The sequence below is a fragment of the Pleurodeles waltl genome, chromosome 10, assembly GCF_031143425.1.
Source record: "Pleurodeles waltl isolate 20211129_DDA chromosome 10, aPleWal1.hap1.20221129, whole genome shotgun sequence".
NCBI lineage: Eukaryota > Metazoa > Chordata > Amphibia > Caudata > Salamandridae > Pleurodeles > Pleurodeles waltl.
Window position 1 is genome coordinate 973,096,670 of NC_090449.1, and position 144,179 is coordinate 973,240,848.

A 144,179-nucleotide genomic window follows, 5' to 3' on the forward strand; every position below is an offset into this window, starting at 1 on the left:
CACTTCACATTCCAACATATACTCGTATTCATTTACATTACACTGTCAATCACTATGTCACACATACCCAGGTCTCTACATACGCATAAGTATACTGTGCCTACTGTAATATTACACATGGACATACTGCAAGCATAACCTCTTACATCCAGGAGCACTGTAAAAGTATAGATGATATTCTATCATTTTACAGTCTTTTAAATTGGTTCTAAAACATTAGGCTACTTGAATCATTTCAAACTGACACAGCACCTCTACATTTTTATGCATCCCTGAAGTTGTGTCAGTTGTGAGGCCAACTTCAGCAATGCACCACTGTTGTGGCGGAATCATTGCAGCAAAGTTCGCACAGATGCGTCAGACTTTCTTGGGTGCTTGTGCCATGGTGCTACATGGTGCAAGTGATAAAGGAATCTACAGGGGGTAACAGGACCCTTACACTTAGTAGAAGAGAATCTAAATACATTATAGATTTAGATATCAAGCACCCTACAGGGCTCAATATGGAGGAGGAATTTAGTATCCATATAGAGATTAGGCGGCAGCTGCCTGTCTCTTTCTTTCTATCTTGCTTTCAGTGAAAATATGGTTTTTAATCAGTGCTTTTGTTTTATTCTTTTATGAAGGAGAGGAAAGTGTTTTTTTTTTAGATTGAGGCAGATGGCGACGTGATTGACTACGTTTACAACCCCTATCATTTTCTTCACAGAAGGACCTGAATCCTCTTTGAAAAGAGAGCTAAGATATAGTTTCTTATATATTGTTATGATTTCATTCTTAATTTGAGAGCACAATGGGGAAATATGCAATGACTTAATTTTTCTCACTATGAGCTGGATTGGTATGACTATGGCCATTATTGGTTTAATTCCTGAGGTATGTTTTTCACATCTTTTTCATTTTTCGATTGTATCCAAATTAAAAGAATTGTGGATAAATATGAAGTGGGTTAATATTGCTCACTTTCAGCAGGATTGTCAGAACAATATCCCAGGACATTTCAAAGTGCATGAGGAATAACAGTAAAGAGAATTGGGTGTAATATATTGAACACGTATGTTTGCTTTGACACTCTGATGCATTAAAAGTACGTGTCTCAATATGTGGATAATCGTACTACATATAGAGATTATGGTTGGTTATGTTTTGACCTTTGTATTGCAAAAAAGTGAACTCAAGTGTGTTACGAGATGCTTCCATTGAATTGAAGGGCGTTTACTCCTTCCTTTGTGTTATCACATATAAAACACTGTATATTGAGAACACATACAAGGTCTGCTATTATCGTGACCAAGACGTTGTGTGGCTGAAACGTTTAATTTGAGGCAAGAAACACCATATCACAGCACACCTGAGTTCACATTTTCTCTACTTTTGAAAAGGCACTATATATATATATATATATATATTTTTTTTATATATATATATATTTACACATATATGTATATGTAAGTAACATAACCTGACAGTCGCCATTAGGCACTTATAGTTAGTACCTAGTTTCTATAGAAAAAGTTTTTTTTTTGTTGCCTATATCTTTGGTGCCAGTTAATAAATCTTAACAAAAGTTTCCAAAAAAATTCAAGGCTCATGTTAGCTTCTGTCAGAAAGTTTTCGGGATGATCAGTTAAGCAGAGGCTGAGAAAAGGGGGGGTCCCAAAACATGTTTTCCCATGTTAATTCCTATTAGCATTCTTGAACAGGTCTACAGCCCGAACCGCTGGACGGAATGACACCAAGTTTGCCAGAAAAGTAGCTCTTGGTCCAGAAAGCACCCTTTTTAAGTCGAACATTAGCGTATGGCCTGCTGTATGCTAAAGTATACAATAGAGTGAGTTCTAGCATTTTGATTTGTTAGTTGCAGTGTCCTTCAAAAATCCTTGCTTGCTAGTGGTCAGTTCTGCCTCTTTGTCCTGCCCTTTTTCACTTTGAGAGCAGCACAAAGTACTGTGTAATTACGCTATGCCCTGTTTATCTCTTCTGTAAGGGACTTTCTTTTGGCATTTGCCTGTTTCACCTCAACAGTGTGGATGCTTGTTCAGTCCCTCCTCACCACCAGCTACATCTGCAAACATAATAAAAAAAGAGGGAGGCTTTTCCAGGGCCAGCTTGCTCTCGCTCTCTTCCTCTTGTTATTTTCAGTCTGGCAATAAAAGTCCAGTCTGTAATTTACAATGCTAAGAGCTCTAACTCAAGCAAACATGATACCATTGCATTCCAAATGCTTGTTATTTTGTGCCCTCACAGCCGAACAGTTTTTCCCAACAGGAACTGTACACACTGCTCCTCCTTCCTGCCCCCCCACACACCACGTTCCCACTACCACCCTTGCCCCGGTCGCTACGCTTTAACCATTTTCTTACTAAAGCGCTCATATTTCTGAGCTGGTCTTGCATTTGCTCGAGTTAGAGCTATTAGCTCTTTAAACTCCTAACTGGACTTTTCTTGCCACACAAATGAAAAAAAAACAACACAGCACGATCACGCTATGTAAACCCGAGCGCAATGGCGCTGCATTTTTTTTCTTTTCATTTGTGTCGCAAGGCGATCTCACTTGGCAGAAGTCGAGCGCTTTCCATAACATCGACCCTGTTACATAGTTAATTGCACTTTTGCCGGTTCCACCAAAGACATTTTTGAGCCAGCAGCACCGAGATCACTTGCTCTGGGCATTGCAATGGGCTTAGCGTATACTCCAGCACAGGAAACCACATTTCCGGTCATGCCACCTCACTCCACAATGCATTGAAAGATTTGTCCGTGTCTTCAGTGTGTTCAGCAGATTAAAACAAGCATTTTCAATGCAACTGGTCTCGCATTTGCTTGAGTTAGAGCTATTAGCTTTGTAAACTCCTAACTGGACTTTTCTTGCCATACAAATGAAAAGAAAAAAAACGCAGCGTGATCGCATGTGGCAAGAAAAGTCCAGGTGGGAGTTTACAGAGCTAATAGCTCTAAATCGTGCAAATGCGAGACCAGTTGCATTGAAAATGCTTGTTGTTATTTGGTGTAAATCTGTTTAGTAGTTTTGGAGATATTAAAGAAAATTCAAATGTGTATATATAGGGACACGAAGGTGCTGCAAATCCTCCTGATCACGTGCTGAGATCTGATTGGCTGCCTACACTTCAACCAGGAAGTGTTGGCAGCCATCTTGGGACTCGACTTCGGCCGAGTCCCATAAAAAAAGATAAAAAATAAGAAAGGGGGCCATGGTAGGGACACCCTGACCCCTCAGCTCTGGTGCAGAGCTTTTAAAAAACAGTTTTGCTGCAAAATCACGACAGGGTCACAAATCTGCAGCAAAATTTCAACAAAAAAAAAACAAGTGCTAAGAATGTATTATATGTTGGAGGCCACACAGCCCCATCTCAGCCCCGGGGACCACTAGCTCCCCGGGTCTGAGTTGGAATAAGATATGGAGTAGGTTGTGGATCCCCCGCCCTCAAGACCACCACCTCCCCCAGTCAAAGTTAAATGTTGGAGGGGGCCTCCCTCAAGGAGCATATAATGGCTCTGAGGACCGCAACTCCCCCAGGGCCGGCTCCTGCTATGTCCTGGGGTGCCCACCCCTGGGACATAGCTATTTGCTCTGAATTGGTGAAAGCTTTGACAGCTCCCGCCAAATCAGAATAAACAAAAGTCCGCTCTTAGCATGCGGGAGCTGTCAAAGAGCTCTCTCATCCTGAGAACGGAGGTTTCCTCTGTTTCTATGTCTGCAGAGATGATGGCACGCAAACATAGGAAACAATTGCTCCCACAGACAGGGATCTGCAAGTTTTACAGCTAACTGTCAGTGGCAGGAATGCCGGCTCCCCCAGGTTCCCCCAGGAGGCCAGGAGATGGGCTCTTTGGGGCAATATCACCCTGGGGATCTTCCTCCTGCTTCAACACCCTCCGCATGCTTCAGAAGATCTACAGATGAATCCCCACCGGAACCAGAAGGACGGTCACCCAAGCCCTCGAAAGCGGCGGACTAGACTATTGCAACGCCCTCTATGCAGGGACTATGGCCAAGCTCCAGAAAAGGCTGCAATGCATACAGAACGCCTCCTCACGCCTCACCCTGGACATCCCCACCACAGCCACATCACAGCCCACCTGAGAGACCTGCACTGGCTCCCTGTCAACAAGAGAATCACGTTCAAGCTCCTCACCCACACTCACAAAGCACTGCACAATGCCGGAACAGAATACCTCAACAGACGACTCACCTTCCACACCCCGACCCGCCAGCTTCCCTCTACTGACGTTGCCCTCGCCACCATTCCACGCATCCATAGAATGACTGCCTGTGGCAAATAGTTCTCCAACCTCGCTGCCAAGACGTGGAACACCCTTCCTATCCACCTGTGACAGACACAGGACCTGCTAACCTTCAGGAGACACCTCAAGACCTGGCTGTTCGAGCAGTAGCAGCACCCCACTCCCCCCTCAGTGCCTTGAGATACTCACAGGTGATCAGTGCGCTTTACAAATGCTATAAATTGATTGATTGATTGGGAAGGTGGAATGCACTGCTACCTCCTATCATATAGTAAGCATATCCTAGATCTGAAAGGTGTACCCTGTCATACAGAAAAAGCACCTCTGCATTTCCTGCATATCCCCATGAGCCCACCACCTTTACTCGAAGGCCTGCACAAAAAAACCCTCATTGCCCTGTTGACCTTCCTACGAGCCTTATCAATTGCAATGTGTTTAATTGCACCCCTCCAATGCCTATGTGGCACAAATTCCTTCCACAATAAACAAGTCCCATGCAATTTCCGAGTCAGTATCTCCAGATCCCGCTGCATGTGTTGCAGTAGTGCCAGTCCTAACAATTGCACCAGATTATTCTCCCACAGATGAACTAGCAACATGTCAGGACAACCTCTCCTTGGCATCATTGACACCAGATAAGGCAGCAAACTTCCCCATTTCATGCCCCCTTTTCCCCACCATAGCACCTCATGCTATCTACTTGACAGTCCCAAGCTTTGTCCGTAGATCTGCTGCTCAGCATACTTCACCTCCCAGTGGACCAAGGAGTGTGCCACTATCCATGTGACGGCTCTCGTGGCTCAAAGGGCCTCTCACACACCCTATGAAACAAGAAATAGGTTAGCCACCTCATTCCACGACACACCACCTTCTCCTCCACTTCTCCCCCAAAGTCCAGGTCGCACTGTTACTTCCGCATGTAACGCTCACTGCACCTCGACTTCCATCTTCCAATCTGGCGAGTCCTGGACAGTCCACACCCCAGGCGTGCCACCAATGTGGCAGACCCGATCCAAAAGGAATGGGTCCCGAACACCACAGGGTCCCGGCCTGCTGTCGCCATGTGACCTTAGTACCGTTTTGGTGACAAAACATAGCCTCTTGTCTGCCGCCGGCCATGCCAGAAACTCCCGCCATTCTCTCTCAGGGCATGCCAATTCATACCCCCTTGATTCAACCAAATCCTTTTCCCTCCCCCTGCATGATCCATCTTAGACCTCCGCAACCATATGCCAACACTAGTAGAGTCCAACCGCACGTCACAGCCCCTGCCCCGATCACTGTCTCTCCCTTCCCCAACCCTTCAGAACCCTCCCCAACATCTTGTCTCCTGCCGGGTCAAAGCCCCACCACACCTTTCCATAAAAAGACAAACCAGCCAGCTTGCCTGCTATAGTCATTGGTGGCAGTCCTTTGTCCATCAAACCCAACACATAAAGCATAACAGATCCTTCCCGGTCAGGTTATTCCCCTGGAAAAAATCACCCTGCTGTCTACTGGAACTTCAGAAAATCCATCCACACTAGTTGATAGTTCCTTCAAGTAGATCGTAGAATCGGCCAAAGACCTCTCCAACAGCCTAATAGCTCTCAAGCCCCCCACCCCCAAACTTCAGCAGGGACCACCATCTTGACCTTCTCCACTCCAGGAGCCATAGCACGAAAACAATGCCACTGTGAACGAGATAACGAGTCAGCGATAAAATTGTTGACACCCGGCACATGAGTCACCTTAAAGCAAGCACAACAACATAAAGCATCAACAAAACACTCAGGTCACAAGCCCTCTGCCTGTTCACCAGCTCCACTACTGTCATATTGTCCACATGAAACATTGCAGTCCTGTTCTGCAACTGGTCACCCCACAATGCCACCAGGAGAGGAAACATTTTCCAAGAATGCAATGCTCCGCCCCTGCTGCAAACAAGCAAGCAACCATTGCTCTGCACACCACCTGTCATCCCAAAACAGGCCAAAACCATGCGTCACAGCTGCGTCAGAGAAAGTCCTGTCCTGCCAACCATTCTCTCTTCCTGAACCCACATAGATACTCCACTGACATCATCAAGAAAAGAGTGCCAAGCCCCAAATCAGCTCTCACTGCCATTGACATCCGAATCCTGTGATGCAGCATCAGTGCACCAGATAGATCCAAACCAAGCCACCTTCAAATCATCGTACACCCCTTTGCCACCCTGCAAACAAACATCAGGAAGCCCAACAATTTCTGCACCATCTGGAGCTCCACACGACGCTCACCCATCACTTCCTCTAAAAGGCCTGAAACTCAATCACCTTCTGTCTAGGTAGATGTGCAATCATGTGTACCATGTCTAGTTCAATCCCCAGAAAAAAACAGGGCTGTACTGGGGCCCTCTGTCTTCTCAGGAGCCAAGGGCACCCTGAACTCATCAACTGTAGCTTCAAACTGCCGCAGTGCCCTATCACACTCACCTGTACATTCCTTGCCGACAAACCAGAAGTCATCCAGGTAGTGCGTAACCCCTGTTTGTCCACTGCCCTTCACAAAGATCCATTGAAAGAAGGAACTGAAAGCCTCAAAAAGTGCACAGGAAATGGCGCAACCCATAGGCAATGCCCTGCCAACATAAATAGCCCCATCAAACTGCATCCCCAACAATGAAAACCTCCCCGGGTGAGTAGGTAGTAAACGAAACGCAGATTTGATGTCCACAGTGCTGGACCAAACCCACTGCATCATCCACTGAAACATACACCACTCTAGTATCTTCCATAGCAATTAAGTCATTAGCCGACGTTCCCTCTGGCCAGGACGAGTGCTGTATCAGCCTGTATTCCCTCTCCTGCTTCTTGGGCACCACCCCCAGTGGAGAAATCATGAAGTCCGACATGGGTTAGTCAAAGAAGGAGCCCCAATCCTCCCTTTCCTCATTTCTTTATGCAATTTTTCCTTCACCACCTCTGGTAGCTCCTTGGCTGCCCATAAATTGTCAGCCCATTTGCGATCCCTTGGCATCCCAAGCAAAACTCTTCCCGAAACTGCCATTCCAATCTCAATGCCACATCCACCTCCCGATACCATGCCAGCCATGGCAACAGTGCCTCCATGTTAATTGGCGTAGGAGCCCTTTGGACCAACAGGGCCTTGCTGTCCCCTACCTCTTCCAGCCTTTAACTGCTCTGCCTGGTTGGCCAGTGTAAAGCATTGTGTATTGGGATGTCTGCCCCCGTAGTTGGAGCATTCATGCTTGAGCACGGATTCCTGGTGCAGAAACCCTTGTTGTAATTCCAACACGCTCCAGTGGTCCCCCCGGATGGGTTACCTCTGGCCCCAGTGTTGACTGCACTACCTGCCCCTTGCTGGGTGGTACATGGCTGAAAGGACTTGTAAGTAATAGGCAAACCACTCCCAGTATGAGTTGATGCCGTAGACTTTGTGGAATACATCCACTGCATCCATAGCTCTAAATCCACGTCACCCCACGGCTTGTCCGGTTTGACACTTACCAATGGCCTGAACTCTTCATCATGCTGAGCCATGCAAACTCCCCCAAAAGTACATTTGTGCCTTCCTAATGATATCCATATATTTAACCAAGGTGATCGACCTGTCAGGGTATTTATCACAATAAACGCTAGTGTATATTAAAAATGCCGACGTCAAGTTTTGCATGGTAATAGGAACTCTGGGTCTCCTCGCTAACTCCCATTCCTCCTCCTTTGATCCCTCCTCGGCCTGGATATCCCTGTGAAGAAGCTCAAATGCGTCCACATATTTGTGTTTCCAAATCATACTCTAACCAGCCTTATATGGGGCTAACTAGCCCCATATAAGGCAGCCGCTTCCTATGCCCTGCCTCCTCCTTGGCCTCCTCACTCTCTACTGCACCACTCCCTGTTTGCTCTGATATGCTACCTTTAATCCCATTACCTCATTTCCTCTCCATTGCCTCTTGCAACCCAAACTCCTTCCCAGTAATCCCATCGCCCACAACAATGGACTTGCATGAATTTTTTACCGACCCCACCCGTGCCTCCCACACGGCCCACCAACCCTCCTTACCTGCTGGGATACTCATGGCCTTCTTCTGCCGCCTGGCCGCCAGTCCCACCTGTGTCCTCTGCCCTTCCCTGCCACTAACTCAGCTCTTGTCTCCTGCACTGTGACTGCACTCAACGTCTGGGCCTCCTCCTCAGGCCCAGGCCTGCTTCTTGGACCATCCCCCGCAACCTCACGCACCTCACCTTCCTTCCATGCATCACTTTCATCTTCACAGTCAAGCTCCACATCTTAGCGTGTGTGGTCATGTAAAGTCGTGAGGCCCGTCCTGAATTTGGGTGTCGCAGAACACCCCTGCAATGTAGGGAGGGCTGTATGAAACCCCCCTATTTCTTCAGACCAATGCCCAGGAGCCGTCATACTCCCCATTGGTATTGCCATCAGCTTATCAGCCTCAACTCTGTGCCTCGAGCCACTGTCCACCCGGCCGCACCAACCGGGGGTGTTGACGCCAGGAACAGGTCCATAGCCCCCTTTGTCTGCAACCCCTCTTCCTCCTCTGCCAGTACCCACAGCCAATGCCCCCACTGGCCGTGACTCTCTGTGTCACTCTTAGGCCTGCCCTTGACTGACACCCTTTTCAACTTCTTAACCTGCCGCCCTGTTCAGCCCCTTGGTCCCTGGCTCTGAACAACTTCTCCCATAAATTCTCAGTCTTCTCCACTGCCTTGTGCTGCTCCCTGGTCCTGCTCTCTGAATCCATCCCCAGCTCACTCCCTTGCCCGCTCCCCAGGTTGGGCTGATCTCTGGTGTTCTGGCCTACAGGCCCCACACTACCCTGGCACCCTTTGAGTCCTGTGGCCTCCAAACCTTCACCTGTGTGCCCTTTGCCACCTCCAGAAGCACTCACACCTTGCTTGACACCACCTGCACCATCCCCAGCCTGCTTCCTCTTGCCCCCATGGCTTGGGGCAGGGGCTGCCGACCCCAACAAACCTGACTCCTCACCCCCACTCTGAGGACCAGTGGGCCCTCCCAACCTGTGTTCACAACATTCCCTGCACCCAGTCCCTGTCCCTGTCCCCCCATCAGAACCTGTTCCTGAGGAGCCTTTGACCCCCCCCCCCACTAGAGCCCTGTCTGCCCTCACCACTGGGCAGACAAATCCTGCTGCCCGGTATCACCGCCCACCACAATGCTGCACTTATCTCTCCCCATGGAGCTCGCAACAAAGCTCCGTAATGCCCTACACCACCTGAGAGCTGGAAGAGGATGCCACTTCCCCCTCTGGCTCTCTCTTTAACCCATGCCCCACATGATCTCCACACCCCACCCGGCCAATCTTTTCCTCCCTCCTGCTTTCCACGAAACTTCCTGGGGGAGGACTAGTCTGCACCAGCTTCCCCAGGCCCCTTCCAATCTAAACCTCAGTTTATATTGGTTTTTGCTTCATGAACTCGAGTGCTCATAACCTCCGGATTCAACATCAGCTCTAGCTGAGCGCATTCTCGGTGAAAGAAACTGTATAATCAGATTGTCTCCTGAGTATTAATGGCGCTGAGTGCCTTATTCACTGTAATATTTCTGTCTGCGCTCTGTAGTACTATGCCAGCTGGCCGCTGGACTGCACCATTGCACCTAGCAAAACGAGCGAGAGCAAACCAAGGGAATAGAAAACTAATGACTCCATGCCTTCAGCGTCCACTGCTTTCAGGATGGCTAAACCTTCTCCAAAGCAGCCAAAACCCCTATCAATAAACTGCTGCACAGAAGGGACCACTGCGACAAAAGGACATTGCAGCACTAGAAGGGTCAACATGGAGGGGCGGTCCAAGAAGGATATTAGCGCAGATCAAGTGGCTTATTTCAAAAGGTATAATATTGAAAAAGACACTTTGATGAAAGTTTGCACATTAATAGTTTTTTTTTTAATTGCAGCTTTAATCTGCATTGTACTTTTCTATTCTTCCAATACCGTAGTGCTGCTTTCTGCACTTAAAGTAACAATGGTGTCTACAGTCTAGTTCCAACAACTGCAGTGTAGAAAAAATCTATGTTTTGTAAAATTGGTTGCATCTGCCAGGCAAATAAATATCTTTCAGGAAGAGCTCTTCGTCAACGTGAAAACTGAGGTGGATATCACAAAATAATTTTACTGTTGAAATCAATTAGAATCATAAATAATAGCAAATTTATTAAGCATCAATGTAAACAGTTGTATTGATCTCAAGTACTATATACCATTTCTAATCTAAGAATAGCAATTGACAAAAACTGAAAGTTATTCATATTTTGAATATTTTTCAAGATGCCCACAGACCAGGTCCATATATCCAATTAGTCATGCAATGACCAGAGGTATTAAGGCACATGTTAATATTTAGGTCCATCGGCAGAAATACACTGTGGAAATATCGCCATGGAGTAAATCCATTACCGCACATCTTGTAATCTGCGTTTGGTCACATAAACCTGCATGTGATAGAATGTGAGATTAGCCATTCCACTCAGATGGGGACTGATGCCATGAGTACAGTCTCCAGAATGAGGGCCTCAGAGGGAAAAATCCAAGAGATTAGGGCCCAGATTTACTAAGATTTTGTGTTGCAGCCCGACCCAAAATCCATTTTGGGATTTACCAACCTATGCAAATCAAGATTTGTATGGCTTTGTGTGGGATTATATCCCAAAAGAAACAAAGTAGCACTACCTTGTGTTGCCTTATGTCATGGGGACTTTACATGGGTGGAGCATGGATGTTCCTTTGTGTATGCACTTTATGATTTGCCTAGTACACGTTGTTTGCAACAGCCACATTAACCCTCTGCGCTACCTTATGAGTCCAAGCTTCCATTAGACAAAAGTAGGTTATCTCTCCAGAAACATTAATCCTCTGCACTACCTTATAAGGAGTCCAAGCTTCCACTAGATAAAACTATTTTCTCTCCAGGGAGTAATTTGTGTTTTAAGGGCCGTGTTTGGAAAAATATTCCAGTAGGCCTACTAGCCCTTTATTTATATGCAGGACCAGTGGAATTATGTGGCTAAAAGGACCAACAATTATGGCAGGGTTGACCAATTATTGTGGCAAAAAAAGTTAATTTATGCATTTACGATGGCAATAGCTCCAACTCAAGTAAATGCAAGACCCATTGCATTGCAAATGCTTGTTTTTATTTGGTGTAAATCTGTTCAGTAGTATTCAAGATAATTAAAGGAAAAATAAGTTTGTATATCTATTGCTGGGGATCCTGGAAGCTCCCCTGCTGAGATCTGATTGGCTGCCAGTACTTCAGACAAGAAGTGTTGGCAGCCATTTTGGGACTCAGCTTCAGCAGAAGCCCAAAAAAAAGTAGAAAAAAAAAAAGAAAGGTGGGCAGTGTATGTTTACCCAAATCCCCTAGCCTTGGTTCCGGGTAGGTAGATCAGCAGATTTCTCAGTGAATTAAAAAAAAATGCAGTTTCCCGTGTTACTTAATGCTTTGCCCCCCCCCCCGGGTGGGCTAAGCCCCAGGGCCACTGGGGCTCATGAAAGGAGGTGTGTGTATGGGCCCTTCTCCCAGGGCTTTCAGAAGCCCCGGGGACCGCCACTTCCTCTGAGCAATCAATCTTTAATGTATACAGGGGGCCCCGCATGGCCCTCTGTGCTACTGCGACCCACACCTCCTTTTGGCTGTGAATGTTTAATGTATGCGGGGGGAACCCCACATGACCCCGCCCCCGCCACCTGGGGACCGCACCTCTCCAGGGCAGTGAACATGACATGTATGTGCTAAGGGGCAGATTTATGGAAAGTAGCGCTGTACCCCTTAGCACCCCCAACCACCACAATTTAAAATACGGCGCACCATGGCACAGGGTAGGGGGCAATAGTGTCATTTTTTATTATGCAATTGATGTGGTCCTGCAGAGTACATAAGGGCCCATTATAAATAATGGAAGGCCCATTTCAATGCCTGCTCTTGAGCGGGTGTTAAATTAAAAGTGCAGTAATAAATAGCAAAAGTAAATCCCATAGATATCCTTGCACCATTTTACTGGCTCCCCTAATGGGGGAGCGCCCCCCTTGGCGTACATTATGCCTGGCGCAGGCATAATGTAGCGCAAAGGGTTTCAGAGTGGCACAATGCATGCATTGCGCTACTCTGTAAATACTGCGCGGGGATTTTGGCCTCATTGGGCCACATTAACGTCAAAATAAATGACGTTAATGTGGCGCTAGGGGCCTATAAATATGACCCTAAGTGTTTTCTAATGTATGTAGGGGGCCTGTGTGGCCCCTGCACCCTGGGACTGACACCTCTCTGGGACAAATACATTCTAATGTATACAGGGCCTGTGCAGCCCCCTGCACCCCAAGTACTGCCACCTTCCTGGGGTAGTGAATGCTATATGTATGTGGGGAGCCCGCGTGGCCCCCTGCAGCTCTGGTACTGCCACCACCCCAGGACAAATGCTTTCTAATGTATATGGGGGGAGGCTGCATATCCCCCTGTGCCTTAGGGACCACCACCTTCCCTTCTCCGGGCTTTCAAATGTATGCAGGGAGGCCTGTGTGGCCGCCGTTTCCTGGGAACTGCAAACCTCCCCAGGACAAATGCATTGGAATGTATGTAGGGGGGGCTATGCAGCCCCACCAAACCCTGGGGACCACCACCTCCCCAGAGCAAATGAAATATAGGAGGGGGCCACACTGCCCCCCTCCTGGAGCCGTTTAAGCACCTGTGGACCACCACCACCCCCAGGGCTGGTTCCTGCTACCTCAGAAGGTGCCCACCCTCGGGATGTATCTTTTTGTCTTTGCTTGGCGGGAGGTGACAGCTCCTGCCAAGCGAAAGAAAACACTCTTCTTTCAGTTTTTGTCGAAAAAGGTTTTTGCCCTGTCAGGATCCCAATGGGACCCCAGGACCAAGGCTAGGGGGCTAGAGTATTCGTACCCTGCTCCTTTTTCTTTTTTTGGGTTTGGGGCTTGACTGAAACAGAGTCCCAAAATGGCTGCCAACGCTTCCTGCTTGAAGTGTTGGCAGCCAATCAGATACCTCCACAGGCACTGTTGGATCCCTGGAGGATCTGCATCCCTAGATATCTATGTTAGTTTTCCCTTAATATCTCTAAAACTACTCATTAGATTTACACCAATTCTAAATAAAATGTGGTTTCAGGACCAAAGCGCGCATTCTATCACATTTGGTGTAATTCTGTCCAGCAGTTCTCGCTGTAGTCTTGTTCAAAATCTCTATGGAAAAATGCCTGGCAAAATGCTTTTTGGGACTCACCTTTTTCTAGGCCCCCTCTTGACCGATCACCCCAAAACTTTGAGGACAACAGCTGATCCGACTGTGGTATTAGTTTTGAAAATTTAGTGCAAACGGCACCAAAGTAATTGGTTGAACCGCCACAACTCCAATGCCTCACCACTGCTCTAGTTCAATGTTTACACTGGGGTGGAAACATCATTTTATGAGGCTTACACTGGTCAGCCTATTGAAAACACTTCAGAGGCCTGCAGGAGCCGAGGCCCATGCCATTGCCGCACAGCACCCTTGGAATATCCACTGTCTGTCATAGCAGACAGTGTGCATTCCGAGGGTGCTGGCAGGGGGACATGGTCATGTGCATTGTAGAGGTCCCCCTGTGACCTCAACTCTGCCTTTCTGCCAGCCTTTTCATGGTGGGAACCCCGCCATTAAAAGGCTGGTTGAAAGGAAAGTCGTTATCAGCATTGCGATGCCGAACTCTGCACCACCATGGCTGACCACAGCTTTGACTGCCACCAACCCACTGAGAGTCTCCTCCAGGATTGTGGTAGTCCAACAACCACTGCATGTTTGATGGTCCTGGGACCTCCAAACTCATGATGCCTCAGCTCCTAACTATAACTACCTACTGGAGACTGCAAGTATATATACAGGTGACCAGAGTCAATATACTGTTTATTACCATTGTTGAGTTTGGAAAGGGACCATGACTGAAGGGAGGCACATTTCTGAGTGAATCACACTGTCCCTCCATTCCTGAACCCTAGTAAAAAATAGTGTAGTACTCTGCACCTCTGCATGTATGGTTTAAGCTATGTTGTTCTTTCATGTGCCTTAGTTATAAAAACAGTTACTTTATCTGGCCTCAAGCCCAGTCGCATTGCATATGCCCACAGTGAGGGCAGTAAAATGAAGAGGATAAGTATCCAGACGAATTTAAGTAGAATCTCCAATATACTGCAATAAAACATGTGATTTCACTTTTGAGCAGTAGTAACAAATGTCTGTTTACTTATACTCTTGTTCCAAGTAGTATGCTTTATTGGGCCACCTTTATTGTCACTGTCATGGAGTGAATATTTACATGTGAATAGTATAATATGCTATGTACTACTATTGCTGAGTGTCACAATGGCCATTTTTCATGAGTGGGAAAGTGTCAAATGGGTCATGATGTACATTGTACAATCAATGATTCTGTATCAATAGTTTATACTATGCTCTTCTGTCATGTGTTGTAGTCATAAACAAAGATGTTCAACAAGATCCAGAATACAAGAGATCAAATATTTGCATTGACATAAAAATCACACTGGTTAATCCTCATGATCATTACTATAGTTGCTTCCTTTGTCATTTTATTGTAACATGTTTTCTGTGAGACAGTGAAAAGTGATTTCTCAATTCTATTGCATTATACCATGAATGTAAATATACAATTGATCATGTATTAGTACACTTCCTTAACACACATAGGGCCTCATTTGCCTTAAACCAGGTGCAAAAATCTGGTCATAGTTTTCAACCAGTACTTTCTACTACCAATAAATAATTTTATGCTGCTAAGAGCCACATGCATGTACCTTTTTTTTGGTTGCAAACTTGTGCCCAAAAAAAACATTTTCCTATGTACAAAATCCTATTTTGTGGTTTGGTAACCTATTACCGAAACGCAAAATGGGTTTGTGACTCGCTATTTGGATGGGAAGGTGCCAAGGGAGTCCCTTCCTAACAGAGACCTAATGAGGTATGATTGTTTTACGACTGATAATGTGGCCACAAAACAATCATAGTTACCATCAACTTCAAATTGGTGGTAACCCATTCGCAAACTGGAAGGGGTCCCCAACGGGAAGGAGCATCAGCATTTTTTCAGGGCAGGCAGCAGTCCCATGGAACACTGACTACTCTTAAAAAATTAAAAACAAACTTTTCAGTTTCCTTTAAGGAAAATGGCCTGCATTAAAAAAAAACATTTTTTTTCAAAAGCAGTTACCGACATGGTGGTCTGTTGACCTGAGCAGACCACCATCCCTCTGAGTGTGGCCATTCCCAAATGGGTCGCAAATTGCGACCTGCCTCATGAGTATTAATGAGGAAGGTCCCTTGCGACCCATTTGTGAATCACAAACAGTGTCTGAGAAACTGTTGTACATCAGGTTTTGGGACTCGCAAAATGCAAATCACTAAATCTTGCAATGTGCGAGTTGCAAAACCTGACATTTGTACATGTGGCACTATGTACTAAAAGGTCAGTTATAAAATTATTATTTGGAGCAGGTCACAATTTGACCATCCTCATAAATATTGGTGAAAGGATGGCCCAAATTAGGACTCACTCATTGGAGGGCATCACAGAGATGGTGGCCTACTATGGTCTTAATATCTGTGATTGCCTTTAAATTAAATAAAACTTTTTTATTTTGGGTAGTCATTTTCCTTAAAGGAAACAGTGCTGTGTTTAAACAAAAGTATTTTTTTACATTTTTGACAGAATTTGGCAGATGACAACTGCCTACTCCCCCACAAACATTTTTGTATCATTCAGAAGGAAAAGGGGTCTCAACGGGACCCCTTCTCTTTTGTAAAAGAATAACCAACTCAACTCAGATGCTATTTAGAAAGTATGTCCCCCAACACACCGCTTCCAAATACGATTTTGGTATGGAGTCCCAAACCCATTTTAGGAGTTGGTAAAAATGTGCTGAATTCTAAATGGGTTCAGGTCATTTGTATAAAAATGGTTTTGCTACGGATTGTATGTACCCATAAAAACTTTCTCTGTATGTGACCCACGGTCCCCATTATCCAGACAGAGATTGTGCTATAACGATGGAAAACATTGAATCTTTTTTACATTGTTGTATGAATTTAAAATGTATGATTTATTTGTAATCAAATAATTGTATTGCTCAACGGTGATGTGGATGTGCAGTAGCCCAAAAATATCTTTGGGGGGAAAGACTTGTGAAACTGTAATTTGCATTTTACACCTAACTGTGTAATTCAAAATAGGCTTAACTCCATTCTTTCATTGTAGAATGACTAATTTTCAGTTTTTAATAAATTAGTTATGAATTGTATTTAATGATTTGTTACATAAGAAAACATTCCAAAACACATTGCCTTTATTAGACATTTATTCAAGTCACAAGGATGAATAAGAGACACTTATGAACGTTCAGTTGTACATGGCAGAAGGATGAGGAAGGTAAGGTAAAGCCGGGGTCTCATGTAATCTCCTGTGGCTATGACATCATAAGCATTAAGAATGACATGTTACATGTGAAGGATCCATTTCATCATATTGGTTAATTTTTTCAGTGCTGTTGGTCTTCAGTTCAACAGTGCACTATACATTAATTTTCTGCTGTGCATTCAAGCCAGATGTATTTCCTTTGTGATGCTCATAGGATAGGGAAATTAAATGTATCTAACTTTCTGTATAATTAGTAGCCCAAGTAGTGTAATATGAATATTTTTGAATAAGTAGAAATATGATTTATTCTAATAAAAGGGCAAAGAGTTGTTCTGTGGGGAAAGATGGAGTCATGTATCATGTATATACTTATAAATGAAGTCATGACAACCAATGCTCAGTATTAATCTGTTTCACATTTGGCAACATTTCTTCTTTGTCCTTCTGAACCTCTCAGAGGTTAGGTAGATCTTCCATGGTGTATCTAAAGCTCAGTCTGAACAAGACGGCTGGCTTTGTGCATGTTCTCCACCACTGCAAGAAATAGAGACACAAAATAACGTAAGAACATTCATATGTTTAACATGTTAGTCAGTGCTAGCTTTTTTAGAAAACAAAATAAACACGGGCAAGCAATATCTTCAGCTTTTCACACACTTATTCTAAGAGCCATTATTCCTGTAATACAGATTTTAACACTGGAGTATTAATGTCTCATAATTAACTTTTATGTAATTATCTACACTGAGGACTAATGAGTAAAAAGAAATTGTGTTTTTATTTTGTGGTAGTTTGAAATGTTCTTTGGGTTTCCCTCCCTTAGGGTATCTCTTAACTATAATTTACGTGCAATCTATTCAAGGTCTTCGAAGTAACATGCCAATCCTAATATCCCAAAATTTATTTTGATGTTCACATGCAAATTTACCATGACTTTGAAAGATTTTCAACTGTTTTTGGCAATGTATCATGTGTTTTAATAAAATTCCAGGACTAGATGTGCAGTATTGTGTTATGATGATCTGTCTGAAGTTTTTTTTCAATTCATTTGCATAGTTTTTTTAGTGATAATGGTGACATTAAGTTTTTTGGGGGGAGATGGTCAAGTCCATTTATTTACCTGGGGGTTTTCATCATTATTCTTATTTCGCACTCTACTTCCTACCCCTTTTCCCTGCCCTTTTTCCTGTTCTTTTCTCTGCCCCTCCATCCTGTTATTTGTAGTCTCTGTACCTCCTCTTTTATTGCTTTTCACATCTAATATTTTGAATTTGAAAGTCTTGCTCTTTGCACTTCCTTGACCCTTTTCTGTTTTAGCATGTTTTTTGCTTACTGACATGCACAATGAAATAAACCATTAAGATCCACATTGTGGTCCCTAGCATTGTCTGACCTTTCAGAATTTTGTAAGACTAATTTGGTCTTATTTTTGTGCCACAGTTTTTTTAGTAAAACCAATGGCAGTGCACTATACAAGCACCATGAAGCTCATATTGCTCTGTAGCCATGAAATGACATCTTTAGGACCGAGATATGCTAACTTTCTTTTTAGGTTGAGTGCAATTGTTCGACCTTGTGCACTTTTACTATACTTCTTATGGTTTAAAGCGATTTCATTTGTTGGTTGCAGTGTGGTCAGTTCTTTTTCTGCCTTCTTTTTCTGTTCTAGAGCAGTGACTAACTACTGTATTATTCCACTTTGGTTTCTTTATCTGTTGCTATAACAGACTATGGGGGTCATTACGACCTCAGCGGTCTTTTTGCAAGACCGCCGAGGGACCGCCGTGCGGAAGACCGCCTGTGCAGGCGGTTTGCCGCTCGGCGTATTATGACTGTTGGCTGCTCTCCGTCGTTATTCCGATGGAGAGCCATCAACAGCCATACTTGCCGGCGGTGGGGAAGTGGAGGTTGCTCCACCGCCACGCCCTCAGAACACCGTCCAGCGAATCACGTGTTCTGTTGGCGGTGTGGTGTCGGCGGAGCTGCCCCCATGGCTCCCGTCCCCTCCCGGAGGATCGACGGACCAGGTAAGTCGATTGTCCATTAGGGGAGGGGGTGGGGGGGTGTTGTGTGTTGTGTGCGTGCATTGGGGTGTGCGTGTGTATATGTAGAGGGGGTGTGTGCGTGCATGTATGCTTGCGGGGTGTTGTGTGTATGGGAATGAGTGCGTGTATGGCTGTGGTTATGTCTGTATGGATGTGTGCGTGTGTGTTTGAATGTGGGTGTGCATGTCTGACTGTGTGTGTGGATGTAGGCATGTATGTTGGGGTGTGTGCGTGTGTGTATTGGTGGTGCCTGCATGCGTGTCGGTGTATGTGAGTAATGTTATGTTGGGGGTCGGGGTGGAGAGGGGGGCCCTGCCACCTTTGGGGGGTGGCAGGGGTGGTGGGGGTTGTAGGGGAGTGAGTCGGGGTGGGGGTGGGGGGTGGGGGAGACCCCTATCAGTGCCAGGGAAGGAATTCCCTGGCACTGATAGTGCTTACCGCCATGGATTTCATGTCGGTTGAAACCGCTGGAAATCCACGGCGGTAAGACGGGTCCAAATACCGCCAGCGGTATACTGACGGCCGCCGGGCTGGAGACCCAGGTCTCCTACCCGGCGGTCGTCTCCGCCCTGGCGGGCGGGACGGAGAACCGGCGGTTGACCATGACAGTAACCGCCATGGTCATAATACACCAAGGTAAGACCGCCAGCCTGTTGGCGGTCTTACCGCCGGTTCGCTGCCATCCGCCAGGGTTGTAATGACCCCCTATTTTTGTTATTTCTTTGGTGCTCCCCTTTCACTGTGAGTGTTTTAGGCTGCCTGTGTTTTATTGCAGCATTCCATTCCTCCCATGTCGCTGACATTTGTTTTTGGCTTTATTCCAGTGCTGTCCTATTGTTCCTCTGGCTCCTAAAATAAGTTTATTTTACAAAAGAAACACGTTTAGCTCACTGCTCACGAAAGCTACAATATGCCCTTTCTGGTAGAATGTAGCTAAACCTAGAAGCAATGATGTGAAACTTCCTCAGCCTCGCATCTCATCTCGAGTCTCTCTCTCCAGGGCTCCTCCCTGCCAGCACTCATGACATAGCACACAGGGCATTGCTTATCTCCTTTATTAGGGTCATAAATGTTCTCAGGCTGCTCTGCTAGTTGAAAAGTGAGGCAAGAATGCTTGCAAGACTTTTCATTCTGTTAAAATTAAAAATAAAATACTTTTCCAGCCTTATTTTCCAATTTCGCTTCAGATGTTTACACAGCGCGATGCAGTGCAGTCATCACGTCTCTCCTCAAAAGCTTGTTTTTGTTGTTGCTTTTTCTTCAGTTCTAAGGTTTCATTTTCATTCTCCGGGCCAGAACTCGGTCTGCACTGCAATGGGCCCAACTTCAGGGTCTGGTCAGCTGACTGGGGCCCACTGCCTCAATATGGACACTTTTGATTCGAAGTGTCCAAGTTGCATTATAGGAGCACTTGCTCCATCAAACCCGATTTTAGAATTGTAATTTTTTATGAGGCTGATTTTTAGATCAATTTTCATTTTTATATTCATTTTTAGAATGGAAAACTAAATGGCATTTTTCATAAACTAGTAAAATCCAATCAGGAGTAATGTGGGTTATGCATATATTTTCCCTCAAAAATAGTGCAGAAAGCAAAAGTCCATTTTGTCTTTTAGCCTTTACCTAAAAATAAATATACTGTTCAACAGCATGTGTCTGGTAGACTTTATACGTATTCATATTTTGGGACAAAGCTTTATGTGATTTTTTTTCAATCTGATGAAAAAAAATATCCACTGAAGAAAATATTGTTGGTTCGGACAGTTTTCTGTGGCAGTTAGTTTACACTAGATTTATATGGGCAGTACGTAAAAAAAATGTGTTGTAGATAGCAAGCCAACAAACAGATGGTTCATTCAGAAGTCGAAAGCATGTTCACACATTACAGAGGGTTGAGTGAGAAGATTAAGGGCCAGATGTAGGAAGTTCCGATTTTGCGAATCGGAAATTGCGAGTCGGTGCGACTCGCAATTTCTGATTCGCAAATTTGGATGCAGAACGGTGTCTCAGACACGTCTGCGATTCGCTATGGGGTCACAAAGACCCACCTCATTAATATTAATGAGGTGGGTCACATTTTGCGACCCCATAGCGAGTCCCTGCACTCACAGGGATGGTGGCCTGCTGAAGACAGCAGACCTCCATGTCTGTGACTGCTTTTTAAATAAAGCAGTTTTTTTTTATTTTGCAGCCCGTTTTCCTTAAAGGAAAACGTGTTGCAAAATAAAACAAATAATGAAACCATTTGGTTTCGTTTTTTCAGACTAGGCAGTGGTCCACTGGACCACTGCCTGCTCTGAAAAAACATTTTGGGCAACATTCACAAAGGGGAAGGGGTCCCATGGGGACCCCTTCCCTTTTGCGAATGGGTTAACACCAGTGTGACACTGGTGGTAACTGTGAATTGCTTTGCGACCACATTCGCGGTCAGAAAGCAATTTAGCATCGTGATGCGAGTCGCAAATAGGAAGGGGACACCCCTTCCTATTTGCGAGTAGCATTCACAATTTGCGAGTCGGTACCGACTTGCAAATTGTGAATGAGCATCGCAATGTGCATTTTGCATGGCGCAAACTTCGATTTTTGCAGTTTGCACCATGCAAAATGCTTGCTACATCTGGCCCTAACTAACATAGAGCCCTCACCTATTAGAAAATAATATAATGTTACCCCGCCAGTGGGCTTGGGAGAGGGTGGTTGTTATATTAGGGGCTGCTGTTCAGTTTCTCCATTTCTTGTTTTCGTGGCCTGCAGATTGGAGGTCTGAAAGCTAATATTATTGGGTGATAAATTCTTAAATGCAACCTCTCCAAGCACACTCTGAAAGAGTAATGCATATCTTAGTAAGACAAAGGAAATGTAATAAGGTATGCCTTGGGTCAGAACAAAAAGATCAGAAATGCTATTGCAGGGTGTTGGGCTATTCAGTTAAGGTGGAAGTTTGGTCATCTATGGACATCTTCTTTCATGATCTTTAGAGAGTCACTGTCACTTGGACAATGCTGAAGCTATTTAGATTCAAATTCAGAGATTGCCCTCTAATCTTAATGCTTCTTTAGTGGTTATATTTCTAATTTACAGCGATGTTTACCAGTCGCTAAATCAGCTGTGATACACTGGTAAAAATAGCATACAGAAAATTTGCTTGTTTCTCAGTGTGTGTCTGTGTTCATGCCACACCAGGTAAATAAATGTGGCCTGATCAAATTAATCTGGCAATAGTTTTTAATGAATATAAATTCCTCTATGCATTACAACTCTACAGACATCATGTTATTTCTGTAATACAGTAACTGATGTTCAAACAAAGTGTTTACGGCTAGGAAATTACATTTTAGCACTCATTTATGAACACATTTTTTATTTTATTTATTTTGTTTATATATCTTTGCTGCAATCTATTTGCAAAGACTAGCAACCGCCCGATACTCACAATAATTTTTTTGTTACACTTCTGCTCACTACACAGCACTGTGCTGTGCTTCTGGTTAAATACCTTTGTTTCTAACTTCTTCACATGAAAATTTATTGACATATAAAAAACAATCAGATCCTCAGATAGTAATAAGCTGTTTATTAACATTGTTAATTGCATGATTGCCGATACGTTTGACTGCGAGCCAACTTCTTTTTTCTTTTGTATCTCTCCTTTGCGCTCATGGCAGCCGTGGCGCTTTGAATCGGATCACTTATGTCAACTGTTTTACTTATCATTTTCAAGTTATGTGGCAAGAAAAGTCCAGTTAGGAATTTACAGCACCAATAGCTCTAACTCGAGCAAGACCCATTGCATAACAAATGCTTGTTGTTCTTGCCAATACTGTCACTGCTCAGCTACTGCAGAGTAAAAACGTGGGCCCATTTAAGGAACATTATATTGTCTCGTTAGCAGCAGAAGAACTATAAACATTTCAATTTTCTAATGGTCCTATTTTTAACTAAATTTATGATTTTATCTGGATCAGTATTTGAGGACTGGAAACTTTAATATTTGTTTATTTGACTGCTAATATACACATTTCAAGTCTTATACTGAGAATATACGCATGTAATTATTTATTTATTTCTGACCAAGATAAGAACCCAAGATAAAGATTGATTCTAAAAGTAGCAGTCAATATTTAAAAAGTTAACATGTGAAAGTGATCTGTGCAAAAGGACACAATGAAGCATAAAACTAGCTATAGAGAACAGTGAAAAAACATAAGAATTAATGCTTCAGCTCTTACATAATGGCATGTCTTGTGGCTCATAGGTATACATCCGATTTGAGTATCTTCCAGTGATGTCAGCTCTTACAGTTAATGTGGGATCTGTGAAAGAAAAGCAGGACAATAAGCTACAGAAATATCTGCTGAGATAATCATTATGATCATAACTTAATTCGATGTTCTTGCTTACATTAAGCACTCACACTAAATGTATGGGTCTTTAAGATTCCCCCAAAAATGTTTGCGAAGCTTGACAGATTTTTAAAGATTTGTCAGCTGTGGTCATTACAGCAAAACAGGGTTTGCAAAGAACAGTTTTTCAGCTAAAACATATTTTGCGGATTAAACCTATAGGTAAAAACATCCCATCAAAACATTTTTGCTACATTACCATCTAAGTAATGGTAGGTTTTATTGAATTGCGTTGTTTCACTGAGAACCTATTATAGCTGATTTTTTCAGCAATTTCAAAGACTTGGTGAAGGGAGAAGGAGGGCTATATTATACATATTTTCAACCATTCAGGATAAACTGTACAAAGTACTAGGATACTGGTCACAGAAAGTGGTTGCAAATTGCCCACCAAGTTTTTACAACCAGTCTTCAATTGTGTAATGCAACCTATTTACTAATATGTCAGATCACAGAATCTCTTGCAACAGAGATTCGCAACCCATTCTTCATAATGAATATTGATTAGGTAGGCCACTATTTACGACCTCCTGTGGCTGACTTTAAATACAGGGGTGGTGGCCAGAAAAGAATGGCATTAGGGAAAGCACACGGTTGTTCCCTGGACTGAGGTTTCCAAACATGATTTAACAAGCAAAGCAAAAGTCTCACATTTGGGACCTATTTTCTTTGCCAGTGTCTTTTGGAGAAACTGTACATCATCAGCAAGCAGCTTTTTTGGTAATGCTCTGCAGCATCAATGAAAAAGAAAAAAAAGAGTTGCGATGATGCAGCTGCATTATTGTGTAGGCGTGCCCATGTGTTATGATGTATGCATTATTTTTTTCCAATCAAAGATGGATTGGTGAATAAAAAATGTCATTGGAGTAGGGAGAATGCATTTTCTATAGGATGTAAAAGGATAGACAAAAGGACCACTGGGATATTTGGATAACAGTGGAACTGATGAGCAGAGCAATAAAATAATAATAAATCAGGGGAGGAAAGTGAAAAAGGGAGAGAGCATAACAGTACAGGGAGAGAAGCACCTGTAGTAGAAAGCAGCACATTTGGCAGGCGATTTTGGTAACAAGAGAGATAGCTATTAGCACACCTGGGAGAGAACATAGAGCGCGGGAGAGAAGCACAGGAGTAGTGTGTGTATTACAAAAATATTAGGCTTGGAAGTTATGCACTCAGTAGTTAGGAAGAAATATGAAGTGGTAGCAAATACATTGACTAGGGAGAGATTGAGAGATTATGGGATGTTCACATCAGGGACAAGAACATACCTCTTCAGTGACTTAGGTAGTTGACTTCATCCAATATTCCTACTTGTTTATGGTTAAAATACCACGTTTACATCTGCCAGGAATTTAGGTTCCTGACAGGTGTAAATCAATTTTTCAATATCAGGGTGCAGAAATGTACAGATTCAAGGCATGTGAAGTTCTTAGGCATGCCTTGCCTTGGAAGACTGGAAATGCAAACACGCATGCACGTTTGTGGGCACGTCCAAACCTCAATCTGACCTATTCCCAGATGTCATAGATTTAATCCAGCCAAGGACTGAAATAATTCCCCTTCCACAATGAAAGGAAGGTTGAGAAGCAGTAGGGAATTGAAATGCATCACCCTCAGATTTAGTAGGGGTGTAGGAAAAATGTTTATCCTCATGGAGAAAAAATGTGCGTTTGAGGAGGAGGCTCAAACCCTCCCTGTGGTGAGATCCCCGCACATGGGCAATAGGAGCCCTTGCAAAATGTCACATGACACTTCCAGTATTGCGCCTGAAAACCTGTGTCTGACACAACTTTCCAGGAGTACTACCGGGAATGTTTGTAAATATCTGCCCTTCTTTTTATGATTCCCTTGCTGAAAAGACAAAATTATATTTTACAAGCATTAAAAATTTATTTAAACATACATTATTACAAGTGCAGATTGGTATCCCATCAAAAATATTTTGGGTAGTAACGTGGGTCACATTTCTCCCCCTTTTAAATAAATTGGGATACAGTCTGCTGTCCTCAAGAGATTCATTCCATTGGTTCAAAATATAATGTATACTTCCACATCAATTTGGCAATCACAAATCAAGGCTGACCACAACTTGTTTGATGAATTACATTGGAGGTCAGAAAAAATGTATTTTAACTTCAAACTTTATTGCCAGTCCAAATTGACAATAGAAATCATATACATTCTGTCTGATATTCTGTTGAACTGCAATGCACCTCTGAACACTACTTCTGAAATGACTGCATTGAGTTGAGTTGAATTTAGAATAGGTAAAGCTAGGATGTCCCAAACGTAGCTATTATTATAACACCCTTATCTCATTTGTATAACTATCTCTTTAATTGCATTAACACAATTTGTGTGTGAATCCTTTGGTTGAATTTTGTAAAAATGACTTTGCTATAGAATGAAGATTGTTGTTCCTTAATGCAGAATATGCAGCATTCTTGGTGGTCACAGTGTAGGAAAGTACCCTCTCTTTGGCATGTTACCCCTGATTTCTGCCTGATGTCAGTGTGTTTGACTGTATTCGCTGGGATCCTGCTAACCAGGACCCCAGTGATTATGCTCTCTCTCTCCTCTAACTTTTATCACTGCATACTGATAACTCAGTATTTCACCCAAAATCGGCATACTGGTGCCCCCTTATAAGTCCCTAGTATATGGTACCTAGGCACCCAGGGCATTGGGGTTTCAGGGGATCCCTATGGGCTGCAGCATTTCTTTTGTTCACTGCCATTTACACTGCACCAGGTCACTTATAAGTCACCCTTATTGCAGGCCTTCCAGCCCTGAAGGCTGGGTACAGAGTACCTGTGTGAGAGGGCAACCCTGCACTAGCAGAGGTGCCCCACTACCTCCAGGACCATTTTCCCAGACTTTGTGAGTGTGGGACGCCATTTTACGCGTGCACTGGACATAGGTCACCACCTATGTCCAGCTTCACAATGGTAATTGCGAATATGGCCATGTTTGGTATCAAACATGTTGGAATCATACCCCAAGGCTTTTGCAAGCATTGGTTGTATGATTTCATGCATCCTCAGGTGAGAGCCTGTCTTCAGTCTGCACCAGAAGCTCGAAGGAATCTCCCTTGGAGTGAAGGAGTCACTCCCCTGCTTCAGCAGGCCACCCTCTGCAACAACGACCTGTTGTGTGGGACCCCTCTCCTGATGAGCTGCATGGATACTGCATCACGGGTGGTGGACTGAAGTGGTCCCGACAGTCCTGATGTCCAACTGTCCAACTTTGGTGGAGGTAAGAGCTTGCCTCCCCATGCAAGACAGAACCCCTGTGCACTGCATGTTTTGAAGTCGCCAAGGCTTGTTGGCATCCTTCCACAAACGTCTTCATCCACTGTACAGCTCCAAGCCCCAGCACTCCTTCCTGCGATGCACAGCTTCCTGCATGGTTCTCCGGCGGCGTGGGATCCTTTTGTGTAGTGCTGCATGGGCCTCCTTTTGCACCTTCTTTGTCCCCATGCTGTGGGACTCCTGTGCATGCTGCCTGGTCTTCTGAGGGCTCTATGAGTTGCTGAGAGCACCCTCTGACTCCGCTTCCTGGGTAAAGTCCACCAGGTCACTCCTGGTTCCAGGCTGCACCATTTTCCGCTGCACCATTTTCTTCCGTGTGCCAAGGCTTGTTGGCAGAATACAGTCGTGCAGACCAGACTGCAATCATCCATCCGGCGTAGGACATCTTCTGCACCAACCAGGAACCCCCATCTGTATTCTTGGGTGCAGTACGGACTGCTGTTCTTTACCTGTGGTTCTTCTTTTGCACCTTCATCCGGGTTAGCAGGGGCTCCTGTTCTCCCTGGACTCTTCAGTGCTTCTTGGACTTGGTCCCCTTCTTCCACTGGTCTTAAAGTCCAGGAATTCATTGTTGGTGTCGTTCAGTCTATTCTGGTTCTTGCAATATCTTTATTCTCGTGTTCTTGTATGTTCTAGGAAAGTTACTGTGATTTACTCCTGCTTTCCTGGGCTCTGCAGTGGGTTCTATTACTTACCTTTGGTGTTTTCTAATACTCCCAGTGCCCCTCTACACAATACACTTGCTGAGGTGGGAAACCGACTTGCGCATTCCAGTTTCTTAGTATATGGTTTTTGTTCCTCCAGGCCCATTTCTAACTATTATGATTTTCACTAATTGCACTGTTTTCTAACTGTTTTCACAGCTATTTCTGCATACTAGTATATATAATTTGTGTATTACTTACCTCCTAAGGGAGCATAGTCCCTATGGTATTTTTGGCATTTGTGTCACCAAAATAAAGTGCCTTTATTTTTGTAACACTGAGTATTTTCTTTCATGTGTGTGAGTACTGTGCGGCTACAGTGGTATTGCATGAGCTTTGCATATCTCCTAGTTAGGCCTTGTCTGCTCATCCACACTACCCCTAGAGAGCCTGGCTTCTAGACACTGGCTACATTTCACTAATAAGAGATAACTGGACCTGGTATAAGGTGTAAGTAACTTAGGTACCCACTACAAACCAGGCCAGCCTCCTACACACTGTTCTTGCCCAAGAGCGACTGCCGTTGGTAAAAAGTATCTAGCTATCATACGGACCACTGCATTCTATCATTCTACATTAAACTGGGTTGCCACAATTAAATATTGCATATTAGCCTTCAACAGTCGCAGTCAGGTAAATATAACTTTCTAAAAGCTAAATTTCTAATGTCACACATGTCCCACTCTCAAATATTATCCACCCTACCTTTTAGGCAACTGGGTGTGCTTCAAGATAACCTATTTGATTTTTATCTAGTTTCCTATCTGGTAAAGTGTGAATTGGACAGACAGTGCAGTAGGGTTGAAGCTACTACTTTCAGGTTACACACAAAAGGCCTGAAGCTGTGTTATTACTTCCACTGTAGTGAATGTCACAAAAAGTGCTGCAGTCCACAGGTGGCGTTTAATATTTCATATCTGGTGTATATTTCTGCACCATACTTTGTGACCTTCTAGGAAAGTTAATTGAGCCAATCAGATTTAAGCCAATTATGATATAGTTAAAGACGGAGCAGGGGCACTGTAATCCTGTTTAACATGGGTAACAGTGCACATGGGGCCTGATTTGGAGTCTGGCCGAGGGGGTTACTCTGCTGCAAATGTGACGGATATCCTGTCTGCCATATTACATTTCCACTATAACCTATGAAGATTGTAATATAAAATAAAATATGCAGATAAAATATGCGTAGCATTTGTGAGACAGTAACATGTGCGCCAAATTCTAAATCAGGCCCATAGTTCTAACTACAGAAAAACTAGGGTTCAGAAGAAGGCAAAAAATCTTGTTTGGCCAGGCAGAAAAGGATGATTTCCAAGGACTGGGTGTTGTGAGATTTGTATGCGGAGAGGTCAGTTTTCAGCTTTATGTGTCAAAGGAATCAAACTGCACCTTGCTGATGAGGCTCAGTGTTGGAATTTTTGCCTTACGCAGAGTCATCCCCAGTCTTTTTGCCTCCTTCCTCCTGATTTTTCTGACCTCTCGCTGTTGGCTCTAGGACTCTGAGCACTTTATCACTGCTGACCAGTGCTAAAGTGCAGGTGCTCTCCCATCTAAAGTTGGTATGAATGGCTTATACCTAATTGGCATATTTAATTTACCTATAAGTCCCTTGCACAGTGGTATCTCTATACCCAGGCCCTGTAAATTAAATACTACTAGTGGGCCTGCAGCACTGCTTGCGCCACCCACTGAAGTAGACTTTAAAAACCTGTCTTAGGCCTGCTAGCGCAGGGCCTGTGTGCGCAGTTTTCTGCCACAGGGACCTGGCATCTAAACTTACTTGCCAGGCCCAGAACTCCCCTTTTACTACATGTAAGTCACCCCTAAGGTACGCCCTAGCTAGCCCTATGGGCAGGGTGCCATGTATGTAGAAAGGCAGGACATGTGCCATATTGCATGGCCTGTCCTAGTAGTGACAAACAGCCTAACTTGGTGTCTCACTGCTGTGAGTGCTGCCTTCTCATAGGATTGCATTAGAAATGCCCTGCCTTATGTGTAAGGGGTATTGTCTGATTTATGAGGGGTAGCGTAGGCGTGTTTGGTATGGTTGTGATGGTGATAATAAATACTGCTTACTGGTGTGGGTGTATTTTTTATTACTATCACAGAAATGCCACTTCTAGAAAGTGCACATTTATCTGTGCTTATGACTCTGGTGTTTTGCAGCTTGACTCCAATCCACGTCTGGGCAGAGTGACAGTTGGGGCTTTCTGCATACTTTTCAGACAGCCTGTACACAGGGAGGGTGGAGGTGTCACAGAGGTGCATCTGCATACTGAATAGTCTTCCTGGGCTGAGAGAAGGGAGAGGCGGGGCACACCTGCATTTGTAAAGACTGTGCCCTGGCCTCACACAATAGGGTCGTTAACCCCCCACTGATGTTTGGAGCCTGTGCTGAAAGGAGAGAGGGGGCACTCCCAGAACCAGTTGTAACTGGCTGGAACCTCCTCTCCCTACCATTGTAAAACACTGTAAGAACTGACTATAAGTACAGGGGAAATTTCCCCACAATTTGGAGACTCTTGGAATCATCTTGGAACTGGACACCAAAGGCTGCAAGGACTCACCAGGAACCGCCATGAACTGCTGCTGCTGTGCTGACCTGTGACCTGCCTGGTCACTGTGAAGGACTTGCCACTTGCTGCCTTTCCCTTGTGCTGGCCTGTAGCTGGGCCCTCCACCTGAGGACCTTGTCTTAAGATTCTGCTCCCCAGGGGCAGGATGCTGTGGCCCCTGACCCCTGCATCCATTTCTTCACGAGGGGTGCTTCTCCGTGGTTGCGTCTGCCATAGCGCTGATTGCAGCGCGCTTATGGAGCCTTGGGAGCTCGTAGGCTCCTTGCTGCACTGTGCCCCTTTAAATAAGATCACCGCAGCAGCCCGGGAAGCTGGAAGAACACTCGCGCACCGCATCGGGTGCAGGCGAGTGTCTGCTCGGGCTCCAGGAGGGGTCTGATCTTCTTGTGGCTTCACGGCAGGACCATGGGAAGGCGCAAGGAGCGCCCCCTTCCCCCTGGCCTCTGCGTTAGGAGCAGGACGCTCCTTTTCTGCTGTTAGGTAAAACGGGCATTATTGTGCCCCCCCCCCAGCTTGGTGGAAGGGCCAGTGGAGGGCCGGGGGGACCCCCAGAGATCACGGGTCCCGGGAGGGGCCTGTCATTAAACCGGAGGGGGTGCGTGGTGCCCCCCTCCTGCCCTAAGTCGTTTTTGCTGGCTTTGGCCCCCCTCGTGAGGGCCAGTTGAGGCCCTGGGGGGCCCCCAGTAATCACGGTCCCCAGAGGGGCCTGTCTATAAACGAGAGGAGGTGCATGTCGCTCCCCTCTGACCCCAGAGTATAAGGGAGGCCCCCGTTTTGCGCATAGGAGCGCCAGGGTCCCCATTGTTCGCCTTCTAGGCACTGGAGGTGCCTTCATCCAACCAGGTACTGTTTAAAGGACCAATATAGTTGCAATCAAAAGTTCTTTCTACAGACTTTTGTTTGATTCATATATTACCTACCTGCGTTTGATGTTTTTACATATGTGTATGCAAATGTTCCTTTTATGGACATGCTTGCTAATATGTTTCCCTAACTTGCCATATGTTTTCTAATGTTCCTACTATGGGCGTTTTATGATATTCTTATGACAAGTGTTCTAATGTGATAATGTGTTTCCTGACTACTGCTTATGTTGCAGAATACTAAGTAACCTGTGTGTTATGTGTGACTACTGCTAGTTTGCAGAGTAACTAATGTGTACCGTTCTGACAACTGCTAAGGTAGCAGGATAGTACTGATATGTGATGTTTGGTCTGATAATTGTGTTGTGTACAATACAGTATATTTTCATATAATCTGGTGTTGTGTTTCCTTTGTGGTGGGGATATTGCGTCACATGTGTTGTGTGTGTTGTGCAAACGCTTTACACATTGCCTCCGGGTTAAGCCTGACTGCTCGTGCCAAGCTACCAAGGGGGTGAGTAGGGGTTATCTTGGACGTGTAACTCCCTTGCCCTGACTAGAGTGGGTAAGTTCTGCCTGGCTGAGGTGCATACCCTAGCCAACCAGAAACCCCATTTCTAACACTCAGCAAAGCAGACACGTCAGAAGTTGTTTGTATACTTTTAAGTTGCTCATGGACATTATACTGTGACTGAATTTCTGTTTGAATATGCTTCTCACACATTTTTATTATTACTCAGCGTAGTTCAATGTTCATTGTTGAGACCAAGGAAACTGAAATCTTTGATTTCTACTTACCGACAAACATTATTCGGGGAACATACTGCCCATCAGGTGACAAATTTTTGTCTGTGGTTTCATGCTGACAAAAAATAAAAAAATAAATTATGAACATTATTTGAAATGTCATATATTTTAAATGGATAACACAAGCAGTTAAAGTATGCTGTGAAGGTGTTCCATACCACATCCTTTAGATAAAACATTATTTATTCCTAGCAAAATGTAACAACTCTAGATTCATGTGCATTTTAGCCATCTCCATGTCCTTGTAGTGATTAATGGCAAATGCAACATAGCTAACCCATTCATGACCTTCCCTTTTGCTAATGGTTTTCTCAATATTTGTTTAATTTTGTGAGTCTAGATTTACTGGCAGATATTTTGAGCTTGAGCATTGGGAGACAACTAGCCAGTCCCCCAATCATAATCGGATATTGGATCCACTTGGCTAATTTAACTTTATGTGAGGCCACAGAAGTGTCGTGCAGGAGGGCATGAGTGGCATAAAATCTGAATGTTCATGTGGGCTGCAGTGTAGCTTGAGTCCACCCACGTGAGAAGCATTCCAGGCACGCTTTCAAGCCTGCCAATGCCGTGAGTAATTGTGATAGCCTAAGAAATACAGCAGCTTGTGTCAAAATAGACACATTTTTTACATGTGGAATTTCATACACTAAGCGTTAGCTACGTGCTATTAAGTGTGCCTTGGAAAAGCAGGCATCTGTGGTGAAATGTTCTCAGATTCCGGATGCCTCTAGGAACCAGCAGCATTTCACCACGGGTGTCAGCCATTTTGATTTGCTCAATTGTAATATCAGTATTAATTACTTTTTTGAATGTTTAAATGTATGGCCACAAAATATTTTGGCCAATTGTAAGCTTTCTTTTGACATGTTACCAAATCACAATCAACGGGGTTTTCAAATGATACTCTAAGGACTGCCCTTAAGATGGTATCGCTTATAATACTACAATGACTGAAATGTTGAGACGTTACCCCTTCTTGCTAATTAGTAAACAAGATCGCATTTGTCTTTGATTGTGTAAAATTTAACAATGGGAGTATCACAGGATGAACTTCTCTTTGCAACTGTGGATCAGCAATACTGTGACCCCCAATTTACAACTTTTTGATCACCATTCGGGTCAGATCAGTGCTGTGTTCAATCCCTACTATACAATGTGCTGAAATTTTATTTTTGTTTATTATGTGTTATTATTTTCCTTAAAGAAGTAAAACGCTCTTTCTGGCAGGTACGCCTTTTCTGAATAATGATTATTTTTCTTTGTCCTTTCTTGCGTAACAATACATTTATTACAATTAACACAAATTGTTCCTGTGTCCTCTGAAGGATGCTTAATTTGTCTGCGTATTAGTTGGACAAAAGTACTGTGTATTGAATTATCCTCTTGTCAACACCTTTATGTTGTTGAAACCCAGGGGGGTGGCTGCACAATGAGATAATGAGACGGACATGCCCCCTGTTAGGAAGACAAAGTAATTATTAGCGGTTTTTAAAATAAAGGTGGGAAAGAGTAGTAGATAGGATTAACAGATGACCTTACAAAGAATTGATAGGAACCTTCCAAGATAGCATGTTTAAGGTTATTAGTGCTAAAGTTACAGGTATGCCTTTGAAGCTGTGACAAATGGTTTCTGACAATGGAGGAGGGGCCGTTTGGCCTCAGAACCACTTAAGTTTTCTTTTGTAGAGATGTTCCCACATCTCTATGGGACTGACCCTGCGCAGGAATTCATTGCTCCATATACTGACACAGGGGTCCTGCCATTTTGAAAGATTCCAGAGAAGGGTTTTCTGAGATGGTTTGCAGTACAGCAAATAGGACCTGTTGTCTGAAAAGGAGGGCAGGGTGGCCTGTGGGAATTCTCTTGGGATTCAAGCTAACTTATCAGCAATCACTGCCTAGTGATCACTATGAGACTAGCTCCCCAATCACCACTCCTCAGAGCACAACATGATTTAGTAAAGAACAGAATAGAAGGTTCCTGCTGTCTGTCTGCCTGTGGGGAAGGCTGAGACCTTGCAACCCACTTGGACCTAAGGGGGGTATCATTTTCTGGCTTGTTTCACTCAGAGCTTTCTGCCATAAAGAAAAGGGCATCAGTGGGAAGGTATATAGCTTTGCGCAGCCCACAACAGCTAAGGTGCTCATCCGAGCAGCATTTCGAGCTCCAAAAATGTGTGAATCGGATGATAAAACATCAGAACAGGAAAAGGCGTTAAAATGATTCCAGCAACCAAAACACTTTGGAGGCTGTTACTTAAGACTGATATTAAATTGCCTGTTTTCTAAAGACATATTCAATCTGCTGCCACTGAGCCCTGAGGAATGTTTGATGGAAAAGAAAACAAGAAGCAAAAGGACTCTTGTGCCTTTTGGTACCGGTAATTTCCAAACTTTAGTCAGACACAGGGACGCAAAATATCATCAATGAAGAAGAGTGACACTACAAACAGTGAATGTTTATTTCATGGGTTCAACCAACCTGTGGATGTCTTTTCTAACAAAGTGGTAGGTGAAAGGGCTGACCCGCTGTCCTACTGTGAGACCCAATTTTTTTAGTTAGTGGGATTTAGATAATAGGATTACTATGTGCCTGGGAATAACATTTCCAGCAATTATCCTCATACTTAAATCCCACTCTTATGAGTAAAACCCATGGAAAATGGGGAATAACCTGGTAAACCTATTTTTCCCCAGATTAAATTATGGATGGAATTTACTGTTCTGTGTTCATTAACGCACATTTAGGGACATATTTATAAGCCCATGCACCACCTTGTGCCAAAATAGCATTATTTTCTTTATGCTAATGTGACGTTAAAGTGCCAAAAACGCCACACCATATTTACAAAGTGGTGCAATGCACAAATTGCGCCAATTTGTAAACCCTTACACCAGGGCGGTGTTCTGGAGGTAGAGGGCCCAGAAACATGACATGATGCACCGCTTTTCATGAATATGGCCCTTACTGTCTGATTTGATCCATTGGTAAATGAGAACATTGAAGCCACTGAAGAGAGGGCCATAGGGGGCCGGTGGTAAGGGTGTGAGTGAGCAGAGAGGTTCTACAGGGAGGAGGGTCCCAAACCTAAACCTTCAAAAATGTTACTGACCGGTTATTTTCTGACCAGTACAATCAGACATCTTGATCGCACCTAGGAAATATGGGTGCAGGAACACTGGGCCATCTGTCATTGGGTGGAGCAATTACAATCTCAGGGATGCTGCTCTGCCTGATTCATATTAGCATTCCAATTTACTGTGGGCTGCTCCATAATATGAATGACACCTTCTGCAAGCAATAGCTGACGGACACTGAGCCAATGCCCTTATTGAATAATAATAATAATAATAATAATAATAATAATAATAATAATAACAATGCCACTAATAATAATGATGATATTATTATTATTACTATTATTTATTTTCATTTGTTACTAAAGTTTGCCAGATAGTCAAAAACTCTTTCTAGTCCACACCTAAAAATGATAATCTGAAAAATGTATTATAAAATCAGTGAGCTGAGGTAATGAATGATCCTGTCTTCAAATGGCTCATTGTTAACATCATGGGTAAAAACTACACAACCCATGATCTGTTTCTAACTCTGCTTGAGGAATTCTCGAAAATTACAAACGCTACCAAAATATACACAAATTACAGAGTTCCGTGCTTGTATTTATCTCCAACAATGGGAAAATCCCCAAGTGTATTTTTAATAACATATTTTTTAGTTTTTACGTCGATAATCAAAGTCCAAAACAGTATCATGCACTGTGGAGTGACATTCCCATTAGGACACAGTTTACAGAGGCATCTTGGCATACATATCAATCTGGGGGTCATGTGAATGAATGGTAAAAGAAAACATGAAGAAGTTGGCAACGGATACCAAAAATATCGGGCATCACAATTCATGAATTGGGGCATTATACCAAAGTATTCCCACCAAGGGCCCTAAATCTTCTGGTGTTTGCCAGGGCGCATCCACATCTGTTACATCAGTGCTTCCGACAGGGAACAGTTGATGCCGCTAACCCATTCTTGTGAATGTGGTGCTTAGGGCACACCCAATTATCCAGCTAAGTGGCATTTAGGAAACCCAGGCGTACTAGCATTTTAACCTTGTTAGCAAGATATACTTGTTAATATATCTGCATTGATGCCTAATACCATGGGAAGCCCCTACAATTTTAATAGGATAAGTGCCATATCTCCAAATAATTCTGAATGGCTACACGTGGCCACACCATCTAGAAGAAGTCACTTATGGCATCTGTACAGTTTGGGCAATTTAGTGAAAGCCCGATGTGCATCCACCACAGCGGCATGGACGTCATTTTGGGGTCGCCAGGGGACGCAGCTGCAATCCAGGGCTTGCCCTTTCCGACCCCTGAACTGCCTTTGCCATCCTAGCCTCAGAGGTGGCAAATTCAGTGCCAGGAACATAATGGCAGCTCGTCCTTATGCACGTCAGTTGGGCCTCCACATTCTTTGTGTTCTGTCAATTTTTGATTACTCTAATAGTGAATAATAATGTATTTTTCGCTATTAGCGTAATAAAAGTGGAGTACCATTATCTGGAATTTGCCGTTCCATGGAAGGGGAGGTAAGTACAAAATGCTTTTGAATGTATGTTGTGTGCGTGCTTGCGGGTGAGAGTGTGTTTATGTGAGAGAGAGTGTATGTAAGTGTGAGTTTGTGTGTATGTGTAAGTAAGCGTGTGAGTAAATGGAGGTCAAGGGCAGCGTGATGTCACTTTTGCTACCCCTGCCATTTCAGTGAATTGACGTCCATGCACAGCGGTCAGGGGATGTAATAAGCTCAAGTAATTATCATTATTATCATTATTATTACATTCCAATAAATGAAAGAAATAAGAAATTCAATAACTAATCAAACAGTATCAAGCAGAGCCTCGCTGAGATAAATACAACCCTCTGTACCATTTTCACTTCAGACCAGTCCTCGCCTGTCAAGAGCTCAACGTCTAGTTCCCATTTTTCCTTAAGTGGGGCAAAACCATCTGGGTCATTTATTTTCTGTGTTTCTCAACACTTAAAACACACCTTTGGCCTCAAGCATCCTAATAGTCAGTTTAGCTTTCAGTGGACAACATTCAGGGACTGCATATGGTGATCCAAGAGCATGTCACAGCTGTAGGTACTTATACAACTGTGATTGTGAAGGCCATACTCAGCCATCAACTTGGGGAAGGATTTGTTATGGTCAATCTCCAAGAGATACCAATCCAGTCCCATCCTGGAATGGTGGGATTGAGGCAGCCTGGGGCAGCTAGCTTCCCTTCCACAGACTGCTCAGCAATGATATTCTCTGGAATGCTTGGTGCATCACAAAATGACCACTTTCGTAGCAGCAGGAAAGTCAGCTGGCATTTTACACAATATAGCAGTTTTATTATCGGAGAGTTGGCTAAAAGGTCCTATCCTAATTCAAAAGCTGGGTCCCCTCTATCTCCAAACAGCCATTCATTGTGATGAGGTGTGCCACCCAGTTATATGAATGGAGGTCAGCCATTCGTAGTACAACCTTATACACAGATTGGCAGGATTTGTCCAGACCAACCTGTGGGACTCCATCTTGCACAGATAGGAGCATGTATCCTTTGTCTGGAAGTGTTAGGTTCTAAAGCCTTCCATAGAAAGGCATTTTAGACCTGGGGTGTTCGAGTGTACCACTGATGAAACGTCTAGAGGTATACCATTGATTGGCATTAAGATCTTTGACAGTGAAAGAGGTAGTACATGTTTGACTAACTTCACAACTTCAAACTCTTTTGTAGCTCCGTTTTTACTTAGTCTTTAAGAGATCTGACATGTCGTTTTGTTGTATTTCTTATTGAGTTAATTTAAAATGGTTTCTGATTGAGTTTCCAGTTGTTCACAATGTTCTAAAGTAGAAAACGAAGGTGATTCTCTCATAGTTTTCCTACATCTCTTGGAGACTGAATCGTAGGTTTATATTATTTGGTTTTCTTGTTGTGCAGGTAAAACATCAAGAATCATCATTATAATGACTAGGGAAGGCATGGACATCATGAGCAGATGGAACAGGGAAAGATGTTTTAAAGCTTTCGCTTCGAGCTTAACTTCTCTTAGTGTCATGAAACCAAATTATCTCATTCCTCTTCTTGAGGCTTGCTAACTGATTTAAAATGAGGAAATAACGTTGAAAATAATACCAGTAAATGACTTTGTCCATCAATAGGGATTAGATCTTCAATAATAATAAGATTTGTCTCTGAGAATAATATGTCAAGCTGCCAAATATTCAGATGACTTATGTGCGACATTTTCATGGTTTCAGTGTTTGTATAATTGGGAATCCATTACTAAACTTGTGACACTTTGAGTAACCCTTTATTGCTAGTAAAACCAAGTACTGAAGTCAGAAAAGTCAGTAATAATTAATGAGAAGTTCTCTGTGGGCAGACAGTGGGCAGATTCTCTCCTGGCTTTATCAACCTGTCTCAAGCTCATTGGGCACTAGACAGGGCTGGGCTTCACAATAATTACTCTATTTTGACTATGTAAGCTAACACATGGTGGTGGCCCATCACATAGTATGATGGGGAGGTGGCACTGCTTCTATAGCCACATGATTACATCAATCCAGGCCTAGGACTGTGATGAAGTCCAGGGTAACTTTTTTTCATCCATGTTGTTTGAGTTGGCCCTTTCTGCAGGGTCATCACAAAATGTTTTGCCTTCACCCTCCTGTTTTCTGAATGTGCTTTTAGGTCCCTGCTCACTTTACCACTGCTAACTAGTTCTAAAGTGCCTGTGCTCTCATCTCCAAACATGGTAGAATTGCCCTATACCCGTTTGGCACATTAAATTTACTTGTAAGCCCCTACTATAGTTGTACCACAGATACCTATGGCTTGTAACCTAAATGCTACTATTGGGCCTGCAGCACTGATTATGCCACCCACTTAAGTTGTCATTTGAATCAGTCTCAGGCCTGCAATTGCAGCCTGTGTGTGCACTTTTCAACTTAATTTCATCCTAGCAAAATAAACCTTTTGCCAGGCCCAAACTCTCCTTTTTAGTACATTTATGTCACCCCTCTGTTAGGCCCTAAACAGTCCAGAGGACAGGGTGCAATGTATTTAAAAAGTTGGATATGAACTTTAAGGTTTTTCATTTCATGGTAGTGAAAAACTCCTTATTCCTTTTTACTACTGCAAGGCCTACCTCTCCCAAAGGGTAGCCTTGGGTTACCTTATTACATTTAATAAGTGATACATTTCAATTGGGACCAGGTAAACAGGTCAAGTTTGGATTTTAAATCACAATTCTGAAGCTACCACTTTTCGAAAATTGGCATTTTCCTGCCCCAACCATTTGGTGTCTGGTACCTGCAACCTGGGTCAGATGACAAGGAGTAGTTGGCAGTTGGTCTTCATGCATTACTGCCAGAAAATGAGGAAATATGTGTTAGACATGTAGGCCACTCTCAGTTAATGAGGGGGTGGATTTGTCTCCTACCACACTTGCACATCACAAAGGCCCTCCCTGAACACTCTTACAAAGTAATTTGACACTAGCCTGTTGTGATTCCACACAATCTGGTCCCAGGAAAGAGATTTAGGAAATTGAAAGCAGCTGTGGAGGTGAACCTGTAGAAGTTTCTCCTACTCCAATGTGGGTACCAGGTACAAATATTGGACCTCAGACCTCAACTTTTCAGTACACTTCTGGACCTGTGAAAGACTGTCAGGAAGAAGGACTGCTGTGCTGCTGATAGGAACGCCACTCTGCTGGACTGCTGCCCTGAATGACTGCTGCCCTTCTGTGTCAACCTGCTGCCCCAGTGTCCCACTTGCCTCAGTTTGAAGGACTTGACCTGAAATCTGTACCCAGGACCACCAGAGTGACTCTAAAAGCTAGTCTCTTATAACCAGCACCTGTACTCTGGAAAGGTGAGTCCTTCCTTTCCATGTTGTGCCACCCCAATCCTGGGCCCTTGAAGCTGGCTTGACGGTGCCCTGCCAGACGATCTGTGTGACCCAGTAGAACCAACACATTTTGTCTGTTGCATGGCGCAACCCGAAGCAGAACTGACACATTGCCTCTGCTGCGTGGACTTTCTTGGTTCAAGGATATTGCATCGCCCTCACAGCCTGCAGCCTAATTGGAACCACTGCTATGCAGTGCATCACCAATGCAGGCCTTTGCATCGCAATCCCCTCATCAGTGGCTTCCTCGACAAGGACACAGGGCCTCATAACACTGCATCACAGTACCGGAATTGGCACAGTGCAAACTCTAACCACGACCTTGCATCTTCTCGGCTGCAGAACACATCCTTGACATGGGACCTTGCAGCACTCTGAAAGCAGGATTTAAGGTACTCTTGTTCTGTGCTCCTTTGCAGTCAGCCTAAACTTGAGATTTTGTCCTACTCCAGCAAAACCAGATAAACACAGTTGGCTCTTTGTGCTTTTTAGCACTGTATTTTCTGAAGTCTTTAAACTTGCATATCTCCAATTCTACTGATTGAGTGTTTGTTATTTTGGTCTTATTTTTTAAATTAAAATGTGCTCACTTTTTCTAATTTAGCATGGGATTTTGCTTGTGTGGTGTTTTCACTTTATTAATGTTTGAAGTGCTGCATAAATACTTTACACATTGCCTCTAAGCTTAGCCTGATTGCTCTGTGCAAGGGTTGAGCACAGGTGAATTTGGGGTTTGCTTGTGAATTACCCTGACAAGGATTATGGTTGCTGTTTGAGTAGGATATCACTGGCCTCAAACAGTAATACAGTTTCTTACACATGAGCTTTCTTGTTGCCTCTGGGCACCTGTCCGCTGAGATTGCAGTAGTTGTAACCTGCATGTGGTGACTTGCCTAGTACCTTTATTTGTGAATTCCGAAGCCGAGAGGAGTTAGTAATGTGTGATATTATATTTCAGTTAGATGGTACGGGGAGAGGCACTGAGAGATTTGACTAACCAGTGATGTGTGGCACATAGCAGCATTGTTTGCCTGACTAAGGACCTGATTTATGGTTTGGTGGATGGGTTCCTCTCTGGATTAAACCCTGCCTTTTGTAATTGTAATTTTTTACTGTAAAGTTACTACTAGTAGCTTTTAAGTGTACGGGGGGATATTCCTATGGTAAAGTATAAACAAAAGTAAACATCTTAAATTTAAAAAAAATGGTTAAAATATTCTATGATGAATGTTTTTTATTAATAACATATATGTATTTTAAATGTAGACCAAAAAAAATCTACAGCACTAATAATTCAATTTTGTATAAAATATTTAATTAATTTAAATATATTTAAATACATTAACATATTTTTTTTAAAGATTTATTAAAAAGCAATTCTCACCTTAAGTAAAATGTTTATCTTCATTTATTATGTATGACAAAGTATAGTTCTGTATACAATATTTTCAATTCATTTATTTACTTTTAAATACTCGAAATTAGATTTCAAAAAGGATTTAAATAGTATAAAATAGAATAATATTTAATTTTGTGTTATATATGCATTAACATTAGATGAAATTTACACATAGTTTTAAAATGCCAAAACCAATTATTATTGTTTTTACATGATTTCCTATAGGATTTTATTTTAAGTCCACGTCTCCATTATTTTCTATGGGCCAATGATGCCGTACATGTGGTTGGCCATGTGTGATGTTGGACTTGCTCCAGCTATGATCATGAGTACATTTACAACTGTTTTGGGTTCTTTTTGGCAATAGTAACTATAAAAGAGCAGATTGTGAATAGCAATGGGCTTACTCTTTTGTGGGTTGGCCCGTGTACATCCCTAAACCCCTTCTTCACCCCCTATTTGCCTCTCCTTATCCCTTCTAAGCCCTTCCTACTCAACAGTATTTCCCATTTTCTAGCCACTCTACCGTCCGTCCCACATTTGGAGTTTAGGTGGAGATCTTTGCACATAAAAGACAGAAGAGCTGGAGGTACAGACCTCTGCGTGTAGGTCTGTGAGTAGCATTTTTGAGTATGTGAGTACTAATGTTGTAACTCAACCAAAGGTAGTAGCCATACTATTAAATGCAGTTTGTGAATAGGCCGGCTAGTATCCTTAATTGCGTGGGTATTGTAGCTGGCAAACATAGACATTGGTTTCAGTCATGCAGTGAGGCGGAGTGAAGTGCTACTTGAAGAAAATTAAAATGGTTTGGCACCTTTGTGTTCTAACTTTGAACTCTTAATTGTCCTTTCATGAGACACAGTACAAAATTAATATGCTCCCCCTTGTAGGCCCCCGACATAAGACCTGGAGTGTGCATACATGCCTTCATTATGGGCGAGTCAAAATTGTGTCATGTTTATGCAGTGCATCTCTGCTGCTAGTCGTGGTGCCTAGAGTCCAATGGTCTCTACTTAAGAGTAGCTATGAGCTCCAATTAAATCATATGGTGTGTCTTATCATCAAAGTTCAATCTTTGTTTACTTTATAGAAATCCAAGACACGAATACCTAGACTCAAAAGTTTGCTCTTGGCTGTCCCTGCCACAGAGACATGGGAGTAGCCCGTTTGTCTCGTATAATGTGAGGATTATGTGCAAACTCCATCAGACATCAAAACTGCTCATTTATTGCACACATTTTATTAGCAATCTATTCGTGCTACGTAGGGTGTGTGGTTGTGCTCTGAACTAGTCTATTTCAACATTTTAGTCTTTATAAAGATCCCGTATACATGTGAATTATCCTGACAGAGCTAAATTCAGTGAATGAGTTCAACTCAAATGATGAGTGTTGTGGGCTTGTCAGAGGATTGGGGGGTGTGAAGCAATTGTATTAGTGTACAATACATATCCAGTTTCAGTTGTATCATGTGTCAAGTATGAATGGGAGAGCTTTATCTTGGCTCTTAAAATTCTGATTACTGAGAACACATTTATTTTATAATCTATTAAATCTTACACCCTTGCACGTTTTAAATTGCAACCAATCCAGATTGTTTCAGGTGAAATTCTGACCTAATAGTGCATGAAGGCATACTCTGAAACATAAAATATTTATGCAAATGGATGACGTACTCCTTGACCGCACACTTACCATGAGGTTTAGCATAATAAACTCCTTTTGAGCCAATTCTTGTGCTTCTTCGCTTGCTGCAAAAGCCTTTTTCAGTGCTGGAAAATAGCAAATAATTTAACTAATAAACAGAGCATCCATCTTGATTCTGACACAGATATTTCAATTGTTACAAGCAACTGGAAAATAATTTTCCGAAAAAGTCATCCGATTTATTGCCAAATTCTTAATACACTAATACTACTGGCGCTTCCAAGTCCCTGGTCTACAACTAATCAGGATGAGTCTAGCAGAGGATGATGTCCACAACTGTATATCGCTTTGCAACCCTGGGTCAATTTCACAAAAATATACATATACCTATGTTTTGCACTGTTTCATTTGTAGTTTTGCTTATGTAGTACTTTCTACCCTTGAAAAGAAGCTTACTGATAGTCCTTAATACAGACTTTGGTGGAATTTCTTAGTAACATGTACTCCAAAGTAGTATGCATTATGAGAAATCATAATAAAAAAAGCATTTGAGTTAAATTTTTTACTGGAAAAAATATTTTGCCCAAAGGGTTACCCCCTCCACTATGCCCCCTAAAATATGGGTGATAACCTTTCTTTCCCATCTTGGAAAGGCACATATGGCCTGATTTAGATTGCAGCAGACGGGCTACTCTTGTCACTTGCAGAAGGAGTCGTGGGTGAGGAGGGCTACACAGTGGTCATTGCAAGGATCCAGGCCTCCCCTAAGGTCTATCCCTCAGGGAGTGCACATCGTAAAGGACCCATGTTGGTTCTCTAATTCGTACTTCCGGTAATGTGCTTAATATACTGAAAACTGAGCTCAGTGTATTTAGCCAACTTTCAATAGCTATCTCAGTGTTTTAAAATTAAGCGTGCAAAATATTTATCCATGTTTTCTAATTAAAGAACCTCTGTTTTTCCTAGTGTGCGAATTATATCATCCTGGTGTCCATCCCACAGATCAAGCTTTAGAAATGAAAGCACAGGTTTGCTGCCACACAGAGCCTGGTGGGACTCTAAGTCCCAGGCTCCTCTTTGCCTCTGCCTGCTCCTCCCCACCTGGGGCTACTTGCTGCTGATCGCGGGCGCTATAAAGCGCACCGCGCAACACTCCTCTTGGTTGCTGCCACACAGAGCCTGGTGGGACTCCAAGTCCCAGGCTCCTCTTTGCCTCTGCCTGCTCCTCTCCACCTGGGGCTACTTGCTGCTGATCGCGGGTGCTATAAAGCGCACAGCGCAACACTCCTCTTGGTTGCTGCCACACAGAGCCTGGTGGGACTCCAAGTCCCAGGCTCCTCTTTGCCTCTGCCTGCTCCTCCCCACCTGGGGCTACTTGCTGCTGTTCGCGGGCGATATAAAGCGCACCGCGCAACACCGCTGCGCGGGACGCGCCCGGGAGAAGCCCGGGCCAAGGGCGAGCCCGTCCGCGCCCGTCAGAGACCGAAGGAGGCCGGGCTGGGCCCCCCCACTGGGCCCTAAGGTACGCTACTATATAGTGCTGGGAAGCAACTTTAAAACTCCGTTTTGCCCTGCTTCTGTAACTTTAATCCTCAATGGGGAGCGCAAGGCGAAAGGTAGCCCTGCACTGGGCTCTGCAAAATCTAAGATACTTAAAACCAATAAAGTCACGTTACCACATACTAACTGTGTTGCCAAGGAAATAGATGACTTGATTGAAGAAGTTGAACAGATTTTAAACAATAAGGAGAGGATCAGGCGAAAGTAGTCGAAATCTGGTACTCTCATCCCGTTCTTGACTCCAAGTTCGCATATTGCCCCCAGACCACAAACTGTTACGTCACTTCATCAGGCATCAGCCCTCCAAGGCCCTAATAATATTGGTAGTTCTTCTTCCCCATCTGCATTTCATCTCGATCCTGAAGTACCAAACGACAATATTACACATTTCTCAATTCCTTGTTCTAACCGTTTTTCCTCTCTGGCCCCCCAAGTTCTGGAAAATCCTATATCAACCTCTACGACCTTGCCATATACGGAGAGTGTTCCTTCACTAAATGACTTGCCAGCATTAGTGGTTAGTCTTAAGAGCGAAATAGGCGAGCTGAAATCCTTACTGTTTGAAATTACTACTCTTCTCAAAGGTAAAATTCTTCTCCCTGTTGGTGAGCCCAAACCAAACTCTACAACATCCAACCACTCACATGTAAAAATTGTTTCTTCAACTGAGTCCCTGCCACCGCCATCAAGCACAGCAGCCTTTATGGAAGGGCAACACTCTTACAGCCAGAATATGTCCTCTTTTGAACGTAACACTCCTCCTTCCTTAATGTCCCTCTCAAATGGGACACTACTAAAGCTTCCCGTCAAAACTTTGACCCAACGAAGAATAATTATATATATATGTGTAATGTTCCACCTCTGCCCCCAAATACACGAGAAGACAAAGCCTCACTAGCCAATAAGGCCACGCACTGGCTGAGACACGTTAGAGGCTGTGGCTCAGTCATCCACGACGACATTTTATCTGCCGAACGAGCGAATGTCCTTCCAGGTTGTCGAGACTTCATAAAACTCAATTTCAAAAACTCCCATCTGGTAAAAGGTCTTCTAGATATGGAAGCACGCAATATAAATAGGAAGCCATCTGCTATTTCTCTCAGTGCCAATCGACCCACCGATGGTTATATAAAGCCGAACCTCCTCCCTAGAACAGCCAGCTGGGTCTCGAGCCGTTCTATAGACCATCGAGATTTCAGGCCATTAGGCCATCAGGCCCCAAAAGGTGTACCATCTGACCCTGTCCGAAACACCAGCTCCGGCACTACTTCTAGTGGCCAATTAGCACCTGATTTCGATCTCCAGGGGGCCATCTCCGACATCGATTGACTATACTCTACTAATTCCTGCGTCCCCATTCCTAGCCTAGACCGACGGGCTACAGGTTCTTCACCCTATCCACTTAGCCCAGGTGTTGCTTCCCCTCTGGGTTCACGACTCGTTAATATCAATCAATTTACAAGTCCGCGTATGCAGAAGTTTATTGACAGCAACCTTCCAGACGACACTCTCGTGAAACCAAGCTGCTCTATTGCCCAGACACCAGCAAAACTTTTGTCCTGGAATGTGGCTGGCATCAATGGCAAACTTGCAGACATTGAGTGGGGGGTATTTGTTGAAAATTTTAATGTATATATGTTCCAGGAAACATGGGCCAAAAACTGCACATATAGACAGGGGTTTAGTTCCTTTTTTAAACCAGCTATGCCGTCTTTAGCAGGTAGGGCAGTAGGGGGCTTATGTACTTGGTAAAATCGACAGAGGTGGGAGGAATAAAGGAGATATATGTGGACTCCCATGACATTTTGGCTATTGCTATCCAACCAATCTCAGGCTCCCCCGTTCTCTGTATAAATATTTATAGCAGGCCGGGACCCTCCAATAATTGCTCTACTATCATTGAGCTTTTAAATACTCCTATTTCAGACTTTCGTCTTAAATATCACATTATAATAGCAGGGGATTTTAATGTTCAGCTTGAAATCAATTTAGATCTTATAGAGGTCATGCAACCTGAAGATAGTGTTTGGAACATTCCTCCCTATTCCACTCAGCAAAACTCATACAAACCTTGCGCTAGGGCAATGCAGGTAATAGATCTTATGATATCACATGGTCTCCGTCTTGGCAATGGCCGTTTCCCAGCTGACACCCCCACAAGACCAACCTTTTTCAGGGGTTCCTATTGTAGTAAACAAGATTACATTTTTTTTATTTAAGAGTTTGGCACTACATACTAGATGTGGAAGTGGGCAATCCATACACTAGCGATCATGCCCCTCTACAGATTACGTACAAGAGACCTCTTCTAGCAGGAGCTGTATTTCCTTCTGTTTTACCTGCTGTTATGGAGTTGTCTAGCAATAGGCGCACAGTAAGATGGGACTCCTTTGAGAAATCGAACAAGCTCCGAGAAAAACTGTGTGATCTAATTTCTTCCCACCAGTTATTTGACCATAGTCTTACTTTTTCTCCAATTGAAGTTACGTCCCTTCATTTGGACCTTTTTACTACCCTGAAAGAGCTGTTTTCTAGACGCCCAAGGCCGCTGACTAACTCCTGCCCCCAACCCTGCTCCACATGGTTCAACAAGAGGTGTAGAGAGGCTAAAAATACCCTGGTTAGCGTCTTAAGGACAAAGGACAGACTAGGTATCATCAATGCTAGACGTAATTATGCTTTTATATGCAATAAGAGCAAACATGAGCATGAAGAGGAGCTCTGGAGTGACCGACTTGAGGCAGCTAGAGCTCATGACTCCAAACGATTTTGGATTTTGGTATCTCGTAGTGATCAGAACCGAGCCCCTTATTTGGAGTCTCATATTACTCCTGATGCCTGGCTTTCCCATTTTAAAGAACTGAACGGCTCTCCATTGGCTCTCAATGCCCCAAATCTGGGACAGCTGACAACATCTTATTCACCCGCGTCCTCTTTGCCCCTCTTTACACTGAACGAAACCGCCCTGGCCATCACAGCCCAAAAAGCAGCGAAGGCCCCTGGGTCGGATGGGATTCCTTCTGATATGTTTAAAGCAGACCTGAATACCTGGAGCCCGTATATTAATAGGCTTTCTAATGCCATTTTGATAACCAGATCCTACCCTGACTCATGGAAAGAGGCTATTATCGTGCCTATCTATAAGAAAGGAGAGAGGAATTCCCCGAGAAACTACAGACCCATCAGCCTCCTTGACAATCTCCCAAAAATATTTTGCCACCAATTGTTGAGCAGGCTGAGTAAATGGATAGTGGATAACCAAATTTTAAATCATCTCCAAGCGGGCTTCAGAGAAAAAATCAGCACAATAGACCAGATATTTCGCTTTATCTCTATTAAATGGAAAGTTGTCGATGTGAATTCAGGCCACCTATTTGTAGCTTTTGTTGACTTAAAATCAGCTTTCGATTTGGTAACTCGCAATAAACTATGGGAGGTCTTGTCTAAAATGGGAGTCCCTTGCCCTATTTTAAATATCATTAGAGATCTCTATACTGGAAATTATGGTAGAATCAGATGGGGCCAGCATGGCGAACTAACTGAAAAATGTCCCACTGTTCGTGGTGTGAGGCAAGGTTGTGTACTCGCCCCTACCTTATTCCTCCTTTTCATAAACGCATGCATTCCGTATCTTATAGAGTGCTCCAATGACGCCCCCAAAATAGGAGGCCTCCTATTTGCTGATGACACCTTGTTGATATCCCAAACAGCCACAGGTCTCACAATCCTGCTTTCAAGATTTATGACCTTTTGTAATGACCACGGCTTGGAAATCAACCGATCAAAAACTAAGTGTATGGTGTTTGGGGATATAAAAGGTAGGATGCGGCGCCCCATTTATTTAGAGGACGCCGCATTGGAAAGAGTTGGCGATTTTGAATATCTAGGCCTGAAATTAGAAGATTCGCACAAATGGCATTCTCATCTTCAGAAAGCAAATGTCCGCTTGAAACAACGGACGAGCGGTATCATAAGATTTGCAGCTAGATCTCCCAGCTTTGCCGTGACACCCGCAATTGAAATTTACAAATCACAAGCAAGGGGGGGAGCCCTTTATGGAGCCGAGCTGTGGGGCCACTGTAATCTAGATGATCTGATAAAAGTGGAAAACTCTTTTTTAAGGTCCCTGCTAGGAGTTCCTTCTAGCACCCCAATGCTCCCCATTCGAATGGACCTAAACTTGCCTCCCATTTGCCAGATTGCTGCGCTTAGGCCTTTGTTGTATTGGATCCGTCTATGGTCATTAGACTCTCTTATTCCCTGTAGATGTGGGCTAGTCAACCTGATGGCCAATAATACTAGTCCAAAAATCAAGTGGTGTGTGTATGTAGAAGGGATTTTCACACTACTTGGCTTGGGGTCTTACTGGAAGGATCCGCTATCCATTCCAAAAAACGCAACACAGACACTGAAGGATGCGTTTTGGCTCCATGTGCATCTTTCACAACTGTCTGCTGTCTCACCATCATCCATGACGGGCAGTTTCTTACAAATAAAATGCCATTATGAATCTGCGCAATATATGGACATAGTTCTCTCTCCATGTGCACGTGCATTGTACATTAGATTTAGGGTAGGTTCTCTCCCTTTGCACATCCTAACACATAAATGGGCCAACACTAGCTGCACTTCGAAGATGTGCCCAATGGGTTGTGCCAGGGAAGAATCTTTTACCCACATTCTCTTTCAATGTCCTGCATACCAAAACCAGAGAGCTCGTTGGATTATCCCCTTGTATAGGAAAATGTTTTTTAAGAACTGTCCACTGGCCTTGAGAATTTTTTTATCTGATCCATCCGTTCTAGTGGTTTGTTGCCTGGCAAAATACTTAGGGGCATATTTATACTCTGTTTGCGCAGAATTTGCATTGTTTTTTTCGACGCAAATTCGGCGCAAAACTAACGCCATATTTATACTTTGGCGTTAGACGCGTCTAGCGCCAAAGTATGAGGAATGAGCGTCATTTTTTTGCGTGAACGCCTTCCTTGCGTTAATGAGATGCAAGGTAGGCGTTCCCGTCTAAAAAAATGACTGCGACGCAAATGTGTCGTATTTATACTCCCGAGCAAAAATCACGCCGGGAGTGGGCGGGGCAAAAAACCCTGCATTTGCGCCTCTTTTTAACGCCTGGGTCAGGGCAGGCGTTAAGGGACCTGTGGGCTCAAAATGAGCCCACAGCTGCCCTCCCATGCCCCCAGGGACCCCCCCTGCCACCCTTGCCCACCCCAGGAGGACACCCAAGGATGGAGGGACCCATCCCAGGGACATTCAGGTAAGTTCAGGTAAGTATACATTTTTATTTTTTTTATATTTTTTTTTGGCATAGGGGGGCCTGATTTGTGCCCCCCTACATGCCTCAATGCCCAATGGCCATGCCCAGGGGACATAAGTCCCCTGGGCATGGCCATTGGGCAAGGGGGCATGACTCCTGTCTTTACTAAGACAGGAGTCATGTAAATGGCGTCGTTAAAAATGGCGCAAATCGGGTGGAGGCGATTTTTTAGCGTCAACCTGACTTGCACCATTTTTAAGACGCCCTAACGCCATTTTCCCCAACCCCGGCGCTGCCTGGTGTACGTGGTTTTTTTCCACGCACACCAGGCAGCGCCGGTCTGCTAGCGCCGGCTAACGCCATTCAATAAATACGGCGCCCGCATGTCGCTTCAGAATGGCGTTAGCCGGCGCTAAACTTTTTGACGCTAAACTGCGTTAGTGCAGTTTAGCGTCAAAAAGTATAAATACGGGCCTTAGATTCCATCTGGCACTGTAGATTGAAAATGCTTAAAAAAATAGAGGTAAACTCGACCATAGATGTGGGGAGCGGTTGTTGATGAACTCATTAGTGAATTTTAATGCAGGCACCTATTACCTTTTACTGCTTAAAGTATTTTTATGCCTAGACTTTTTTTTTTATATATATATTTTTTTCTTTTAAGCAGAAATGTCTTATTATATTTAATGTGACCGGCCAAGCCTGTATCTGATTTTCGATATTTATCATGCAAAATGTTTGTATTCCTACATGATCTTTTAATATGGTTTGAAATTTTTAAAGGAAGAATTTTTATGGTTAATATATGCACTTTTAATATTTAAAAACATTTTTAATGTATAGATATTCTTATATTCTTAAATAGAAATGTTTCCTTTTGTGACATGTTCGGTTAGGCTTGTATTTGAATCTTGATGCCCAACATGCAAATCTTTGCACCATCACATGATTTTATAATATGGCTCGAACTTCCAGAAGGAAAACTCCCATGATTAACATCTTTTTATGTAGTTCAACTTCTTATGTTCGAAATCTTCTGTTTATAACTTGCTGCTTTGTAAAACTGTGAATTGTGGTGTGCTTTTATGGTATTTACTTTTACCGAAATAAAGCTGACGAACGAACGAACGAAAGCACTCCGTTTATTGAACAGCACTGTGCACTATTCTAGGTTTTGTGCCCTTTGCGGGTTAATAATTGTACAATAAAAGGGTACTTTAAAGCATTGTATTTGACTTCTGTAACGTAGATTAATGAATAGCAAAAAATACCTTGGCAGTATTGACAATCTTCCAAGTGATGAATCACCATCAATGGCTTGTTGCTGAAAAGAAAACGATTTGTTTATATAATAAAAATACTACTACTATTACTAATAGTAATAGTAAAACAGTTTGTTACAGTAAAGCAGACATCTCTAGTTACCTAGTAATAACCAGGACCTTCGTAGGATCATAAAGTAATAGAAGAAAAGCATTTCCCTTTACAAAGATTTGCACGTTTACATTTCAAAAGAGCATATTTTGGTTAAAAAATAAAAAAGGAATATGGCTGACCTCTAACAGTGCACAGGAAAGCAAAACGGATAAAAATAATTTAAAGGAGTTCGGACAGGCAAGAGGTTCTTGGGTGGGAGGTGGAATGGAGAGTACAGAGTGATATGGTGCAGAGAGGAGCAGGGAGAGAAATGAGTTGCCCTCATGCACTTACAGCAAGGTCTGACATCAGCAGTGAAAGTCTATCTCCTCCATTCAAAACTCTGTGAGATCACAATGCTTCTCGGTAGGGCAAACACAAGATAAGGGATGAAAACCTTTAAATTAGGTGCAGGGAAATGAGACAGACAGCAATGCTATCCAGTCATGTGAAAGACATAGACCGAAAGCCCACTCTAAGTGTATCTTATGTATTAAAGATAATAGGTCGGCCTCCATAACTGTGGTGAGGTATAAAAGAAAAGTTTTCCCCACTTTGAAAATGTTTTCCCAGTGGAGAAAAAATACAAACCTCTAAAAGTATAATTGCAAAAGTAGATGTGTTTGTGCAAATGCACACTGTGTGCAATAAGTAATGCAGAAGTGATACTGCAGCTACTTAATGAGGATTGCACATATACATTTTGTAACTTGCAACTTGTGCAAATATGCAGAAGAACTCTTAAAAAATTTCTGAATTAAAAAAAAAGTGTTAATCAGCACCCATTTTAGGAAGAAATCCTACAGCTGCAGATGCACAAATATTGAAGGAATCGGTTCTTCTTTAATAAATTGTGAGGAGAATAACGTTTTTCGTGAGGACCTAACAAACAATAGCACAATAAGTTGACATTGTGTGATACATAACAGTTTAAGAGAGTTCTGATTCATCATGTTACAGTTATTACAAACCCACTATTCACTGCATTCATTGTTAGTATGAATGCCGCCTGCAAAGGCTGGTGGCTTATGCACAGTGGGAAATATGTGAAAATAACAGTGCTGTTGTCTGCCGTGCATCGTTTTTGCCCAGTCGACGCTAAATTGGAAGGCGAAGCTCAGGGAAAATGGTCTTTCTGTTTTTGGGATGCGCCTCCTTATTAAGCTCTGTAGTCTACATGAGCAACAACGTGTTTCTTGTGATGTTAGACCTTTCATATTCTTTTAGTGTAGAATCGGTTACGTTATTTTTTTCCTGTTTCTTTTTCTTTTTCCTTCTTTTGAGACATTGGGCTTTTTGCACAGCGAAATCATAAACAAACTAAACTTCTTTTAAGTCAAAAGTGATGATAATAACTACTGTCCACACATGATATGAGGTATAAATCCGTCAACTTTTCGACTTTACCTTAACTTCATTTGGATTTCTGACTGCTGGTCGAAGATTCACAAGCAAGTATATGGCTGCAATCTGTAACAGCTAGACCGTTTGTATAACACAAGGTAACGTGGTTTAATCTCTGTCAAATGTCAAAAACTGAACAATTTGTTTTTTTAATGTTACATGAATTTGAATGGAAAGTTCCACACATTTTTCCACATCTCTCTGTTCTCGATAACAATACATTCTCTTGTTGTCGTGTCGATTCTATAGAAGGAACAATTTAAGGTAATTCATTATTTTACCTCTGTTTTGCTTGATAGAGGCCTTCTTCATATGTCTGCACCCACGTAATGTCGTCACCCCAGCCTGTAATAAAAATAGTTGCATGAGTAATACACGATTTACGCAAAGCGGTTGGTTCTGACTGACATACCAACTACTCAATTTTTCATCCCAAATGTCTTAGTTTTAATATTGAATACATTTTAATATTGTCTATTACCATTCTATTTTTTACTCATGTTTATTTAGATGTTGTTTTGGGGCTTCTCACAATTAAATTGTTCCCTTTCAGCCCTATATAATAAGTTTTAGTCTATCCAGCCCCAATATAAATATGACATACTATTATTTACGTACATGCGTAGAGTGGGGCCGTTAGTCAACCGTCATCAACCATAGGTTGCCCGGCTTGCCACTCAGATTTTAAATCAGTCCACAGGACATCATAAGTAGAGTGGGTAATGGGTCTGAACCCTCAGCTCATTGGCTTTGTTCCAATGCCATTCTCATTTGGGTCCGTCCACAATACAGCTATTCAGTGACTGAATTACCATGCAGTGTGAATGAAGGCATTTTGCCACATCAGTATCGGCATCTACGGCAGGAAGCGGCAAACAGCACCACCACTGAGCTCCACACACAAGCCCTCCAGGGACATTTTTGTGCTGGGACAAGTAGTGAGCATGGAGAAAGCATTACTGCCCCACGCATAGAGGAGAACTGCATAGTGAACACTATTTACGATAAAAACAGTAAGTCAATTCCTGTATAAAACAAGGATCTTAAGGACAGGCTAAGATGATGGCCCACAGCTCAGCATTTCAGCATTTCAGCGTTCCATGAAATAACTGATGTGGGTCCTTTCTGGTCCTTTCTGGGTTTGAAACTGTAATATTAACCAGCTAGCTTATTACCCTTTGCTTTCCCAGACGGGAGATGGTCTTATATCTAGCTTAACTTGATACTTGCTTGCTCTCTGTGCACATATATCGGATGTCAGTCAGCAAGAAAACAGGACGATATGAAGAAGGTGCAAGAGGGTCTGAAACAGTATGGCCATGGTCCTTTCCACCACTTGAATAAACGGGACAATAGGCACAAATAATATACAATACAGTGTGAGTCGTACCTCACTCTCTTGCACTTAAGACTATCATATGCCAATGCAATTGATTTGAATTGGTTTGAATATACTATAACATCAAATTTTAAGTGCTGCCCAATCTTTATGAGGATACTACAACCACCAGCATTCAGCTTCAAAAAGCCATGTTTTGCCCTTCCCCATATATTAAGTAGTTAGAGACACAATTCATTCTCAATGTTTCCATGAAAGATATTTTATTCCTAATGTATGAGCAAAATAAAAACCTTAATATCGCTAGTTCTGTATATATATATATATATATATATATATATAAAAACACGATGCTGAGGCTCGGTTCCAGTTGACTCCAAGGGTTCAATTTTATTTTAAAACGGCAGCACCACCCAAATCCTGACGCGTTTCGACTAAATGTCTTAATCATAGGTAACGCGTCAGGATTTGGGTGGTGCTGCCGTTTTAAAATAAAATTGAACCCTTGGAGTCAACTGGAACCGAGCCTCAGCATCGTGTTTTTGTGTTTGTTACTGGGATACTCCACCCTTTGCGCTGAGGCCCCCTGCAGGGTTGTGTGCCCCTGATGGAGAATTTTGACTGTCTTGTATATATATATATATATATATATATATATATATAGGTATCTTGCAATACAAAGAATATTGTTCAAAGATGGTGTTCACATTTATTTATGGCACTGTAGCATAATATTTTTAATTTCTATGGCCTTTCCTCTGTTTTCATAGCGGTATTTACCCATTTTATGTCAGTGATACAGACTTTGAATCAGCGATTAAGAGAAAATCTTCCAATAGCTGCATTAAATGATTGCAATCATTACAGTCAACTGAAGGCACTCAGCAGCATGGAATCAATGAGAGAATGACAATATTGAGTGATGTCATCTATGGTCAAAATTGTCTGCACTAAAATGATCCAAGTGATAGAAATTGTTGGAAATGGGGTCTCTTTTTGGCAGTCAGTTTACACCCTATTCAAGTAGGGACCCTCACTTTAGTCAGGGTAAGCGAGTCACACTCCTACGATAAACCCTGCTCACTGCCTTGGTAGCTTGACACAAGCAGTCAAGAGGCACTGCGTTAAGTATTAGTACTCAGCCCCAGTAACACAGTGAAAACACTACAAAGGGTCACCACAGCAGTTTAGCAAAATAGCTAATATTTATCTAAGTAAAATGAAACCAAAACAACAATAATCCAACATACACAAGCAAAAATATTAATTTTTAAAGATAAAATCCCAATAAAGTGCTTCGAAACACACTAGCTCCAACTGATGCTATCACAGCTTTGTGACGGAGTCATTCCTAAGAGCCCATTGCCACTCCTGATGGAGTGCAGTGCCGGTCATGGACTCGCACAGACCCCAGGTACAGTGCCTTATAGGCAAGGCAGAGTCAAAGATGTGGCATGGAGTCGGGGATGAGAGGAGTCGCTGGAGCCGGTGCGGCATTGGTTCCGTACTGTGATCTGGGATGAAAAATCAAGACTGCAAGGAAGGACATACTCCAGAAGCACATCAACTCCTCCGCACACAACTGTAAGGAACTCTTCTTAGTCATCAACGAGTTCACAGATCCCCCCTCCAAAGCCACTAGCATCCCCCCATCATAGGACCTCTGTGACAAACTCCTTTTTCCACCACAAGATCCAAGATACTAACAACAGCTTCCTCCCGGAAAATCCTGGCCCTGGAACCTGTGAGTGACACCCTTTCCCCAGAACACACCCAGACCATCCATAGCTGGTCCACGCTCACCACAGAGGAAACAGTCAACATCATAAACAGCACCTACTCTGGAGTCCCCTCGGGCCCCTGCCCGCACCACATATATATCAGAACCAGCGCATCCATCACCCCTGACCTCTGAAACACAATCAACTGCTCCATCAACACGGGCACCTTCCTTGAGGACTAGAAACACGCCGAAATACGTCCTCTCCTGAAGAAACCTATGGCTGACCCATCAGAACTAAAGAATTTCCAGCCCATTTCGCTGCTACCCTACTCTGCCAAAGTACTGGAGAAAGCAATAAATGCACAACTATGGAATTTCATCGAGGCAAACCACTCCCTGGGCAGCTCCCAGTCCGGCTTCTGCAACAACCACAGCACAGAGACAGCCCTCCTGGCAGCCACCAATGACATCAGATCACTTCTAGACTGTGGCCACACTGCAGCACTCATACTCCTCGACCTCTCTGCAGCATTTGACACGGTCTCCAACAGCACTCTGTGCACAAGACTCCACAACATAGGAATCCAAGAAAGAGCACGGGAATGGATCCACTCCTTCCTCTCTGGGAGGACACAGAGGGTCAGACTCTCACCGTGCACTTCCAGACCCACAGGAGTGAACCGGGGAGTCCCCCAAAGTTCCTCACTGAGTCCCACACTGTTTAACATATACATGGCCTCTCTCGCTGCCATCGTCCGAAGCCACGGTATGAACATCGTGTCATATGCCGATGACACACAACTCATCATTTCCCTCACGGAAGACCCAGACACGTCCAAAAGGAACTTCCACTCAGGAATGGAAGCCTTTGCTACCTGGATGAGAGAAAGCTGCCTCAAGCTCAACTCTGACAAGATTGAGCTCATCATCTTCGGAAACACCACGTCAGCTTAGGACGACTCCTGGTGGCCCACACCCCTCAGCACCCCCGTGCACCGACTGAGCACAGCCGCAACTTAGGATTCATCCCAAACGCCTCCCTATCCATGACCCACCAGGTAAACTCTGTCGCCTCCTCCCACACACTCCATAAACTTCGAAAGATCTTCAGATGGATCCCAACAGACAGTCACCCACGCCTTGGACACTAGCAAGCTCAACTACGGGAATGCCCTCTATGCCGGCACCACAACTAGGAACATCAAAAAACTACAACTCATCCAGAATGCCACCCCAGATTCATTCTGGACCTCCCTTGCCGAGAACACATCTCCCAACACCCGAGGACCCTCCACTAGCTACCGGTCGAAAAGCGAATCACCTTCAAGGTTCTCACCCACACGTACAAGGTCATACATAACGCAGGACGAGCCTACCTAAACCACCGTGTCTCCTTCCATACCCCCACCAGACCCCTCCGCTGTGCCTAGATGGCCCTGGCCACCATCCCTGGTAATCCCCAAAACCACCACTGGATGACGATCCTTCACCTACACTGCAGCAAAGAGCTGCAACAATCTCCCCCTGCACCTTAGACAAAGCCCATCACTCACTGTCTTCAGGAAGAACCTCAAAATGTGACTCTTCGGATGAGGCCCCTTCTCTCCCCCCTAGCACCTTGAGACCTTCATGGTTGAGTAGCCATGCTTTACAAATACTGATTGATTGATTGATTGATTGAGGTGAGGCAACAGTTCCTTACTGCTACGCAGGGCAGGTGAGGTGTTGGTTCCTTACAGAGGCAGAAGAGGTGAGGCAGTATTGGCAGAGAGGCATCCGTTCCTTTAGCTCCAATGGGGTCAATGAGTCCAGCAGGTCAAGACGCAATGAGACGACTTTGCGCTGTCATGGTCATGCCACGGGCCACAGGCACTGCTGCAGAGTTGGGTGTCACAGACGTCAGTAACACAGCACTCGGGACTCACAATGTTGCAGGACTTCAGGGCTATTGCGGTGGTGTTGGGCCAGCGGTGTCAGTCATGGTCATTGCGCTTTAGCAGGGACCACAGCCTCAGGTGCAGGTAGCGGCACAGAGTCAGGCAGCGGCGCAGGTTCTTGAGCCGTCCGGAGTCAATGTGCCTGTTCCTTCTTGTTTTATGACAAACTTCACTCCAAGGGCCCAGGAACTGGTGTGGGCACCTTTTGGCAAGTTAGGGTCCTTAGCAAGAGAACCCAGGTGCTGGCAGGTAAACTCTTTGATGTCCCCGAGACGTCTTCACAGAAGACAAGCTCAGTCCAAGCCCTTGGAGAAGCTTCACAAGCAGTATACACAGCAAAGTCGAGTCTTTGTCCTCTCCAAAGCAGAAGCAACAACTTCAGGCCACTCCAGCAAAGCACACAAAGCAAAGGGGCAGTACTCCTCCTCACAGCTCTTCAGCTCTTCTCCTTGGCAGAGTCCCCTCTTAATCCAGAAGTGTTCTAAAAGTCTGGGTTTTGGGTCCAATACTTATGCTCATTTCTGCCTTTGAAGTAGGCAAACTTCAAAGATAAGACTTTATAGTGCACAAGACCCTGGCTTTCCTGTCTTGGTCTCCGGAAGACTCTAGGGGATTGGATACCTCATTGTGTAAGGACAGGCACAGCCCTATTCAGGTGTAAGTGTCAGCTCTTCTCACCACTCTAGCCCAGGAAGACCTGTCAGGAGACGAGGGTACACCTCAGCTCTCTTTGTGTGTCTGTCTAGAGTCACAACCAGCTCAACTGTCATCCTGACCCAGACTTGTATTCCAAAGCGAGGGAGAGGCACAGAATGGTTATACAAGAAAATGGCCACTTTCTAAAACTGGCATTTTCAAACAGACAAGTTAACAAACACCTTCACTAAAAGGTATATTTTGGAAATGTGATTTCAGAGACCCCAAATGCCCATTTTTATCTGCTCCCAAAGGGAAATTACGCTTAAGGCAGTGGTTCCCAAACTTTTTCGACCCATGGCTCCCTTGACCTATTGGCCATTGGCTGCGGCTCCCTGTTATGTCACTTTTTTTGACGGGTGGGGGGATGTAAGCCAGGATTTGGGAGCACTTCCATTTTCCTTCCTAAAAAATAATTGGGATGAAGCTGATAAAGGGCTTCTGCGATAGGGACATGTCTTTAGTGGCTTGGAGTATGCACTGCCAGTAATCTGCTGCTGAAGGCCAGTGCACAACATTTTTATCACACTCTTTCTGCCTGCCATTGCGCTTTCTCCTTGTTCCTGGCAAGTAAAAAAAAAAAAGCACATTAGTATTTTTGATCTCAGATCCTCCAGCACCACACTTGGAAGTCCCATATATGACAATAGACCTGATTCAGGCCTCAAGGGGAGAAATACATTCTCCCGATTCTTATTTTTTCAATTTCCCGCTTTCCTCTTAAATATTGACATTTTTGTAATTTCATGATTACCCTCTTTTCTTGAGTAGCTGCAGAACACTGACAGAAGTGACACTCTATCATTGTCCTGATTGGGCCTGACCCTGCCTAAATGGACATACTCTTTATTTATTTGGCAAGACGTCATGTGCTAGTCCAAACCATTCCAGAAGCTGACAGCTGTGGCTTCCATAACATCCCCACATGGCATTCCCACATGGGTTACTCAGGGCTGCAAATGCACATTGCAAAACCCTAACAAGTTTGATTTTTGCACTGTGATTCTTTCTTTATCATACTACCGTACGGCTCTGTTCCAAACATAACATCTTTATAATGGAGCCGTATGGTAGTATGAAAGAGAAAGAGTCGCAGTGCTAACAGTGCTTAATTTGAGCCAGTGCTTTCCGCAGGGATTAATTTGAGCAGTTGGTTTCCGGTTTTCTGCATCAGACATTTAGGAAGAGCAAAAGATACATATGGGAAACGTGGAGGAAGAGAAACTAAAAAGCATCACTAAGGGAGAAAGTAGAAAGCTGCATGAGTGAGCTGAAGGAGTAGGGAGTGGCTGTAAATGGATTAAAGAGGCCCGAGAAGGCTCGCACATTTAAATGCAGCATCCGCTTGTTTCAAAAGAGAGCTTTCATCACCATCACATTTGTATCTACAAATTAAGCACTGGGTATACAGTGGGGGGCACAGCACTTATTTTTAAGGACTGGCACTTACGCCCATTTTTATGAAACGTTTGTGCTACATTTGCATTATTTTGTGACGCAAAAGCAGCAGCGCAGATTTACAAAATATACTTATATTTTGTGAGTTTGCACTGCTTTTGCATAAAAAAAAGACGCAAATGCGGCACAAACTTTTCATAAATATGGGCCTTAGTTTTCTGCATCAGTCATTTACTGTGAGCAAAGGCACATATGGGAAGGATGAAGAAAAAGAAGGACGTAAAAGCTCCACATTGGGAGAAAGATGCAAGAGTGAGCTGAAGGGGCAGGGAGAGGCTGTAAATGGATTGAAGAGGCCCAAGATGGCTTTAGGATTACTGCTGCCTCAATATTCTGTGCATGCATATTTAACTGCAGCAGCCACATGTTTCAGAGGAGAGCTTTCAGGCATGTTTTTATTTATAAATATTTAAACACTGAGTGGAAACAAATCAAACTTGATGGGTTTTACAATTTACTATGTAACATTGCAAAACCCTAACAAGTTTGATTTATTTCCACTGTGATTCTTTCTTTTTAATACTACTGTTTGGCTCCATTCTAAACGTAACTTGTCCTTAGAATGGAGCCGTACCGTAGTATGAAACAGAAATAATTGCAGTGCAGATAAATCAAACTTGTTAGGTTTTTGCAATGTTATGATGTCTATTGTAAAATCCATCAAGTTTGATTTGTTTCCACTGCAAGTCTTTCTCTGTCATACTACCATGCAGCTTTGTTAGCTGTACCGTAGTATGAAAGAGAGACTTGCAGTGGAAACAAATCAAACTTGATGGGTTTTACACTTTACAACATAACATTGCAAAACCCTAACAAGTTTGATTTATTTCCACTGTGATTCTTTCGTTTTCATACTCCTGTAAAGCCTCATTCTAAATGTGATGTATTTTTAGAATGGGGCCCTACGGTAGTATGAAAATTAAAGCATTTCAGTGTTCCTTAGAAGTGTGCAGCGCCCCTGGTGAGTTCTGATGGCGCACCAGGGAGCCACGGCGCACACTTTGGGAAACACTGGCTTAAGGGATATTTCAGGGCAATCCCCATGTTAACCTATGCAAGAGATAGGCCTTACAATGACGAAAAACGAAATGGGTAGTATTTCACTATCAGGACATGTAAAACACACCAGTACATGTCTTACCTTTTAAATACACTGCACCCTGCCATGGGGCTACCTGGGGCCTACCTTAGGGGTGCTTTACATGTACTAAAGGGGAAGGTTTGGGTTTGGCAAGTTGGTGCACTTGCCAGGTCGACATTGCAGTTTAAAACCGCACACACAAACAGTGCAATGGCAGGTCTGAGACATGTTTACAGGGCTACTTATGTGGGTGTCACAATCAGTGTTGCAGGCCCACTAGTTGCATTTGATTTACAGGGCCTGGACACACAAGGTACGCTATACTAGGCACTCACTAGTAAATCACATAATGCCAATTATGGGTAACCAATCATAATTACAATTTACACAGGGAGCAATTGAACTTTAGCACTGATCAGCAGCGGTAAAGTGCCCAAAGTATCAAAACCAGCAAAATCTAAATACAGCATACAGTCACAAATACAAGAGGCAGAGGAAAAAAGACAAGGGAAACCATACCAAGGATGCCAGGTCTAACAGAGATGATTAATTTTACTTTCATAGTCCCTTTGATTTTTGGTCCTGTTATCATCCAATAGTTTTCATTGAGATCAACATTTAAGCAACCTTGCATCACTTCCCTAAATCATACACCTTCACTGATTTCAATAGGATTTGGCTCAAAAACAGGCGGCTAATCAGCATACTTAAAGATCTGGTGACTCCAGGGTACAACAAATACTGCCTGGATCTCAGGTCAGGGACATCGCTTGAAATCATCTTCATCACATCGAACAGTCTAAGTTTTGGGGATGTAACCTGTGGGAAACCATTTTTGTTATGATGTATTGCTTCCGAAAGGTCAGTGTCCAATGCCATAGAGCAGTGTTTCCCAAAGTCTGCTGGCACCTAGGAAAACCTACCAAACCTGCACATTTTTGAAAAGTAGGCCCCTAGAGGAATCCACGATGAGGTGACTTGTGGGGCTCGGACCAGGTTCTGTTACCCAGAATCCTTTGCAAACCTCAAAATTTGGCCAAAGAAACACTTTTTCCTCTCATTTCGGTGACAGAAAGTTCTGGAATATGAGAGGAGCCACAAATTTCCTTCCACCCAGCACTCCCCCAAGTCTCCCTATAAAAATGATCCCTCACTTGTGTGGGTAGGCCTAGTGCCTGCGACAGCAAATGTCCCAAAACACAACATGGACACATCAAAATTATCAAATACAAAACTACATGTTTGTTTTGTGGGGGAGCAACCTGCGTTTTTGGTCCTGGGCTCAGCAGCCATCTAGGAAAACCTACCAAACCCAGACATTTCTGAATCTTTGACACTTGAGGGAGTCCAGGGAGGTGTGACTTGCGTGGATCCCCCAATGATTTGGCCAGAATCCCCAGCTAACCTCAAATTTAGCTAAAAAAACACTTTTTTCACTCATTTCTGTGTGGGATCACAGCACCGGGACAACTTTCCTACCACCCAACGTTCCCCTCAGTCTCCTAGTAAAAATTATACCTCACATGTGTAGGTGGGCCAAGTGCCTGTGACAGGGAAGAGCCAAAAACATGTCGAAATTGAGGGGGAACCAAAGCAGGTCCAAAAGGGCAGTTTGAAAAAAAACATTTTTAGGCTGATAAGTGGGGCAATGTTGGGTGGTAGGAATTTTGTAGATTCCTTTTTTTTGAAGGTTCCATCACAAAAATGTTTGAAAAATGTGTGATTTCCAGCAAAGTTAGAGTTTTGCAGGGCATTGTGGGTAAGAAAATGGTGCGGGTGCATGAGAAGCACACCACCCTGGAATCAACCAGATGTTTAGTTTTCAGATGTGCCTGGGTCTTGTGGATTTTTCTACATGGCAGCGTCCCAAAGTCAAAAAAGTGCAGCCCTCACCATTCCAAGTGGGACAATTTTGAGAGTTACCAAGCTCTCATGGCCCAAATGTAAAACCAAAACCCCAAATAATCAAATGTCTTCTTGCTTGCTGTGGGATAAAATGTTTTAGTGTGCGGGGGAGAGCTGAAAGACTGTTACCCCCTTCAGTAGGTGTGGGGGCATAACCAGGCACATACTGGTTGGTAGTCACCACCCCACTATTTTTTTTTTTTATTCCATGCCATCTAGTAGACTTTCTGCCCCCCCGGGTGTGGATCAGTGGTAATTGCCCCATCTGCCCACTGGTGGGCAGAACAACTTTGGCCCCATTTATTTGGCCATACCCCCACCCTCTTATTTTGAAAAGAAATCTTCCCTAGTCTCTGGTGGGCTATCTGCCCCCCTTGGGGGAAGATGGGCCTTCCATAAATAGGCCGATCTTCCCCCAAGGGGGGCAGATATGGCCAACAGTAATTTGCCCCATGGGGAGCGACCCTTGCCCACGGGTCAGCCCCCCCAAACAAAACACACACATACACACACCAATCCCTGGCGTCTAGTGATTTCTACACTTTCTACACCCCTTGAGGGCAGATTGGCCTAACAAAAATAGGCTGATTTGCCCCCAAGGGGTGTAGAAATGGCCTAGAAACAATTTGGCCCCCCAGGAAGCGACCCTTGCTGAAGGGGTCGCTCCCTAAACATAAAAGAAAAAAAAATCCCTGGTGTCTAGGGGTATTTCTGGACCCCCTGGGGGCAGATCAGCCTAATTATATTAGGTCGATCTGCCCCCGGGGGGCGAAATAGCCTAAAACTTATTTGCCTCCCTGGGGAGCGGCCCTTACCCAAGGGGCCGCTCCCCTTATGTTCATTTGAAAGAAAAAAATTCCCTGGTGTCTAGTGGTTTCTGCCCCCCGTGGGCAGATCAAGCGAATTATATTAGGCCGATCTGCCCCCAGGGGCGACAGAAATGGCCTAGAAACAATTTGGCCCCCAGGGAGCGACCCTTGCTGAAGGGGTCGCTCCCTAAACATAAAAGAAAAAAAATCCCTGGTGTCCAGGGTTTTTTCTGCTGCTCCTCTTATGTTCATTAAAAAAAAAAAAAATCCCTGGTGTCCAGTGGGCATTTCGGGCTTAGAAATGCTTGCAGAGACATGAAAGCAAAGGAAAGGCCTTTCCTTTCCTATCATGTCTCTGCTGGCCCCCTCCTCCTGAGCGGAAGAGAAATGCTGAGCATTTCTCTTCCGCAATCCAGAGCGATGGGAGGTGACCTCTAATGAGGTCAGCACGCTTTTGCGTGCTGAGGTCATCAGACGTCACTGGATGGGTTGGGGGGGTGGGGTGGAAGGGGAAGCGATTCCCCTTTCAGCCCTGACCTGGGGGAATAGGGGAGTGGGGGAGCGGCCCTCGGGGGAGCGCTAGCACTTCCTCCGAGGGCTGGTACACGGACGTAATGGTTATGTCCATGGCGCTTGAGAGGCACAGCCACGGACGTAACCATTATGTCCGTGGCAGCAAAGGGGTTAAACTGGCATATTTCATGTGCCGGATATTGTTGAATTTTACTCTGTTTTCTATTAATATGCAAGCCTTAATATCTATAACTTCTACTTTCTAGTATAGGTTTTTCAGCTTCTACTTATGATTTGAAACAGTGGTATCTAGTGCCAAATGAGATGTCACACAATGTAGGCAAGGCAAATTTCTAACTTTTAGTGCTGCTTGATGTACCTGCAATATATGAGTATGTAAAATGTTCAAAGATGTGCTATTCAAGGTTTGTTAAATTGTTATCAAACTTCAACAAATTTTCCAGCTGCATAGAGTTGTTGAAGGTTTATAAGTAATAATTCAATAAAATGTTTCACCAGAACATTTGCCCCTTACAAAGGATTTTTGAAAAATTCTAAATTTTATAAATACAGGAGGTGCCTAATTTGTCTCTATCACAAAAATAGCAGCACACAATACCTTGCACGCCAGTTCTTTCAATGTAGCTAGCTATTGTAATCGGCATACTGTGCTGCCCATATACTGCAGCAGGGATAGGATTTTTCAGAACAGGTTAATTGTTTTATATCAGTATATCTAAATTCATACATATTGAATCCTGTAGATGTTCACACTGAAGACCCCAGGTATGCTGCTGATGAGCGCTGTTTCGCAATGCTAAAACCCATACGAATTTATTGTAACTAATACTGATTATCCACTCACGTAAAAGTCACTGCTGGGCTGTGACTTTAAAGCACTTTAGCTGCTTATAAAAACATTTCTTGAAATGTCTTAAATTTACCTTGATTAACTTTCTAATGGACAAAAAGCAGGTATAATAGTCTCTGGCTAATTTATCCATGTTTCACTACTGTATTTGTCAGTGTTAACAGAATGCTAACATTTGATTTTAATATATCAATATGTGTACTGAATTTTGTCACGATGGCTATGTTTCATGCAATACTGATTATGTTGTTTACACATAAATCTACAGTATATCAAGATCCAGTGTTTCCTTTGATGTTCTTCCAACTCTAATTGCAGCATGGCAACTAACTGTGCCAAAAACTGAATCAATACTAGTTTGACAGGACCAATGTACCTGTGTTAGTAAGTACAAAATGAGTGACAATGGGCCAGGCACTAGTGATCATGGCTTAGTCTGCATAGGCCAGACTTCACATTCTTTTAGCCCTTTTGGCTTTGTAGTGTATCCTTGGAGGTCGCTTCGCTCTGATTGCTTACAATGGCTGGCTCTTCAAAATGATGTCCTAATAGGCTAATGAGCACCAAAAGGGTTTCAGGTTGGCAATTCATTATGATGACACTGCCCATTCATCCACATGTCAGTATTTCTAGTGAACTGTTCACCCACCTATTTATTTAAAGCCCTACCTATGTTACTTTAAAATCAAGGCACACAGATCTATGGAGAACATTGCTGTTTCTTGGATACTGTGAACAGCATTCTTTGCATAAAAACAGATATAAGGTATAGAGTAGCATGGAGAGCATATCTCTCATTACTTTATATCTGTAAATGGCAAGATCATCCTCAAACATGTTTTACTTGCACATCCATGGGTGTTCATAACAAAATAGAGTTACTCACAGGATACAACCATGGTTGCATGCTGTCTGCTTTAACCTTATAGTCGGCTGCAAGCCTGGTGCTCAGGCAAGGCAATTCTAGACAGACCCTAGCTCCTAACCAAAAGGGTATGTCAGAACATCATCAGTAGAATCAACCAATTCTCCATATTCGTTCAAGGGGTGTAACCATATTTCATGGCACCAATATCTCCTACACCTACATGCCTTTGACACCGTTGTATATCTTGATTACCACTCTAATATGTTGCCAAGTTTAGGAGGAAAGCAATATAGGTGTGTAAAACCAAAAGTCTTGTGAAATACATAACAATCAAGCCATTTTCTTCAATTTCCTGAATAATTGCTTGCACAATGAGAAAATATGAGTCAGCGCAGACACTAATGTACCTGAAGAGCACAACGCGATAAGAGCCCAACAGTGATTATAATGGAGCTCTGTTTGTTTCAATACAGGTATTTATTAAGCACACATTTTGATGTGTGGTAAGCTGTCAGTTAAGATCTCTGTTTCATGCCCTTGTGTAATAAACAGCCATAGCTTCTCAAATGTTGATGGGCTGCTTCAACATAAAGTGACAACAGCCACAACCACACAGAGTGTCATCTTAAGGAATTTAGGAGCCCAAGGCAAGACATATTTTTGGGTCACCATGCCCAGAACAAGATTAAATTTGTTACACACATTTCTGGATGTTGGTGTGTGAGAGTGAATGAATTTATGTATGGTTGTGGAAGGATGGATGAACTGATCAATGAACGTCTATGAAAAGTTTGGAAATGTTTGCATAGTGGTCTGCAAATTGTTGTTCAACAGTCAAGGGCAAATGTTGTAGAATGTACACATTATTGCATACTAAGACAGTCTCATGGAAAATGTGTGTTTAGTTAGTTATCGCAGGTATTTTGTGTCTATTGAAAACATGATAAGACCATCCATTAGCAAACATGGGATGCATCTTTTTTGTGATCATATAACATATGCTTAAATGTTTCATAACATTTGATCAATATGATGCTAATGAACCAAAAAACGTTTGAAGGTATGTCGTCCTAGTAGTCAAGGTTATTTTGTTAGAATGGAAAGCTTTAAATAATGTATCATTTTGTACATGGTATGCATGGGTTAATTACCTTAGGAAAAACATAAGAACTTAGCTTGCTCTCCAAGGACACCTACCCCTTTGCAGTCGCTCTGGCATACTTTAGATGTTTTATGGCCATAATATGATTTGTAACTTAGTTATTCATTTTATTTTATTGTGCTTGAAGTGTCTATTTTTTCAGATAATATAACTCCATTGCGTTTTCTTTCTTCTTTTTCTTCTTCCTTTCTTTTTGTCCTTCCCTTATTTTTTTCCTTTCTTCTTTCATTTTCTGTCTGTTGTCTTTTTGAAATATACTTTTGAGACCCATATACAGGTTTTCACTATTCTTTATTTCATATGCATATCTTATCCTGCTATATTGTTATGAAATGAGTGTTATTAGATCTGATCAGTCATTTTACATTTTTCTATATATGTAGTAAACTGATCTGCATTTGTAATAGTTGGCTGAGTTTATACTCCCCTTTTGATACTTTCTAAGTTAATAGCTCTTTGTAGTGCTTTCTATGCATATTAGTTGTACTTTTTGATGATGGCTACTATGTGTGATATGTAATCATTATTGGGGTCTTGTTTCATCATACTATATATGTTAATTTAGTTTTGTCCATGTTATTTTTCTTGTGCTCTGAAAACTAATAAAATGTTTTGAACAAATACAAAATAACCAAAAAACGTTATAAAGACAAATTAAGTAAACTGTAACTATAATTGCTGAAAGAAGAACTGAATAATATAGTATAACATTGACATTCAAAACTGACCTCTTGATAATGTTTGTGGGGGTCGTTTCTCTTTATTTATTGCCATTGCTAGGTTGTATGTTACAGCCATCAGCAGGAGGGACAAGGCCAACGTTGAATGCACCATTTTGTGTCCACTCTGCCTGTCGAAGAGCAGCTCTGGAGAACAAAAGAAAGCAACATCCACTGTGTTAGCAGAACATTTCCCCAAAATGTTCTGAGTAAACATTATTTAAAAAAAAGTCTTATTCTGAGCTTATCTATAGGATGCTGCGCCCGCTGAACTCGCTCAATGCCTATGAAGTTCATTTGAAACGCTGTTCATTTGCACTGAATTCACTATACAAATGCACCTTCAACAGGAATGTATGAGAAATGGGTGAAAAACCAAAACTTGTGAATGCATGTTTGTTGGTTCTGTTTACCATATCCATTTTAGAGATTGAATGTTCTTTTTTGTTACAAAAAATTCAAGTAGTGGTCTGGAACAGTGTTAAAATTATAGTTGAAATTCCATTAGCACACATCAACCTTTTTCCCTTCACAGGAAGGTCAGCTCTTTAAAATTTGTATGATAGAAAACATACAGCTAAATGCCCCTCAGAAAGATGAAGCGTATGGTCAGCATAAACTAACAGAATGCAGATGTCCTACATAAAATAGTCAACAAGAATACAAACAAATGAAGCACAGCTGGAAAAGGGGCGACAGAAATTAACAGCAGACTTTATTTTAAAGAGTGAAGTAGGACACTGTTGTTGCTTTAAATCTAGGAAATATAGCCAGATCGGGCATTCTTCTCACTACATGTTTTTTTCTTCTAAGGCCCTGATTAGAGTTTGGCCGATGGAGGTTGAACCTTACTCTTGCATTTCCAAGGGTTTTCTGACTGTCAAATTTAGAAATGTCTACCTACATGTTTTATTTTGGAAATATTTTAGAGTAACAGTGAAAGGTTATTAAACCATTTGTCTAAATTGAAAGTAACACCACATGCAGTAGACACTCAATATAATTTGGGAATAGGAAACAAACAATTTTTCACTATAGACATTTGGTTTCAGCATTAGATGAATTAAGAAGCCTCCCAGGAAAACTTCACAATGCAAATCAAACATACGTAATGATATATAACATACTAAAACATACCCTAAGATAGCAATGACAGCACCAACTAAATTAGAAAGAAATAATAACAAACATATTTTAAAGCAAACCAACCAGCCTACTCTTCCGTTAACATAGGTATCTTGTAGAGAGATAAATAAGCGGATTAAAGGTAAAGTAATGTGGTTGGGCATGGTTGGTAGGTGACTTCTTTTATCAAGTGAATATGAATACACCTCTTTGGAAAATACTCTATGTAGGTGGCTGGAAATAAAAAAATGAGAAGATAATCTGAGTAAGAATTTCCTTGGAATTTGTTTTTAGATAGGTATATCCCAAGAAGCCTCATTTTCACTTAAAATAGTTAATCTTTTTGTAAACATAATTTGCATTAAAATATGCGTGTTAGCATTACAACAGAACCATAGTAAGATGGCGAGACATTGAAATTATTGTGTGGTATTTGTCTGGAAAATATGCACAAAAAGAAGACAGCTTGCAATTTTCTGTTATGTACACAGACAGAAGCAAAAAAAAAAAAAGAAACATAGCAACCAACCCCAATCCACCCTTCCCACCCAGCCGACTGTGACGTACAATGTCCAAGGTTTCATCAAAGGGATCTGGATCCCTAGTGCCAAAACGAGAGAAAGTGAAGCATCCTCCTCCCACCCAACCTGGACCAGGTTGTGTGCCTGCTTGCTAATTAATGTCAAACAAAGTGCATTAACATTGCAGTAGTTAATAAAATGAAGATAAGAAGAAATTAATGTGTCTGGGGCATCTTACGATGTATCATCTTTGGTACATTACCTGAAACTCTCAAGTAGGGTATCCTATGTGTGAGCTATAAAATGTTTGCGTAGACTAGCCTACTCCTCTCTGTGCAATAATGTGCTCTCTGAAGAAAAAAAAGAGAGCAGAACTGTAGCACAAGCTTCAATGCCTTGGAGCACTGGAATTTTCCAATCAGAATCAGAGCCTAGTAGAGACTTTGTCGAGTTTAGGGCAAGGGTATATCCCCAACAATTTCTTGTCTGAGGAGTTCAGAAGAATACCACGTGACATGGTTGACAGTGATTAAAGCACTTTCCACCAGTACATAGAAAGTGATGGACAGGACCAGAGCATATGCAATAAGTCAGCATTAAGAAGTGCACAGTGAGAACACTAAGCAGATGCTCCTGGGATGATTTGTTTTTTTGATGTGGACTAAGGTAGACAAGATTCTGGATATTAAACTGTGTATACTTAAACTGTGCGTGACGCAATTCTCTGTGGGGTAATTCTAGGATTTAAAATATTTAATCTTAAAATGTCTCATTCGTGGTATTGTGTGGCACAGGGCTCAGGGGATTGTCAGTTAAACTTTCCTTGGTAATTCAGAGTATGTCAGACTCATAGAAATTGGATCCATATTCTTTTAAAACGTATTCTCAATGCTGAAACACATAAACAAGTAAGCAACAGTTAGATTTTATAAAATATAGGCGAATCAGTTCCCTTGATGGACCATTCATTTTGTAAAAGTTATTTTATAAAATAGCAACTTTTTATATGAATTTCATTAAAGAAAACAATTCTTACCATACAATGTCACACAGGGCAACAACAACAGTACTATGAACAGAAATAAATGGTTCTCCATTTATTACTTCCAAGAAAATGAATAACATTGACAACAGTTTCACTTTTCACTGGATCTTCTCCAGGTCATGAGAAGAATTGCTATTTTCCTTGAACAGACTAAAGGTTTCTCAGTATTTTGTGCGTTATATGTGTTGTGCAACAAACACAAAATTAGACTTTTGAGTCTCTTTTTCTCTTCACTTTGCAGGAAGGAGCACTCTTCCTAGCCAGCTGACACAAAGAGCCTAATTAAGAGTTCGGCGGATGGTATTGCCCTTCCGCCGAACTTCCGATGGGAAGGTTGCCGTTATAGTGATTGCCTCCCACCGGGCCCATTAAGAGTTTCCCACTAAGTCAGTGGGGAGGTGGGGCTGAGTTTCCATCCAGTGGTCTAGCAGGAAACACCCTACAGCATTGTCTCCAGCTTGTAATAGAGCCGGCGGCAATGATGTAGGATGCAGGCTGCACCAGCACCCTCGCAGTGTTCACTGTCTGCTGAGCTGACAGTGAACAATGCGACAGTGCTGGCTAGGGCCAGAGCCAAATGCCTGGGCAGTGCAGGGGCCCTCCAGGGGCCCTCCAGGGGACCCATGCACCTGTTCTCCACCAGACTTTTCATGGCGGTGTTACCACAACGGCCAGACTGCCGGGATGACTAATCCTGGGGGTGCTCACAGTCAGGTAGCGGCACGACCGCCGCAGTCATAAAGTGGCGTTTGGACCGCCACCTTTGGCGGTGGTCCTCATGCCACCGCGAGTCTGGCGGACAAGAGACTGCCAGACTCGTAATGACCAGCAAAATGTTATTGAGAACTTGGTCAACATTGTCTGAGTTATGTAAGTTTGCCTTAGTTATGATGGTGGCACTTGTGGGAGACTTTCCAAAGTCCACTGCATAGACCACTGTACATGGTATGCTAGGGATAATTATATTCTCCCAAAACACTAAACTGTATGATGAATTTTATTTGTTTTACTGTCATTGCCTCGTTTCCACTGTTCCACCTCACTTCATATCCATTTAGCAATACCTATCGACCCTGCCACTCTAGAAGGGTGGGTGTTTATAGCACCACCTTTTTATTGAAAAAGCTGTCTCATTCATTGATTAATTTGTAAAAGAATATATCTCAGTGTCCAAAGCTCTGCTGAGAGGCTCATGACCGGTGAAATTAAATATTGGTGTTCTGAATACGTAGTCTTCAATCCACCTCATGCCTCTTTAATTCACTGCCAGAGACAACCTGGCCTTTTATCTCTCTCTTGAAGGTTGCTGCTTTCTCCCTTTGTGCTGGCTTTTGTGGATTTTTTTCTTCCTCCTTTCCTCTAGGTTTGTTTTTCCCTTACTTTCTCTTAGAAAATGTATGATGAGGAAACATGAGTACCAGTCCCCAAAATGTCAGTGCCTTTGGGCTCCACAGGCTCAAAGTAGGCTCTGGTCTCTTAGGTGTGCTTGCTCTTGGTAGTGTAGTTGCTTACTAGTGCATATAATACACCACCACACCCCAACCACTGTGATAAATCTGCTGCTTTGACTAGATAAAGGAACATTTTTTCAGCACTAGCTGAGGCTGCAGTTGTTTGCTGTTTTGTGTAAACCTTCCTACAAATGCCCATGCAACAGACCTCTGAAAATAAGTGAGTGAAGGCTTAAAATTTTCTAACTAGGCTGCCGATATGCAGGAAATGTAGGAATCTACCCGTCAGTGACTTGACCACACTAAGGGGGTTATTCTAACTTTGGAGGAGTGTTAATCCGTCCCAAAAGTGACGGTAAAGTGACGGATATACCACCAGCCGTATTACGAGTTCCATAGGATATAATGGACTCGTAATACGGCTGGTGGTAAATCCGTCACTTTTCCGTCACTTTTGGGACGGATTAACACCTCCTCCAAAGTTAGAATAACCCCCTAAGTGCCAATTACCTCCAGCCACTGGATCCCAGAAGTGGAAGGTCTTGGCTCAACTCACCTTTGGGACCTCACAAAAGAGCAACAACTGGTCACTACTACTGAGGCTAGATTTAAAGACCCTAAGGGAGGCCATAAGCATGGCACCCATCTCCTTTGAGACTGGCTCACGACTGGTCCCTTCTATAAACTTTCAATCTCAATAAACACACAGGATCTACTGAAGAATAACCAATTACAATGCAGCAGTCAACATGAAAATCACAAATACTCACTTCCTACATATTTATTACTTACTGAAAAAGATACTGTTACACCTGTCAGCATTAGGGCGGTCTTCCCTCAAACGTTTTGCCTTCACCCTCCTATTTTCTGAACCTTTTGTTGTCTTTTGGAACTCTGTACACCTTAGCACTGCTAATCAGTGCTAAAGTGTTAGTGATCTTCCACTTAAACATGGTGAAATTGACTTGCATGCAACTGGCACACCTAATTTACTTGTAAGTCCCTAGTAAAATGGTACTGCGTGTACCCTGGGCCTGTGAATAAAATGGTACTAGTGGGCCTGCAGCACTAATTATGCCACACACTTAAGTAGTCTTTAAAGCATGTCTCAAGCTGCCATTGCAGCTTGTGTGTGAAGTTTTAAATAGGCCTGGGCGGAGTACGTGAAGTGCTGAAAAAAACTCTGGGTAAGTCGGGTGTTCGCACTGATTTTCAGTGGCAGGAATTTCTCCTGCACTGTAAAATCAGCACAAACAGCATCATGAGGAGCACCAAGGGGCACTAACTTCTTTCTGACATTTGAGTAGATTTTCAGCTCGAGGGACAGCTTCCTCAACAAGAGCAGCAGCTTTCTCAACACGAGTGGTAGCAGCCTGCCGCGACTGCCCGCGTTCAGAAATCTCGCTCACCAACTTTAAGATTTCTCTTGTTTGCCAACTCAATGTTGGCGAGCCGCACAAGAGAAAAAACTCAGCTCTGCATCACTTTGCAGAGTTTTTTTGAACTATGCACAGAGAGCGAGTGGGTAAAACAGCAAACTCTGCGGAGTGGAATTCATCACCCACCCTTAGTTTTATACTGCCTTTTTGACCTGGCAAAATAAATCTTTTGCCAGCCCTAAACCTTCCTTTTTAATACATATGAGTCATTCCTAAGGTAGGTCCTAATTAGCCATTGGGCAAGCTGCCTTTAAGAAGTTGGGCATGTACTTTTAACTTTTACATGTAATGGTAGTGAATAACTTTCAAATTCATTTTTTCAGTATTGCAAGACCTACCTCTCCCAAACAATAACATTGGGTTATTTTATTACATTTAATAAGTAATAACTTTTGATTGGCAGCAGGTAGAAGACTCATGGTTGGTATGTGAGGAATTGTAATTTAAAACACTCTTTAATAGTAAAGCTGAATTTAAGTCACAATTCTGAAAATGGCATTTTCTTGTCGCAATCTTTTGGTGCCTGCATCCTGTTCTGGGGTCACATAAATAGGTGCTGTTCGCAATTGGCCTTTGAGTCTTCCTTCCAGACAGCATTACTATAGAGGACCCAGGTGTTGACAGAATGGGCTTTCTCTGATGTGATAGGGCTGCAGAGCTCACGTACCACACTTGCACTTACAAGGCACTGGCTCACCTCGCACAAAAAGGACTTCACACAAGCCTGTTGGGCCCCTGAACAGACTAGGACCAGGGCAGAGAGTCAGGGAATTCCAAACTGTTCTGTAGGGGAAAACTCCTGAGGTTTCTCTCACTTCAAAGCTGATCCCAGGTATAAATATTAGACTGTCAGACCCAACTCTTTAGATCATTTCTGTAACTTTGAAAGACTCAGAAGAAGGACTGCCCTGCTGCTCTGCTGCAAGACGGACTTCCCAGCTGCTCTGCTGCTCTGCCTGCAAAATGGACTGTTCTGCTGCCCCATTGCCTGAGAAAGAAGAACTGGGCCTGCACCTTAAACCCAGGACCACTGGAGTGAGTCAGGGACTTCACCACCCTTAAACCCTGCACCATGGCTTTGCCTGCTGCAAGACATAACCCCCAAAGTGCTGCCACCTCTGTCCTGGACTCTTGCAAGTGGGCATAATGGTGCTCTGCCAGACATGCTGTAGTCCCCATCAGAACAGATGCAGTGCAACACAACTCAACCCACGATCTCGCATTGCAGCCCATTGAAACAGATCCAGCATGACATTGCTAAATGCGGTTCTCGTTTTGCAGCCTCTAAGCTCCTCATCGAAAAGACGCAACACGACCCAACATAATGCAGGCCCCTTGATTGCTCCTTGGCATCATTAAATGCATGGTGAAGTGCCCCTCATCCAGGACAAAAGGTACAATTCCTAGATACTAATCTGGTCCCTGTATCGGACTCTCATTCCATCACGGTCAGCCTGAAGTTGTGACTTTGTCATGGTCCAGTGCGATGATACAACTTTGCATTTTTAAACATTATTTTTACCTAAATATTTAAAACTTCATATCTCGGTTCCACTGTATGGATTTTTGTCATTTTGGTGTCAAATAGGTTAATACATTTTACTCTCTTTTTCTGAATTGGAGTGAGATTTTTCTTGTGTTGTGTTTTCACTTTATTACTGATTTTGTGCTGCATAAATACTTTACACATTGCCTCTCTGCTAAGCGTGACCGCTTTGGTGCCATGCTAGCAGAGGATTAAGCACAGGTTAATTCAGTGACCTTTTGTGGTTCTCCCTGACAAGGATTGGGGCTGATGCTAGAGTAGAGTTTCATCCCCTTCAACCAACAACATGATTTATTACAGAAACATAGGACGACATCCTCCAAGGCATCCAAACATGTGCCCTACCCTTAGCATTGCAGAACCTTGCACCTGCTACAGCTATGAGCACTGGAAGTAGCTGTGTGTGGTATGCTGCTGCACCCAAAAATACACCCATGCTTGAGTTCAGAGACCGAATGAGCAGTATAAATTATTTTAAATGTTGTTTTTATATTGTTATGTTTGCAGTGTGTTCAAAGATACAGGTCAAAAGTCAGGGTATATCCTCTGACAAATTGCTTCTTATTATTTTAACATGGAGACTGTTTTTTACTTTTTTCTCAAACTGCACATTGAGAGGATTAACTATATAACGATCTTGTTTTAGTGGAGAAAGTGTGAAAAGAAAGTTGTAGGGCACACATGCAGCAGTTAGAAAAGAACAAATGAAACACATTTCTACTAATTTAAAAATATGATGGAAAGAAACATTTTAGTGCCATCGATATAATCAACGCACTTTACCTGGAGATGTTCAAATGATACTGTCCCTGAAACACAAGTTTCACATATTATTGTTTGTCAGCTATATAGCTTTGTCTGTAAACTTCCGTGTCTATACAAATTTAGTTGTCATTTCATTGGAAATGTTCTGTCTGTAACTCTGCTACCATACCATTCTTTAGGAATCCACTTGCAACAGTGTGCTCCACAGTGCATGACTGACTACATACTGCACACGTCCCATTCTCCTGCAGAATGGGCGTGGCTCCTTTGCCACACTTGTTCTTTTCATGATGTTTGGATTTTTCACTATCCCAGTGACGTCAATGATGCAGCATACAGGACAGCCCCCCTCCCACCCCGATTCTTAGTCCAGTTTCCCAGAATCAGCCTCACAGCCCCCTGCAGCCTACCAGGGAGAAAACAAGCCACAAAGCTATGAATCATTTGCCTGAAATCCTACAACGTTTTTGTGCAATCCAGATCCCTGTTTTCATGTGTACCAATTTCTCTCTCAGCTCTCCAAAATATTATAACAATTTCTAATTCAGCAAATGCTACCTTTGGTGAAACTACCTTAAGTGACAACATACAATCTTGCGAAATTACAGTGTACTATTCTTCATACAGACAGCCTTGCGTACTGTCTCCATGTTGGAGGTTTTTCACTGTACCTAACAGCTAGCAGTATTATTTTAGCCAGTCCACAATCGTTATGAAGAACTTGTTCATTTGGAGTTTCAGACTACGCTTACATGGCATTACAATCTTTCATCACAGAACTATTTTAAAAATTATGTATTTTTCAAAAGCTCATAATGCTTTCTCCAAATGTTAGCAATGTTAGGTCATGTTTCAGATTGAAATTAGGTCCTGTATAATATTCTTCTCTAAAGCAAATGTTGTGGTAATTTCAAGGTAGATGTGAGTTAAAATGTAAGCATTTTGGATTACACACCGGCGCGTATAAGGGTCAGATTTACAATGATTTGGCGCAGGGCAGAGCGGCAAGAAGGCTTGCGGCACTGCCCTGCATCAAAGCAAAAGGGTCAGGAATGCACTGTATCTATGAGATACGGTGTATTCCTGTCATCTCCTGCGCTGGTGCACAAATTGCTGCCATGTACCTATTCAGGCACCCATGCACCACGTGCAAGGGTGCCTTCGATGCGGGAATGATTGTTTTTGTGCAGGAAGTGGCATCTTTCTGCACAAAAACAATCTCAAGAGGAGTTTTCCTCTTTTTATGTGTGCTGCGAAATGCAGCACACATAAAAAGATGAAAAAACAGGAAGAAATAAAGATATTTCTCCCCGTTGTGTCACTTCTACACCACCCCTGTGGTAGCGTAGGTTTTTGACGCATTCCCTGGTTTACAAAACCTTGTAAATGTGGCAATGCATCACAATCCATGGGTGTTGCGTGGGACTACCCCTGCACCTCGCCAGCAGCAGCTGCAAAATATGAAAAAAGCATGATAATAAAGCGTGTTTATTATTGTTTTATTTTTCAAGGGGGCGGGCCATGGGGGTTGAGAGCCATGGGAGGGAGTGGTGTGAACTCCACTCAGTAGGCATGTGTGTTTTGCCAGCTGTCTCAGGACGGCCAAACACACTGCCTGGGAGCACAAAGCCAGAGCGCTCAGGCCAGTCTTAAAGCTGTTCTCATGCTGCCAGAAGCATGAGAGAAGCCTTAGGATTGGCCCCAGGGTAGGCTGGGAGCTGAATCAGGGAAGCTTTTTGTTTTTTTTTACATTTTGTTATGTGTTGTTTTGTGCAGCAGTCCCCTCCCCTCCCCCGCCCCCCCTTGTCCCCATACGAGCCACAATTGGTATCAACAGCCATGATTCCTTATTTTTCTTGTAAGAAAAAGTTTCGAAATTCATACTGGGAGGACCTTAGTACTGTGGGTTGCTTCTGAGCTATTAAAACATGGTTGCACCCTGATCTTCATAAAATTCAGGTACATGCCTGGCAGCATGTTTCCCCTCCTTTTGATGCATAAATATAACGCAAAAAGCCCATTTGAAGTCACAGTTAATTGCTGAGGCATCAAGGTCCTTGCATTACTGGTCTTACTGAGTTACTAAATACACAAGCTTAAAAAGAATAGTAGCCTAGAGAAATATTTAAATTGTGTTGCAACTTTCTGCATGACATTAATTGTGGTGTGCGTAGATCCTACTTAACCCGCCTTCTAAGAGAGAAATGTGACACCTGCGACGGTTTGTGAAATAATGACCGACAGGCACTCCCAAAGTAAGTATGTGTTTGCCATTGACTTATGCTGTTTGAAGAAGGCGGTAGCGTGTGACATGGCAGTAAAACTGTTGATGGAATAGTGAAGAAGCTTCTGCAGCTATACAGTCGTACAAATGAAATGCCAGGGAATTTGCCACAGTATGAAATTGTTCCTGCTAAAATAGGGCTAGCAACAACCACACCTGCAAGCATGTTCCAATTAAATGTCAGAGTTACTAAATCGTTGAAACCAAGTAATATTGGTATTTTATATTTAAGAAATGACCAGTTTTGTTTCTGGCAAAGCCAACTTCTTTTGATCGTATAAAGTGGATTTTGTGTCTGACCCTTCAAACCAATGGCTTGTTTTGCTGAACTCCCTTCAGCCATCAGCTTGAGAGATAGACAGCCACATCTTGGACACACCCAGATAGGTATTTCAGTCTCATCATCATATTATTAGCTGTTCAGGTGTGTTATTCTGCCTCCATGTACTCTGTTGTACTCTGTTGGAGTACATGAAGGACTATTTTACATATGAAAAATACATTCATTCATAAATCATCTTGCCACAATCATGTTTGCGTCTTTTATCTGTATTGCACTTAAAAAATCATTGTTCTGTTATTTTTTTCTCTGCAAATGTGTATGATTTATTATTTCAGGAAAACCAGTGAATTGCTACGGAAGCTGAAGTGCTGCTTTTATTAAGGAGTGATTACTTGGAATCCTTAGCAACTACATCCAGTCACTCGGCCTCTATTAATATTCAGAGCGCCCCAAAGCCTTCGGCTGTGCCATTCTTCAGACATAAACTCAGCACACGCTCCAGCTTCGGCAAAGAAAAAAGGCTTGGCTCATAAATGCAAGTGCATGCCAGAATATTTGCTGTACTATGGACTTTGTTTTGCTTTTATATTTTCCAAATAAAAATGTATTGTACATTTATGTCGATTTTCATGGACCTATTACCTGCTGTTTACTATAATCATGTTTGATCTCCTTTATTCATGCTTACATTCCTGTTCCTATCAGCTAATGGAATTAGGCTTAAAGGTCGGTGTGCGCCTTTATTCATCGTCATTCATAAACACGTCTTACTCTCATTTCATCTGAGTGAGTTGTCCTGGAGCCTGCCACGCCTTTGAGTCCAATGGAGAATGCATTTTGTTAATATGTACACCTAATTTTGCCACGCAAGGCAACTCAGTAACAATCTCCAAACAAATATTAAGGAATGTATTACCTCTCTAGCTGATTATCTGTTTTGCATTATTGAACTCTTTAATTCCTCTTAACATCAGGATTCAGGGAACTTTATCTAAAGGTCTGATACAAACCATTTCAGAAGATAAACTGTGCAATCCAGGTGTTCAGTCTAGACTTAGGGTCTTATTACGAGTGTGGCGATCCTCAGACGCCTCACTCTCGGTGGCTGTTGGATCGTTGAGGTTTTGGCAGTCCGACTGCCACATTACCAGGTTGGCGGACAGCCCTGCTAATCTACTGCTGTCTCTGCAGGGATCTTCGATCGTGACATGCTGGCTGTGGCGGAAGTCGGAATTAGCCAGGGTGGCGCTGAAGTCTGCGCTGCCCTGCTGATTATGACCTAGTTCTCTACTACGCTCCACCTGGCATAGAACAGGTGCAGGGGGCCACAGGGTGCCCATGCACTTGGGTCCCCCTGCCCAGCACCCTTGCAATGCTCACTTTATGCTGTGCAGACAGTGAGCATTGCGAGGGTGCTGGTGCACCCTGTAGGTGGTAGAACTGCCCCTGGCTCGATTACGAGTCGGTGACAATGCTGCTGTCACTTACCGGCTGGGCTGATGGGCGGAAACTTTGGTTTCCCAGAGGGACAGTCGTAATGAGCCCGGTGGGGAGGTAGCCAGTAAGGCAGCAGCCTCCTTGTCGGAAGTTCGGCGGATGGGTCATCCCATCCACCAAACTCGTAATCAGGCTCCTAGTGCTATGCAACGTAAAGCTAGCGCTGCTACAGTCTGTAGATAATAGGTCCATAACTTAGTTGAAGTACACCAGGTTGATCTTTTATTTAGTTTTGAAACATGGTTTACCCCTCAATATACACCCTTTTTTAATTACTTATTCATAGCCAATTTTAAAATTATTTGCATAATATTTGAAGATAAAATAGGGCGTGAGGTTGCACGTAGTGCCAGAAACTCCCTGTGTTTGAAAGTTGAAAAATTTGAGTAAAAACATTTACTTTTAAACCTTTGCATTTAATTGAAATTTGAAAACTTTGACTATCTTTCTCTCCACCCCATTAGGTTACTTTAAATGAAATTTTGTGTTTTTCTTCCAAAATAAATAAGATGTGACTTTTTAGGCGGTTTTAGTATATAGCCAGATGACCTTCTGGGAGCTACACAACAGTTTAAAGAGGCTCTAGAAATATTTAATTTGCTCCACAAATTAATAAGCTAACAAACAAGAAAGTCCATTTGCTAGATCTTATTTTCTCAAATATTTGCATGTTAGGGGTCCTGATTCCTTTGGTGTGATTGGATCATCTAGCAGTCCCAATCTACTCACTTTCCTCAGCTGTCCACAAAATGCTCGAGCTTAGGACACTATAGTGAAAACATGTTGTAAAAACAGTTCTCTTATTTCATAACCTCTTATTTCATTGGTAATTTTAAATGACACTTTCAGGTGAACCCAAGTAGTGATTCCAGCACTGTAATTCTTTTTTCTGAATCATTATTACAAGACAGCCTTGACACGATCATTCTGAAGCAGGTTATGAGAGTTAAAAAAGGTAATAGGAGAATCCATTAGTTCACATCCGAGCTGGCCAGATTCAGACTTGAAACCCGACGTTTAGATTAATAGTAAGTAAGTATATATTATGCACATTAAACAAATTTCTGCCATGGAAATGACTAAATCATGTAAATCCCAGATTAAAGACATAAAGAATGCTTACTGCAGTAAGTGAACCTCCTAAACCCTAAACCTGGATACAAAATTATACCATATTGCAGATGAACTTCAAACTTCTGCTTCCATTTCGAGTGACAAACATAACAAAGAAAATTGCTTCTGAAGAAATTCTTAATAAAGCTTTTTGTGAGTTTCTGTCTATAAGAAATTGGGTTACTGGTTGAGGGGGTAAAACCCTCCTCAAGCTGCAACCATAATTCTTCTCAGTGTGAAGTCACAAGTAAACCTCAACTTGAACGGTGCTCAACTTGACACAAAGCAATCAGTCTTAACGCAAAGGCACTGTGTAAATTATTTATGCAGCATTTCAAACGATAATAAAGTGAAACACAATATTTAGAAAAATCCCTCGCCAATTTAGAAAAATAAAATAAAATGTAATGAATAATTTAAGACCAAAACAAGAAAAGTCCACATCAGTAGAACCAGAGATATTCAATTTGAAAGATTTGCATGAAAATAGTGCTGAAAAGCAGAATGGACTACTGTGGTTGCATGGCCGCGCCAGACCAGGGCAAAGTCACAAGTTGAGACCAACCACAATGGAGCGTGGGATGGCTACAGGAACCAAGGTAGGCCCTCTGAACAAGAGTATCTTAAATCCTGGTTGTGGAGTGTTGTGAGAACCCACTTTGAGGTAGTAGCACCATATCACTGAAGCAGAAGTATGACAAAAATGCCACAGACAGTGTAAGCAGCACATAAATGTGCCCTATGGAGGACTCAGAGAATCCCAGGCACTTGCCACCAACCCCTTACAACAGGAAGGCATGACTTTCTGCACAGAGACAGTGAGGGTGTCAGTCTCTTCGTAGTGGGTCCCAGCATCCTTCCCTGCCTAGAAGAAGGCATGAAAGCCTCTTTAACATAATTACATCCACCCTTGTAGAGTTATTTGGTGCACCATTTATGTAAGAGGAGACAGCTACACATGAACTCAGAGTGGTGAGAGAACTGAGACTCCAAATTTCCATCCTAGGGTGTTTGTGGCTCATGCGCTACATTGTGGAGTCACCATATGCACTGAAGATGGCACATTGATAATGGTGATGGGCTGCACAATCCGGGCTGCCCCAGGCACACCCACCTAGTCTGTAGAAGTGGGTGAGCCACAAAGTGAACAGGGAGAGCCGAACCAGAGCTGAGCCGCAGCCGAGCCAAGAGGCCAAGGGACTGGCTCAGCTCTTAAAGTCCGTGCATGGGCCAATCCCTGAAATATTTGCTATGAACCTCATGCCACAAACCATGCAAGATATGATGTGTGGCCAGGCCCTGCGGCTAACCCCTATACCAACCAAACCCTGAAATGGCCCCCCCTTCCCCAGGCCAATCTTGGCCCTCTGAACCCCATCCCATGGGGCACGGCCTACATTTTATTGGGGGGGCGCACTGCCCCCCCAGGTCAATCTTTGCCCCGTGGATCCCACCCCCAGGAGTCTGACCTAAACATTTAATTTTGGGGGGTTAGGGGGGAGGGGCTATATATGTATTTCTTTAATGTGGGGAAACTTTGACATTAAAATGTCACAATATAGCACTGCACTTAGACTTACTTGTTGAAAGTGACAATTGTCATGCAAATGCTGTATATGGCCCAAATTTATATAGAGCAACATAACAGTCTATGAAATCACACACAATTTAGGTTTTTGTGCATACCCGATAAGGAATGCAAAGGAGTTTTGGTTAAATATAGTACTTGCTTAAGATCACACAGTAAAAGTGGGTAAGCAGAGATTTATCTAGGTTTTACCTTATACAAACCGGTTTCAATTTATCTTTCCTTTAACGCTTTGTTTTTCACCTCTTTGTGCATTTTTCTTCACTTTTTTGTATAGCGTGAACTTGACTTAAGGTATTGGATAGCTAAGGATGGGGACGAAAAGTGATTTGTCCAAAATCACAGAAAGTTGAGCCGAGACTCGAGCCTCTATCCCCACTTCCAAAGTCGGCAGTAGAAAGTTTTGAGACCACTGGGTTAGAGGGATGGGTATCAGAATCGGCTCGGCTCGCTTTGGGCTCAAGGCTTCACAAGGACCTCGAGCTGAGCCAGGCTTCAGGCTCGATCCAGACTCGAGCGTCTGTAACAGGAGGTTGTGTGCCTCTGCCATTGTATGGCCCTGATGATTAACGCTTCGGAGGTGTGATGCATAATTTTTTTGCGTATTAGCCTGTTTCAAATGGAATTATCAAGGGCAGCTGTCATCAATTCACAGACTGCGTTCGGGGGACATTAATCTTCTAAAAAATTGACATTTATTTCCACACTTAGGCTGCAAGTGGAAGTCAGAAAGATTCAGTTAGAGAACTCTACCTTCGTGAACAAACAGTAGGCAATTACAGGACTGTCTCCATTTTACTGCCCTCTGTTATTTATTGACGGATAAAGAGCACACCCTAGGCTTTGAAGGCAGGAGGCTGTTGCTTTAAATTGAAATATCACGACCCTATAATTAGTTGTCTCAAGTAGAAAGGTTGTGTGGCCATTTTCGGGTATTTGAGAGAGCGGAGACCTAGCGCCTAGGGACAGCAAAACACTTTTCAGGGAACAGTTTCTTTATAGTAGGAGAACCCAGGGGCCTAACATAGGCCCCTGCAGCCCCTGCAGGGCTGAGGGGACTCACCCTTCAAGGGGACCCAATTCATCCAAAAGCCTAGGAATATATCAAGCATATGAAAGGCTGTGGGAGGCCTTCGCTGTATTCTGCTCGTCAATTTGCCCTACACCAATGGGAGAAACATAAACATAGGGTTCTGTGCATTCGCCCCTTGTAAAACCTGGAATACAGAAAACCGGATGTGATGCGTCAAAACATGTAACTGGCACTGCACAGTTGGTCTTCACAAGGGTACACTGAACATGTTTCCAGTGTTAAGTAGAAGGTTATAAAAGCATTTGCCCAGAATCACACACACGGTTTGCTGTCGAAGCCAGTAGTTGATCTCTTTCATTTAAACTCTAAGGTAAAAAATGTGCATCACTTTTACGTATGAAGCTAACTACAGGAAATGGTTTAATTCAAATGTTTTGATAATCTATTATGCTACAGTATTTGCCATTAGCACGATGATTACGTTGCAGACGGCGTCTGTGTGTAACTTGAAGGTCAGTGTATTGAATCTCAGTCTGACCAATTTAGCAATGAATTCTTCTGAGGTCGATAAATTCAGTACATCACATTGTAACATATCTTTTAAAGCAATTAACTGGGATAAAACCACTCACATATGAAACATCATTTGTACTCACTCATTTCTGTATGCAACGAAAGACATTTTGTGATGGTTCCGGTGTTAATCATAGCCGATTCCTTTTAAAGCAATCATGTGATTTACATATTGGCAAACATACATCCTTTTAACTTCTCTCTCCAATTTAAATTGCAAATATGTCTGTGATGGTGTCACGCATGGCCTCAATAACGTTTACAGCAATTATCGTGCACAGAAATAAAATCATGCCCTTTAGAGCGGCACGTATCATTTGCTTCTGACAACGTATTTGCGTAATATCCAATAAATATTCAAAGTCTGACTTGTGCACCTGCGGGCACTGCAAACTGCACCAGGTGTGACTCATGCAGTATTGCTATTTACGGCACTTGGAAAAATAAATTTCATTGCATTCAAGCAACAGATAAGGTCTATCTTCGTGTTGATCCTCTCCCATTTTACTCTTCACTTGTAAAGAACATAGTCGAGACATACTTGTAGGTTAGAGAAGATCATACATTGAGTTACTGGGGCCGTTCTGTTAATTCAGAGAGACAATGGCCTGTGCAACCCACAGATCAGCCACCTAGCAAGCAACAGTACGTGTCACTTAATACTAGGACCTACTAGAAATAACTCAGAAAACACACACATGTCCAAACAAACTCACCTTCCGAAAACAGGTTGCTATATATGTACACAACTAACCTGAGATGAACAGAAACTTTCACTAGGTCTGAAGTTTAAAAAAAGAAATATGTCTGAAAAAGTTGAAAACGTGTACTTACTGCAGTTGTGCTCCGGAACAAGAGTCCTTCCTGCTCTGAAGGTTTCTAGTTGAACTAGAGTAGGCGTGATTTAAAGAGATAAGTAGGACACCTGACCAGAAAAATTCGGGCTCCATAGCAACCGGGATATGGTTACCTGTGGAGAACGCAGGCAGGGGAGGGGCCAGGTGGGGCAGTAATGGGCACTTCTTGTCTGACTTTGGTACGTTCCCATGCCCAGCTGCCTTTCTGCCTCCGCTTGGATCAGATTACATCAAATTAAGAAAAATAAATGGGTGCCTGTTTCTGTGCGTGCCTTTACTCCGGGGGCTGGCTTGGGGTTCATTGACAAATGGACTGAAGGGAAAGTTAGAACTGTGTGTGCCTATTGTTCCCAGTGAATGGCTGGGTTCAGTGGAGCTTTGAGATTAGATGGAGAGGTACCAAGAGCAATACATAAAAGTTACTTTGTACCAAGGGGTACAATTACCACACCTATGTTTGTTTCACTCAAAAACATAGTTGCACATTTCTTAAATGTGTCTGGTTCGAAAAGTTGCTTTGTAAAACAATAATTGGACCACTTCAGTACTGCAAGTGCCTGTTGCACCTAGGTGCGTTCCCTGAAAACCTGCATTAAAACAATGCACTCTGCTAATACTCCCTACATTGTATGAAAAATAAGATCGGCTGTAGCCGAAAACTTTGCACTGCAGCAAAACAAACAAAAGAACTCAGAACAAATACATCTGCACATTTTTCCTACTTGTGTAATAAGTAGAAATTGCTTCAAATCAAACATGTTAAATGTGTTTTCATAATAAGGAATTCAAAAAATAAATTTTCTCTCTATTAAAATGTGAAAGGGTGCAGTATGCTTGAGGGAAAATAAATATTCTTTGTCCAATTACAGTTATGCAAAACTAGTATCTTTTATTTTAAAGACAGTTATTTAAGGATGGCAATTTCTACTAAAATGTGTATTAATCATTCGAACTGCTTTATAATCAATACAGGTATTATTTATGATTAACAATGATTTAAACAAAAATGTCTGTTTTCCTAATAGAATAGGAGCAAATCAACTTGTCTAACTGCTTATTACACAAGCAGCAGAAATGGCGCAAGAGATTTGCTGCTTTTTCCCACCATTGCAGTTTCTGCAATAAGGTTCAGAGGTACATATTCATTAAAGATTAAAGGGCTTATTTAGAGTTTGGCAGACAAGTTTCTCTGTCAAAAACGCGACGGCTGTGTGTCTGCCATAGTAAGAGTGCACTATAGTAAATGGCACACTAAGTATTGTGGGTGGGACGTCTAACCTGTTTTGACGAAGAACTCATCTGCTCAATTGAAGAACATGTCATCAAGTGAGAGATTTGTATTTTGCAGCAATCATGGTCTTAAATGTAAAGGAATTAACACGACAGGTCTTTAATGTTTGTTGGGGTTAGTTCTTCTTTAAATTGAACCCAAGGACCTTACATACATAAGGTATCACTTGTGTATTAGATGATTGTTTTAATTGAATCAACACAAATAATATATCAGTGTTACAAAAGAGTACATTTGAAAAAAACTTTTGAAAAGTTTTGTTTAGAAAAAAAACTTTTGGTACTCCGTCCAGCCCTGCCTGATAGGAACACGCTGAATTATCAAAAAGATGAAGTTTATATCAACGAATAGTAGGATAAGGAGGATGATTTGCCATACATATTATCTGCTGCAAAGTGTGACGTTTGGCAACAGGAAATGTATAGTGTTCCTGAGAGTAATTACATGTTGGTATGCTCATCCATGGTGTAGGCAAATAACTTTGTTGAAAGTATCCTTATTAAGGAGTCTTTTGATTGCAGTCGAATTTGGAGGCTGGACTGTCTTTTAAGTTAAAAAGAATGAAAGAGTAGTTACGGGATGTAGGTTTGTGTGAGTTGTAGCTTGATCTGTGACACAATGCATTGTACAGATGTGTAATGAGATGGACTTCCGTCCCTCATGAAGCTTGCTACCAACAGGAAAAATCTCTTGATCACCGTGGATGAAGGTGTGCAAGCTGGCATCAACACTTATCGATCTTGGTGCCACCTATGCCACTGTGGACGCTTAGGTTCTGCCAAATGAATCCACAATTTGACTGGCCTGTTAGATACAGCACAAAGGTCCCCTCTTTTCTTTTCATTTGAATGAGGTATGAAGGATCATTGACTCAAAGGGTAGGGTGTGGCGTTCCAAAGAGATGAACCCTCTCACCAGCAGTTAACTTGTAAAAGAATGAGAGCCAGTTGCCACGGCTCTAAACATTGTCGATTTCTTTATTAGTGCGAGGGAGCATCGCCTCCGGCTGCGAGCTGCCCTAAGTGCTAAAAATAAAATGGCAATGAAATGATTTCATTGCCATATTATTTTTAACCAAGGTGCACTGCAGCCTGCCCCCAAGTCTGGAGGGTGTGTTTTCTGCTGCCGGTTGGCAGCATGGAGGACTGGACTAGTCGTGGCTAGACACTTCAATGTGCGCATGTCACTTTGGCCGGCTGTCTTGCGCTGACCAAAGTGACGTGCAATTTGAAGCTCTCCACCCATCTGTCATAAACAGCTGGGTGGAGACCAAGCACAGACCTCTAGGGCCTGAAGGAGCATCAGGCCAGCTTGCTCCATCCAGTCATAGTGCTGCTCTCATGCCAGTTGAGAGCATGAGAGCAGTATCTGGATTAGTTAGGGGATTCTTCGTTCCACAGTCTTCGGGAGGACAAGGAGGACAATGCAGAGCCAGTGGAAAAGTACCATTTAATTTTATTTAAGTAATATAAAATGTGTAATACGTGTACTTTAGTTTGTGTTTGTTTTATTTCAAAGGGAGGATTTTTTTATTCAGGCTTTTGAGGGAGGGCGTTTTTTAGGAGAGAACTTTTATTTTAGTTTTTTGAAGGTGGTGGGGCACTATGGTCGCCCCACCACTTTGAAAGATCACCAGACACTCCTGCTCAGAAGCCCACGGCCAGTGCGATTCGACGTTGGCATGCCAAATACCAAGGCTGCACAGTCCTAAATGCACCTCCTGCCCCTTTAGTCCATTTCTATACACTCCCAGTCCATTTATCTCACTCTTGCAGGTTCCTGCTTTCTCTTTTTGTGACGCTATTCCCGCCATTCTCTTCCCCCATCTTTGCGTTTTTTTAGTTTTGTCCTCTGTTGCTCTCGTAAATGTCTGATACTGAACAATAAATGCCTGTCTCCAAAAAATGAGTGCCTGTGGTCCCCACCGGCAACCTCTCACATGTCTACTCAACATTTGTGTGTTTATGTTGATATTTGTACTTGAACGTTATCAAATGAACCCACTTCAAAAGGTACGCCCGAAGAAACAGGAAATTAATAACATACTCACCATCAATTTATGGACCTCCACCAACATTTGGAGAGGATGCTTTACAATAACAAGCATTTTAAATGCAACGGGTCTCGCATTTGCTCGAGTTAGAGCTATTAGCGGTGTAAAGAAAAAAAAACGCAGCGCAATCGCAATATGTAAAATGCAGCGCGATGGCGCTGCGTGGAAAATAAACAGATAAAGTAGTCCGGACCCAAGGCTCAAAACATCGAGCCTCGTATGTTTCTAGTAGTTTACCGGTGCTGTATAGGTGGGCCGAACACCGCAAAAGGCATGACGTATACATGCCTTTCACAAATGAAAGCAAGCGGATTTTAAAAGGCAAGCCCACGAACCAATGTAAGTGACTTACGTGACATGGGCGTGGTTTGAAGCCCAAAGAGAGATTACTGAATGGACTGAGTGCTTTGCGCTCGCCCATAAAAAACAGTACCTGCTTGAATGGATCAAAAACAGAAATCGCGAAGCTTGGGGAGTCAGACCTCAACACGACCCCATTCCAAGGAATGACCTTCAACCCTGTCCCTTACAGCCACGTCACAAAATATAAGAGAGATGGGAGTAATCTTTCTGTACTGGAATTTAGTTTATCCCCAACTCAATTCCGATGTCAAGGCAGTCAGCCTCAAATAGTTCTTTCTGAGGAAGATTATCCCTCTTCAGGAAACAAGAAACCAGATGAAAGTGATACAGGCCAAACCCATCTACGGAGAACCATCCACTATCCTGAACTCCTTGCTGGGCTCGAATGAACTGGACTTTTTTGTGTCTTAGTTGCAGAGTGATGTCTGAATCCCCGGTCCCTAATGACTTTGGATATCAGAACTCAGAATTTCGCCAGGGACATCATTGGGATGTCATCCTTGTTCTGTAAGTGGTGGATTTTATGGTCTTAAGAGTTTTTGGGATACTTTATTTTTGTGAATAGAAACTCAGATGCTGAGTTGTCCTCCCACTGTCATATCCAGCCTGGTGCCCAGTGCTTGTACAGTACAAGGATTGTCCCAAAGCAACTTATCTACATATCCCATCAATAAAGCTGTTCAGACAATGAGTTGTAAACATGAGCCAAGTCGACTGTAATACTACCTCGTAGGACTGCTGGATACAGGACTACTGTTTTTGAAAACCCAGTGCTTAGTATGCAGCAGTGTTCAGAATGTGTAGGGGTATATCATCCCTACCACCGTGACACTTTTGTTATGAATCCTATCTGTAAATGCACGCTTTACCATTAACTAGAAGATCTATTCTTCTTTAAATTTATGTCACAGACTTAATATTGATTTTATTGAGCATTATTTAATGTGTCGGACTGTATCTAGTAAGCCTTGAATACTTGTCCATGATATCAAGGGAGAGAGTCAAGTTCCTAAATGAAGCAACTATCTAGTCAACTGTAGTGCAACAATATTGCGATCCTGGCTTGCCAGATAAGTCAGTGTGCTCACACAAGAGACTGAGCTGTAACCACTGACTGTCCCATGATCAAAAGAAAGGACTTCATAGTCAAGACTCCGCAGGGCATATTTATGAAAAGTGGCTCATGCCCCCCTAACACCACCATGGTAACGCCGTATTTATAATACGGTGCGCCATGGTGGTAGTTAGGGTGACTAGCGTCATCATTTTTTACTCTAGTCTGGCGCTCTGCAGTACTAGCGTCAAAAATGATAACGCTAATCCTGCAAAGCACCCAGAGACTCATTGTAATCAATGAGAGCCTCTTTTTAATGCCTGCTCTTGGTAGGCGTTAAAAAATGCAGGTAAAAATGGCACAAAGGAATCTCATAGATTCCTTTGTGGCATTTTTACGGCCCACAGGCATAATGTGGTGCAAGGGGTTACAAAATGGCAGAATGCATGAATTGTGCCACTTTGTAAATATGGTACAGCGATTTTCCCCTTCCAGTGCCACATTAGTGTAAACAAAATGACGCTAATGTGGCGTTAGAACGGCGCATGGGCTCCATAAATCTGACCCTACGTATATCACAAATAGGCGCATATGTAGGCAAAAAGGAAAAATCACATGAATGCAGCTGTACAGTAAACTCATAAGAAAATGCAAACTCAAAGGTGGACAGACAGCCAGACACATGAAGGTGCAAAAGTAAGAAATGTGATTGAGATCAATGAGATGAGCAGACACTCGTGAAGAGTGATCAAACCAGCCCTTGAAAAGGACTGTTTAGCCAGGAGAAACGTTATTGTGTGTTTACTTTTAACCACTCCCTTTTGATGGAATGTTGTGGAATGCAGATTAAGTAACCCAACTCTTGTACTCACTTGCCTGGATGAATTCCTCTGCGTCTTTTGTGAGGAGGCTTAATGACTGAAGTGGCACATGAGAACGACGTGGTTAGAGGTCTCAGCAGCAACCCGCAGGCAATAGCCATGCAAGCTTCTTTGACAGAAGGCGGTGGTCTCTATGACACAAAACACGAATATAGTATGTGAAACAACAATACAACCTTCACTATTACTCCCTCACATTTTAGACATACTCTTTCTCTCATCTTTTATACTGAAGGGGCTCTGTTGGAAGATGACCACACACACACACACACACACTCTTTAGAACACACAAACACATACGCACTCCACACATGTGCGCACACACACATGCTCTTCCTAGACACACTCTTCTACCGCGTTTTTTCAACATACACTCTTTCACTTTTTCATAGACTTACACACTCTCTCACTCCATACACGCACACAAACACGTGTGTTCACACACACACTTGCGTAATTGGATTTGATTCTGAGACAGGTAGGCTCAGTGGTGTATGCATCTCCATTAGTGTCTGCTAAACTAGGGCCACACCGACAATGCGTGTTTCTCTCTACTGGATAATAGTATCTCTGTAGCTGGTCACATACATCAGAAGCCCCTATACTGAAAGGGAAATGATTGCTACACTGTGCTTTCCAACTAAGTCCTGTTAAAACATTTTGTACCTCTCTTCAGGTGGAGAGATTTTGGAGCGAATGTTTGCAGCCACAATTGACATATTATACAACTAAAAAGTAATTAACATTGAATTTAACATTATCCATATAGTTAAAGGACATATATTAGTAGATTATAGTATATTTTATCATAATATTATCCGAGTGACTGGAATCTATTAACCTGGTCTCTGTAAATAACGGAATTGCTCAGTTTTATATCGAGGGTACTTATTCATCTTTGGTAAACATTTCAATTATGTTTTGAGCACACTTACGAATAGAATTGAGAGAGCGTAGTTTAAACATTACCTATTTTAGATGTGAAATGCTTATATTAACAATGCTATTATTATTCATTGAAACGTATTTTAAACGTGGAGAATTTTTTCACATGCATAAACTAATGTCGACTGTAAGGAATAATTGCTTGAATTATGACTAATTGAATATATTAATACGTACGATAATTGCATTTTATTAGAATCCATAAGCCTTAAGTTAGGGTGAGTCGAAAACTAGCTGTGTAGCTCTCATATTAAAGCATATTTTTCTGTTTCTCCAGTGTGCTGACTTGCAAAAGGCAATGACCCATCATTTGTTCTTTTTCTTCGCTTATTTTATCATTGACTGTTATACTCTCATCCGCATGCTAGTTGCTTTAGGATAAAATTGCACGCTTTGCAACAAATATGAACACTTTCAAGGATACTGAACCACGGAAAAGAGAACTCTTGACCCGAAGAACATGCCAGAAAATGAAGTAACCCCGGATATGCCACCTACGAAAGACGTCAATTATGAAGACCAATCAGAAGAATGTAAATTATCGTAGAATGACAAATGCATTACTTAATGCATAATTTGATAGGTTACAGATAGTGGGGTGTAGTGACTATCCAATAGAATTTTGGGGGAATGTATTACGAAAAAGGGATAAAAACCCATGACACAAGAGGCTAGGGAGCATTAGGTAGGGAATGATATCGATTGCATCCAGAAACTCTGTCACTCTATTTGGTGTTTTGAGACTTAGACAAAAGCATCCCCACCCATAGACTGCCCCATTACACTTTCTTCCTTATGAGGGAAGTGTCCCCTGCCATTCGACTAGATAGATTGACGGCGATCTAACTGATGTCCTGAAGACGAAGACTGATCCTGTATGCTGACCTATTTTGAGGAGTGTAAATTATGTTGTTGCTATTGAAATTCATTTATTTGCCTTTTCTTTCTAGGTACCAACTGCTGTGTATTTTTGATTAGAGACCTTAGTTAGATGTTTTCCAAATTGATGTTCTAAATTGTTTTGCATGAAGTCCAACATGCTGATGCTAATTGTGGTTAGATGAGGCATTTCATCTTGACTGACGTGACTGACGTGACTGATGTGGTGCTATGCTGAACTAAACATATATGAGGTTTTATGCGTCTAGACTTGTTCATCTTCATATTACTATCTTATGTCTGTGATCTTTGCATTATTACCATATTGTGACTATGCTCTTTTGCTTCTTGGGTTTGAGATTAATACATTTGCTATTAGATTGTAATCAATAGGGAATAAAATTCACAAAACTTCAGTAAGGTGTGGTTATTCATGACTGAAAGGTCATGGTTGCGCCGAAGGTTTACTAATGTCTAATGTGAAATATATTGTGGTGATATATGTTGGCAATATTATTGATATATTGATTGATATATTGATCAGTTATCTCGTCTTACGGTGTCTCACCACTGGGTCCAAAGATTCATCGGCCTAAAATGAGTCCCGATGTGTATAAATTAACATAGAAGGACGATTTATCAGTTCATTGTAATTATGGAGACCCTATCACATGTTAGCCCTGGGGAAACCGCATCATCTACTCAGAGCAGTGAAACTTGTCGACAGATTTCTCCGACCTCTTTCATTACTAGATATGTTTCAAATGGTGGCAGGGAGCACCCATGTATGCACATTAATAGTGCAGAGCTAGGTTAGCAGTTACGAAGGCACATACGCACATGTTTAATTGTAATTGTTGGATGTACAGATGAGGGTAAACGTTATGTTTTCCTGCAAACCTCTTCTTTGATGGGGGCTCAGTGGTGCATGGGCACAATCTGCCCAGAACTGAGATGGCCAAGTAGGCAGGAGCCAACACCTATTGAAAGTGATCTCCATTTATTTCAAGGATGTCCTCAGAGTTCTAACCAAAATGCCACTGACAGGGTAAAACTATTTGCTCCTAGAGAATCTAACTGCCAGGAGCAACGCTGATTTGGACCCTCTCTGGATTTTACTCTTCACTTTGCACTCTTCATAGTTGCACTGTGTTGCTTCCCTTAGGCTGTTTAACACATGAGGTTGAAGCAATCAAGAGAAGATATTTGTATCTCACTCACATATGAGGTCATTGGCACTCACTATTAGTGGGCCTTCCTTAGGACCTCATCTCGAATAAAGATTGTTAGCCTGATATGGTTCCTCTTTCTGCTCTTGAAAGTCCTGTAGATTCATGAAGCCTGGGTCCAAAGCCTGGGTCAAAATGCCCCAAATGGCCATCCCCACATCCTCCCCCGCGAATGGCCCTGCCTATAAGCCATCTACAGTTTTTATATGGTGTTTTTAAGAACTCAAATTAACCATTAACATTATTAAACACGTAAATAAATAATTTGAATATTTTAGTCCATTTGGGATGTAAAGCAGTCTTCTAAAAGCAGGTCCTCAAGTTGTATTGTATTGCTAGTTCATAGGTGTGCATGGATAGAAAAGTGTGAATTATTTATAAGACCTATGTGGAAAGTAGTCTAGCATTAGTAGTGAAGCAAAAGGAATATGAAATAGGATGACAAAAAATACCTTACTGAAGAGATGTAGAGGTGTGTGAATGCAATGTGACCTCTGTCGGAAATAGTTACATATCATATGTGTATGGCACACACTTCCCATATAATGTCACTGTGAACATGTACCTGTGCCTATGCGTGAAATGAAATGAAGGGCAGCGGGAGGTAGCAGTGCATGTGGTTGTGCCTACCATCCATGTGAGTCTCTGGTATCAGTTTTGAGTGGGTGTGATTTAAGTTCTGTGACATCCATGCTCTCCTCTTTCTCTAAGTCTTTCTGGCTAAAAGTAGCTGATGAGTTTTAGGGGTAACTAGTGGTGGTTGATGCTGGCCAGTGCTCTTCAAGCTCAAACAATCAAGAAAACTAAAATCCCCTTTAAGATAGCACACTGTAAACTTGCCCAACATAGGGATAGCTACCTGGAGTTCATTAATCATATTTTCACAGAGGTGAGATAAAAGGCAGAGGCACAACAGATACATTTTTTAGGATTTGCATTCACATGCCAGTAGAGGGCACTCCCCAGATAGAGGATCAACTTGTCAGCACTGCATAAGTGAGATACAAGGATGGATGGTGAAGGAGGAATCTGGTGGTAGAGGAGAGGCTAGACTCACAGAGATATATCCTTCCAAGGCCCTACCTAGTGTGTATGTACAACATGAACGGAAATTAAAAAAAAGCTGTCTGTTCCAAACACCCTAGAGGGACCCTAGCAAGCAGCATACGAGGTTTTGCTGAACCACCACAGAGCACAGTGAAATGATAATGTAAAATCTGGACATAAACTATAGTCTTGTGTTTTGTGACCTGCCATCTCATGTTGGTCTCATTTATCTTGAGTCCATGTTTGTGACTAAAGGAACTGGTTGCCTGTAATCTGTAAATACCTACATACTGAACTGTGGAGTATCACTGTGGATGCTAAAACTCACCAACTGCGGCTGAACCTTGTTTGAGTGCAAACATTATTATTAAAAATGGTGTCATTAAACATAATGTGAGATAACATGTATTAAGAAGCCTAACTGAAATCATATATTAGAAATGAATAAAAACGTGTTGCTGGTATGGTGGACACAATTAACAACATGTATTAATATAAAATAATAATGTCTAATGAAAATGTCTTTTGCTTAATTATAATTAACCCGTAGGGTGCCCTGGACGAGCTGGTCTCGCCCTTGGCCACGGTCGGCGTGTGCCGAAGACGAGACCAGCTCGTCCTGCACCTGGCACACGGGGGGAGCGCTAGCGCTCCCCTCCTGGGCCTCCCACCCACACCCCCATCACAGATGGAAGGGGAGTCGCTTCCCCTTCCACACTCAACCCCCCAGAAATCTGATGACGTCAGCATGCTCACAGCACGCTGATGTAATCAAATGGTGCCTGGGATGCGCTGGAAGCCATTTTCTTCCAGCGTGTGGAGAGAGCGAGGACATGAAAACGGTGAGTTCTCCTCTTTGGGGTTTTTATTTGGGGGGGAAACAGACACAGGGCGAAAGGAAAGAGTTTTTCCTTTCCCCCTGTGCCTGTTTTCAATGGATTCCTGCTCTAAAATCGCGGGGCGGGACCAGCGATCGTGGAGCAGGAATCCACCACTAGGGATGTTCTTTTTGGTTTATTTTGGGGAACAACCCCTTAGGCAAGGGTATAATTGTATCTGTGTTTCGGCACCCCAGGGGACAGATCGGCTGTGTTTTCGGCTGATCTGCCCCCATGGGGGTTGAAACCCACTAGACACCAGGGATTATATTTGTGATAATGTTTTAGGGCAGCAACCCCTTAGACAAGGGTCGCTGCCTTGGGGGCAATATTTTGCATATGTTTTGCCCCCCCTGGGGCTAGATCGGCCATGATTCCTGCCGATCTCGCACACGGGGCGAGGGTCAAAACCCACTAGGCCCCAGGAATTCTGTTATGTGTGTGTTTGTGTGTTTTTTGTGTCCTGGGGGGTGCTCCCTTTAGGAAGGGTCACCCCCCAAAGGGGCCACAGAACTGTTGGCCATTTTTGACCCTCTTGGGAGAAGTTCGGCCTATTTCTTTAGGCCCATCTGCTCTAAGGGGGACAGAATCGACTTAGGCACCAGGGATCTTATGTGTGTGTGTGTTTTGTGTGTGTGGCGTCCCCTTTGGTAAGTGTTGCGCTCCCAAAGGGGGCACATTAATGATGGCCATTTTTGCCCCCCTTGGGGGCAGATCGGCCTATTTCTTTAGGCTGGCAGAAGCAACCAAGATGCCAGGGATTTTTTTCCCCCTTTGTATTTTTATTTGGGGGGGCACCCTCTTTAGCAAGGGTCATCCCCCCCCCAAAGGGGGCACAGAACTGTTGGTCATTTCTGTCCCCCTTGGGAGCAGGTGGGCCTATTTTTGGGGGGCAGACTCCACTTAGGCACTAGGGATCTTGTGTGTTTTGTGTGGGGACAGACCCTTTGGTAAGGGTTGCCACCCCAAAGGGACACATTACTGATGGCCATTTCTGCCTCCTTTGAGGGCAGATTGGCCTATGCCCCAATGGAGGCAGAAGCCACCAAGACGGCAGGGATTTTTTTCCACTTTTTTTTTTTTTTTTTGCAGGGCACCCCTTTTAGCAAGGGTCACCCCCTAAAGGGGGCACAGAACCTTTGGCCCTTTTTTCCCCCCTTGGGAGCAGATCGGTCTATTTTAATAGGCCCATCTGCCGCCAAGCGGGGCAGAATCCACTTAGGCACCAGGGATCTTGTGTGTGTGTGTTTGGTGTGGGAGGGCACAGAACTGTTGGCCATTCTGGGGGAGATCAGCCTATTTTTTGTAAACCCATCTGCAGGGGGGTAGAATCCACTTAGGCACCATGGAAAATTTCTAAATGCTTGGTGGCGGGGTGTTTGTCAACTGGCAAAGGTTTTGTATTTTTGATTATAACAGTTTATTTCTTCTTTGTGTTCTAGTTCAAAGCTTTTGCTTCCTTTGCTGTCGCTCCTTGTGGTTTTGGCAGTGGTTGACCTGCGGTTTGTGTAGTTGCATGTTTTAGGTAAGTAAAAACAATTTACTCCAAAGGAGTAATGTTGCCCTGCATGAATTACATGTTTGTAGGTGGTGTACTAAATGCAGGATTATGGGTGACATTTTCCTTAGATTTGTGCACAATGATATTTGTGTTGTCTGATGTCTAATTTGCTTTTCTTTTTTCTTTTTAGTGGGATATCATTGGTGATTGCTGTGTCTGTGCAGAGTAGTTGCTGGTGAGTCTAGCTTTTTTAGGCAAGTAAGCGGTATAGTTTTTGAGTACATAACTCCTTTGATAAAGCCACACTTTGTTTATTGCTTACTTTACACAGTGCTGGTTGTTGTTGGTGCCTTTGTCAAGTTACACTTCTTAGAAAGGATCATGGCTAGCAGCAGAGTGACTGCTCAGCAGGTTGTTGGCATGCTTTTTGAGTCGTCTTCTGACCATGATTATGAAACTGACTCTGCATCTGAGGCAGAGGAGGAAGTGAGAGATTTTGGCAGTGAGTTTTCGGTCCGAGAGGAATCTTCCGATGAGGAAGCCACTCTGAGTACAGATGAAGGGCCTGTTTTAGAGCAGGAAACGAATGTGCCAATAGTGCAGCAGCCTGGAGCTGAAAGGTTTCCCATTGGAAGACCTGACACCTGGGTTGCCCCAAACATGGAGCAGCCACAGTTGTCTGCCTCTACTGCTCCCCAACGGTGTAGAGCAAATACATAAAACATTTTGCCCATCAATTTATTTAAGTTGTTTATGGACAATGTATTTTTGGAAGAGATTGTTAAGCAGACTAATTTTTATCAGAGCAGTATTTGAGGGGCAACGTTGCCAGACTTAGGCCCCAGTCTAGAGCTACCCGGTGGATTCCCACAAATCTGGAAGAGATGAAAACGTTCTTGGGTTTGTCTTTTTTGATGGGGTTGATAAGGAAGCCGTTACTGGCTTCTTATTGGTCTACTAGTTCTTTGATGGCAAAGGCTATTTTTCCTGCAACCATGACTCGTAATCAGTAATTGCTTCTTCTTCAGATGCTGCATTTTGTTGACAATGCTTTAGCCTTGCCATTATATCACCCTGATTGTGACTGTCTATTTAAGATTAGGTCTGTCCTTGATCATTTTTTTGATCGTTTTTCAGAAATGTATGTTCCAGGCAAAGAAATGTGTGGACGAGTCTCTTGTCCTGTTCAAGGGGCGTTTGGTTTTTAAGCAGTATATTCCTAGCAAGAGGGCATGGTATAGAATTAAATTGTATATGCTGTCAGAAAGTAGCACAGGATATGTGTATAATTTCTGGGTTTACACTGGTAGGGATTCCAGTATTGATCCCCCTGGTTGTCCGTTCACTTTTGGAGTTAGTGGGAAAATTGTGTGGGAACTTGGTAGACGACTGTTTAACAAAGGTCACCATTTGTACGTAGATAACTTCTACACTGGAGTGCAGTTGTTCTAGGAATTGTTCAGAGTGCACACTGTTGCTTGTGGCACAATCCGTTGTAACCGGAAAGGCTATCTGAGTTAGCTTGTCTGTAAAAAACTTGAGAGGGGACAGTGCAGTGCCTTGCGTAATAATGAGCTGCTAGCTATGAAATTTGCAGGCAGGAGGGATGTGTACATGCTAACTACCATCCATAATGAGAGTACTTTCCCTGTGACTGTTTGGGGTCAGGTTGCGGAAGTGCGCAAACCTGCGTGCACTATGGACTACAATAAGCACATGGGTGGTGTTGATAGAGTAGATCAGAGGTTGGAGGCTTACACTGCTCTTCGTAAGTCTTACGTGTGGTACAAAATGTGGTCTATCCATTTGTTTCATTTGGCAACTTTTAATGCTTTTATTGCGTTCAAGGATTGTTCCCCTGAGTCAAGGATGAAATTTGTTAAATTTGTTAAATTTCAGGAGTCAGTGATAGAGAGCCTTATTGTGGTGGAATAGGCAAGGGTTCCTAGAGTAACAGTGCTGGAGGATGTGGCTAAATTGAAAGATCCCCACTTTCCTGATCACATTCCTCCCACTCCCAAAATTACTTGCCCATTAAGAAATGTAGAGTCTGTGCCTGAAGAGGTATCCAGAGGGAGAGCCGGATGTACTGCCCGGACTGTCCTTCAAATCCTGGGCTGTGTGTGGCTGGCTGTTTCAGGACTTACCACACACAGAAGAATTACTGGGAACTACCATGAGCGTAAACTGCTGTTTTATATTTTCATATGTTCAGTTTCACGGTTGGCATTATTGTCATGTATTCAGTTAGAGCTTTTGTGTTTGTATTTTTGTACCAATTTATAATTAGTTTGTGGTTTCTTTGTTGTTTAAAAACAAAAAAAAGTGATGGCGGTGTGTAGGAAGCTGGCTCTATATATACTATCTCAAAGTGAGAGATAGTGTGCAGAGAGTCCAGGGGTTCCCCTTAGAGGTTAATAGTGGCAATAATAGATAATACCAATTCTCTATTTGTGGTAGTGTGGTCGAGCAGTAGGCTTATCAGAGGGTAGTGTTAAGCATTTGTTGTACACACACAGGCAATAAATGGGAACACACACTCAAAGACTTAACTACAGGCCAATAGGTTTTTATATAGAAAGATATTATTTTCTTAATTTATTTAAGAACCACAAGATTCAGATATCAAGTAAGTACATAAATTGTAAGGTACTTGACATAGGTAAATGTAGAACTTTGAAGTAAAACAGTAACGTTTACAGTTTGGCATAAAATTACAATAAGCTATTTTTAAAAGTGGACAGTGCAAAATTCAACAGTTTCTGGGGGAGGTAAGTAAAGGTTAGTTTGTCAGGTAAGTAAACCACTTACAAGTTCAGTCTCCAATGCATAGGCAGCCCACCATTCGGGGTTCAAGTCAACCCCAAACACCCAGCACCAACAACACAGGGCCGGTCAGGTGCAGAGGTCAAGGCGGGGCCCAAATAACATAGGAGCCTATGGAGACTAGGGGTGCTCTGGTTCCCGTCTGCTAGCAGGTAAGTAACTGCGTCCTCATGGAGCAGTCCAGGGGTGTTTTGTAGAGCACTGGAGGGGTCCCAAACAGGGGCACAAAATACACCCTCAGCGGCACAGGGGCACCCGGGTGCAGTGTGTGAACAAGGTGTCGGGTTTTGTGTTGAAATCAATGGAGGGACCCGGGGGTCACTCTGGCTAAGCAGGCAGGGCACAGGGGTTTCTTGGGCCAGCCACTGACTGGGCAAAGATGAGGGCTGCCTGCTTGTCACTCCTGCACTGGTAGTTGCTTCCTCTTGGGCCTGGGGGCTGCGGGTGCAGTGCTTCTTCAGGGCATTGGGTTCTTTGTTACTGGGCAGTCGCGGTCAGGGGGTCCTCTGGATTCTCTCTGCAGGTGTCGCCGTTGGGGTGCAGGGAAGTTGTCTCAGGGGGGACACGTCGTGGGGGTCGTCTGGGGTCCTTGCTGCAGTGTTAGTTTCTCTGGACACGAGCTGGGGGATTCGGGTGAAGAGTGTTGGGAACTCACCCTGCAGGAGTGAGGTGAGAGTCCCTTTAAAGATGGTTTCTTCTTGGTTGTTTTAGAGAGAGCCGCTGTCCGCGGGAGTTTCTTGGTCCTTTGGGTTGCAGGGCAGTCCTTTGAGTCGGCAAAGGTCGCTGGTCCCTCTGGATGCATTGCTGTTGCAGGTTCGTTGAATCTGGAGACAGGCCGGTAGGCTACATCCTCCTTGTGCCTCCTCTCTTTGCGGAGGAGGGCACATCCCTAATCCTATTGGGCTAAATCCTCCATGCCAAGGTGGAGGATTTTCTTTGGAAGGGGTCACCTCAGCTCTGGACACCTTAGGGGCTGTCCTGGCTGGAGGGTGACTCCTCCTTGTTTTTCTCATTATCTCCTCTGGACTTGCCTCCAAAAGTGGGGGCTGTGTCCGGGGGCGGGCATCTCCATTAGCTGGAGTGCCCTGGAGCTTTGTAACACCAGGATTGAGCCTTTGAGGATCACCGCCAGGTGTTACAGTTCCTGCAGGGGGAAATGTGAGGCACCTCCACCCAGTACAGACTTTGTTCCTGGTCACAGAGTGCACAAAGACACTCAACCCATGTGGCCAGAAACTAGTCTAGAAGTGGCAGGCGGGCAGAGACCGGTCAGCCTAGCACTAGCAGTTGGGCTGGCATGCAGGGGGCATCTCTAAGATGCCCTATGAGTGCATTTCTCAATAAATCTCAGACTGGCATTAATGTGGATTTATTGTTCTGGGAAATTTGATACCAAACTTCCCAGTATTCAGTATAGTCATTATGGAACTGTGGAGTTTGAGTTTGACAAACTCCCAGACCATATACTACTGCAAACCCCAAAATGTGCTTACAAAAGCATATTTTCCTCACTTTTCTTTGTAGGATCACCGCTCCTCACATATTTACTACCACCCAATGTTCCCCTCAGTCTCCCAAGTAAAATAATACCTCACTTGTGTTGGTCCCCAAAGCAGAGTCAGCCTATAGATGTATAAAATAAAAATATTGGTTTATCAACTCACTGTGCTATCCCCTCAGTCTCTACAGGTTTTTGGCTTTTTCTGTTGCAGGCACCTGGGCCACCCGAACAAGTGAGGTATCATTTTTATAGGCAGACCGAGGGAAACATCGGCTGGTAGGAAATTTGTACAGGCACAAAGATCCTACAAAGAAAAGTGTGGAAAATGTGATTTTGTGGGCAATATTTGAGGTTTGCAGAGAAGTGTGGGTAAGAAAATGTTGGGGGATCCACGTAAGCCACACCTCCCTGGGCTCCTCCGCGTGTCTAGTTTTCAAAAACATCTGGGTTTGGTAGGTTTCCCTAGATGACCGCCACACCTGGGACCAAAAATGCAGGTGCCCCCCACTTGCAAAAACAGGTACTTTTGCAATAGTTCATTTTGATGTTCCATGTTGTGTTTTGGGGCATTTCCTGTTGCTGGCACTAGGCCTACCCACACAAGTGAAGTACCATTTTTATCTGGAGACTTGTGGGAACACAGCATAGTAGAAAAAGTGTTATTGCGCCATGTCTTTCTCTACATTTTGTCCTTCTAAATGTAAGACTGTGTGTAAAAATGATGTGTTTGAGAAATTCCCCGTAATTTACATGCTTGTATGGGGACTCTGGAGTTTAGAGATGTGCAAATAACCACTGCTTCTCAACACCTTATCTAGTGCCCTTTTTGGAACTAGAAAGGTGTCCTTGATACCAATTTTTTATTCTTTATATTTTACCAAATAAATTGCTGTATACCCAGTATACAATAAAAACCCGTTGCAAGGTGCACCTCATTTATTGGCTGTAGGTAGCTAGGGTTCTTGATGGACCTACAAGCCCTATATATCCCGGCAACCAGAAGAATCCAGGAGACGTAAAGGTATATTACTTTTGAAAATCTGACATGGCAGGAAAAGGTTACATAGTATAACGTAGAGAGAAATGGCTGTTTTTTTTTTGTTTGTCTCAAATTCAATATTTTGGTATTTCAGCTGTTATTTTCTGTGGAATAAAAACCTTGTAGTATCTACACAAATGACCCCTTGCTGAATTCAGAATTTTGTCTACTTTTCAGAAATGTTTAGCTTTCCGGGATCCAGCATTAGTCTCACACCGATTTCTGTCACCAGCTGGAAGGAGGCTTAAAGCACAAAAAATAGTAAAAATGGGGTTTGTCCAGTAAAATGGCAACATTGTATTGAAAAATTTGGTTTTCTGATTCAGGTCTGCCTGTTCCTGAAAGCTGGGAAGATGATGATTTTAGCACCATAAACCTTTTGCTGATGCCATTTTCAGGGGAAAAACACAAGCCTTCTTATGCAGCCCTTTTTTCACATTTTTATTTAAAAAACAAACTGTTCTCTGCATTTTGGCTAATTTCTTGGTCTCCTTCCGGGTAACCCACAAACTCTGGGTACCTCTAGAATCCCTAGGATGTTGGAATAAAAGGACGCAAATTTAGCGTGGGTAGCTTATGTGATCAAAAGTTATGAGGGTCTAAGCGCAAACTGCTCAAATAGCAAAACAAAGGCCTGGCACCTGAGGGAGAAAAGACCTGGCAACAGAGGGGTTACACGTATTGAAAAAGATGAGCATTATTATGTGCTAAAAGGATTAATAGTTTAAATATCATAACATGTATTATTCTTCATGTTTTAGCATTGGTTTAAAAGGCCTCAAGGCCTCATGTTTTAGTAGAGTGACTTGCTCACTGTGGAAAATTTATGTTCATTGCTAGTAGCATTTATTACCTGAGATGAGATAATAATGTAGGAACTAAACAATAGACTTCATTGCTCATTGTAGTGATTTCATGTTACAATTGTTGTACTCGCTTAAGTTTTAGTTTTTGGCAGAAAGCATTTGTACATGTTTTTACACTGCTTAAATGTAATCTTCAGAGGAAACTGGTGATCAGAAGCAAAAGAAGATGAGCCAATCGTTGTTGCAGAAAGATGATACTTCTATACTAGAAGAAAGATACTTCTGAAACGTGGATCAGGGTTTATTGGTTGAACACTAAAAAAAACCACATTATGACCAATGGAAACTCAGCTAGTTGATTTCTAGGATTTCAATATAGCAACATTTAGATGATGTAAGTTCAGCTCCTTCCAGTCCTTAGCCACATGCAGAATTTCTTTAACTTCAGTGCTGTTTACATGTGTTTCTGTCTTTTGACTATGATTCTGTCCGTTCAGGTGCAACAAGGCCAAACATTACTGAACTGTTCCCCTATAATGCCATTGCCCAATGAAGAAGACCAGAAGATGCTCCACTGATTAAGACATCCCTGCTTGTTGTTCCATTTAGAAATGGTATGACCAAATGTGCATTTCATTTTATTGCATATTTTTATGTTTTCTCTCTTTAGAAAATCCAACCACTATTTTGGTTAGCACCAAAGTCAGATGCTTTCCAAATTAATTTTTGTCTTCTTTTCGCATGAAGCCCAAACATGCTTATCAAATTAGAGTAATAATTAAGGATGTAAAATTACAAATTCGACTTTTATGGATATTTTGATTGTTAATAATTGATCTGCGATAACTAAATGTATTCTGTTTCTATCATTCATCTGTTATTTCTGTTATTCTGCATTGTGGTACTTGAAAGTTTAATGATAAATATTCTGTCTAGATTGAGATTCTTCCGATGATTTGGTCAGCCTGTGTTGTTCTTGTACTCATATTATTTGGTCTTGCATTTGATTTATGTGATCTTAGCACTATTAATCAAAGGGCAATAAATGTTTGAACTTTATTAAACTGATGGGGTGATTCATCCTCACATAGGTCATGGTGCATATAAATTACTGACTCCAAAATTTAAATTGATGTTCATTGATTTGAAATTGTTAATGTTGATTGTTAAGACGTTATCACACTCCTATCTGAGTCAAAAGGTTCAGGTCGATTTCTAAGGGTAAAAAGATGGTTACCCTTTATGTGTCACCTTGTAAATAAAATATCAAAAGAAATATGACTGGTCACGCCCACAACCTCTCCTGTGTGTACTTTATGGTTACACCTTAATTCCTTTCAATGGCTCCGCAGCTCGAAGAGTACGGCCTTTTTTTTAAGTATGTGTATTCAGTGCTGGCCAAGGGATGTTTTTGTCTTATTCATCAATATAAGAATATTTCTAATCTATTCTAACTTCCTGAAACAAGTGCATGCCCACAAGTCTTCCTTGTTCTAATAAGGATCATACTGTATTATTCTCAGCATTTTGTCACTATCTTCCTATCCAGACACTCATGCACTAATACGCACCCCATATAGACCAGTCTGCACTATAACACTCTTACAGCCAAACACTCGCCTATTGTATAAAGAGCTATCTCTCTGCCACGGTCCTATATCACATGGTCAAAAGTAGAAGCCAGTGTGTCAAGTTGTTGTACGAATGACGTAAGAGTATCAGGAATTTTGACATTTCTGTTTTTGAAAATCTTTCTTTTTTTCCAACACACTGTGCTATATTTGAAAAAAATGCAGAATTGAATAAATATTCAAGTGTTCAACCAATATCTGGAATAAGGTAAAATACAACACTGAAAAAACTTTTCCCCATCATTCCTATTTCTAAAATAACATTGCAATGGCTTGTAGCTTTATTTAATACTCCAACGCACACATCCCCATCGTTCCTCCCTCAAACTCTGCAATGCATATCTGATTTGCTATCTTGCTAGTTCATTTGTTATGGTGAGGTGTGACACTGATGGAAAAGTCTATTACCCAAAGAGAATTAACAATTCTGTACTCACAATGGTTATTTCATTGAGATGTTATTTCTGAAAATTGGTTGCTTTCCCAATTCCTGGGTTACTTTCTCCATGTCTTGACAGACATGCAGTGGCTCACAATCTCATTTCCTGCTGTCCTGCAAATGTGACATACACCCTTGTGTGGCAATTAACCCACTACACTGTCTATGACAGAAACAAAGGCCAGCCAGAACTTTGGAGGATGAGTTAGTCCATCACAAACGTGACCACCATTCCGTCCGCCATATTACAAGTACTATAGGATATATTGCACTTGTAACACGCTGGATGAGATACCGATCACAAATTATTACAGAGTAACCTATCTGCCAAAGTCTAATTAGGCCCCAAGTTTTTGACTGGGAAATATATTGAAGATGCGCTATAAACAAATTACCTCAAACTGAGGGGAAAGCTGCAAATTCATGCTAGCCTTTGACGTTTTCTTGGAGAACTTTTGTTATACTCCAGTAGATATAACATTTCTAACTCATTGAGGTGCTCCATGTGTTTTGGATGGGAAACATCCAGAACAGCAATGCCAGAACCACAGCAACGTTGGTAACGCAAGCAGAACCACGCTTGAGCTAACAACGACTCCCTTTTTCTCTGCCTTAACCATGCATGTGCTGAACAACATACATGGGTGGTTAAGGCAGAGAAAAGGGAAGTCAGAGTCGTGAGAGGATGCAGTCATGTAAGTGATGCTGGGGGGTACTATAGTTTTTAGTGTAGGGGTGGGGGGTCAGTGTAATTTTGTTTTTGGGGTGGTGGTAATTTTGTATTTAGGGTGGGCGAGGGATGGGTTTTTAGGGGCGTGGGTGGGGTAATTTTGTTTTTAGGGGTAGGGGGTCTGGGTAATTTTGTATTTAGCGGAGTAGGGGCATGTTTTTAGGGGTGGGGGGTCAGGTTAATTTTGTATTTAGGGTGGGCGGCCAGTTGGATTTTTAGAGACAAGTTGGGGGGTTGGGGTAATTTTGTTTTTAGGGGTGGGGTGGAGAGTCGGGGTAGGATTCGGTCAGGGAAGTGGGGCTGGGAGAGGATTGGGGGTAGTTTTTAGAAGTGGGTAGTTTTTAGGGGTGGGTGGTTGTTTTTTTTTGGGGGGGGGCAGGGATGGAGACTCAGGGCAGTTTTGTTTTTAGGGCAGGGGTGGAGGGTTTGGGCACCATGTTTTTTAGGGGAGGGGTAGGGGGGTCGGGGTAATTTTGTATTTAGTGCGGGTGGGTGTGGGTTTTTCGGGGCGGTGTGGGGGGTCGGGATGTAATTTTGTATTTAGGGTGGGTGGGGGTGTCAGGTTTTTAGGGGTGGGGTTGGGGTAGTTTTGTTTTTAGGGGTGGGGTATTTTGGAGGTGGGGTTGGTTGTTTTTAGGGTGGGTGGAGGTTTGGGGTAGGTTTTAGGGCTCAGGTTGGGAGGTGGGTATCAGGGTAGTTTTTAGGGGCGGGTTCAGGGTAGTTTTATTTTGTGGGTGGAGGTAGTTTTATTTTAGGGTGGGGGTCGGGCTAATTTTGTTTTTAGGGGCGGGGTATTTTGGGGAGGGGATCAGTTGTTTTTAGGCGGGTGGGGGTCTGGGTAGGTTTTATGGCTCAGGGTGGGTGGGAGTATCGGAGTAGTTTTTAGGGGTGGGTGGGGGGTTTGATTAGTTTTATTTTTAGGGCAGATTGAGGGCTGGAGGTAGTTGTATTTTTAGGGTGGGTGTGGGGGTTGGGGTAGTTGTGTTTATAGGACGGGTGGCAGGCGAAAACTACGCATGCTGTTCCACACATGCCTTTAATAGCCATGCCTTTACAATGAAAAATCATTGTAAAGTCTTGCATGGTAAAGGCATTCGTGAAAACAACGCTGTTGTTTTTCCAACTGTGTTTTTCAGGCATGTTGGTTGGCGCATTAGTTGTTCCATCATACATCCATTTTAAATAGTTCTTGACCAGAACACATGTCTGTGCTGGATGAGCAATACACATCAAGAGTAATCCCAACAGTAGTTGAAGGTGGCTGCTGTTCTCTCAGCAGACCATGCTGAGACTGATGGTTGAGGCCATCCATTCACAAGTGATAATATGTAGATCATTTTCCGAAGCCAATTAAGAGGCTATGTATCACCTCAATGAAAGTAATACGCAATACTCCAAAAATAGAATATTTCACATCCCCTCATCTGCAGGGTATGTGACTATGATTATGTGTGGTAAATCTAGACACTGTGAAGTATGAATGACATCCTTGGTGAGGTCACACAAGACAGTGGTTTTTCACAAAAAACATTCTGGTGCATACTGAGTGCTATGCATGGGGATATTGTTGATGTAAAAGCTTCTGAATAAAATATGTCTTTTTACTTTCACCCAATCTGATTGAAAACATTTCAGCGAGTTTCTGAGCTGAATAATGTCTTTCATCAAACTAGGTAAAGAACTGCAATATGATTTTCTGTGTGGGTGTGGCATGTTGCTGTTTAGGAGTTTCAATCTTGTTTATAAACAGAATACCTTATTTAACACAAATATAGTTCTTGAATAATGCACTGTCTTAAAACGATTTTGTTGCGTTGTTATCCCTACTTCCAGATCGCCTCAACAACATTTCCACCACTTTTATGATCTCTTTGACTTCAAAATACACGCCCTGCTATTCCTTCAATACAGGAAGCCTGTGAACATTTTCATCGGAGCAATTCCTTGTTATATTTGACTGTGGCTTTACATTTTAATGGTGGCATACCTTTCTTTGTGTCCTGTCTATTCATCAGCTCTGAGAATTTGCCAAAGGTACTGATCCTCCATAAACAATACTTTGATTTTTTTTTTTTTAACTTTAGATAATGCTTTGCAGTACCGGGTAAGAGGAAGGCGATGCAGCAGGACAAGGATTTAGAGTTCTTGTCCTTCCCAGAAGAAGAAACCTAACCTTAGCGGAGGTCTCTTTTTCTCCATCCCTCTACCCCCTTTTTCCCTCGGGGTTCTCCCCACCCTCTGTGACAACCAATAGTGGAAGGCTGGATGAAAATTACAGGGAGGTGGGCGGATTTGCTGTAGATTAAGCTGGTCTCAGCACCACATTGGCCAACCCTTGACACAATGAGGTTGTTCTGCTGTGCCCTGTTTGATAAGGAGCAAGGCTGCCCAGAGTGGTGGTGAAAATCCCTAGTATGGAGGGTCAGGCCAAGACTGAGCTGAAGAAACCTAATATGCAGGATGATTCTTGGGCTAGAGTTTATCCAGCAACACAAATGACCTGCAACCTTGATGACGTGTACCAAACTTTAAGGCATCCGCATTGTGAGAGAGTTGAGCATATGTCAGAGAGGCAGACATTGTAGATCTGTGTTTGTGGGTGAGCCAGCACTACTGCTTTAACTTATCCCCTTGAGCCTTGTCCCTTCTGTTTGGTTGTTAGACACTAGGGGGCATATTTATACTCTGCTTGTGCCATTTTAGCTTAAAAAATGTTGACACTGAAATGGCTCAAACTTAACTCCATAGTTATATTTTGACGCTAGACCAATCTAATGTCAAAATATAGGAGTTAGAGCCATGTTGTGGATGGGGCAAACTACCTTGCACTAATTAGATACAAGGTAGGGGTTCCCATCCACAAGATGGCGCTTATCCCCGACAGCCATATTTTGCCTCCAACGCAGAAACGCCACTCACTGAGTAGGTGGACTCTGATAAAAGTGCTAAGCCTGCTTAGCACCATTATTTAACGCCTGGGTCTGACCAGGGATTGAGGGACCTGTGAATCCATTTCCATGGCTAAACACCATGGAATGGGCCCACGGATGCCCATCCCAAGCCCCAAGGACACACCCCACCCACTCCAAAGGGGCGCCATAGGAGAGAAGCCCCATCCTGGGTAAGTACAGGTAAGTACTAATATTTATTTTTCCTGTGCCATTGGGAGCCCCTTGCATGGCTCCCCACTCCCCCCGCCTGGCACTGGGTCTTATGGGCTTGCCCAGGAGACACTGGTCCCCTGAGCTGGCCATTGAGGTGGTGGGCATGAATCCTGTCTTTACTAAGACAGGACTCATTTGTGAGTGGCAGTGCGTCAGAAAATTACGCTAAGCTGGTAACCAACCTAGCGTAATTTCTGGCTCACTAATGCCTATTTCCCTTCTGCCATACCCCCTGGCAAGCGTCTTTTTCTTAGACGCTAGCCATTCCTTAGCGCCAGTGTGCGCCTTTCCATAAATATGGCGCCGGGCCAGTGCTATGGAATGGCGCTAGCAGGCACTATCGATTTTTCGGCACAACTTTGTTAGCGCAGTTTTGTGGCAAAATCTGTAAAAATGGGCCTAGGACTGTTGCCAAGAGTTGGACAAGAGAGTGACTACAAGAAGATTACTGAATCCCCTTTCACTTTACAGGTGCCTGTTTCACATAGTGCTGGGTACACAAAGAACATTTAAGAGTTCTTGCTTTTTAAACTAAACCTCTACTGGGTGTTCCCTTTGAAGGGACAAGCATCCTTACACACAAAACCATTGTTACCATCATCCTACGACATTGGATTCTCAAGGTTTCCTGAATGGAACCTTCAGTTGAACCAAGTGCTTAATTTGTGAAAATATTAGTGCTGTGAATATCCCAGATTGGTCTGATTTAGATAATTTACAGGTAATAAAAGAACATCAGTTTATTTATGAATTGCTTCTGAGTATTCACAAATGTTCGAAAAAAGTGAAGCAACAGACAATAAGTACACGGTATCACTTCATGCTGTTTTGTAGTACTTTACTTAATCTTCACAAACGATGTTTGGTCACAGTTGGCAGGAACGGGAACAACACTTAGGGGGTCATTCTGACCCTGGCGGTAATTACCACCATGGCGGAGTTCGGCGGTAGCACCGCCAACAGGCTGGCGATGCACCGCTGGGCATTCTGACCGCGGCGGTTCAGCCGCGGCCAGAAACGGAAAGTCGGCGGTGTACCGCCGACTTCCCGCTGCCCTTGAGAATCCTCCCGCTCCGCCGCCATGGGGATTCTGACACCCCCTACCGCCATCCTGTTCCTGGCGGGTCTCCCGCCAGGCACAGGATGCCGGTAGGGGGTGTCGCGGGGCCCCCGTAAGAGGGCCCCACAAAGAATTTCAGTGTCTGCTTTGCAGACACTGAAATTTGCGACGGGTGCAACTGCACCCGTCGCACCTTCCCACTCCGCCGGCTCCATTCTGAGCCGGGGTCCTCGTGGGAAGGGTGTTTCCCGCTGGGCTGGCGGGCGGACTTTCGGCGGTCGCCCGCCGGCCCAGTGGGAAACCCAGAATGACCGCCGCGGTCTTTTGACCGCGGTACGGTCTTCTGGCGGTTACCGCTTGGCGGGAATCACCCCGTAATTGATTTAAGCTGGGCAGGTCAGTGTGAACTACACTTCGGATAATAGGGGTGGAGCAGTGTGACCATGAGCTCACTATACTCTTCAGTTTATAGAAGGCAAACGAACACATATAGGCGGTCATTCTGACCCTGGCGGTCAAAGACCGCCAGGGCGGAGGACCGCGGGAGCACCGCCGACAGGCCGGCGGTGCTCCAATGGGGATTCCAACCGCGGCGGTAAAGCCGCGGTTGGACCGGCAACACTGGCGGGCTCCCGCCAGTGTACCGCCGCCCCATTGAATCCTCCAAGGCGGCGCAGCTTGCTGCGCCGCCGAGGGGATTCCGACCCCCCCTACCGCCATCCAGATCCCGGCGGTCCGACCGCCGGGATCCGGATGGCGATAGGGGGGGTCGCGGGGCCCCTGGGGGCCCCTGCGGTGCCCATGCCACTGGCATGGGCATTGCAGGGGCCCCCGTAAGAGGGCCCCTAAATGTATTTCACTGTCTGCTGCGCAGACAGTGAAATACGCGACGGGTGCAACTGCACCCGTCGCACAGCTTCCACTCCGCCGGCTCGATTCCGAGCCGGCTTCATCGTGGAAGCCTCTTTCCCGCTGGGCTGGCGGGCGGCCTGAAGGCGACCGCCCGCCAGCCCAGCGGGAAAGTCAGAATTACCGCCGCGGTCTTTCGACCGCGGAACGGTAACCTGACGGCGGGACTTTGGCGGGCGGCCTCCGCCGCCCGCCAAGGTCAGAATGAGGGCCATAATATTTTTCTCACATCACAGCGAGCAATGGAAGTTGCAGTACTGCGCTGTATGAAACGGGGGGAAAGCAGGACAAAGCTATTTCTACAAAAATATGATGTTGCTGTAGCCTTCCTCAGCGTTGGTGCACTTTCTAGCTGTCTAGTGCCATGTGGGACTTAAAACTGAGAACACAATTGCCAAAATAGGTGAACTGGGGTGTAAACCCTTCTGCACTTGTCAAACCGGGTGCAAACAACCACAAATAATCCATCATATTCTGAACTTGCGAATTTGCGACCTTGCTTGATTTAGAGGTTCATTTCAAGTGGAGCTGTCCAGGGGCGTAGCATGCTCAGTATCATGGGGGGGGGGGTGGAAGGTTCAAATTTCCAAACAGTCAAGCTGACACATAATGTTAAAATACACAATATGACAAGCAGGGCGCACAAGAAAGGCTTATGGTGCAGTGGAACGGGAGAGAGATGAGGATTGGTAGGGGCGCTAAGTGAGAGAAAACATATTATATTGTGAAATGACTAACATTTTTTTAATCTTTTAAAACAGAGAGAGGGAAAGTGTGTGTGCCTACGTTTTTGTCTGTGTGCAAACATTCCTGGTAAAATCCAACAGACACCTTACTATACCCGACCGAAAGCACTTGTACCCAGCTATTTACCAGGAAATATTTTTATTAGGTGGGTGTAACACCCCAAACAACCCCCTGAAGCTATGCCGCTGGGGCATGCACGGGCTGAGGAGTGAAGTCATCCGAATACAAGAGAATGTGAAATAGCATGCTGGAATTGTTTTTTCTGCGTATTTTTCTACATTGTCGGATCGCATTACACCCTGCATTTTCACCTGCTTCAGCTGGTGCAATAATACACATCCATGGATTTTCCAAACAAAACTGTGATTGACAATTAGGTTTGTTATTAGGGTTAGTTCTAATCAGGCCCTTAGTATAAAAATGTTGAGCTGATGAAAATCTATTCTTAGCCAGCTTAACTTCATAGTGAAGTTATTATTCCACTTCTAATTCCACTATTCTACTCGGTAATTAGAAGAGTAAGTAAAACTGGAAGATTTTTACGTGTACGTGATACTGCCTCTGACGGGTGCATTCTTTGTTGAACCGTCCCTACTGGAATATCTTGTTTTCTGTTCTAAGACGGTAACAATGTGGTCTAGTTATCTGGGCGCCATATTTAAAACGATTACTCACTGCTACCTCTAGCGCATTTTTTCTCAGTTCATTCAAGGTGTGCCTCCAGGCAACCAGCTGGATACACTAAGCAGGAGCAAGAAGGGTGGAAGCCACGCCCTCCGGGTCAAAAGTGACAGAAGCACATCAGGAATTTGGAGCCCAGGCCGAATTTTTTTAGACAGAAAAGGGTGTTTGACAGAGTGAATACAGACAAAACCAACTCATGTCATCAGGAGAGCGTTTTAAAATCATTTCTTGTATTGAAAGAAGTTCAGAACGATTACAATGGCAGTTGTCCTTCCTGGCTATAGGACCTTCAGTCTGAATTAAGCAGATCAATCGACATGAGCTTATAAGGATGTAATGCATGTTGTTGATTGTCAGACCCCATCGGGGTGCATAGGAGAGGCAAGGGCAACTGTGCCATAGCTGCAGATGCTGGGGGCGTTTGCTTCTACTACCCTAGGCTCTGTCACATTGTGGCTGTGCACACAGGCTAAGTAAGTTTCAGCATTTGACTGAGTGACAGTATGGCGAACTGTTACAGGCTACTCGGGGAGATAGTGTGGGGTTACATAGACTCAGCACTCAACGCCATACCAAGTAGCGCAATAAAAGCTCCTACTTCAAAAACTACAAATATATTACATAAAAGCACAATGCTACATGCCACAATAAAGTACCAGATACCTGATACTCAGAGACGACTCAATGTGCTTCAAGGTATGGCCATGACTTGGCTACCTCCCCACACAATTATTTTTCTGGTCAATGGTTCAAGGTTGTGGTGCCATAGTTACTAGCTTAGGTGCATGACTTGTTCATCTATCTTAGTCCACAGTCATTTCTGGGGGCTGAATAGCTCTTATAGTCTCTCACCCATTCCTTCCTCTTGGCTGTGTATAGCACTGCTGGGTTTCCTGCAGGGGACAAGTTAGCCAGTGGTGTACAGGAATAAGCACACAACAAATGAGGAGGCTGCAGGCAGTGTGGTGAGTCTATGGGGAGTGGTGGTATGAGTGGCAGCTTTTGGCATCAGCAGTCTTTTGGACTATGGTGATCTCTCAGAACTGGTGTCTTCGAAGACACAGCGGGCCAAGTCCTCCTGTGAGTATGTTGTTAGTCATGCTGGGGCTTCAATGGTGGAGACGGTTCAGCAATCCTTTCCCTGAACTCGTGCCCCATTTATAATGGGCACTTCTAGGTGCTGGTGGGAGCACATTGTGCAGTTGCGGATTGGAGTTTTCAATGCCTTGTTGGCAGGTGCTAGTTCGGCACATAGGCCATCATTACAACCCTGGTGGTCAAAAACCGCCGCCGCTGTTCTGGAGTTTGTACCGTCAACAGGCTGGCGGTATAAACTCGGGGATTACGACTACGGCGGAAGCGCCGCGGTCGCACCGTGGTTTCCCGCCACATTGGTCCCGGCGGTTGTAATCCCCCAGGGCAGCGCTGCTTGCAGCCCTGCCCAGGGGATTACGAGTCCCTCTCCTGCCAGCCTTTTCATGGCAGTAGGAACCGCCATGAAAAGGCTGGCGGAAAGGGGACACGCGGGCCCCTGGCCACGGCCCCGGCCCCATGGAGCTTTTCACTGTCTGCGCGGCAGACAGTGAAAAGCGCGACACCGCAGGCTCCATTTGGAGCCGGCTCCTGTGTTGCGGCCAACATCCCCGCTGGGCCGGCGGGCGGTTACTTGGTTTTCGCCCATCCGCTGGCCCAGCGGGGATGTTGTCATGGCCACCGCGGGAGTGCGGCTGCAATGGCGGGCGCACGGGGATTCAACTTGTATTGCCGCCCGCCAAAATTGTAATGAGGGCCATAGTGCCTTAAGATGGTGGCTTCGAACTTCAGGACAGCATAGTCCACTTGGCACCCTTGGGTCTAGCCATTAACTGGGGGTACTCTGGATGGGCACCATAGGTTTGCACTGTGTGCTTTCAGAGAGGCTGGGACCACATGGCACTGAGTTGTCAGTGCAGCAGATGCCACAGGACAAATGTCGATCTTGGCTTCAGCCGAGCCAAATAATCAGGCACACTTCCTCCAGTGCCTTGTGGTGAGATGAGGAAGAAATGGGAGGCCTCCCAGGCATCCTTACAAAGTGCCGTAATTCTTCGGTGGATCCCTGGGAGTGCTCTGCAACACTTATCATGTGAGTCACACAGTTAGCCAATATCTAGTGGAAGGAACCTTGCACCAAGGTCAAATGTTTCTAGCCCCCTTCCAATGGGCAGCTCTTCCTACAAAGTGAGCTTCCTCCTTCCCCTTCACCTGGACAGGACTCCTTGGGTTCCTAGGACAAGTAAGGTAATTCCTGTGCCAGATCAGACCCAGATGATGTGCCCTTATTTCCTGGAAGCTGGTTGTCATGCAGACACTAAGCTGGTTATGCAGTACTTCTTATGGGTGCTTGCCCAGCAAGAACTTGAAAATGGAAAATAAGTATATCAATAGCAGTCTCTTAGATAGGGGATGTGGATTCTTTGTCTCGCTTTGCAGAACTGGATTGGGTCGGTTTCTGTTTCAGGTGTCCTTCTTTTGCTGTCCTCTAGCTTCAACCTTTGTGTTGAGTGACGTTCTTCACAGCATGATCTCTATTCTGGAGCAACAATATCAGAGGTACAAAGATGTGTGAGTAGTCTGCACCTGACTATCACCAGCCATACCTTTATGCTGATCAGCAAGACAAAGGGCTGCTCTCCTTCTAAAGGACCATTCACACCGTGCCACAGAAATTGCATTCCTCCATTCACTGCTGCCGTCCACTAAATGTCTGTCTCAGGAACCCTAATCAGCAGCCCTGTGTATCAGAAAGATATAGACACATTTCCTTCACCTCCTCAGTGACTGTGTTCCTTATCTTCAGTGTAAAGAATGTCAGCAATACATTTCCACTGTCTGTGAAAGCAACCGTACCTCCATGTTTTGTACAAGCACAAGCTTACAAAGTGGAACAAACAGGACCAGGACCCTCAGGTTCACGCAGGTACTTATGGAATGCATACAGACCTCATTAGCATACATGCACACATCCGGGCACACATGATCTTAGTGCTAAAATTCCGGATTCACAGTTAGCAGCGGAACTTTAGGGGATTGAGCCAGTGGGTACCCATTTGCATAGCCAAGGTAAAAAGGCCTGACTATACTACAGTCACTACAGCTGGCAGCTTTTTTCAGCTGATGTGAAGTCACACTAATTGATCATAGATAAAACAGGACATAACTGCAGCTGCATCTCACTGTCCCTTCTGGATTTCAGCAGATCCCAGAGCAGAGGAGACGATTGATACCACATCTTCTCCCCCTGGTCTGGAGTTCCTAGTGGTCAGAGGGGAGTGGATGAGAGCAGTACCCTGTAGCAAGGAATTTGCTATCAGCAGTACAGCAGGTGTTAGAAATGGGGTTTTTGGTTGACAGTCAGGTTACCCCCTGTTCAAGCAAGGACCCTCACTCTAGTCAGGGTAAAAGAGAATCACTCTCAGCTAACCCCTGCTTACCCCCATGGTAGCTTGGCAGAGCAGTAGGCTTAACTTCAGAGTGCTAGTGTAAAGTATTTGTACCAACACACACAGTAACTTAATGAAAACACAACAAAATGACACAACACCAGTTTAGAAACATAGGAAATATTTATCTAAACAAAACAAGACCAAAACGACAAATATCCAACATACACAAGTCAAGTTATGAATTTTTAAAGATTAAACTAAAAAATAGCGCTTAGAAACAAAAAATGCTTTGATGAGGTGTTAACACGGCGTTGTGACGGAGTTGTTCCCAACAAGTCGTCACCAGCGGCGCCGGACACGGAGTCGCATAGACCCCCAAGTACAGTACCTTTGGTGAAGAGTGAAAACAAGTTGATGCGCAAAGTCGGGGATTGCGGCGTCTGTGCGAAACATTGAATCCGCGCACTTCGAGCGGCATCGGTCATGACGTGGTGCGGCGACTTCCACGGAGTCGCAGACTTCAGCAGGGCCGCAGCGGCATCGGGCCTGCGAAGGTCGCACGTTCCAGCGAAGATCACGGAGTCGGTTGCAGGCGGCATCACCGGATTCAGCAGCGACAGCGGTCCGAAGTCGTCCGAAGTCGATTTCCTTGGATTTCCACCAGCTTTCCTTTCAAGGCCCCAGGGACTGGATAGGGCACCACTTGTCAGAGCAGGAGTCTCTCCAGAGACTCAAAGTGCTGGCAGAGAGAAGTCTTTGCTGTCCCTGAGACTTCAAGCAACAGGAGGCAAGCTCTAAATCAAGCCCTTTGAGATTTCTTCACAAGATGGAAGGCACACAAAGTCCAGTCTTTGCCCTCTTACTCTGGCACAAGCAGCAACTGCAGGATAGCTCTACAAAGCACAGTCACAGGTGGGGCAGCTCTTCTTCCTCAGCTCTTCTCCAGGCAGAGGTTCCTCTTGTTTCCAGAAGTGATCTAAAGTCTGTGGTTTTGGGTGCCCTTCTTATACCCAATTTCTCCTTTGAAGTAAGCCTACTTCAAAGTAAAGTCTCTTTTGAATGTGAAATCCTGCCTTTTTCAGGCCAGGCACCAGACACTCACCAGGGGGTCAGAGACGGCATTGTGTGAGGACAGGCACAGCTTTTTCAGGTGTAAGTGACCACTCCTCCTCACCCTTCTAGCACAGATGGCTCATCAGGAAATGCAGACTACACCCGAGCTCCCTTTGTGTCACTGTCTAGTATGAGGTGCAACCAGCCCAACTGTCAAACTGACCCAGCCAGGGAATCCAGAAACAGGCAGAGTCACAGAAATGGTATAAGAAAGAAAATGCTCACTTCCTAAAAGTGGCATTTTCAAACACACAATCTTAAAATCAACTTTACTAAAAGGTGTATTTTTAAATTGTGAGCTGAGAGACCCCAAACTCCACATGTCCAAAAGGTAGCCCCCATGTTAACCTATGAGAGGGACAGGCCTTGCAACAGTGAAAAACAAATTTAGCAATGTCTCACTTTCAGGACATATAAAACACATTAATATATGTCTCACCTTAACCATACACTGTGTCAGGGAGACCAGATCCTCGGGGCCTGTGCACGTTCCCAACATGTCCACCACTAGAGTGCTCCAAAACTCTGATAGAAATATCACTGAGCCTGAGAGAGTCCGAGTGGGGGAAAAGGGGATTAGGAAGGGAACAGCTGGGAAGGAGACCTGTAGGAAGCAAAAGGTTAAACAACACAATATCAAGATGTTATCACATTGACTTTCACTAGATTATGGTTCTAAGCGTTCTCACACTGTAACCATGGATAACCTAAGAAGTGACTATAACTGAACCTCAAGAACTCTGGGTACCTGGAAAAAAATCAAGAATGGGTAAAACAATGTTTCATATGAGCTTTACATGAACTGTCACATACTGTCTAGAAATACAAGAACCTTCTAGGAAAATGTTTCAGAAAAAACATTGCATTTTCACATGAGGCCAAAAGGCAATCTGAAATATTCCCTGGAAAACAATAGGAATTGTACTGGGGACTTAATATGCACAAAGAATGTCATGTTTTGAATTTAGCATCTTCACAGAAAATCCAAAAGCCCAGGATAAATGTGTGCACTTCAACAAACACTACACTCAAGGTTTTAATTGGCATGAAATGATCGCACACACTGTTGCCGATCTGATCACCAAGTTTTACATGCGGGAAATTAATTGCGTACACTGCCGATTCGAACAAGAATATGCAAATGCCATGAAATGATCGTGCAAGCTGTTGCCGATCTGAACACCAAGTTTTACATGCGGGAAATGAATCGCGAACACTGCCGATTCGAACAAGAATACGCAAATGCCATGAAATGATCGCGAAAGCTGTTGCCGATCTGAACACCAAGTTTTACGTGCGGGAAATGAATTGCGCACACTGCCGATTCGAACAAGAATATGCAAATGCCATGAAATGATAGCGCAAGCTGTTGCCGACCTGAACACCAAGTTTTACGTGTGGGAAATGAATTGCGCACTCTGCCGATTCAAACAAGAATATGCGAATGCCATGAAATTATCGTGCAAGCTGTTGTCGACCTGAACACCAAGTTTTACGTGCGGGAAATGAATCGCGCACACTGCCAATTCAAACAAGAATATCCCAATGCCATGAAATGATCGCGCAAGCTGTTGCCGATCTGAACACCAAGTTTTACATGCGGGAAATGAATCGCGCACACTGCCGATTCGAACAAGAATATGCAAATGCCATGAAATGATCGCGCAAGCTGTTGCCGATCTGAACACCAAGTTTTGCATGTGGGAAATGAATCGCGCACACTGCCGATTCGAACAAGAATATGCAAATGCCATGAAATGATCGTGCAAGCGGTCTCACTGCCATTGGCCCAGCGTGCAGACCATCCTATTAGGAGCAAGGCGGTGTGGCCAATGGCAAACAGTTACATCGCCACCATGCCCACCAGGTCGGGCGGACCACCGCGGCCGGTGGGGGCCTCCTCCGGGCCAGTGGCATGCCACTCACAGCCAGCCATATTACAAGTGTGCTTACCACCAAGGTTTCTGAGGCCGCCACAAAAACCCTGGTGATAATGTACCCGGCAACAGGAATAATCATTCCTGTCATCCCCTACACGCCCCTCCCATACCCATACACCCATATAGACACACACACATGCACCCACACACACGTACACCCCACACACATGCACATCAGGCACACACCTACCCCCGTTTACAGCCGACCCACCTACCTGACAGGGCCACACTGCAGCCCATGTTGAGGAGGTCATCTGGGGGAGATGTAGGCGGTGACGGTGGCCGCATACCTGACTATCACCGCTGGTGGGCTCCAGTCTCCCATTGAAAGCAACGCATTCCCATTGGATGGTGCATGGCTGTGCTAACTGCCAAGTGTTCACCGCCTTGCAGTGACCGTCGTGCTGACATGTGGCATGTGATATGGTGGGTGGAGTCTTCACATCTTGACGTTGCAGGTGGTGGGACCGCCTCTCTCTCTCACCGTCGGTTGGCCTGGTGGTGGCTGTAATATGCCCATATTTTGGCGGCCTCCTGAGTGTGCCTCGTAGTACGGCGGTCAGGAGACCGCCGTCACTGGCAGTATTTCGGTGGCCACCAGCGCGGCTGTCTTGCCAAAATACCACCAATGTCGTAATGAGGGCCTGAGTGAACTAAGGGATAAACAATGTTGCTGTCCTTCATGATTTCACAGATGCCATTTCTGCTTGTGATACTTCTGATTTCAGATGTTAATGTGATATTCTGCAGTGTTGCATGCCATGTTTTACTTGTGATCGGTCTTTATAGTCAATGGACCTGGACAAGGGTATAACGCACATGGGACAACTTATGCATGTACCATATTGTATACCAGGATCTAGAAACTTGAGATGATCCAGGCCGTTTTATATACCATGTTTGATTCCCATGGTGCTCTGCTGGTAAGCTGGAATGTGTCCATGTGTGAATAGGTACTGATCTGCTTTTGACGTAGTTGTATTCTTAATGTTGAATAGTGGTCGTTATAATAGTTCCTCACTGCTGTCTTGACTTTAGTATGTTCTGTTATATTATAGCAATTTGTTTGGTTTTGATGTTATGTAATTCACATATGTCAGTGTCCCTTTGTGATTAAAATATACAATTTACACAATGAATAGCAAAGTATTTGTGATGGTATGTTGCTTTCACGGATTTCTATAGAGACATGTCTGTGTTCTTTGAGGATTCCAAAAGGAGTTCAGATTTCAATGTACTCATATAGATTACTTGGTGGCTTGTTCCAGCTGTGTAAGAATGATTCTGGAATATCTGATGGGGTCACATATTGGAGGTACATTGACATATAAAGACATTTGATTTAATGGAAGTTTAGAATGTGATTTTTAACTTTTAGCTTTTGTGCACCAGTGACAACTCTGTGTAGTGCATCTGTGTTTATAAACAGCTCCATGGACAGAGAGGTGATGATATTGCATGCCATGCTTGTTCTATGACAGCCCCATTGTGCTTTTCATGATTACTATTGTTTAATCAAGTGGGATTCAGAAACATGCTTTTAATGACATTTTTACTAAATGTGTTTTTGCAGATCAGGAGCAAAACGTTGTGCAGCATCTGTATGTATATCAGTAATATGTGGGTACAATGTGATATGACAGGCTTATATGTAACTGAATACATATTTGAACTCGGAGGTGTGGCAACATATCAGCAGTTCTACACTGTATGGCATTGGTACATTGTTCCTTTATCTGTATGCCAGTGTTCTATAAAACAATCTGGCCCTCATTCTGACCTTGGCGGGCGGCGGAGGCCGCCCGCCAAAGTCCCGCCGTCAGGTTACCGTTCCGCGGTCGAAAGACCGCGGCGGTAATTCTGACTTTCCCGCTGGGCTGGCGGGCGGTCTCCTTCAGACCGCCAGCCAGCCCAGCGGGAAAGAGGCTTCCACGATGAAGCCGGCTCGGAATCGAGCCGGCGGAGTGGAAGCTGTGCGACGGGTGCAGTTGCACCCGTCGCGTATTTCACTGTCTGCGCAGCAGACAGTGAAATACATGTAGGGGCCCTCTTACGGGGGCCCCTGCAATGCCCATGCCAGTGGCATGGGCACTGCAGGGGCCCCCAGGGGCCCCGCGACCCCCCCTACCGCCATCCGGATCTCGGCGGTCCGACCGCCGGGATCTGGATGGCGGTAGGGGGGGTCAGAATCCCCGCGGCGGTGCAGCAAGCTGCGCCGCCGCGGAGGATTCAATGGGGCCGCGGTACACTGGCGGGACCCCGCCAGTGGTGCCGGTCCGACCGCGGCTTTACCGCCGCGGTCGGAATCCCCATTGGAGCACCGCCGGCTTGTCGGCGGTGCTCCCGCGGTCCTCCGCCCTGGCGGTCAAAGACCGCCAGGGTCAGAATGAGGGCCTCTGTGTTTTATCTCACTGTTTGTGAGTGGTTCTTTGATTACATGTGTTCTTACAGCGCAGACACTGTATTACAACATCTATTGTGGAAACGTAAGTAAATGATATGTCTCATGGCCCCTTATGCTGATAGTACACCCATTTGCTTTCACTATAATTGTTTCACATGCACAATAGAGATTTGGGACAATTTGCTTTGTACGCTTTGCTGCAGTGAGTGCAGATCATTGCAAATATTTGGCCCTCCCCCCTATCCAAAGTGGTTAATGGAAGAAGATGCTTCTGTGTATGGCCGAGCAGAAGGATAATTTGAGAGAGAAGGAGCAGAGGTGTCCTGCATGTTTAAATTTACGGACTTTAAGCAGACAAGTTAATGCACAGGAAAAGGCTTACTACTTTTTGTTAGAAATGAGGTCTTTGGTTGGCAGTCAGGTTACCCCCTGTCTAAGCAAGGACCCTCACTCTAGTCAGGTAAGTCACACACAATCCAAATTATCCTGTGCCCACCCTCTGGTAGCTTGGCACTGAGCAGTCAGGCTTAACTTAGAAGGCAATGTGTAAAGTATTTGTGCAATAAATCATACAATAACACAATATAGCACCACAAAAATACACCACACAGTGTTTAGAAAAATATATAATATTTATCTGGATATTTGTAGGTAAAAACAATAAAAGATGCAATAAGAAGATGTACAGATATCAGTGGAAAGTGATAAAAGTGTCTTAAGTCTTTGAAAAGAAAACAAAGGCCCTCATTCTGACCTTGGCGGGCGGCGGAGGCCGCCCGCCAAAGTCCCGCCGTCAGCTTACCGTTCCGCGGTCGAAAGACCGCGGCGGTAATTCTGACTTTCCCGCTGGGCTGGCGGGCGGTCGCCTTCAGGCCGCCCGCCAGCCCAGCGGGAAAGAGGCTTCCACGATGAAGCCGGCTCGGAATCGAGTCGGCGGAGTGGAAGCTGTGCGACGGGTGCAGTTGCACCCGTCGCGTATTTAAATACATTGAAATACATTTAGGGGCCCTCTTACGGGGGCCCCTGCAATGCCCATGCCAGTGGCATGGGCACTGCAGGGGCCCCCAGGGGCCCCGCGACCCCCCCTACCGCCATCCGGATCCCGGCGGTCGGACCGCCGGGATCTGGATGGCGGTAGGGGGGGTCGGAATCCCCTCGGCGGCGCAGCAAGCTGCGCCGCCGTGGAGGATTCAATGGGGCGGCGGTACACTGGCGGGAGCCCGCCAGTGGTGCCGGTCTGACCGCGGCTTTACCGCCGCGGTCGGAATCCCCATTGGAGCACCGCCGGCCTGTCGGCGGTGCTCCCGCGGTCCTCCGCCCTGGCGGTCTTTGACCGCCAGGGTCAGAATGACCGCCAAAGTCTCTTTCAAGCACAAAGTACCTGGTTTGGAGTGAAAAATCTCCGCAAAAGTCCGCATAGGAGGAGATGCGTGGAAAATGGTGTGTGCGTCGGTTTCGCCCCTTCACACACGGACTTGCGTCGTTATTTTTCACGCGGGGAAGACGTTGCGTCGATTTCCGGCGCGCGGACAGGTTTCCTCTGTGGGTCGTGGGGTTATCAGATGCCCGGGGTCTGTGCGTGGAATCCTGGGCTTGTTGTCCGGCTGTGCGTCGTTCTGGTGGGCTGTGCGTGGAAGTTTCTCCCTCACAGCAGGTGCTGCGTCAATGTCCCCTCTGGAAGTTGGGCGGCGTTGTCCAGGCGTCGAAGTTCCGGTCGCACAGCAGTCGCTGCATCGATCTTTTCCTCGCGAAGTCGAGCGGCGTCTTTCCGGGTCGGCGTGCAGTGAATTTTTTCATCGTGGAACAAGCTGTGCGTCGAAATTTGCGCCGCACAAGGAGTCCAGTTGAAAGAGAGAAGTCTTTTTTGTCCTGAGACTTCAGGGAACAGGAGGCAAGCTCTATCCAAGCCCTTGGAGAGCACTTCTGCAGCAAGGCAAGAGTTCAGCAAGTCAGCAGGGCAACAGCAAGGCAGCAGTCCACTGTAGAAAGCAGTCAGGTGAGTCCTTTAGGCAGCCAGGCAGTTCTTCTTGTCAGGGTGCAGGTTCTGGTTCAGGTTTCTTCTCCAGGAAGGGTCTGTGGTGGTAGGGCAGAGGCCCTGTTTTATACCCAAATGTGCCTTTGAAGTGGGAGGAGACTTCAAAGAGTGGCTTAGAAGTGCACCAGTTCCCCTTTCAGTTCAATCCTGTCTGCCAGGGTCCCAGTATGGGGTGCGGCAGTCCTTTGTGTGAGAGCAGGCCCTCCACCCTCCCAGCCCAGGAAGACCCATTCAAAATGCAGATGTCTGCAGGTGAGACTGAGTACCCTGTGTTTGGGGTGTGTCTGAGTGAATGCACAAGGAGCTATCAACTAAACCCAGCCAGACGTGGATTGTAAGGCACAGAAAGATTTAAGTGCAGAGAAATGCTCACTTTCTAAAAGTGCCATTTCTAAAATAGTAATATTAAATCCAACTTCACCAGTCAGAAGATAGATGCCTGGACATCTGGTTGTGTAAAATTCGTTGGAAGGAATGGCAGACTTTTCCTTAAAACTTTCAAAAAAAGAAAGTGAGTGGGAGTAAGCTTGGTAATGTGGTCCTTAAAAGAAAAATGTGAAATCCCAATGGCATGAACTTCTGTCTTGGAAATGTTTCAGGATTAAGAATAAGCATTTATCCAAGTTGCAACACATGCAGTCTTTAAATTTAGTTTGAAAAGAAGTCTTGGCACTATCAAGATAAACAAGTTGGGTTCCATTTAATTGAAAATGTTCGTCTTTTGCGAGATGTAACACAAGATTTTTGCCTTAACTATTTTATTTGACTGTTTAACTGGTTGCCAGTGGTAAAGTGCCTGTGCTCCCCATTGAACTATGATGAAACTGATGATGAACCTAATTAGAATAGTTAACTTACGTATATGTCCCTAGTATATGGTACAAGTGTGCCCGGCACTTTTAAGTTAAATGTCCCTTGCGGGCAACAGCATCACTTGTGCTGGCAACTGCAGTGACAGTGCAAACATGAATACAGGCCTGTCCTTTGTAGCCTAGCTGTCCAGTTTTCAAACTGATAATTTGGCCAGTAAAAATAACCCTATTTAACAGGTCAAAAGATTACTTTTAAATATTATTATGTTACCCTACGTAGGCATTATTTCCCATAAGGCAGGGTCTATGGTATTAAAAAGCAGGACATGGAGAGATTTAATGTTACTATATCTTTACTGTTAAAAGGCCCCTAAAGCTATTTCACTGTATCAGGGTTGGATCTTCCACAGCAAAGAATTTGGATTTTATATTGGATTTAATAATGTTGTCTCTCTCTAGGAAACACCTAGAAATATAATGAATTATCTTTGTTATCTATTTATGAAAAAACAACTTCATGGATGAAGCAAAGAGGCCTACTCTGCCACAGGAAACTGTTAGGTGACAGCTGGACAGGGCCTGTCTTTGTGCACCCATTCAGGAAGGCACCAGTCCCAGTGGGAGACAAGCTGGCTACATAACTGGTATAGAGTGACCACAGAGAAGGGGTGACTCATTTCCCTGGCCACACATCTGGGACAGCACAGATGCTTTACTAGGGGAAAGAATGGCTCTGCCTCCCTTGTTTTGGGTAAAGCGGGGCAATGTGGGGTTGTTTGCAGTAGGACAAATAGGTAGGCTTCCAAAAGTTTGTGAGTGTACCCTTCAGAACATTTACCAAAATGGTTAGGAAATAGCCAGGAGCTCTCCTTACCTACAATCTGGTGCCAGGCATAAATGTGGCACCTTCAGTACCTTCCTCAGAACACTTTATTGACCAGTAGAAGAACAGAAGAGGGCTGGACCTGTTGTCTGTGACCTGAGATGTGCCTAGCAGATTAGATCTGCTCTCCATCTTGTAACCAGGGCAAAGAAGTAGTCTCCAAGCGTAACAATGCTGAATTCCTTTCACACTACATGGACACAATAAGGTACAAGAGGCATTTTTCTCCAGCTGTCCAGATGATCATGTCCAACTGGATGTGCCCTCCTTTGGCATCTGCTGGAGTGAGTTTTGGCTTGCAAATGCTGTCCCCAAGGTCCTGGACCCTAGGCTGATGTGAAAGTGCACTCCCCCAGCATTTCTTAAAATGTAGGCCTTCCGGAGGACCGGAACCAACTTACCAAGCCGATTTGATGATGGTGGATTGCCGTTGGGTGTAATAGTGAGGTTGCCCTAGCTTTTCCAAAATAGCAAATCTGACTCCTTGGAACCTCATGTAGAATGTATCCGGCCTTGTGGGGTCTTCTCTGGCTACAGCCTGCAGCCATGTGTGAGAAATTGGGTTGCTGGTTGAGTGCGTGGAAACTCTTCTCAAGCAGCTACCACAGTCCTTATCAGGGTGAGACACAAGAAAACCTCCAATTAACATATGCTTAACCCTTTGGTAGCTTTGAACAGAACAGCCAGGTTTAACTTAGAGGCAATGTGTAAAGTATTTATGCAATACTTCAAACAATATTAAAGTGAGAAAACAATACAAAGAAATCTCACACCAATTTAGAAAAAATAGAGCAGAATTGAATAAATAAATCTAGACCATAAAGACAGAGATTCAAACAGTATAACCGGATTTAAGTGAAAATATCACCAAAAAGCCAAAAGTGCCACTCTAGGCAATTCGTTATGCAAGACCAGAAGAAAGTCACAAGTTCAGGCTGACTGTGATGGAATGTGGGTTGGTTTCAGGGACCAGGTTAGTCTTGCTAAAAAGTTACCTTCTCAGTCCACTGCAAAGAGTCCTGTTCACAGTGGAGGGGGCCACAAGGAGCAGGGAAGCATTGTGGACGGTCGTTGTTGTAGCATGAAGAGGAGGCAGATCGATGTTGTAGTGCAAATATCCTGTTTTCATTGCAAACGGTCAGGCATTGCTTTGTGATGGCGCTCCCCGTGAGAGGTTGATGCTACAGAATGAAAGGCCGGGTTACAGGCCAGTTCACAGATAGAAAGAGCCCAAACAAATCAATCCAACTTCTCTGATACCACACCAAGGGTCTAGGACCTGAGGGGCACCATTTAGGTGTTAGGCCTTGCTCCAGCTGGATCTTGGTGCTGGTTCAGGTGGATAGGAGCCTATTATGCTCCAGTGGTTCTGAACAGGTGGCCAGCAGGACAGACCTTGGAGTCAATCTGCGAGTCCAGGGTTCAGGAGCAGGTCCAAATCCCTCTGATTCAGGCAGGAGCACTTAAGGGCAGTAATGCAGCAGGGCAGTAGTCCAGCAGTGCAACAGTCCAGCGGAGTGGCAGCCCTTTCAGCAGCACAGCAGTCCGTACTGGCAGAGTCTCCACTGGTCCAAAGATGTACTGAAGAGTTGGTTTCTGAGGTCCAATATTTTTAACAGGTGCCTCCTTGGAAGTGGGAGAAACCTCCAGAGGAATCCCTTTAAAGTGCACAGGTTTTCTGCCTCCTCTGCCTCTAAACAAGCTGTAGGTGATATGCATCCCTTTGAGTAGAAGCAGGACACAACCTATTCAAGGGTAGGTAGGGCTGTAACCTGCTCCACCCTCTGATCCTGCCAGTGATAGCCCATCCAGGCACACCTACTCGCTCTAATGTGTGTTTCTGTCTTGGAGGAATACACAAAGCACAAATGTCAGTAATACCAATAGATGGACCCAGCTCCAGTTACACTTGAACAGGCTGTGCCCTCCCTCCTCACAAAGGGCTGCATACCTCTATAGTTAGTCTGGAGCCAGCACTAAGAATGCAGGGCACCTGTGCATTTTAACAGCATGTCTCTAGAAGCTTCTCCCCACTTCAAAGGCACAACTGGGTATAAATAATGCACCCCAGACACAGACTCTTCAATACACCTTTGGCTCTGTGCATGCTCTGCCATAGAGAAGGACTGCTGTGCAGCTAAAAAGACTGCCACTCTGCTTGACTGCTGCTTTGAAAGACTGCCTCCCTGCTATGTTGGCGTGCTACCTGCTGCCCTCTTGCTTGGGTTAGGAGAGGTGGATACTGGTCTCTTGAACCCAAAGTGACTCCAAGGGCTAGTTGGCTGACCTCCTGATCTGAAGCCTCAGGGACATAACAGGCTTCCAACAATCTTGCACCTGAACCTGGACACTGCCAGCTGTGAGTCTACCCTTCCAAATGGAGCCATCTCAGTTCTGGACCCTTGGAAGTGGGCTTAAGGTGCTCAGTCAGCCTTTTTGAAATGAGGCAACTGACACAGTTCCTCTGCTGCCTGGCGAAAATCTGAGGAGAACAGACACATCATGGCTGCTGTGTGGATAGGATCCATCGCAAAGACCCTCTTCACATTGCAGCCCAACGGCCACTGCGCAACACATCCTCGGTGCAGGCCCTCGCATCTGTCATGGTCCGCAGCCTCGACAAAGATGCCTCACAGCTCTTCAGAACTGATGCATCACCCTGACTGCGTGCCTCATCCTTGACACTGGACATCGCATCACAAGCCCAGTCGACAGGATCCTGAACATTGATGCAGGCCCTCGCATTGCAGCCTTGCCGTATCTTGGAACCGATGCATCGCTATGGCTGTGCAACGCATCTATAACGTGGATCCTCACAACACTCCCAGAACCAGGCTTTGAAGGTCTAACTGGGTCCCTGGAGCTCTCCATGACAGTCGGCCTGAACTTGTGACTTTGTCCTGGTCCGGCATGGCCAGATATTCACAGTTGGCGCTTTGTCATTTTTGGTGCTATTTTCACTAAAATCTTTAAAATTGCACATCTCCGGTTCTACTGACTGAATTATTTAAGTTTTATATTTCTAACTTGGTATGGGATCCTTTTTGTGTCGTGTTTTCACTTTGTTATTGTTTGAAGTGTTGGCACAAATTGTCTACATATTGCCTCTAAATTAAGCCTGACTGCTGTGAGAGTGCTGTGGCCCAGGGAAGAATTTCGTTCCGGATTCACTATCATTCAATCACAAGTCGATGACATTATACTATAAACAATATTAGATACCATGAACAATTTAACACTGAATCAAACTGCATAAAGTTTCAAAGCTTTAATACAATCCCAAAATCAATGTCACATATATGGTGCACAAATATCACTTATAAACATACATAAAAACTATAATGTCTGATAAGATTACTACTAAACACCACAACAGAAGAATAATATGAATTAGCAACCACACAATATGCAGACTATTGTTAGGATTCAAAGCACATGATGGTGACATTAGTAAATCATCAAAATGCAGCTTAATATTCAATTTCAGAGTTCAGGTTTTAGAGCTGGCCCATCCCTATCACTAATACAAATTTGGACTTGCATGTAATGGAAGGGGCTAACACATGCGGACAAAAGCAAAAAGAAAAGAAAGACAAAAATAATATGGAAAATCATCTAACTAGGGCAACTTGCTATAATAATACTCTGGTGTAACTGAAACGAAAACAAGAAACCACATTTAATTATACCTCTCCTCATGGGACAGCATACAGAGATGATTTGTCAAGCAGGACGGTCACCTTCTTCTGGCGTCAGTTGACAGCAACATTAGGACACTGCAGAACACAGGCTGCACATAGGACAAATCAGTAGTTCAGATTTAGTTGGCCTTATTAGTAATGAACCACATAACAGAATAGGGCAATTAAGACTAAGGTGAGACAACTCATCAAGGGACATAAAGGATGGGAGTGTGACAGCAGACTTAAACAGGGTTCTGAACAGAATTGGGGCAGGAGAAGAACTAATTTTGAGTTTTAAAGTCTCTCACTAATCAAAATAACCACAAACATCTTGATTGGTCCTTCAGGTGGACGCACATTGGGCGTCAAATTCAGCATCCAATGGCTGCTGATGTCACCTTTGAATTTAAAACTTTTCAGAATCTTCTCAGCAAAAGTGCAGTCATCTAAATTACTTCACACATTTCTAACAACATATTACATTTTCAAGTTATTTTTTACTTCAGATCCTTTCTCACGACACACAATAAACTGAATTAATACATTTCACATGAGAACTACAAATTTCCTGTTTGTTGGACAGCTAGAAAATCCTAAACATGTTTCTTCCCTTCAATACAATAGGACATTCAACATTCACATTAACATCCTAAGAAAGAATTCAGGTCAGAGTGGACAGAATAAACAAGTGGTTTTCCATTACTGCTGCAAAATGAATCTTTCAGGCCCAGTCAAGCTAAGAATCCTTAGTACACATGAATACATTAATAAACCTATTGCGCACCTGACAATTCATATATGTAAAACAAATTATTTAATTGCAAACATTATTTATGGCGTTAGAACTAATTTAAACGTGCATTTATTTTTCTGCACACAAGCAACTTGCAATAATAAAATCATTTAAGTTAATATAAATTTGATTCATTCATATTCATTTAATACTCCAATTCTTAATCTACATTAAAAAAAACATTCTTTAACACTAGCTCATTTTAGTACTTTCATTTAATATAAATGCAAAACTCTCTTGTTGAAACATAGGTGGTCATTATGGCACTGGTGGTGACTGTTAAAGTGGCGGTAATACCGCCAACAGGCCGGCGCTAATTACCGCCAAATTATGACCATGGCGGTGATCCCTCCAATAGACAGCCAATGTACCACACCAACCGCCAGACCGTTAACACCACTGACCACGGCGGTAGCCATCAACAGCCAGGCGGAAGACAAGGTACGCCCACCATATTATGACACAGTAAACCACCAGGATTTCCGGGGCGGTTCCAAGGCCATCAAAAGCCTGGTGGAAACAGAACACAGAAAACGAAAGACTCACCATCAAGTAGACAGAGGACTCTGCCACCACCATGGAACCGGAACTTCCTGGTGCTTTTCTACACCATAGCCCTCCTGGAACACCAACGCCGACGAAGACGATGATGGTGAGTACAGCCACCTAGCACACAAGTGAGGGAGGGAGGGAGGAAAAGGAGAGTGACACACACATGCACAACACACACCATACACAGAACTAGATGCAGAATCAAACCAAAGTCACAGGACACATGTCAAAATGAAACAATGACCACAATGATTATCAACAAACACTGTAATTTAATGCCAACAGCCACCATATTGTCCATTTGAATATAAATGCTGGCAACAGTGTCCACAATGGGCCAATGGCCAGTCCAAAGTACAAAAAGCCCACATGGTCACAGGTCACAGTCCAAGGCCCAACTTGACTCCTAACACACTCCGGAATCCACTGTTCAGGCTCATCATGTTAGAAATAGGTAGGCACCTCAGGGAGGGTCGGGGGCACTTCAGCTGAAGTGGGGGCTCCGTGCCCATCTGTCTTTGGTGGGGAGTGCAACTCTATAGTCTCTGCAGTGGGGAACTTGCCCACTGGTTCTGGAGGGGGCTCCATACCCATCCGTCTTTGGTTGGGATTGCAAGGCCACAGTCTCTGAAGTGGGGAACCTGTCCACTGGCTCTGGAGGGGGCTCCTTGTACAACAGTCCCTGGAGGGTAGCCAACATGCCCTCTGCTGGACGTGAGGGCTCCTGTGCCTCAGCTGAAGGTTAGGGCATCTCTGCCTTAGCTGCAGGTGAGGGCTGCTGTCCTATGTGGGAGGTGAGCGCTCCTGTGTCTCAGCTGGAGGTGAGGGCTTCTGTACCTGTGCTGGAGGTGAGGGCTCCTGTGCCTCAGCTGGAGGTGAGGGCTGCTGTGCCTGTGCTGGAGGTGGGGGCTCCTTGCCCTCTGCTGGTGGAGTTGGCCTCTTGCCTTTCATTGGTGGCTGAGTGGGAACATTTCCTTTCATTAGTGGTTGAGTGGGAACCTTTCCTTTTAGTGGTGGTTGAGTGGGAACCTTCCCTTTCTTTGTTGGTAGAGGGGGATCTTTGGCAATCTTTGGTGGTGGAGAGAGATCCATGAGTTCCCTCTTGTGATGGGTCCCCTTGGCCTTTGAGATGTCACTTGTGTCCTTGCCTCTAGGTCTAGGAGTTGTCTTCACTGTCCCTGTCTCCTGTCCCTTGCTTTTCACCACCCTAGTCCTCCCTTTCCGAGCCAGAGGTGTGCTCTCAGTAGGAGTGGTGGTTGTCACACTCTGGGGCACCTTTGTGCCAGCAGCTGATGATTTGATGGGAGCAGTGGCATACAGTTTGGCTTTGGTGCTGTGCTGGGTCATTGGGACCCTGCTCTCACGGGCAGGATAGGGGGAGGGGACGGAAGAGGTCAAGACGTGCAAGGAAAAGTTTCTTCGGGGTGTTGGGCAGGATGTGGTAGGAGGGATGGGAAGTTGATGGAGTGGTTGTCGGAGGTGTACGTCTGCTGGACGTGGGTGCAGGTGCATGGACAGTGTGTGTATGTGAGGTGGAAGGCTGTTGGGTGTCTGACTGCGAGCGTTTGTGTCCCTTACTAAGGGGGCAGACTGGGTGGGAGAGGACATAGGAGAGGCATGGATGGGTGTTGTGGAGGTGTCTGCAAGTAAAGTATGTGTGCTGCTTGATGTGGTGATGGTGGTGGTGGCTGTTGATGCAGTGCATGCAAGTGTGAATGCAGACACTGGCTGCCATTGGAGAGGAGACCAGAGCTTCAAATGATCTCTGTAGGGCCACCAACCCACTGTGGATGCCCTCCAGGTATGCATTGCATTGCTGCATCTGGGATGCCAGCCCCTGGGTGGCATTCACAATGGTAGACTGCCATACAGAGATGGATCTCAGGAGGTCAATCGCCTCCTCACTGAGGGCAGCAGAGCAGACTTGGGCAGGGCCTGAGGTGCCTGGGGCGAAGGAGATGCCCATCCTCCTGGGTGAGCGGGCAGAGTCAACTTGGTGGGGGGCTACTTGGAAGGCGGTGCTGGTATGGGGGATGGCAGGTGTACTTGTAGCTGGAGTGGTTGCAGAGGGGTCAGCCACCACCAGGGAGCTTCCATCGGAGGAGGAATCAGAGTCAGTGCTGTCACCTCCTGTCTCTGCCATGGTGCTCCCCTCGCCCTCCATCCCACTGGTCCCCTTGGGGTCGGTGGATTCTGCCTCCTGGGTCCTGTGGGATGCAGCTCCCTCAGTCGCCATTGCCCCTGCTCCTCTGCCAGATGATGCTAATGCACACATGGACAGGATGACAGAAGAAAATAGGGGGAGAGAAAGAAAGGGAGCACTGGATCAATTACAGCACAAACACCACAGTTGACATACACATTACCATCACACACAGGGATCAGGATTATGCACTATGCATCACACTGACATTCCATTGGCTGGATGCCACAGCAAGATGAGAGCCAACCACCACCAACTGCACCCTTCCTGGGACCCACTAAGCCCTATCAAACATGGAATGCAACCTAGCTAGGTTACTAGATTTTGCTATACACCCATTTACCTTGAGCTGGATCATGCAGAAATGGCTGAGCTGGCATTAAGGGACACCCACTAACTGAAACCCACCGCCAGGATCCCATGCCACTCAACAATAATTGTTGTCACACTCCCTGTACTCACCCCCTTGTGGCTGCTGTGCTGCCCTCAACCACCCATCCAGCTCTGGGTAGGCCACTGCCAGTATGCAGGCCATCGGGGGGGGCAGGTTCTGATAGGCACCCCGCCCTTGTTGGGAGGCCATCCCCAGCTGGGCCTCCATGGTCTTCCGGGCCCAGCATCTCAGGTCCTCCCACCTTTTCCTACAGTGAGTGCTCTGCCTGCTATAGACCGCAGGGGTCCACACGTCCTTGGCGATGGCACACCACAATCCCTTCCTCTGATGGGCGCTGACCTGCAGAGGTAATACAGACAGGAGGACACCATTAACCATACAATGCAGCCTGTCACAGATAAGGCCCACAAATACCATTTCCATTTCCATTGGCACACACATCACCCGGCTCCCACCATGTACACTACCACAAGACATACCCCCCACCCAACTGACACGTTGCTAGCACACGCATCTACATGCAACCTTGTCACATGCATCGTGCCCATGATGTACTCACATGTTAGTCTGGAGGCCCATACAGCTGTCCATACAGGGGTAGGACCCCATCCAACAAGCGCTCTAACTCCTCCAAAGTGAAGGCATGGGCACTTTCTCCGGTCACATGGGCCATGGCAGGATCCAGACACAGGTCGCAGCAGCACACGTCGTGGAGGTGTTGTCCTTTGGAAGTCAGGAATCAAGTGAGGCTTTAGACAGAAAGTGGCCGTCACGTCTGCAGCTGTGTACACCGTCACCACCACCGGTGATCCCTATTGGCCACTGTAATCCAAAGAGCCCCATTTTAGCCAATGAGGAATAGCATAGCTGTGCAAGACCGCCTTCCGCCATGATGCACAGTGCCGGCGGAGTTACCTCACTTCCACCTGTCCATACTTACAGGACAGGCAGTCATCATTTTATGGTGGTGGACAACATTCAGAAATTAGAAACTGCGTCATTGCTGTAAATTGCACATACATTGCCATTCACATTGTCCCATCACATAAATGCTCTATGTACACTGAAGTGGTGGTTCCGTGTTCAATTTGTGACTCCCTACTTACTCTTGTGTCCCTTATATACCTACCACTGCGAAGGAATAGGAGGAAGAGACAAGATCCCTTGTGGACTTGGATACACTGGAGGACAAGCACATAATACTAACCTATAGACTGAACAGGGCCACAATCACAGAGCTGTGTGCACAATTGGAGCCTGATCTGATATCAGGTATCCATCATCCTCTTGTGCAAGTTCAATCAGTGCTCCATTTCCTGGCAACTGGTTATTTCCAAGTGACAGTGGGCTTAGCAGCAGGAATGTCACAGCCAATGTTCTCAATCGTGCAGGCAAGGGTTTTGTCTGCCTTGGTCAAACACATTTGCAGCTACATCGCTTTCCCCCAAGTTGAAGATCTGGCCAGTGTGAAGGCAGGATTCTATGCAACGGGACGTATACCATATATTATTGGGGCGACTGACGGAACATGTTTGTTCCCCCAGACACAATAAACAGGTGTTCAGGAATCGGAAGAGTTTCCACTCACTCAATGTGCAAATGGTGTGCATGGCGGACCAGTACATCTCCCACGTCACTGCCAAGTATCCTGGATAGGTGCATGACGCCTTCATCCTGAGGAATAGCAGCACACCAAATGTGATGGCACAACCACAGAGGCAAAGGGTGTCGCTAATAGGTGAGCCAGAGTCCCCACCCAATGTATGTCAGTGTATGCCTTCAGGAGTTATCCCCCATACCACTGTGTAAGGCTAACATTTGTCCCTCAATACTTGCAGGTGAATCTGTCTACCCAAACCTATTGTGGCCCCTAACCTCTGTGAGGAATGCCAGGACAGGGGCTGAGAATCGGTATAATGATGCACATGGGCGAAGCAGGCGGATCACGGAACGTACCTTTGGCCTCCTGAAGGCCAGGTTCAGATGCCTCCATCTGACAGGTGCTCCCTGTGCTACTCCCCTGAGAAGGTATGCCAGATAGTTGTAGCATTCTGCATGATGCACAACCTGCCCCTCAGATGACATGCACCTTATCTGCAGGAGGAGGAGATTGGAAATGCCCCCTGTGGCAGTAGTGGACCCTGAGGACAGTGAAGATGAGGAGGCAGAGGTTGAGGATGTGGACAACAAAACATCAGTTATACGTCAGTACTTCCAATGACACACAGGTGAGACAGTGGAACTGACCATTCCTCTGATTATTTATGTTTTCAGTGTGGCTGTAGCAGGATGGCATTCACTTCCTTTGTATCTCAAATGACTGTCACCTATGCCTCCTCATTTTGCAGATGTTGGTGTTAGAACAAGTGTGTACTGATGTGATGACTACAGACAGCTACAGGTCATTATTTGTATGCTATCACAGTGTTCAGGTCATTTGCACAAGATGTAACTGTTACCAGACTTGCACATTTTCATCACATAAAGCACTATCACTCAAGTGTTCAAGAGTGTTTATTGTAGTGACATTTATAGATGGAATAGTGCAATGGAATGGGGTGATGGTAGAGGTAAGTCCAGGGTATTGGTCCAGTCTGTTTGTAGCACAGGTCCAGTATCCAAGGGGCCATAGGAAGGAGAGCAAAGGCAGTTCAAAGGTGACAGGGCGGGACACAAGGGGGACATTCAGGAGGGTCTCATTTCCTGGCGGTGGTCTTGATCTTGACAAGTGTCTCTGGCATCTGTCTGGGTTGCAGGGAACATTTGTGGCGTGGTTTACCTTCTGCAGAGGGAGGGGTGCTGGTGGCCTGTGGGTCCTGTGGCAGGACCTCCTGTCCACTAGTTGCAGCAGATGTGGTGGGATGTTCAGTTGACTGGCTAGCGGAAGGGGCCCACTGGTTTGCTGTATATTCCTTCATGATGTTGGTCATATAAGCCAGCACCCCTGCTATGGAGACCATGGTCGTGTTGAGGGCCTGCAAATCTTTCCTGATCTCCTGATGGTGTAACTTCTGCAGCAGCTGGTTCTCCTGCATGATGTCAAGAAGCTGGCCCATCTTGTCCTGTGATTGTTGGTAGGCCCCAAGGACATTAGTGAGTGCCTCCAGGACAGTCGGTTCCCTGAGCCTGTCCCCCCGTCACACAGCTGTCCTCCTGTGCCTGTGTCCCATGAACAGTGTGCCCACTGACTCCAGGACCCTGATTCTCTTGGCTGTGCGGTGTGGACTGGGGTCCCTGTACAGGTGGGCACATTGCTGATTGATGTATCCTGGGGACAGAAGTGCAGGGAGGTTGAGTGAGTGCTGTGGTGTTGGATACTGAGGGGGAGGCTCTGTGGTGGATTGGGAGAGGGCTGGGGTGTCCGACTGACCAGTGGTCCCTGATGGACGAGGAAGTACATCCAGATCCAGATGTCCAGAGTTACTGTCATCACTGGGCGTATCTTCTGTTGGGGACTGGATAGCCGTGGCACCTCTTCCCCGCTAGGATTGGCTAGGGCACCTGCGGATATGTAAGTGACGCATTATGCATAATGTCTGTGACATATTCTACATCCCTAGCTTCCACTATATCATTGCTGTTGCCCTGCCCTCTTTGTTTGTGTATGGTGATGGATTGTGGGATTGTTAGCTCTCCATGCTTTGCATGCATAGGTGGTGGGGTTAGTCATATGTTTAGGTGCACTGTGTGGGATAGAGTGGAGTGTTGGGAGTCAAGTGAGGAGGTGAGATGGCATGCCGGTATGGGGGAGTGATAGGTAGTAAATCTTGACTCACCAGTGTCCAGTCCTCTGGCAACTCCAGTGAGTCCCTCAGGATGCAGTATCACTAAGACTTGCTCCTCCCATGCTGTAAGCTGTGGGGGAGGTGGTGGGGTCTACCGCCAGTCCTCTGGGTGGCGAGTTAGTACCTTGCTGCCATGAAATGTCCCTCCCCCGTAGGTCATTCCACCTCTTCCTGATGTCGTCCCTTGTTCGTGGATGCTGTCCCACAGCGTTCACCCGGTCCAAAAATCTCCTCCATAGCTCCATCTACCTTGCAATGGATATTTGCTGTACCTGTGCTCCAAACAGCTGTGGCTACAACCTGACTATTTCCTCCACGATGACCTACAACTTCTCACCAGTGAAACGGGGGTGCATTTCTGGGGACATGGGTGTTGTGTGGTGTGTGTTGTGCAGTGGGTGTTAACTGATGTAGTGGGGTGTGGGGTGCGTGAGGATGGCTGGGTGTTAGTTGTGTGTGTTGTTGTGTCTGTGATTTGCATGTCTGTCTCTTGCCCACTTTTCATGTTCGCAAAGGGTTGTGGGTAATGCGGGTGTGTGTTTTATAGTGCTGTGGTACGTGGGTGTGGTGTGTGTATTAGTGTCAGGTGTGTGTTTTTGGTATTGGCCAATGTTGTGCTGTATTGTTTTTGGGTGGCCATTCTGACCGTGCCGGTGTGTACTGCAATAGTTTACCCCCGTTGAATGTCTGCCGTGGTGATTCCTGGGTCATAATGTGGAGAGTGTTGTTTTGTTGGCATGACGGTGTGGGTGTTCGTATTGACACTTTACTACTTACCTTTGGTCTGGTGGATTTGTGTTTCTGGCAGTATTCTGTCAGTTTAGTGTGTGTGCATAATTTGGCTGTGATGGTATGTTGGCGGCTGTCACCACGGCGGTAAGCAGCCTTTACTGCCAACGTCATAATGAAGGCTATTGTGTTTAATAAGAGTGGTGCCCACATGGTTCACCATAATTCAAATGTGCAGATTTTACAGCTCATGTTATTTTCTCTGTTAGGCCTTTAAATGTAGGTTAATTAATCACCATCTGCTAACTTCTGTGCCACTGATACATTAATAAAATTTGATCTCTCTCACTGCTCTGTTCCAAACTACTAGCGGGTTGAGCACATGTTAATTTAGAGTTGGCTTGTGCCTTACCCTGACAAGGATTATGGTTGCTGCTTGACCAGGGCTCACACGCCAGTCAACCAACAACCCAATTTCTTACAATACCCTAGACCTTTAACCCTATACCATTAACCTCTTAATCCATAGATTTAATCCCCATACTGTTAACCCAATATGATACACTCTTAACCTTTTAGCTTTAAACCTTTAATTACTGTACCCAAGCATAGGCCTTTATTCCTAAAACCCTTACTCTACACCTCAAACCCTTAACCATATGTCCCAAGTTATTACATTCAAACCTATACCCTAACCCCAATGGACATACTCTTAATCACTGTTCCTTAACCCTCTTAACTAGTTAACTACACACTTTCCCTTATACCCCAAACCAATAACCCCAAAACACAAACACACACACACCACACACATACAGCAATTATATTGTGACAGAATCCAGAAAACAAACATAATGAGTAGTGTGCCTTTTAGTAAGTATTTATTTTAGAACTAATAATTGAGAAAATATATTTTTATAAGTGTTACTTTCAAAGATTTGAGGCCTTTCTGCATTAGGTCATGTGTTGGCAACATAAAATTTAACATGATCAAATCAACTCCAAATTTTTCAACCCCTCCCTTTTGAAACCTCTCCCCAACCTTCCTTTTCACTCATTCCCCCACTTTTCCTCAGTTCACCCAACTTCCATTCACCCACACATTCCCCTTTTCCTTTCGTCCCCAGCCTGCTTCGGGCATCCCCCATGATGTCATCCTTCACCTGCTTCTTTCCCACCCCCCCCGGAAGGGTGGCCAGGCCCACATCTGACTCTCCACCCTCCCCATTTACTGCCACCCAGCACAAACCCTTTAGGCGCAAGTCCCCCAAAATGAAGCAAAGCTCCGTATGGTAATATGCATTGCTCAACTCAAACAGCTGTGCACCATCATTTCTGAAGAGCCCCACCTCTTTCTCTGTAATCCCTTCATGCTTCAGCACTTTAATGTCATGAGCCCAACAAAAAAACACTCATTGCACAATTGAGCTTCCTCTGAGCCCTTTCCTTAGCCCTATGTTTCATTGCCTCCTCCGTTTTCTCCTACGCACAAAGGCAGTCCAGACTACACATGTTCCATGTATTTTTTGATGAAGCAACTCCAAATCCCATTGCAAATTTTGAGGTAGGATGAGCACAGAGAGTCGCACCAGATCATTCGTACCCAGGTGCAACAGAAGATGATCCCCAGTTTGGCATCATAGATGTTAAGAAAGAAAGCAAGTTACCTCACCTCATTTCGCTCTTCGCCCACCACAATACCTCATGACGGCTACTCAGCAGTCTTAAGGAACGTCCATAAATCTGTCTCTCCGCATACTTCGCCGCCCATTGTAAGAACGAGTGCCCCACCAACCAAGTGACCATTTTCAAACTCCTTAGGGCCACTTACACAACATGCACAGAGAACAAATGTTAATACAAAGACCTGCAATCCTCCCCAATCCTAAAACACCTTGAACACTCATTCAACTTAGTTCGCGCCCCGAAATCAAGCCCTCACATATCGCTTGCAGCACTTAGATCACCAACTTCTAATACGCCTGATCTGCGCCCAGTCCCAACCGAAGTGAGCTGCTGCTGTTGCCACCCCTATTTGGAAGGAATGAGTGCCAAAACACTGCGCCTGTCTCCCAATCCATCGTAACCCCATCCGCAATAAAGATAACTGAAATGCTCTCCCCATCTGCATGACTAAATACGCCGACCCCGATTGCCACCCTCCGGTACCTAAAACCAACCCACTCTGAAACTGGGCATGCAGCTGGATTTCCCCCTTTACACAACCACACCGATTCCCCCCTTCCCATCTGATTAGCCTTCGACTTTCTAAGCCATATACCCAGGCGCTCCACTTGCAAGCACACTTCTTTCACTTTCACGCCCGCAGACCTTCCCACCCCCAAAAGTTCAGACACCCAAAATGCCCCAAAAAACATCCACACCATACACAAGCTGAATAGTGCAATCTTGTGAGCATCCGCACAACAAACCAGTAACACGTGCAGCATCTCCAATAGCAAGTCAAACGTAATAGCTTCCCTCACAGCCTTGCCAGTCCCCTTTCTGCCTTTATCCCAGCCCTTCAACATTTTTCCTAATATGTCATCCTTTGCCAGATCACAGCCAAAGAACAATTTTCCATAAAATGAAACACCTGCCAACTTGCCGCCAATTGTGGATGGCGACAGACCTTTGTGTATCAGAAACAATACAACACAAATGACTCAAGCTTGCCACCACCCGGTTCCCAAAATTACCCTTCGAAACTTTCAAAATTCTGAAACTCTAACCATCAAGGTGATAAGTCTTTTGAGTGGATTCCGCTAATGACATCTCCACGAGCCTAACGATCATCACACCCCCACTCCCAAATTGTCTGCTAGGACCGCACTCTTGTGATGCTCAGCTCCTGGAGCCAAACTGCGAAACTGCTGCCAATGTGAATGAGGCAGGGAATCTGCAATAGCATTGTTCACCCCTGGAATATGCGCCGCTTTAAATATGATATTGAATGTTAAATGCATAAAACTCCTCAATAGGCTCAATACCCTAAGGTCCTTCACCCTCTGTCTGTTTACCAGGCCACTGCTGTCATGTTATTCAAATGAAATACTACTGTCCTGTTGGCCTGTTCGTCCCCCCATACTGTCAAAGCCACCAGCAATAGAAAAAATTCAAGAAAAGCAATGCTCCTGCCATGAGACAGTCAGTGTTCAGGCTATGCCTCTGCGCACCACCTACCATCCCAGGAAAGTCGAAAGGCAGAGGCTGCTGCTGTGCCAGAGAATATCTGTACTTGCCAAATCGTGTCCTTCTCCCAGAAAGTCATTGAGACCCCATTGAAGTGTGTCAGGAATGTCTCCCACCTACTGATGTCCTCTCCCACACCCACTGACACGTAGATCCTGTGGTGTGGAAGGGATGCTTCCGACAGTCCCATGTGCCTGCAAAATTTCCTGCCCCACCAAACCACCCTGCATGCAAAGTTGAAGAAACCCAGGAGCTGTTGAGCCATGCACAATTCGATTTTATGCAAGGACCTTCCCTGCCGGCAATCTAGCCACCAATGCCTCAGTGTCCAGTTCTATCCCTAAGAATGTCAGCACCCAACTGGGGCCCTCTGTTTTTTCTTGACCCAAAGGAAGGCCTACCTCCTGAGCCAGCTGTTCAAACCCTTCCAATGCCTTCTTGCATGAATCGGTTCCTGACTGTCCCACAAACAGAAAGTCATCCAAGTAATGTGTCACCTTCCGATGTCCGCTCACCGTTACAAAAACCCATTGTAGGAAAGTACTAAAATCCTCAAACAGCACGCATGAAATGCCGCAACCCATAGGTAACACTCAGTCCACATATGTCACTCCGTCCAGTTGCATCCCCAGCAGGGTTCAATCCTCAGGATGGATAGGCAGCAGCCAAAAAGCCACCTTAATGTCACACTTGGCCAACTCAGCTCCCTTGCCACATCTGCAAACGAGCCGAATGGCATCGTCCACTGACACATATATCACCTGCATGTCTTCTGGTGCGATGAAATCGTTCACCGACGCCCATTCCAGCCAGGACAAATGGTGTATGAGGCGGAACTCCCCTCTACTCTTTTTGGGAACCATGCCCAAATGCGAAATCATCAGATTCTCCATGGGCCAGTCATAGAATGGACCTGCAATTCTGCCTTCAGACACCTCTTTAACCAATTTTGCTGCCGCCACCAGTGGTATTTCTTTGGTGGACTGCAAATTGTCCGCCCATCTCTTCAGTCTCGGCCCTTAGTAACCTATCCAAAACCATTCCTTGAAACCCCATTCAAGTTTCCACGCAATGTCCGCATCTGGGTATATGAGCTACTAAGGCAGCAGCCCCTCCAACTTAATTGGCGTAGGAACCCTTTGGTGCAGGAGGACCTGGCATCTCTCTGTCTTTGGCCGATATCCACTGCTCGGCCGGGATGGGAAGTGAAAAGCATTGCGTAACCGTTTGCCTTCCCCCACACTTTGAACATTCATGCGTGAATCTGCACGGGTGTCTGGAGCAGAAATTAAAATTCCAACAAGCCCCTGAGGTAGGTGCCTGGGGTTGCTGTATAGTACCTGCCCCCCTTGAGCAGGAGGCGACTGAAAAGGCTTATACACCACAGGCAGACCGTTAGCATATGCGTGGATGCCGTGGAGTGTGAGGATGCCATCCACTGCATCCCCAATTCGGGATCCACGTCCCCCAAGGCTTATCTGGGTTTACGCTCACTCTCGCCCTGAACTCCTCATCATAACTCAGCCACACAAAACCCACAAAATGCATTTGGGCCTTGTGTGTAATGTCCATATACTTAAACATTGCGATGGCCCTGTCTGGATATTTTTCACAATAAATACTGGCATATATCAGAAATGTCGAGGTCCAGTTGTCCATTTTTATTGGTACCCTGGGCCTCCGTGCCAGTTCCCATTCTTCCTCCATAGATCCCTCTTTGGCCTGTATGTCCCTGTGCAGGAGCTTGAACACATCCACGTATTCATTCTTGCCTTCGTCTTTTCGGCCACATCAAAACCTAAAGGCATGGCTGGACCCATGTATGGGAGCTGCTTCTGAAGCCCCCACCTTCTTTTTCTTCTACCTCCGTCGCCTCCACTTGGGCTTTTTCCCCATCCTCACCAGCATTCGTTGTTCCCTTGTCATTCATCTTTGCACTGTCTCCCACCTGTGCTGCACTTGCTCCAGGCACCTCATGTAGATATTGACCCTACCAACTTGTGAGTAAGATCCATCAAATTGGCTGAAGCTTCACCCCACAAAGACCACCATACACCCTTACCTTCTAAGCAGGATTCCAAGGCCTCTGTTTCTTTTGCTTTCCCGTGACCACGCTCCTCCTTGTGCGATGCCTCCTATGTCTGCACACTAGGTTTAAGTTCCTGCAAAACAAGAAGCGAAGAGGGAGTTGTGCCGCTTCTGCCTCCTTTCCCCTCCCTTTCTCCCCACACACCTTGCTATTGCGAATCTCCCCATCTTCCCACTCATCCAACTCATCCTCATAGTCAAGTTCCATCTCATCGCCTTCCATCCCACACTTGTCATCATCACCCCCAGCATTCATTACATCATGCCACTCTTCCAGAGCCTGTCCCCCATGGCGTGTGCCATACTTGCGACTGGCACATTCCTGCGCCATAGAGAAGGCTGCCGAAGAACCCTCTATTTCTTCAGATTAACGTCCTAGGGCCATGTTGTGCCCCGTTGGCACCGCCGTCTTTCTGCCAGCCTCCATTGCTTACTTTGGCTCTCCGCGCCTCTCCTGACCTTATACACCATTCGTGCCCCGCCCGCTGCCAAACACCCTGGCCGCAAAGGCCTCCTGACTCCTTCCTCTCTCCTTGTTGGGAACCCTTACCCAGCTACCTTGTCCTGCCCCGGTGTCTTCCAGGCCCCCCCAATCTCTTTGAGCCTGACTTCCTTTTCATTTGCCTCTCTCTATCCAAGGACTCTTCCCTCTCGCTGCAGAGCTGGGCTCACCTCTCCTCTGTTTTCACTACCGCTCACCTTTGCCCCTGGATCCTGGCCTCTATATCCACAGTGGACCAATCTGTGTCCCTTGTCTGTCCTGCATTACTGCCCAGGCGACCCTGCCCATGTGGCCTGCCCCGTCCCTGGCTGCCTGCCTCTGTCCTTCTGGCTCCTTGCCATCCTCTTTGATGCCCCCAGTCTGTGGCCTGGGCTGCCCCAGGCCCTGCTTGGCCTTTCCCTTGCTCTTCTTCTGCCCAGGGGCCCGCCCTCCTAACATTCACTGTGTTTTTTCGTGCTAGCAGAAAGGTCCAGAGGCATAAAGGCCTCACTGCTGGTGCCTGCCTCCCCACCCAGCTCCTGCCTCATCTTCCCCACTCCTGCCTCACCTGCCCTCACTGTTATTGGCCTCCAAGGGCCCCATAGTGGGCTACTCAATCTGGGACCCGCCCCCACCTCTCCTGCCTCTTCTCCTACATCGGGGTTTTTGGCTTCAGGGGGGTGGACGTGCTGCAACTCCTGTCCCCCACTTACTTACTTCTTTTTGGCCTTTCCTGCGAGTGGCATGCGGCGACCACTGCTGCCACGCCGCTTGCCACGGCATGTGTAGGGCGCACCATGCTGACCCAGGCCTGGTCAAGCACACCAGCCCTGAGAAGGTCAGCCCGTCTGGCTTCGCTGATAATGCAAAGCGCCGCCCGCACTGCCTCCTCGTCGCGTCCCCCACCTAACACTCACCTATGCCAAACTTCTGACTGCGCGAAGGGCAGGCATGGAAGAGGCTGTTCCCTCCCCTAATCCCACTACATATACCCACCCTTTAATCCCTCCCCTGCATACCTCCCCACCAATCCCAGCCTTCCTGTCCTCACTTCCCTCCCGAAGGGTCCCGTGGAGAGACTAGACTGCGTCTGCTGTCCACGGGGCCATCAATCCTGCTGTCTGCAGGAAAATTGCATTGCAGCGACCACATGAAACCCCGTGGAAGCCTTGCTTAATTAATTCAAAGACAATATTTGTGTTGTGCCAAATGATGCAAATGTTCGTCAGTTGAGTCATGACAACCCATCTGGCGCTTTTCGAAATCATAATAGGACATGCTAACCTGCTTCACCACCTTTCACGGACCAGTGCTGAGGCTTTTGAAAATGACAACATCAAACAAGCGTTAAAGGTAAAATATGGTCAGTCAATATATATGCACAAGCTTGCAAGGGGGCAATTCTGCATTAATCACTCTGTATTACATAGACTGCAGAAGTTCTGTGCAGTTTTTTCAAGAACACTTGCACTGCCTAACAAGTGCAAAATTTGGATTTACAATGAGAAAATACAACATTTTGCTCCTGCCATTCTATCCAAAAGTTAGTGAAAAATTGCATGATCACACCTGCACTGTATGTAAATTGTTGCCCTTTCATTGGAGCCAGTATCTCATGTTGTTGGCCTAAGGAGCCATGGGTTTGGAATCGGCTAACTACTAGGGCTAGCAGAAGAAACATAAAATACACTTTGGCCCTTGGT

At 44.4% G+C, this 144,179-nt stretch overlaps 1 protein-coding gene across 2 annotated transcripts; it reads right to left on the bottom strand.

Moving 5' to 3' along the window:
- Positions 1–16,627: 16,627 nt before the first annotated feature.
- On the bottom strand, positions 16,628–84,433 carry LOC138262083 (anterior gradient protein 3). 2 transcript variants are annotated; one of them, XM_069211814.1, is made up of 8 exons: positions 84,285–84,433; positions 67,197–67,334; positions 52,388–52,451; positions 50,558–50,610; positions 42,503–42,579; positions 31,411–31,474; positions 22,979–23,062; positions 16,628–17,238 (listed from the first exon to the last, which is right to left on the bottom strand). In XM_069211814.1, exons 2-8 carry the CDS (start codon positions 67,300–67,302, stop codon positions 17,189–17,191), a joined length of 498 nt encoding a protein of 165 aa, XP_069067915.1. In that variant the 5' UTR covers positions 67,303–67,334; positions 84,285–84,433; the 3' UTR covers positions 16,628–17,188. The 2 variants fall into 2 exon arrangements, with proteins under 2 accessions (XP_069067915.1, XP_069067914.1); XM_069211813.1 differs by lacking the exon at positions 84,285–84,433 and adding an exon at positions 83,534–83,600.
- Between the last annotated feature and the right edge of the window lie 59,746 nt (positions 84,434–144,179).

Excerpts from the sequence above, each read along its gene's own strand:
- LOC138262083 (XM_069211813.1), bottom strand. The coding sequence starts at position 83,585 with ATGATTAACACCGGAACCATCACAAAATGTCTTTCGTTGCATACAGAA. Across the intron at positions 50,611-52,387 it reads CTCTATCAAGCAAAACAGAG|CAACAAGCCATTGATGGTGA; the intron begins GTAAAATAATGA and ends TTTTCTTTTCAG. Across the intron at positions 17,239-22,978 it reads GCCACAAGACATGCCATTAT|TGGTGGAGAACATGCACAAA; the intron begins GTAAGAGCTGAA and ends TATTTCTTGCAG.